The sequence below is a fragment of the Ixodes scapularis genome, unplaced genomic scaffold (assembly GCF_016920785.2).
Source record: "Ixodes scapularis isolate PalLabHiFi unplaced genomic scaffold, ASM1692078v2 PGA_scaffold12__126_contigs__length_90152505, whole genome shotgun sequence".
Lineage (NCBI taxonomy): Eukaryota > Metazoa > Arthropoda > Arachnida > Ixodida > Ixodidae > Ixodes > Ixodes scapularis.
In genome coordinates, this window is record NW_024609838.1 from 32182340 (window position 1) to 32326518 (window position 144179).

At 44.4% G+C, this 144179-nt stretch overlaps 2 protein-coding genes across 4 annotated transcripts in view; both read right to left on the reverse strand.

Annotated features, from left to right (window-relative positions):
- Positions 1 to 19580: 19580 nt before the first annotated feature.
- On the reverse strand, positions 19581 to 92561 carry LOC8043364. The gene is made up of 21 exons (XM_042289174.1): positions 92540 to 92561; positions 91277 to 91552; positions 89682 to 89975; positions 83832 to 84077; positions 80885 to 81160; positions 78706 to 78990; positions 74872 to 75279; positions 72062 to 72346; positions 63256 to 63266; positions 61544 to 61790; positions 54904 to 55423; positions 53985 to 54202; positions 47113 to 47379; positions 46271 to 46531; positions 45697 to 45869; positions 33475 to 33641; positions 25965 to 26119; positions 25217 to 25295; positions 24453 to 24606; positions 21529 to 23035; positions 19581 to 20117 (listed from the first exon to the last, which is right to left on the reverse strand). The coding sequence occupies exons 1-21, from the start codon at positions 92559 to 92561 to the stop codon at positions 19780 to 19782; spliced, it is 6189 nt and encodes a 2062-aa protein (XP_042145108.1). The 3' UTR covers positions 19581 to 19779.
- A 51247-nt stretch (positions 92562 to 143808) lies between these two features.
- Positions 143809 to 144179, reverse strand: part of LOC8025354 — a 152812-nt gene continuing 152441 nt past the window's right edge. For all 3 annotated transcript variants that reach the window (XM_042289504.1, XM_040218842.3, XM_029988599.4), the window contains one exon: positions 143809 to 144179. This exon is cut by the window's right edge and continues 3132 nt beyond it. The gene's annotated coding sequence lies outside the window, so the exon portion shown is untranslated.

Sequence of the window (144179 nt, forward strand, 5' to 3'; positions counted from 1 at the left end):
ATAATGGCTCTGAAATACAGGGTGTCACAAAAGAAAATTTGCACAGACTTTTTTACCGCAAAAATAAGCTAGGCATCGCCGAAGACTCATTATCCGCCCAAACGTAGCGCTAGATATCACAACCAGATGCCAAAGTTTCAGCCCGATCCGATAACTTAATCAAAAGTTATAGGTGATTTTCTGAAAATTTCAATGGGAAAATGGGGGCCGACGGAGTTTTCAAACACATGTGGTCTCTATGGCACCAGAAACCGAAAACGGGCAAAAAAGGGTTCCATTATCCCATTGAAATTTTCAGAAAATCACTTATAACTTTTGATTAAGTTATCGGATTGGGCTGAAACTTTGGCGTCTGGTTGTGATCTCTAACTTTACCTTTGGGCGGAGAATGAGCGTTCGGCGATGCCTAGTTTATTTTTCCGGTAAAAAAGATCGTGCAAATCTTCTTTTGTGACACCCTGTGTATAAGAAACGAATGAGGGGGCTCCCGAATCATTGTTAAGAATATTCACAGGTACGAGGTCAGTCTCCAAAATGCTTATGCAAAAAATATGCGAAGCAAAACCAACACGAAATAAACTTCAAAACAATACAAAGATAGAAATATCGACAGTATTGGAAGAGGGACGTAAAAAACTGGCTAAAGAAAAGAAAAAAACTTTATAGACAATCAAAATTTTCTCGCACAACTGAAAGCTGAAGCTAATTTTTTTCCTCAATATTTCGACATGTTTACGCTATTGTTTTCTGCACGCACAGCAGACGGCGCGACACGGCGCCGTTGAGGTAGGCTCCAAAGATGATTGTCTCTTAGCCCAGAGTGTAAGCAACAAAACAACAAAAAATGCGACACTATTTATGTCCTGCGTGTGCGTGTCTTTGTGCGAGTTTTTCACCGAGAGCTAGGCCGCTTGTGCGGGCGCTGAGGCTTTCAGAGGGGTTCCGTCGGCGCCTCAAAGTTTTGCAAAAAAGTAATTGTAATTGTGCCTGAAATTTTCCAATTACTGACGCTTGAAAGTAATTATATTACAATTACAATTTCTTTTGGCCGAAAGTAAATATTACATTCACAAATTACCAGGAAAAGTAATTAAATTACAGTAATTCAATTACAGTAATTGAATTACTACCCAAGTATGAGCAGGAGCAAGGCTGCCGGTGCGATAATTCGCCCGCTTCTTATCATCCGCGCTTTCTCACCCCAGCCTTGTGACAGATGCACAAGTGGTAATTTTAGCGCACTGCTACGTTTCTTACACGCTTTTCGATGACACTCAGCAAGTTTCTAATTGGAACCATTTGTCTACTTTCACTAATTCAATAGTTAATTAACGAATTTTAGTTACTTTTTTATTTATTGTGACGATTAGCTCCCTATATTATATACCACATGGTCTTATAACTCACCTGCATAAACCGCATTAGCGCAGTTTTTGCGGCTTTTTAAAAGCAATTCTGTTAAGATTAAGAAAAAACACCCTTGTATATTTCTTCGTATAGGGTCCAGTAAGGCTTAAGACGACTCAGTCAATTAGTATGGAAGATTTCACATTGGGGAAGCTAATCTGCACTGAAATACGGCAATTATTGTCTCTGCCGTGCAGTCTAAAATTCGGCCACTGCAGGAAATTTGATCGCGGTGCAAATTGGTCAGCTGGTACAATTTAGCTAAACAGAGTAATAGAACAAACGAGCAATTTCTCCAGTGATTACAAGGATGCACATCACTAGAACACTGTCCAGAAACCAACAGCCCTGTTGATTGTGCTCTCTGTGTGAATAAATCTGATGCCTCAACACCTTTCTATTTATACAAGTGCCGCGGAAATGTTTTGTTTTTGACAATCTGCTGCGGTCATTTGTTCGTGTACGGCCTGAGATTTACATAAAAGATCAAGGAATGCTGGAACCATGCTAAACACATCATAAAGAAAAAAAAACTTAAAACAACTGCGTTTCACAATAACTATGTGAACTGTGGACGATACCCCCCCCCCCTTCCCCTCCCCCCCCCCCCCCCCCCCCCCAATTAACCAATAAGAACGAGGTACGTGGCACCATGTTAGGGAGCCTTCGTGTCACTGCGCCGAATGCGAGGTCCAGAGGAATCGGCTGTCTACTGGCCAAACGTCGTCTGCTGCGAAACCAGCCAACCTCGGATGAACGTCCACCGCCGCAACATTGCCGTCCGCTAGGTTCGCGAGCTCTTCGGGAACAGTTCGTGAGACAACCATATGATCAATTTATCTGGGAATACGTGGCGGGTGCTAACGCCAGAGGGGTGTTTTGAGTAAAAGCGGTCGATTTCACGGCTGTGATCGTTCGAACATCGTTCAAACGCCACGTTGTTCTCAGAGAAGTGTTGATACGTCACAAGTATATATCTCTGATTCCTTAGTCTTTGTTCCGAGTGTGTGGTGTTGCGGCCAGATGAACGTAACACTACACGACTCGGAAGAAGCAGTGGAACATAACAAGACCATAACTATTTTTCGTCGCGGACGGCGCAGCCTCCACGGTTCGCCAGGTTATCGTGAAACGCAGTATAGGAATAGCATTTATAAGTTTACCCAGGGACATGTCTAAAAGATAATCTCATGTAGACCCCACGTAGACTCATAAATAAAAAAAAAAAAAGAAACATCGAGTCTTCTTTAACAAGTTCCAAAGTTGAAAAAAAAAAAAGTCAAATTTGGAGGTTTTACGTGCCAAACCAACGACGGGCATCTGGCACGCCCCAGCGGAGGGTTGAGGATTAATTTCAACCACCTGGGGATCTTTTGACGTGCAACCGAAAGCTCGGTTACACGCGGCGCCTCCTCAGCAATAAGCCTCCGTCAGATTGCGGGCTACTCGGCCGGGATTCGAACCCGCCACATGGGGATCCGTAGGCCACCACTCTCGCCTCGGAGCCACCGAGGCGGCAAAGAAAAAAAAAAGAGGTCTCACCGAGGGAAAAAAAATATATATAAATACGTCCCTAGTGCAATTTTTGTCTGACATCTAGAAGACATTGGGGAAATAAACGCAATGGCTGAGTTTGAGATGTTTTCTTTTTTTCCCCTGTCTTTCTTTTTCGACACCGTTTCCCTGCTTTTACCACAGTCTCGGGTTTTCTACATCATGATCAACATCCACCAGTTCGCCTGCGCACTCCCTGTTTTTCATACATAACTGAGATTCTTTGTATACATCTCTACACACGAGTTCTGCAAGATGTTTTGAGACCGATCGTAAGAAGAATATATAACCTAAACATCTAGAAGACGGCTCAAATAAGATAGAAACAGAAGTCAACTGGACCAGAAGCCATCTATTAGATATCTGAAAGATATCAGGATATATATTCAATTAAAAACCTTGGCAAGGCATTATCAGGTTCTCTTGAAATGTCCAGGAGCTTGGCAGTTTCTCAGTTAATTGCTCATCTATACTGTAAAACTGTTTATTTTCGCGACCCCTATTTTATTTTATTTTCGCGACCCCTATAATCGGTCAAAGAGAACATAATCGCGGTCACTAAATTCCGCGAATTCTTGGCGCGTGCATTGAAACACTAAGTACCGAAATTTTCGCGTCTTTAAATTTTGCGAATTTTTAAATTCGCTATATCTAAAAAAGAGGACTGGGCGTCGATTAAAATTTTTAGCCAGATTAACCGCCGTCATTTAATTGATTAGTTAATCGATTAATCGGCCTCATTCATTTTCATGCATAATAGTTTGAAAACATCAAATTTCCTTTCTTTTTTTTTCTTTTTTTGCTGAATATGTGATAAACGGCGGAATATAGAAATTTGATTAATCAACCACGATGTGTAGTCGAGAACAGTTCAAAGGCACTCACGTTCACAGATTATTACATCGACTGATGAGACAAAGAGGTTCGTTGATATTCTCCAGCAAGAGCAACCTCTATTGATTGTCCCTCTGCTGAACTAATCGCACACTCGCACGGCATTGGAACCGCCGGAACACGTGTAATTTTCTCCCTTTGTCTGGAGTTATAAATGGCGCCCCCTACAGTTTACTTTAGGTCGAAAGATTACCTAAACTTAGCCTATCTTAAAAGGTGCACTCCTCCCCCTCTGCCTGGTGAAAGCGTTTATGTTTTTGCTTTCTTTTGGTTCGTCAAACCCTTGCCGATAAGCGGGTTGAAAAGCTACAACAATTATTAAAACATCGATCGATTAATGGGTAGGTAATCGATCAGTAGCCCAGCCTTGTACAGGACATAATAAAATAGGTCCCTTAAACCTTGCGTGTTATATCATAAACTCCGACGATATCAACCAGTTTATATCGCCGGAGTTATCGCCAGGTTCCAATACCGACTTCCGATGTATTTCATCTGAACCATACTCGGGGACAGCTTTACCCGGCAATTCGGTCAAAGGTACGGGCGCGCAAGCACTCTTCCACTTTGAGCGCGGATTAAAGCTTTGAGCGCGCTCTCCTCCTCTACTCAGAAATGCAAATGAAAGTTGTCCCCAAGTATAGAACTCACAGCAATCGGTATGAACTAGACCTTCAGCCTGGGCCACACTCACTCTATTGGAATCTGTAACGCATTAAATAACAAATGTAAGGATTTGGGTGGGTTGGTAATGGCGCAGTAATGGGTAAGTTACTTTTAAAAAGTAATTCGTTACAGTTACAGTTACTTTCAGAAAAAAGTAGCGAATTCATCGTTACAGTTACCGCATCAAAAGAGTGACTCGTTACAGTTACAGTTACTTTAAGAAAGTAACGACTTTAGTTTTCAGTTACTTTTGTGTAACACAAAAATTAAGGAAAAACTAGTGTTTGAAAGAAAAAATAAAGACACGAATCAGTCGGGCTTCCACCATAGCGGTAAATTCAAACTTAATAATTTAGCTGGAAAATTAGTCAATATTATGAAAAGAATAAATGGATGTGTTTTCTCAAATTTGAACACGAAGACTTGTCGTTGGAGTGGAGTACTCCTTGCTGTAAAGTTTGCATACTGCGGTCAAATAGTTAGCAACCACCTTTACCGCAGCAATATACTCTCTGTGCGCCGGCCATGCTAGTTATTTGTTCTCATCAACATCTCCATCCTTGGTAGCACTAGCACATTGCTGGCTCGTTGACGATATCGCTAGGTTTATGAACTCCTTTGATATATTTCAGTTCGTACCCGGGAAACCAGAAACAAGCCCTGCGCAAACAACAGGAAATATTGCCTCCACCGTTGAAACCACGCCGGAAAAGTGGCACAAATCAAAATACGAAACATGTGCAGTGCGGAGTAGTGGCGCTAATCAAAATACGAAACATACGAAGTTTCCTCTGCGTATATTGTTGTTTCACGGTTGATTCGCCCGATTAAAAAGCGTGCGCAGAAAAAAGAAAATAACCGCAACAGAGATAGTGCTTCAATATACTAAGATATAAGAGTTCAGTCACAAAGTACAAGCGAGTGCGTAAAGATAACTACATTCTTCTTTTTTTTTTCATCAAATCTACACGTGGCTATATTCCGATAGTGACTGGCGAGAAAGAACGTATTCCCAAGTTTGTGCAAGGCCAACTGGCACTCGAAATGTCGGAACAGACAATTTTGAAAGGGCAAGGAATAGCTAGATTATACTCGTTCAATGATATATTATTCACAAAGAACTGAAAAGTAACGACAAAAGTAACGTCGTTACTTTTATCGTTACCTCAGAAAAATAGAACTACAGTTACAAGTTACATTTTTAAAAAGTAACTCGTTACAGTTACAAGTTACCGAAAAAGTAACGAAGTTACAGTAACGCGTTACTAGCAACGCGTTACTACCCAAGACTGTAATGGCCTCAGTCTCGCAGGCGTACCCGGTACGACAGCGGTCAAAGCATTTGGGAGACTCATTTCGCCATCTGGTGACGATGAGAGAAGCTAAGCGTTAGCAGCACGTCGCTTCGCGCGAGGCGGGAAATTTGATTTCTCCGTCGCGTAGCCCATTCATACTCCGGCGCTTCATCGCTGGGCACTCGCGCTAACTAAAAAAAATATTGTCGTCATTTCTATTTACCTGGAGGGTAAGGGAGGGCATGTAAAAACACGAAGTAAGACCTGGTACGGGATTTTAAGCCAACCAACCAACCCATATAGATTTTTTTTTTCTTTTTTTATTAATGAAGGGTTGGAGTCATATGGGCGTATACCCCAAAAGGCCGGAGCGCGAGCTAGGTCGTCATTCGTAATTAGTCCGTAAATATGCAGCTCTACAGAAGATGTCCAGCTGATTCGACAGTGCAAAGAAGCCAAATTTGGTTGATATTTCTTTTTTTTTTTTTAAGAATGCATTCTTAATTTTTTATTTATTTCTTTAAGTTTGACGGGAACACGTTCTTGACACCGAATTGCTCTTTTAAGCATGCTTTTATTTTATTTTCATTCAAACAAAAAGCAAGTAATTGTTTTGCTTTAATTTTTTTTAAATTTAAATGTCTAACATGCAACTTTACCCATCCATAGAAAAAAAAAAGAAACGTTTGTGCATTTACGCGAACTTGTCATTTGATTGTCTTTTCTTCTGTTTTTTATTTTTATTTTTTTATTTTTTCCTTTTTTTTGGGTTGCCTTTTTCTTTGTTTTTTTCGTCAACATTCGTTTCGATTAGAGTTCATGAGCTAACTTCGCCTCTCACTTTAAGGTAACTTAAGCAGTGTTGTGCGCCTTTTAAGACATTTATCCGATTATTTGTTGACGTTTAATCGGTTCATTAATCGGTTAATCGGTTCCCTATATAGGGTGATATAATTCAGAAATTAAAAGAATACGCATTTGGGGAATGCAATTTCTGGGATTCCTAAGGTCTTACTATGCAAGAACAATATGTGTTCATCTAACAGTTGTATTTTATATTCTTCACTCAAACGCCATGGGCTGGTGGTAAAAGTTAAGACAATTCGACAAACATTTCATACACTGTCTACTGAACTCAAGTTGATAGCTACTAATTACTGTATTGTAATTAAAATTTTTAGATATTCTTATCTACACATATATACATTGTCACTAATAAAAATCCGGACTGATGTAAAAACGAAACTAATGAGTTGACATTTCGCACGCAACTAAAACACAAGGGAACATGCATATTTTCTTCAGGGGCGGCTGAAGAGCGACTGAGCCGATGCCGGGATATACGGCCGATGCAAATGCTCTTGTGCTCACGGGTGATCTCAGCTAAAACACGCGATAACAGCCTATAGAACCAACTGGAACTCTCCAGAAAAGCAAGAATCATATAAAAAAAAAGAAATTGGGGAATGGAGTCTCCATTCCGTGCCTTTGCTTACCCGCCGAGCGTGCTACCAACTCAGCTACGCACCATGCAATGTTCTCTAAAAGTAACTTTGAAAAAAAAAAAAAAAAAAAAAACAGCCTGGTGCCTTACCTATCAGGTATGCCTTTTCACAGCGAGCAGTATCATTATGAGAAACTTCCCCCAACGTCCATAAAAAAGAAACCTTCTCCAGTTCCAAGCTCAGCAGCAAAGGTGGTATGGCAGATATAGCATATATTCTGTATTTGATGCGTGGTGAAAGGGGGAAGGGGGCGGGGGAGGGGGGGGGGGGCGTTGCAGCTGTGTATTTTGAAAACATAGTATTCCTAACGAGCAGAAATCACGCAGTGAAGTGGCTAGACTCATCGTGTTGAGTTCGACAGCGACGAAGTTTGTGGGGTGCGCTCACTTTCAAAATATCCGCCCCTCTCCCACCCCCCCCCCCCCAAAAAAAAATAAATAAATAAAATAAAATAAACCAAGATCCCCCTAATGAGACGAGGTGGAGCAAGACGCCATCCTATTAAAGAAGTACGGTCGTATTCATCAATCTATCCATCCGATGCACCGCCTCGTCTTGCTACATGCTGATCGCAACAGTACTTAAACAGGCTGCTGCGGTAGAGAAAGTTCAACTGCATCCCCCTTTTTTATCCTAAGAACCAAAGAAGAAAAAAAGTCGGCCTCTTTGATGAACGTTCCCACAATTTCTCAATTTAAATAGTGAATTATACTAATCCGCGCAACTGAAATTAGTGAGTTGTCGTTTTATTCAAATGTACACGCTCCGAACGCGGAAAGCATTCCTTCTTTTTTTTTTTTTACCCAAACTAAAATCTTTTCAATAGAGACGAACCAGCGGCTATCTAGTGCACCCTGACGGCAGTGTACTGTACGGTATTCAAAAAAAGAGAAGTGCTACGGACGTTTGCAGTCCGCTGAGGCGCCTGGTGTGGACGCGTTACACTCAAGACGACACTGACGCCAACTTTGGCTGCTTGCAAACCGGGAAAGTATCCCTTACCGCCGCTTATTCCGTATCTCTTGCGCTCAACCAATATGCAACGGATTATCGTCGCCTAAACTCGTGTTTTACCCATGTGTCGAACCGAAAAAAATACGGGTTCGGTTACGGTTCAGGTTCAGGTAAATTTATTTTGTTCCGGTTCAGTTCCGGTTCAATTAATTCGATCCGCGAACCGGTTCGCGAACCGGTTCGGAAATTATAAATGACAAATTGCAACATCAAAATAAATTACAAATAAAACATCTGAAATCAGCACATACGAAACGGGATCCATCGTAGCGTAAGGCTCAGGGATTTCTACCAGGAATGGTTTCTTTATGTGCACTCAAAGGTTACCTCACCGACGTTTACGCATTCGGACTTCATCTAATTGGGTCCGACGCAGTAGCTGTAAAATCCGCGACCTCCTTACAAACCCACTTACAAGTAGAACTCGCTAACTATCCCGCCACCTCGGCGCGTAAGCAATTGAAAGAACAGTGGGGAGAAAATACAGCTTTCTTTATTTGAACTAGCCTTCGGTAACTCAAATTAGACCCTTAAAGAAGTTTTCATTAAACAAGATACGGAATATGAAAAACACTTCACCGAACGCAACGCCAGAAGGACGTAAAAAGATAAATAAATAGAAGAGTTCGCTGTCTCACAAATATGTTAGCTTCTAAGTGCCTGTACCAAACCGGATGCATTATTATCAAACTCCACAGCCTTTTCGTTTTTCATTCCGATGGAAGCAAGCTTCAAGAACTCGCGCGTTCTAGAAACGTGTTATGAAATGAGCACACAGCAGCATTTAGGATTTACCAGACTGTAGAAAAATGAAATCCCGTGACCGATTTCTTTTTTTTTTTTTTTTTGCACAGTTTTCCAATTCTTTTTTTTTTCCGTGCAAGCCGCGACCAGCGCAATACTGGTTCCTATGTCAAGATTCATGGATGCAGCGTTTATATTCCTAAGACTGAGTGGAGAAGAAAAATATGTAAGCGAGGTGTGTGTCAGTTGACGGCACTTAAAAAACAAATGGCATTGATAGCACATTCATTGTCAACAGCGCGTGGCCGAACCGTTTCGACATGAGCCGGTAACCGCTATTTTTTTTTCCGGTTCAGTTCCAGTTCGGGTTCATCGCGATAACAATATAACGGTTCGGGTTCCGGTTCAGCTCCGGAAAAAATACCGGTTCGGTTCCGGTTTTCGGTTCGGTTCGGTTCCGGTTCGACACCCTGGTTTTAACACTGAGTGCAAGAGATGCATAAAACTCAGCTATGGGCTAGATTTTATGCAAAACACGTAATGCTCGAGCGCAACGAAAAGCCTTTGCACGCAGGCCAATGCAACATAGAGTCATAGCGCGCAATCCGTAAGCATACAAATTGGAATTAATAATACTTTCATATAATTAGCTATAGATTCACCAAGCAGTGCCGCGGAAATAGAGCCCCGAACTGAGCTATTTTGCATGCCAACGCATTTTGCTCGGCGGCAGGGATGGGCAGTATTTGAAATACGTATTTAATATACTGTGAGTGTTTTGTATTCCCTATTTAATTACATATCGGCTAATGTATGTGTCAATTGTTTATAAATACTGAAATCTGAGTATTTCAAATACTTGTATTTTACATGCTGCCCAAAATACAAGCACTGCCAGTGTTCTTCGCAATGAAATGTGGTATCATGCAATCTTTGCCATGCGAGCCATGTGCAAAGCTCGAGCATGAAACACGCTGCCTCTTGCTCGTATTAAACACGATATAAAAAAAGGAAAGAAAAGGAAGAGTCGAACAAAGAATGGACGGAATGGGTACAATTATTGACTTCTGGTTGACTGATACAATTTTTTAGGCGTCGGATTAACGACGCCTTACTGTTAGAAATTGCTTCAGGGCTTCAATTGAGCCTCCAATGAACTTTTACTGAATGCATTGTGTTTTCAAACGTTTTAGCAGCCTATCTTATACCAAATCTTATTTTCAGAACTACGCCATTTTTAAGCGCCTTATTATATATATATACATGGTAGACCACGCTGGAGAATTTGGGAACGATCTTTTGTACCCGGGTTTAAGGTTATGTCTATCTAGTTAGGCAATAGGAACAAAATGTACTTGTGGCAGTGTTTCGAGATGATCAGATAATATCATTATATCTATATCTTGTATTTAAATACTTGTCTAAAAAGTTTAATTTGAGAGGCTTTTAAATACATCTTTTTAAGTATTTTCTATTCATATTCCGATACACTTTTGGAAGTATTTTGCCCATCCCTGCAGTCGGCACCACGAGGAGGTGGCGAACACGAGCGCATGCAGGCAGCTGGACTGAATATGTTTCAGAGGAGCCTGCGGTACGTAGTAGGCGACTGTCACACTGTTGCATTCCCAACGACAAAGTCTGGTTTATTACGTGATCAAACGACATCACGGAGCACCGAAAGCATTTCAACTTGTCTCAATCATTCCGATAAAAAGAAAAAAAAAAGAAACAGGAGAGTACATGAGTGTGTCGTGTGTGCAACGGCTTCGAAACCACTCAAAAGCATTCCGCAACCAATCGTAACAAACAGTGACGCACGCATAATGAATGAACGACAAGCTCTGCGTTCCCCGACACTATCACAATGATCGCGACAATAGTTCAGTTTATACGTGTACGCATCGAGGAGCTCCGTGCTCCTAAACGCTCCACCATAATAACGATGTAACCGAACCCTACATGCTAATTGACGACAGCGACGCCTCTTTGTCGTTGTTGCCTTCTGTTGTTTCACATGCGCGGCCTTACAGACACGCGTGGAAACCTGAAGTCGATCAGAACGCTATAAATAAATATATTAATAAATTACGCGCAAAGTCGAGCCTCGTCGCTAAAACCGACATGCTCAAGGTAAAAAAAAAAAAAAAAAAAAAAAAAAAAAAAACGCCCGGCGAAAACGAAGCTGTGATGACCGTGAACCGGTCTCCTCATATCACTAATTCCTCGTCGGTTTGCCGGAACCCAGACCCCTCCCCTGTATGTTCACGCTTGGCAGGCGGCAGCGGGCGAACAAGAATCGGCACCGCGGAAGTGTTTCGGGCGTCGGCCGAAGACTAGCCGAAGAGAGAAAACGCCCGTCGCCCAATCCACGAAGACCCGTCGCTGTCTGCTTCTGCTGCCTGCACCAGCCGACCTACAAGGGAGCCAACGCGACGGGGATGTATACGTCGAGCTGTGTTCAGCGATGCGCGAAAACGAACCAAACTATGTGGATCTGTAAACGGCCGTCAGCTAGTTTTCTTTTTTCTATCTTTAGACGTAAACAAGCGCGGTACTCGGATGTTTTTTCTTTTGTCTCACTTGCCACCCGCTCTCCCTCCCAACAGCGCAACGAAGAAGCGTAAAGAAATAATTCATAATAGTTGCTCGGACGTTTAGACAGAGATGAATTAATTCCGGCTCGATCATTTGCATATATGAGTCGAAACGGCTGCGTTAGGACCGCTTAAGACTGCGAGATGTTTGGTAGATGCACCTTCTCAGTGCCGAAGGGATCGGTGGCCGGCTGTGTTAAAACGCAGTGCTGCTGGGGAGCACGTGGAGCGAAAGCTCGCGCTGCGATAACCTCATCCCCATCCCCGCCAGTTTCGATCTGGATAAGGATAGCAGCGGCGCACCTTCGTGTAATCGCGACTACCCGAGAAAACGTATTTATTTAAGCCGTGGACGGCTGCTCTTGCCGGCTGACGCGCGCAGCATGACACTTCCGTGACGTCATGAGGCGGAAATCATGGGATTACTTTCTTGGATGCGGTAAGCACACCAGTTGGAGAAGCGCTTCAGACACCACACCAGCTGGTATGATACCCTTTGTAAAAGTAATTTTTGCAATAATACTATCGGAAGCGTGCGACAAGATAGTGGAGCCACGGTGCTGCTCCTATACTCGGTTTCACCTTATGATGTACCGCAGGAAAGGCTACAAGCGCGAGCTCCTTGCTCTGGGGCACATCACGGCGGCACAAGCTCTCGTGAATTAAGAGCAGCTGCCAACGCTATGAGCTCGCGCTTCTAGCCTTCGCTGCGGTATAACATAAGGTGAAACGAAGTATGGACGAAGCATTTCGCTTAGACGGACTGACATAGCCATCCAGTTTACCAGTCAACCTCAGTTTATAATTAATGTCAGCTTTCCTGAGCACAGCGCAACACAATATGGTCAAGGGCACAATCGACGTCAACATTTCATTCTCGATTATTTTTTTTACACTAGACAGGGAAATTGTGAGCGCAGATATCCTCCATGCGCTGGCGAAAAGCGCCGCAATCATCTGAATCCCAGTACGTTTACAGGATCGGTTGCTCTTCGCTTGCTCCAGCGATCGAAGAACAACCTGATAATAAGAACGAAAATAACTTATCGCGTAAATTTTTATCAACTACTGGCACCGGTGAATGTCGTCCGGTAGTGATTTCGGAACCGTCGAACAGGCAAAGGCTTCGTTAAGGCATCTCCTGAAGCACGGATAAAAAAAAAAGAAACATGGCTGTACATCGCCGCCGTTGCCGCTCATAACTGCGTGATACGCGATTGAACCCGAAATCTGGGCAACTCCCGCGGGTCGGCTAACGGACAACACATATAGAGCAGGGCAATACTACCTGTCACTAGTTGTGTGCAGTGCAAGCGAAGGCAACACCAGGCGAAGAGAGAAAGGGTGGAGCACCAGGAAGGCAGGACGAGAGGGGAGGGCAATGGAGGCCGAGGGGAGAAAGGAAGAGCTTTAGGAATGTTTTTGTCACGATCCTTCAGGAACGTGGACGAAGGTGGCCGAAGCACCCGCCGAGAAGAGACGACACGCAGCCTGGTTGTGATGGTGAACGATGACTGACCGGAGCGGCGTGCGCTCAACGGCGTTTATTGGCGCGGTGATCAATGTTGCCCGCCGAGCCAGGCGGCCACAGACGGGCGGACTGGAGGGGGCGCTACATACTTGTCTCAGTTTTGTATAGCTCCTTGCTCAGGAATACTTACATCGATTAGAAACTAAGGTCGCCCGCTACACGCGATGTCTATGGGAATTGTTTCTGGTAGGAGCCGCACCGTTACGCGGCTGTTTTGTTGCACGCTTCAAATAGTGAGTGGAATCGCTGAAACATTTATAGCTTTTTTTCATTTTCATTCTTTGCAGTGAAAGAAAAGACGCAACAAGACATGACAAGTCTTGAGGCTATGACTGACTAGGAATTAAGAGCTAGAAGGTACCAGAGCAGTTATGGCTTACCGGCATGCGATATTTCGTAATAGACCCCATTCGAAAGTCACGGGCCGACTGTTAGAAGGGCGGAACCACTGCATAATGGCAGAGCAACCGATGCCACTGAACGTGCAAGTCTAACAAGAAGAGACAGAAGCACAAACTAAAACCGTAATGTAACGGTGCATCTACACGCTTCATTAGTTTGGCCGATGGTGTGCGTGCTGGAAGACTACGAGAATCTTGAAGTTCCGTTTTTGGCGCTGCCTGTTTGTATCTATCGTCTCGTAGCACTGGCTCTGTTGTGTCACCTGTGCCCGCCATTTTGCAGGGATTCAGCAAGCTACCTACAGAGGGCAAACTATCGAAAGGTATCTATAGGCGAAAAAACCTACGGAAGAAACCAGTAGTATATGGTTTTAATCTCAGCAATGGTAAACAACACTCCCTCAGGGAAAAATCGTCTTTTAAAGCTATTTACTCGCTCGCACCGGTGCCTTCAGCCACGTTCTTTCCATAGAACGCTAGGGACAGGACATACACAGAAAAGTGCATCTAATAGTTTCGTCAGTTTCAAAGAAAATAGCTCGAAACCAAGAGTGAACCACAGCAAACGCTATCTGCCTACTAAAAAAAAAAAAAAAAAAAAGCAAGCGATAGCACAATGTGTGTTGCGGTTTATAGCGGTAGCTGCTGCATTGTGGAAAGTCATGTTGAAGTTAATTTGCCTTCGGCCAGTGTACCGTACAATGTTTGCAATGGGTTCTTTGCTTTCAGTGGAAGTGATGTAGGAGACGTGTGCCTTGGTGAACGATTGTGCGAGATATTGCGTGTGTGACCATACTTCGTTTTTGGCTGAAACGCTCTTTCAGAACGGCAATGCCCATGACCGTGCATGCGGTGGAAGAAGCGAAAGTACGTATGCAAGCTGTTCTCTGAAGGCGTGGAGAGCCCACGAGAACGGAACCTGGGTGGCGGCAGTGGGGAGGCGAAGGAGCGTGTCCGCACAGAACTACAACGCAGACTTGTGCCCGCTTCTTCAAAAAAGTAATTAATTACAGACATAATTACTTGGTCTAAAAAGGTTATGAATTACCTTTACAAATTACTCGCCGTAAAAAGCAATCGATTAATCACTTCGTTACTTCACTCGATTACTATTGCGTTACTCCAAAGAAACACGAAAAAGACATACACTGTCTATACTGCGTGTTTGAGGACGAAAATTTGTGGCCCCGTCAAAACTAAAACAAAAATAAACAGATTCACTACTTTTTACCCACTATTTTAGGCTAGTACTTTTAGGAGAACGAATATGTAAAGTTTTAAATGACTTAAACAGGTGTCTGATATATGCGAGTCTTGCGCTGTCCAACCGGGACTGAACTATAAATCCAGGGAACAGGCGACGAATGGACTTGGTGGTGGAGGCACGTAAACTATTCGAATTAATCGGAGTTTGGCATCGGTGAGCTTCAAAACACTATTCCCCAGAAGATATGGTTTTTCTATGCTTGCTGCATGTTGCCTAAATAGGGGCTGGTTTACCTACTAAATCGGACTGGCTGTGAGACCAAAATGAGGTACATGCGTTTGGGTACATTTCAAAGACTCCTTTTTGATGAAGGCTGTTTTCCGAGCGAATGAGCCCCTTGATCTTCTTTCTTGATTACCAAGCTTATCAAAACCAAAACGTCACACGGAATATAAATGCACAATATTTCAGGTGAACTGATTTTGCCGTTTAGAAATCATAAAAAAAGCACAATTTTCGGTGAACAGCACGCTTCCACGTCTTTCACGTGTTTACAGGGGCCTTTTCAACACCAATGTCCAAGTGAATAACTCTGCATGCTCAGAAAACTCGGACTGTGTTCCCTTTCTCTAAAATTTCGGTATGTGTTCCCGCAGGCGAAATCCCCTGACGAGAACCGCAGCATTCTCCTTTCTAAGAATATGGGTTCAGCTTCAAAGTCCCAAGCTGTTTTGGCTGTGCTCCCCAGCTAGCTTATTGCCTGCTGTCGAAAGTTACTGTTTAAACTGACAGCAGCTTTTATGGTACATTTTCTTCTGTTCTAATGAACTACTCCCATCGCAGTCCTCATGTTCCTGCCTTACGCTGCCGCGAGTGCGAAGTGACAGAAGTCACATAGCTGGTTGGTCCAGCCAGTATCTTTCACAGCGCTGTCGAGGATGAGCAGGGGTGAGGTCCCATTAGAGCTTCCTCTGTGTTTGGGGAGTGGGCGTGTCCAGGGAGAAACATCGACAAGCAAAAACCAAACAATTTCGTGTAACGACATAAAAAAAAAATTAGGGACGAGGCTTGAGGGGCGTGAGATGGGAAGAAGGAGGGTAGAGGGGAGGGGGGGACCGGGAAGGGGGGGGGGGGGAGAGTAAGGCAGCAGACATATGCACCACAGTCACTGTGTCCACGGTTCTACTCGACACGAACCCGACGCAACGGTTTTATGGTCCATTAGTTTTCTGCTCTGTAGTACGCTCGAACCAGTCCGTTCGTTTTCCAAGAAGTCGAAGCCTCATGCCTTCATGTAGACAGTCGAATCTTCCCAGCCTGTCTGACCGTACGAACGAGTTCATAAACGGTCTCTGACTGGGCTCTAGTGCTTTCCGTGAGTTTCTTTGCCCCCCAGCACTCTCTTCGCGAGCGAACCTTCTTCTTATGTTACCACGCTAAAAGCTCGAAGGCCGTTGCATCACCTTTGTTCCGCTTTATTTCTCCCTTTGACGGAACGGAAGAATTGTAACGAGTAATTTCACTAATTCGTTACTGAAAAACTAATGAGATTACATTACAAGTTACATTTTCAAAACAGTAAAAAGTAACGGATTAATTACTACATGACGAGAAAAGTAATTAATTACAAGTGATCTCGTTACTTGTAACGGAGTACTTCCAAGTCTGCTACAACGTGGGCATTTCGCAGAACAACGGCTGTTGGAGGGGTGGGGGAGGGAGGGAGAGCGTCACCGGAGCAAGAACAGCAGCGGCCTACAGGTAGGACGGGAGGGAGGAGCGAGACAGATCCTTGCCGTGTGCGAGGAACCACGGGGAGAGGGAGGGCAGTCCCTCTGCTGTAGAGTGGGGTTTTGCGTTCGTACTTGAGAATTTTTTGCCGCGAAGGGGCAGTAACAACTACAGCTCTAAAACAACACGATAAACTAAACACGAGTCGCTAAAAAAAAATAAAGTGAAGCATTGTTCCTCGCTAAAAACAACAACAAATAACTACACGCGGCGAGTGTACGGACTACAACGGACGCAAGGTCGCTCGGCCATGCATGTCTGCACCTAAACCTCCTCCCCACCTCAGATAGAAAAGAAGAAATATTTTTTGTTTCTTTCTTAAAGACAGTCTGCTTCCGATTGCGTGCGTCAGAATCTCCGGAACATTCGGCGTGTCTACGCTGGGAAACACAGTGTTGGTCGTCCGCCCCTTCCGTAAACACAGAGCGCGTAATTTCGGACTGCAGGAGAGACTCGAGGTGACTTCTGGGCGCAACCCGTCTTTGAGGTCTTGGAAAGCGGCAATCATTTTGTTTGGCCGTAGATGCGTGCTCTATGGGCTAGCTGACCCCGCCGAATATGCTGACCGGCAACAAGCGAGCGAACATCCTTCTGCGTGCTTGTTGACAGCTGACCGTTCGCGGGCCTTTTGTTTGAGAACGACGTCCGACGGCTCAGCATTACTTCGTCTCTACAACTGACGGCAGGACTCACTGGAGTGATGCGTGTCGATGAAGCGAGGCAGCTGGCTATTGCGTTGTCTGAGATTGTTGGTCGCTGCTTGAGTGTGAGCTACGGATGACTGTGCAACATACTGACAGCCTATGTGAACCCTGCGTCTGCTAGGAGCCGCTACCAATCGCCCAGCGAACAGCGCCGCGCGCGACGACTTTTGAGTCAGCGTAGGGAGAGCGGTAGAGCTCAGCCGCCGCTCGCGCTGCTCAAGCCCTTCCTCCAACGTGGTACGCCAAGTAGGCATGTCGACCTTGCAGCACCCACCGGTGTACCACTGAAGTCGAGCTGCGACTGCCGAGGTCACTTCCAGATGGGCACGCGCGACGCCGTCGCGAGAAGAGCGCGTATCGGCACTGGGTTAGATCTGCAGGGCGCTTATAGACTTTGCATCGCCTAACCCCCGGGTGAAAAAATGCTGAGTCACTGAGCTGTGAACGCATGCGTAGGGTCTCATATACCGCACAGCAGAGCAACAGTGCATGCTCAGAAAGGCGTTACATAGCCGAGCAGACAAAGATGGCAGCGCAGAGAAGGTGATTTTTGCAAAGGTCTAGACTCTATAGTCACTATGACAACTTAACAGGGCGTGGCGGGTCCCGAGAATTTTATGATCGCTTTTAATGGCTGTATTGTCACTTTATCGTGCATCTTAGGTGTATCGCTTTAATAATAACTGAAGAACTTTATATGGAAGAGCTATCAATGGAACTCCCGTCATATCAATAGTGCACTGCGATGTAAGGAAAGAAACCGAGGGAAAAGATTTGTGTCTACAAAATTCATTTACTTTATCTTTGGTACACGAGTATAAAAACTATAAAACACCGCACAATGAAAAAGCAGTAAAATAAAAAGTAATCAGGCTAAAACATCATTTCAAATCGAAAGAATATCTTAAATTCATGCTTACACGCGCAAAGAGCGTTTTGTCTAATTTCGAAGTTATCGGTGATCTTTCAAATTTTAAAGGTCATCAAAAATAAATTACTGGGTGATTTTTTTTATCTCTAAATTACTGGGCGGGAACGTAATAATTTTAGTCGTCTGTGTTTAGTGATGACTACCAACATGTTCGTTTGTCTCATGGGAAAAACGTTACTCATTAAAAACAGAAGGAGCCGCAGTAGCCCTTCAAGTCCACACTTTAATAAAGCTGTCTTTAGTCAGTGATATACAAAACACCAGACGTTAGGGTACACTCAATTATATAATTAACATTCAATTATCCAAGATACGGCTTCACGATTCAGATCTGAAACACAGCAAACTTAATACTTTTAACGACTTAATTTTCGCAAGGAACTAATTTTCGCGAATTTCACGAATCGCCTACATTTTGCAAAAAAAAAAAAGTCGCGCGAACAATTCCGGTCAAATGTAAGCACATTGAAATCTATATTGAGATCCTACAGTGTCACGAAATAGAGAACCCACGAATTATTCTAAAACTTAAACTTTGATTTAGATCGCGAAATACTGAGCCCGCGAAAAATAGGTCATTTAAGTAATTGCCAAGCGAGAGCAAAAAAAAAAATCAACTTTGACATTGCCATGTTTGCAAACTTGACAAAACATTGAAATCAGGGCAAATCTTTAAGAGACAGAAAACGAGACGACCACAGTGCGTAAGAGGAGAATCAAGTGAAAAAGCACATGTAAAGGAATGGTATTTGCACTTCGCATCGTCAAAAACTGTACATAGCTAAACGACATAAAAACTGAATCTCCGTGAATGGCTCCGGGCAGAGCAGAAAATTAGAAACTGCAGCGGAATAACAACGAGTTTCATAGATGTACCGAACACAGCTGCACGCGGGCTTTAGTCATATCCTTGACTCGGTAAATTTTAATGAAACGAACGTCATGATAATCTTCAGCCGGGTCTTTGATCGACACTCATTATGATGGAGCTAGGAAGTGGTAATAGGCAGCTCAATGTTACTTTACGCGTTTCGTAAAAAAACCCGCCAGTCTTATAATGCTTTTGCCGCACAACCAGGGATTAACAAAACCCCTTCATCTCAGTGTTTGGAAGTCTTCATTTTAAGAAAGTATAGAGTAAATAAACACCTTCTGAAAATAGGCGCCTTTGACCTCCAGATTGCCCTTACGAACCAGGCAGTTGCATATGCCGCCTCCTAAATTGTGTACCCGGTGACACTTTTTTTTTTCACGTTTAACTGATTGTGGAGCTTAACCATCATAAATGGTGGTATACAGCATTCGAATGGCCTATAGACCATAAGTGTCAGAAGCACTATTAAAAACCTCGATTTCCAGAAATGCCTTTTTTCTTGTGTTCTGCAGGGGGTGAGCTTAAGTTCCGTAAATCCTTCTATGAAGTTGTTCAGTTACGAAATTCTACATCTCCGAGTTCCCCCTGCATAGGCCGAGGCGGCTTTTTATCCTCATTGTCACTAGGGCACTCGACAACACTCGCCTTAGGCCCACCAGCCCCGTTAGGGCGGTGTCTCGAAATCACTGTACATCTGGCGAAAAGACATGTCCGCCTTGCCGTAGACAACAGGTCTTCCCGCGTTCCGCACCGCCGCCGCCATGGGCGTGGGCGTGACGGCGGAAGTGATGACGCCAGCGGAGGAAGGCAACCGGAAGTCACCCATGACGGAAGCGATGAGCTGCTTCCGCTTGACGGACCGGCGCTGCCAGCGGAAGCAGAAGAAGCCGCCCAGCATCAGGCCCACGTGAATGGCCGACACAACCAGGGCCGTGATGATGATGGTGTTCTGGGGGTCGCAGCCTGGGTCTTCTTCCACCGCCCGCGGTGTTACTGTGGGTTCTGCATGGAGATAACATTATGACTTATCCAAGCAGCATAAAACGTTGCCCTGGTTTGGAGGTCTCGTCAGAAGCAATGAAGGTTCGATAGCACTAATACACAATTCCTACCCTCTACAACAATACCCCCTTACAACTGCGCTTCGCTGCTGACACTCTCCTGCATGGCCTTGCAACGGTGCAAGCAACACCAACACGATCAAGCAAGGTCCATGCAGGATTCCTATAAACCTATGGCTTTAGAAGTAATGAAGCTCAAACTTCACTAGGAAAGTTTTCCAGTTATGATGTGAGGGTTAGATTTGCCAACCTCACATGAGAATATTCCCGAGAACCTTGGAACTGCAAGCAGTTCTCCGGTCTTCTACCGTACGCCTCTCGTCCAAATCTTCTACAAACGAAACCGACAAGTATTTTGTGTCGTCCAACGATTTAGGCGCTGTTTGTTGGTGCCAGGAAATAAATACATACTTGCGTTCAAGTTACTTTATAGTCCGACAACGAACGACTGGTGCTTCGGTTCGTGGAGGTGGTTTGTACGTTCGAGTTAGGTCAAAATTGGGAAAGGCAAAAGTCTATAATTCCGAAAAGAAAGTCGGCTGTTGTCCGTAAAACAATTATACTCTCTATCCAACTCGATAATAGCAGATAATTTCGAGCTTCCGGAACTTCAGGAAGTTTATTAAAAATGCGCTGAAGTTATTTGAACTACAAGTAACATAGAGCGAAGCTAGCCTTATCCTCGCGTGTCGCTTCGCTTTGACCTTCACAAGTTTCAAAACAACTGTACTAAATTCCAGTAAATGAGGTACCCTGTGATTGCTTACTTTAGTTATCACTTCCAAGAAAACATTGCAATACAGCATACTCCACAGCTGTCTTCAGAAGAGAGACAGTCAAAAACAACGACCCCGGAAAAAAAAAAAAAGAAAGGACGGCAGATTTTGGGGTTTTGTTTCAAAGATAGTTGGTTGAGACCTCAATGGCTACCTAACTCATTTTTACCAGAACGTTTTCTCGAGCATTAAACAAACCATTCTGCTTCAGCAGACTCAAGCAATTTGCAGTTTACTCGGGGTAATATGCTTTTCTTAATGCTGCCTACGATGAGGCATTGGGTCATTTTCTGTAGTCATAGTAGATCTCTGGTGAGTCTACAGTGCACAAGACCGTCTTTTTGGCTAAATTCGAGAACGACGCATTGTTTGAACGCCGCACACGGGCGCGCAGACGAAATGCCCGCGGTAATGCGAAGAGCTCCCCTTCTAGGTATAGGTCACTGGAAATGTTACGACAGCGATCGTTTAGACACAGCGATCTTCGTTCTCTGCCCTCGCGGTTCTTTCAGTAACTCCCTTTGGACTCGGCCTGGAAACAATGGTTAAGATCGTCACAGCGCTGGGTTTCTTTACCTCGTTTTCGACTCCGAGGAGGATGGTAACTTCCAGCGTTCCTGGCCCAGCCTTTGTCGACCTTGATGCCATTGCCTTCGCCAACCATAATGGCCAGGGACAAAGGCACCTCCTCCGGGTATGGCTTTTCGGTCGTGGCCACTATTTCTTGCAGCATCGGCGGCGGAAAATGTCTTTCTCTGTCAGAGTCATTTGTGTTGAACTGCTGGAAGCGTTCGCCGGCTATGCTACCTGGCTGCTCTGTCTCGTTCGAGCCAGGACTGGCTTGAGAGCCTCTTCCGGCCGCTGCCTCTTCCACCCAATTCTTGTTTTGTGGATGACTTTGAGGACGGTGACCTTCAGGCTCTCTTTCGAAGCCGTTGGGTTTGTAGTATCGTCTCGCTTGATCGTTCACGTACTGCCCATGACGCTGTGCATCCAACGAGGGACGCTGCCCATTTCGATAAGGATCAAGATACTGGTCATCGTTGACTTGAGGGACGCCATTATGTAGTGGCCCCTGTCTGCGCACTTGCTCTCCGCGAATGCTTTCATCCGGCTTTGTGGCCGAGACTCCTTCCACCTGGAAGTGAACCTGATTCCTCTTGTTTGTTTCCGGTGGAAAATTAGGATTCTCAAGGTTGTGCCTTGAATCATGACCGTACGAACTATGCGGTGGTCCTTGAAAGAATCTGGGGTCGCGGCGCCCGCCTTGGCGGTTTATATACGGACCAGCCATCGGGGAATTTGAAAATGGTGCGAAATCCCGCTCGTTCTGCATATATTCCCCGTTGTTTCCTTGCTGGTAATGGCGACCGTAACCCATTCCATACCCTCCGAAAGGCTGCGACGTAAAGTCGGGAGGTTGTGACGTTGTGTGTTGCTGGACAGGTGGAGGAGATTCCTGCTGGTCCATAGAGGTTGGACTCCTGAAGACAACTGTTGACGACACTTGTTCCTGGCCATCGGGTTGGAATTCACTCGAATTGGGTTTGAATTCGTCAGGAGAGTACATTTCTTGTTTTCGGAACATGATGGGTGGATCTGTTTCCTCCACAGCCGCTGAATCTGGGTCCGTTTGATTCACATCTGGGATGAGGGTAGTGGTTGGCATCGCGCTAGAATGAGTCTGTTCCTCTCCTGAGGAGGTGGTGTTTTCAAGGTCTGAGCCTTGAGGAATTGGGATGTCCGTGGAGTTGGGCAGATCACCCGTTTCTGTAACGGCGGTCACCTCAGCCTCATCTTCACTTGCAGTGGTAATGTTGGTGTCCTGGCTGACATCAGTAGCGTTGTTGTCCAGTGCACTCGTAGACTCGGTTACATCTGGCGTTGTGGGAGGTGGTTCGGTAGTTGTCTGTGACAGTTCAGGAGTAGAGCTAGGGAGAGGGTACGGTCTGATGACAATCGTTGGTCGGTGCGCGGTTACGTAAAGTGGGGATGTTTGATTGGGTGATAAAGACCTGGGTAACGTCCAAGACACGTCACGCCTTCTTCGGCCGAAGGAGTCGCCGCCGCTCTGGCATCGAACCTGCAAACACGTTGTTCAGTTCGTGATTGCCCTGTTCCTTTAAGAAAATCAATATTAGTGCGGGTTCTTTTACGCTGTCTCCTCCCCGAGGTTCGACTAACGGTACAACGTCACAGGGTGAAAATACGTTTTGTGCTTGTGCAAACGTCAATCCCCAGTATAACGCTACGCTTTCCCCACAGAAAGAGTCTACTCGACAAAATAATAATTATACCAATTATACCAATAGGCATACGCATTGCTCTCGCCGACTTGCCAATCGCATAAAGCCATTCATCATGACTTGGGCGCGTATTTGGTGGTTCAAAGCAGAATGTATGTATTTTGGGGATGCAAAATGGTCTGAACACAGTCGCTCTAAAAATTTCGGTCATTAACTATCCATTTCTAAGACCCAAAACGGAGGCTACAAGGAGGGGACAAACAAACGACGTCTCTTTGAGACGACTTGTGTTTGTCCCCTCCTATATGTTTAACTTTAACTAGCTCGTCTGCCTTATTACGTTACCTTCAATTAACTATCCACACGCTTTCGAAACATTATGCTAGATTCCTGAATTCGTACTTGTAGGTAGCATGTTATAGTAACTAACGGGCTGAAGAAACGCAGGGAGTTAGGAGTCCAGAATTTTGAGATTATGTATTTGTGTATAAAACATGAATATTGCCGCGTGCATGATCGGGAAGATACGCTTCTCCGTTCATCTAGAAGATTCGCGTACGCGTACACTCTTACCCTGAACGTAAACGATAAGGAGGTCAGAATAACCTTGTATAGTCAGTCTCACCCTAGCTCTTTCTCGAACATTCCAGGCAGAATATTCGAGATGACGAGCATAGGAGATAAAAAGCCGAGCGTCGTATCGCTGATTCATTCGCCCATTCTATCTCGCCATAGCCAGTTGTTACGCCGACGGGCCGTCGCTTGCTGTTGCCGCCGCCGACGCTCGCTCCTGCTTTCTCGACCTGTGTCCTCCTTTTTCGTTTCTGGCATAAGATCGCCTTCTATTAAATCGTCTGACTCATCGTCTGTCATTTGTGACAATATAGAAAAATACGTCGCCCTAGAATTGTTTTTTCTGCTTTCTCTGAATGTTGCTCGCGTGAACTGTCGTCTCCACAGCACGTTCTACGTGCAAGATTGACTTTCCCCTATTTTGCAAATTCAGAGCAATTTTAATCCATTCAAGTGCGAAGGTTGACATTTTCGGGAGTGAGCGGGCTTTTAAAATTGCACCAACTGTACACATTTACCAATTGTTTTGGTTTTTCTGTGAGTATTGTTATTTTGTGTGCGTGTGTTTTTGCTTCATGGGCCTGTATGTGCATGTATCAGTGTTACCAGACTAAGTTGTAGGCCATTTCTGGACACAAGGCAAATAGATAATTAAGTGGATGAACTTAAAGCACGTCTTACCGGATCGCATCGGTCCTGACAGAACCTTATTTGAACCTCAAAGTTGACCATTCCAGACGATGGAAAGCGGAATGCCTTGAAGTTGGCGACTAGTGCCCCGGGATTCCTGTAGTCTGGTCTCAATGGTGGAAAGATACTGGAATCCACCGGACAACTGTGGCGAAAAAGACCCCATTGCCCTTACCGACCCCTGAAAAAAACACCCTTACAAGTTCTGTCCACACTTCCGCATTCATCTCTAGTTGATTCAGAGAAATTTTAATCGTTTGAATGGAGTTGCGTTCCTCTCGGCGCCGATAAGTGAGATGGTGGATCTTGATAACGATGTAAAGTAAGACGTTTAGCCTTGAAAATGTATACCAGCAGTTCTCTTTACCTTGAACCTTTGCATTAATTTCTTCAAACGTTAACGCAAAATTTGTTAATTTAAAAATGGTCAGGCATATTCAGAACCAAAAAAACGAGGCTCAATTTTTGCGAATTTTCATTCGATAGAGGTGATTATATGTAAGAACATAATAGTCTTCTTTCCAGATTTACAGGTTTGAGTAGAAAGATGTGAAAAAGCAAATATACAAGCTTCGTAATTTTTTTTTTTCGTTTGCGGTGGTATTAATGAAAAAGGTATTGGTTGGTTTCATTAGCGCTTTGCATGTAAGCATGCCATTAGACTTTCTATAGAGCTATTTACATATATTAATATCTCTCATGTGTAACTATACCATCACGGTTACATCTTATGCCTTGCAAGCTTTGGTGCGTACCCGTTGCTGTCAATGAGAAAAAGGGATTCCCCGTTGGAGCTCCGTGCGTACAGGTTCCGCGCAAAAATGGCGAAGGCACCTAAAATGAAAGAAACGGGCTTACTGGATATTGAGGCACGCTACCAATCTTTCATTGCGCTTCTACACAAGGTAGTTGATTTGTGAAAAGCGTAGGGCATAATTATTGTCATCAAAACCGAAAAGAAAACACAAACGACACGGGAGACAAATATCAGGCCTAAAAAAGAGGACGAGATAAAAGAAAACCAAAAGGAATAAAGACTGGAATGGTTCATTTTGTCTTTATTTTTGTCTTTTTTAATTGCGTTTTCTTTTTTTCTTTTTTTAATGATGCTTGCTAAAAATTAGCGGTTCTTTCCACATCTGCACAGTTGAAAGGACCGATATTTGTGTCTTCTCTTAGACTGATTCGATTCGAACCACCGTTCGTACACCCTTAGCTAAAACGTGTTGAAGCGTACACAAAAATAAAACTACTAAAAAAATCTGCGTTAGATGCTTCGTCTTTAGCGTGGGCTTTTTGTCTTCGATGGCCCTTCGGCGCATGCGCGACCAAAGCACGACCGAAGGCAACAAGCGCGTGTTTGAGGAAGAGCAATTCCTGCAGACCTACTGCACATACAATAATGCAGTTTACTAAATCGAAAACATGAATGACAAAACGGTACCCTAACTTGGCAACAGGAAAAGATTCAAACGGAGATACGGGTCACTTTATCCCACTCACTTCCTGGCTCCTGTATTTCGATCTTGAGGGTCAGTTCGTCTCCGAGGCCCACGACGCCGGCGTCCCGTCCCGAAGGATCCAAGATCCGCATCACCACGTTCGGAGGCGGTGCCGTGTTGGTCACGACCGACGTGATGGTGGGCTGATGTCGAGTCCTGCCAAGACCAAATTCCGAACCACAATCTCAGTTTGAAACCTGCTGTTTTCTACTCCTAGCAATGGCACGAAAATATAGATGTGCGACATTAAAACACCGCGGTCACCGTGTCAAACTTTGTTCTGATACGTGACCATTAGTGGAATCACAAATGGAATGTGGGCTCGCAAGGGTGGCCACTGGGCCGACTTTTGAGAATATATTTTAAAATCCGTGGTGACGTCCGCGTCCGCCTGTCATTCTAAGTCCGTCGATTGCAGGGAACTTCAATGCCCTTTTTCTTTAACAGTGTGGTAGCTTATGTTACGTAATGAGAGCGACCCTTGCTGGATTGGCAGAATCCGATCACGAAAACAATGAGTAAGCTGATGTACCCTTTTCCGTTGCAACTCAAGAAGGTAGGGGGAGAGAAAAAAATGCCGGGGAGGAGGAAACAGACGGAACGCTGGAGGGAGGAGGAGGTTTCTTCCTCTCTTCTCCAGCATTCCGTCTCCTTTTTTTCTCTCGCCCTACTTTCTTGAGCTGCAACGAACTATAGTAGATTTTGTTGTTAGACCAATCAAAATTGTCTATCTTGTGACTGCGACCACTCCTGGAAGTCAACTGAGTGCGGGTGAAAAGAAAACCCTTGAACGTAGGTTGCATGATTTGGTCTTCAAGAAGGTCTACATTCAGTGACGATGACCTTCAAAGTCCTTAAAACGTGCCCTTCACGTACACGTGCCCTCCACGTATGACGTACATAAAAAAGTCCCCTTTTTTATGTACGTCATGAAGTTATATACATGCTACTCGAAAAAAATCATTGATTACATTTACAATCTGTTTACCTTTAAACGTATTCAATTAGAATGCTTGACACTTGAGAAGTAAATTAATTGGCTGTTGCTTGGAAAGGTGACCATCACTTTTCTGATTACTTGCAATATTCAAAACAAAATTTCTGTCAGTTTAAGTCATTTGTGCCGTCCATTAAAGGATTAACATCAACGGACTATAAGATGTTTATTTTAGTTCACACATTTTGGTAAAAGATCCTCCCCCAGAGGCTTGATTCGTGAATTTCTAGGTAGAAACAAACTTGTAGAAACAAAGGGCTCCACTGGAAAGGGAAAGACAAAAGGGTAACGGTTAGAAATAATTTTTAGTATTTCCAAAAGTAATCGGATTAATCTGGCGATTACTTCGTAATAAATATATTAAAATTATTACAAAATTACTAAGAAAAAGTAATCGATTACAAGAATTTTGATAACTTGTATCGGGGGCAAAGCAGAAACCAAAGCACATATTGCCGCGTGCGAATAGCTGAGTCAGCAGCGTGCTCGGCTCCCACGCCGCTAGCCTGGGTACGATCCGCGCCAGCGCTTCTCCTTTTTATCTCTCTTCTGTTTGCACGACTGGAACTTTCCAGATGACTCGAGAATCTTGTTGTTTGTTCGCGCTCGGAAACTTATAGAAACCCACGCGCTTACAAAAGGAGCTTATTCTTTGCATGGCTGCTTGAGTCAGTCGTCCTTCAGTAGCCATCAAAATATGTCTTCGTTACTTTATGTTGTTGTGCACAAGTTCGCCTCATTAAACCTCCATTTTAAGTTGTATTAATCAACGTTATGTTGTCTTTTTTCATGACAATATCTGAAAAGATAGTACTCGATGCTGACTGAACCAAGGGTAAACGTACGTTCAATAAATGCGTGTCATACAATACCATACCCTACATACCGTACAATACCATAACCAACCACATCGTACTACGCAGTACCACGCCACACCACACCACACCACACTACACCACACCACAACACACCACACCACACCACACCACACCACACCACTCCATAACCAAACCACACGGTGTGCCGAACCATACCGTACGATGCGATATCATACTATCCTAAATCAAACAAAATCGTTTCCAACTGTGACTGTTATCTAAGGCAGCGTCCTAAAGGCGGACTCCGTGGAGAGAATACGCTGCGAACACGCGGCGAATCTCGGCGGGGAGCATTCCCTCTGTGCTTGGCATCAGAACAGTAGCTGCTCCGCCGCGCGCGAAGCGAATGTGGCTCCGGGCGGTGAAGTTCGTCGGTTGTCCGCCGCACATTCGCTTCATGGAGTCGGGTCACTAAACCACTTAAACCACTTTCTGCAAAAGTTTGTTTATAGTCATAACTCAATCAATGGGCTGAAAGAATCCTAAAAAAACATACAGAATATTCATGCGTGGTTGATTTCGTCATTAAAATCGGTATCAAAGATCGATTACCTCAGAACTATCGAAAACCCCAGAGGGCGCCGTCGAAAGAGTTCTGCCAGATCCATAGATAGGGGAAGAGTTTCGCCATCTATTCTCCTCGGTGACCTCTTGTGCACCTTTGGCTCCTCAAACAAAAGTGACGTCACGCCCAGCAACCCGCTAGCAACCACCTAACAACGGGAGACGCCACGCGAACGACGCGCGCCTGCCAGCCATTACCGATCTCACAAACCACGCGCACGCAGTACCGACTTTTGTTTTTTTTCCTGGTAAAAAAATGGTTGGATGCGGGGGGGGGGGGGGGTATGTGGTGTATAAAACGGGAAAGGGAGTGTAATGGCTATGCGAAATGTTATTCTCCAGGCAGGGAAAAGACTCGCATAGCCAAAGGGGAGAGGGAAGGAAAGATGTGGATTGAGATGGTTTGAATAAAACATTTTGGCAGTTACTAGAAGAAAGCGCCAATAAATCATTTGCAGGGTAGAGGGAGGGGGGGAGGGGCGAAGCTTTGCTAACACTAGAGAGAAAGAGAGAGAGAAGCTTTTATTTAGGTCGAACATGCTCCTCGATCTTTAGTCCAGATCCGGGCCTAGGTAGCTGTGTTCGGACCTCCGTCGCCCACTACTTTCCAAATCCGATGAACGAGGGGCTGCCACAACGGCTTTTGAAGCTCTGGAAAGGGAGCGGGGGGGGGGCATTTTTTCAAGCTGCTTGGGATAAGGCGGTGGTGTAGATGGGAGAGCGACTGATAGCGAACCTGGTGGGCTGCAAGGCAGTCCCAGAGCGTATGTTGGTTACAGGGGTATCCACCAGAGTGGGAGCAGGTGGGTCGACCTAGAGCATTGTTAATGTAATGGATATAGTGCCGGGTAAGTAGAGTGTGTTTGCGCCTACGTATGGAAAACGCTTCTTCTCTTGAATAAGTCTATGAATGGCGAGGGCAGAAAAGTAGAGGCTTTGTGTCTATCTAAGAGAATTTCCTTTCTAACTTTATGTAGACTCTTTCTTGCCAATTTAGGTTCATATATTCTAGCACTGCCGGCCATGCCAGAGGGGGTCCCGGATTTGGTTCGCGGAAGAGCTCCTGATCTTGGCTATTCTATCTCACCCTCCAAAATCCTGCGACCCATTGGATACCAATTTTTAGCAGCGGGTATTTGTGCATGTGTCTTTACAGGATGCTGTAGATGTATGCAGATAGTTCATTGTTTAGAAAAGCTCAACAGACATGTTGGCTGTCCGTTTTCACAATGCGTTCTTCCTCGTATTCGATAAACTCGGTTATGGCCGTGGCTGTGGCAAGCAGCTCAGCGTGCAAAGCCGTCAAGGTTTTCGTTTTTGTAGGGTCTCGAAAAAAACAAACAAAAAAAAAGCATTTGAAATGTCGAGGCTTAATCTAAAATAGGTCGTAAAACGGTGCCTGCACGGAGCAAGGCGGCAAGACTTGGTCGTCTGCGTCGCCGTTCGCACTTGACCCTGGCAAGTTTTTTGGTCCCATCTTTTTTACAAAAAGGGAGCTACGCCTTGAAATTTTATAAGGTAAAACCAACCTGTAAAATACACCTTTGACGGAAAGTTTAGATTACTACAAGCAGGCGCTGATTTTTAGGGCCCATTTTAGGCCGAGTCTCGGCATTTCAGTAACCCTATATATAATTGCTGAAAATCCTGTGGACGTCTACGGCAGGCTCCCGACTTTGAGAGGTAGCAAGCTTGTTTTGACTTGAAATCTTTATTTATAAAACAGAGCTGTCGTTAAAGTTGGGAAGATACGGGTACATGTTTATAGATAATGGTCAGTAGCTTCAATCTCGTGACAGATGCTCTTGAACTAGCTGTTTGCCCATGAAGTAGGGATGTTGATCCTGTCCTGGCCAAGACCATAATGCGACTATTTGCAGCGGGAGACAGGGTCGCGACCAATGGTTCGCTGCTTCCCAAACCATAAAGTGAATTAATTGAAACTTTTAATTTATTACTTCTAATCAATGTAATTTTACGTTTGACAAAGCAAATTTGCTGATTTCTGTCTCGTTAATTTTTATGTGCTGATACCATGATGGATTCTAGGATCCCAGTACCGCAGGAAGGAAACATCAATTGAATTTTAATCTATTATTTCTGTCTCGCTGATGAAAGATATCGACTGAGGCTCGCGTTAGGCATTCACGGCTGGACCCTCCCATATCAGGATCCTTGTTTCGAGCAAACAATATATTTGACGCGCTGACGCTTGATTGAGAGGAAATAACATTACGAAGAAACAAAAACTAACATCCCGGGCGAATGGCTTTAGCTCATTTTAGATTCAAACGAACAATTTTATTAGAAAACACGCCAGAAGATCTCGGGTAACGACGGCATCCCGTAATACATTGATCACCTGTCTACGCTCGCTGGCCCATAAATTCCCCGTAAAGTTCGTCTGCCGTGAATAAGAAGTTGTTATCGCTATGCCCCGCTCAGAAACAAAGTAAAATTACTAAAGACAGCAAACATGTAAATTCGCGTGGCGCCCTGAACACACACGATGGGCATGAACGTGCTGATGTTAACGCGCGTAGGGAGAGAGAATCGACAAGCTAACCGGGAACTAACCTGCAGGAACTAACTTATTGTAGTTCCTGAATAAGCATAATACAACATAAATACTTCTAACGGTTGAATAGAAACAGAATCACAGTGATACGTTGAAGCCTGAAGGCAACCGAGAGCCAAGCGTTGCCTGAGCATAAAGATGGAGAACTGCAGCGCGGTAATGGCGTTTCCGTGACGTGTCAGCGACGTAGTTGACGAGCTGTCAAGCAGGCCACACCCGCTGGCCAAACTCTTCCCGTATCTATGGCTCTGAGTTCTCCTCGTCCGACGTAGCCCTCTGGTGTCTGCGATAGTTCCAAGATAATGGATATTTGACACCGATTCTGATAGAGAAATCGATCACCCATGAAAGTAATGTTTGTTTTTAATGCGTTAGCATTACAACGCCCGGCGGTGTTTTTCGTTCGTCAGTTGTCACATCTGACGCTCCCATTGGTCCGAAGCGCTGGCGCGAGCACGCACCGACCTGTCCCTTTTTTCCCGGCGCTGACAAACTGACAGACACCGCCGGGTTTTTGTAAAAACGAGTTCTTTCGTTTTCGGGAAAATCACGCGCACAGCTGGCGCGGACCCAGAGGGGAGGAGGCGCCGCGGGACACCTTCTAGATAACAAAGCCGTAGTGCTGAATGAGATGACTTAATAAGGGAAGGCCAACGCTGGACACAGATTGGAAACGTATGCTGCGACAGCGCTCGGCTTCGAGTCGAGTTCAAGCCGAACGCTGACGCAGTAGTCGTGTCCAACCTGTGCCCAGCGTTGGCCTTCTCTGATGATGCCATTTCATTCAGCACTACGGCTTTATATAGGAGGTGTTACGCCTTGGCGCGGTGAAATGCGGGCGTGCTCAGTTGCCGCTCTTCCCTCAGGGTTTCAGCTCTGGCCTCAGGGTTTCCGTAGTAGCGGTGCATGGGCTTTGATGTTCCTTCCACGGGTGGTATGAATGTGGTTCTTTCCACGAGTGATAATAGATGACCGTGTCCAAGGGCTCCGACGCACTCTGACAAGCAGAGTACAGAAAAGGGGTGAAAAAAATTACAGGAAGATCCATTGGTACATTTTTGGGGAATCAGTGAGCATGACCCTGTAAAAACGTCACACACCTCCCCCTTTGGGAAACGCTAACACTGATCCTGTAACAAGGTCAAAATCAGGCACAAAAAATATAGGAAGCAAAAGAAAAAGCCAAAAGAAAAAAGTGAAGGGGTCAGCGTCAGCTTTTCCGAAGGTCATGCTAAGAAATTCCCCAGGAATCCACCAATGGATCTCTCTGTAATTTTTCCATAGATTAAGTCACAACCATAAATAGACTACTACAGAAAGTGCTTTAGTGCCCATCTAAGAGCGCTCATCTTAACGATGTTCTACCTTACTTCGCCATAATTAGGCATACGGTCATTGCCTGACCGTACGCCCAACAATACGGTCAATGCCTCAACGTATAAATCAGTCCAATAATCGCTCTCTGAGGCGTGATATCTTCGTCTACTGGGCTGTGGTGAGCGTTCTGAGCATGTCCGGTGGTTCTCTTTCCCGGATTATCAAGCACCGCGAATGCGGCCACACCCCGTGAATGTACTCCTTTTCACCCCAAAAACCGTAATAAATAAAAAAAAAAAAAAAAACTCCAGCTCCTGACAGCTCCATAACTAACTACGTCCTTTATGTGAATAATTAAGATATCTGTCGGTACATTTTAGATCAGATCTATGTTACCCTGTCATCACGTGCACGTTTAAAACGCCAAAAGCATCGCTTCTTGCTCCAACAACCAAGTCTTGAAAGAGCTACTTCGCACGGCCTATCAATAATGCGCAAACCTCTCTCTTTTTCCTTCTTGAAGTGACCAGTATAGGTATTTTTTGACTGAGTGATAGTGTTGGAAAGGTTCATCTAACTCTACCAATGTTGTAGGCGTTACCGAGAAAATAAAGTGACGAAATTGTAAACTAGTTATTTGAAAATCAAAGGAACGCGTTACCGACGTACGTTACCTCAATATAAAAGGAACCCGTTGACGTTACTGTTACCAATAAAATGTAATGCACGTTACTTTTGTGTTACTTTCTCGTAATAAAGGAAAACGTCTTACTCTGTTTTGTTACATGTAGGCGTAACGCTATATTTCAAGAATCATAATGTATATGCAGGAACTTAACGTAATTACTTTATCCTTTTTGCGGTTATGAATTTCAAAGTATGCGGCATAAGCACAAGAATTCATATGACTTGGCGCCTATTAACGCACCAAAAAAAAGTATTTAAGTGTAGTTTTTTAAGTCTTGGAAATAAAACGAAACGAGGAACGAAACAGCGTTACCTTTTACTCGAAATACGTAAAGTACGTTATTCATTCCTCTTTCGAAAAAAAAAAAAAAAAATGTAGCGGGTGCGTTACTGCCCTACCCAAATAATCATGGCGTTACCGGTAACGCCGTTACATGTACCGTGTTGCCGCCTGCACCGAACTCGACCCATGCAGCAGCGTTCTACGTACGTCACGTCCAGACCGCTGTAAGCTCCGTTCCTGGCGAACGTGGACGCCAAGGTAACTGTCCGGTCGCCGGCCTCGAAGGAGCAGACGACGCGGATGTTGCGATCCGTGTCCGTCATGATGATCGGGTGCTGCTGAACGACCACCTCGTTCGCGTAGCGGCCGTCACCCTGAAATCAGTCACAAGAGAAACCAGACAAGTGTGTCACTCGAAAATATGGTGCCCCGAACCCGTCTCTGAGTGCTGTGTGTGTGTACGCGCGACATCAAACGCAGTCCCTCGGTTTCTGCCTGATAAGGGCATAGGAGCGTCTCCTTGACGGCGTCCCAACTGCTGGATGCCTAAAGATTCCCTGGATCGTCAAGTTCGTCTGCTTCTTTTTGCGGGGCTTATGGTGACTTCACAACTCCGAGGTCTGATTGGCTGTGAATGAAGGATTGTGGGTGGACCTCGGAGCAAGCTGCCTTGAGGTCTACCCATTGTCCTTCAATCGGAGCCAATCAGAGCTCGACGTTCCGACATCACCACAACCCCCTGCAAAAAGAAGCAGACGAACTTGACGGTTCAGGGAAGCTTCAAGCATCCAGGAGTTGGGACGCCGTGACGTCAGCGAACCTCGCGTTCGCTGGTACTTTGTGCCGGAACTTCTACGACTAACTGCCAGGATGGCGATGTCCGACAGGATGACACTCCTAGTTCCGTGACGTCACTTTGTTGCCTGTTTCGGAACCATTTATTTCTATGCATGGGCGATATAGGACGTTAGAGGGTTTACTACGGTTGATCGAATGCCAATTCATTCAAGCACATTTTAGAGAATGGGCACGTTTTATTGAAGCACGGTTTAGAGAAAGCACAGTCGCAGTTCAGAGAAACGCCATTTATCGAAAAGGAGACGCTTTTTTTTTTTAAAGAATGCTTTCCTACTTCGCGCGTGTATCACTGGTTCGCGTGTTAAACAAGGCCCCCCGCTGCGCTCCCGCCGCTTCGCGGCGGCAGTCTGCGGTGGCTCATTAAAAACACATGTTAACTCACCTGACTTACACGTACACGCCGCTTCGCGGCGGCCGAATTCGCTAAAAGGAGGCTCATCGCCATTTTCTATGGGTTCTCTACAAAAGGATTCGATAAACTGGGGTCGGCAAAACGACGTTCGCTAGAACGAGCTTCTCTAAACCACATGCCTCCGGACGCCAGACATCACCAGTGGGAAGACGTGTTTCAGGCACCGTACTTAAAACATTCAACGGAGAGTTTTCGTGGATCGCGTTTCCCCCTCCGCTAAGCCCTCCGCAACAAAGAAGCCACTACTGCGCCTGCGCGCCGATGGCCTTGACTGTAGAGTTCAGGGTGTTCTAACGTTCTACGAAAACTGCCTAATAACCGGAGACCTAATCACTGCGTTCTCTGAAAGGCTCCAGGAGCGCTATATATTGGGCGAATGAAACTGGAAGCGGCACTCTTTATATAATTTACGAGACGGCAAGCCTCAGAGCCTTCGTTTTAATTAGACCCTGACATATATCTTCATCTACGACTAGACTAGAAGACCTACTTTCTGCTCTAAGCTGACATAAACAAACAACCCCCCCCTCCCCCTTCTTTTTTTACCGCCATTCTGAAGTACGAACGTAATTTGAGAGTAGGACAGTCTTCCCGACGTGAAAGATAGCCTGCTTCATTTCACTCGGCTTTATTTTCTTTACAACTAAATGTTAAAACTTGTGTCCGAGAGGATGCTCCGAAGATCACCTAAAAATCGAAACGTAGGGAAAACTAGAGAGTTGATGTATTGCGTATATGAGCATACGGGAGCGCTCTACGTTTGTGTTAACGTTGTAGGTACTCCACGCTCCGCATGCGCGTCGTCGCAACATGCGCAAATTCAAGACGCCGTACGGGATCCGCGCTCGTGCCGTGTGGAACACGCAAACCTAACGCAAACGCACAGCGTATCAGGTTTGCTCGTCTACGCAATGCTAAAACTTACTAATGTTCCGCGTTATTTTTTTAGAAATAGGAGCCATGCGATGGAACTTGCCGCAAGTAAGCCGATAGTATACCATTTTGTTCCAAAACATATTGCGATTTTTAAGCGGTAAATTTATGCGTATATGGCTTGGTTTCAGAAAATAACTGGGAACTCTAGTCGTGTGTTCATTTTCATGCGAGTTCATGTTCATGCGAATTCATTTTCTCCTCGGTTTTTTTTTTTTTTTTTTTTTTGGTAGAGCGCAGTTTTTAGGCGCCTGTTTCCGGCTTGAGCGGCGTCGCCGTCGCCGCCGCCGTCGGCGTAACCGCACGTTGCATGCAACTCAGTGGTGCATGGCGCCACAACCACGCGTTGCAGGCAACTCAGATTGCATGTAACGTGAGTTGCCTGCAACTCAGCGTTACATGTCGCCGTAGCCACGCGTTGCAAGCAACTCAGGCTGCATGCAACGTTGCATGCAACCTGAGTTGCTTGCAACCCCCCGAAGTCCCGCAACCCCCCAGGCCACGTGACCTTCCCGGAGGTCACGTGACCCCCCAAGCAACTCAGCTTGCATGCAACTTGAGTTGCATGCATGCTCCCGAAGTCACGTGACCCCCGAAGTCATGTGACCCCCTGGTCACATGACCCCCAGGTCACGTGACCCCCACCCCCCCCACCCCGTGCCTTCCCCTGCTCTTCAAGAGCTGCGCTCTAATTCGGCGTTACAGGGAGTTGTAAACGGCTTTAATTTTTTTCCTTTTCTTTTTTTCTCTATAGACGTTTTGAAGCAGCCGCACTCCGAGAGCTAGTCTGGCCACCGTGGATATGGAAAACGCTTTGTTATGGCCGCCAGTCTGAAAACCGTTGGTACGCCTCAGCACTGCTTCATTAGCAGACGATCTACCCGCACCAGCAGCAAGATGGCGGCGCCCAGAGGCCGTACTTGCAAAAGTCTATGCCCTATGCGGAGGGCAAGTCGTCTGCTTCTTGCGCAGGAGTTGCGGTGACGTCACAACGACGCCGAGCTCTTATTGGCTGATTGAGAAAAAATATAGTGGGTAGACCACAAAGCATTTAGCATTGAGATCTACCCACTATTTTTGTCCGTCAGCCAATAAGCGCTCGGCGTCGTTCTGACGTCACCGCCACTCCTGCGCAAGAAGCCGACGACTTTGCCCTCCTCATTGCCACCTACGGCTTAAGAAACACAGCGTAGTTTATTGTGTTCACACTTCTTACTCGGTCATTGTTCTTCGGAGTTCTCATCAGCTAATGCCGTATTCTCATCGGCTGCGATGTGATGTCGCGGGACTTGCAACCCCTCGCATTTCTTAGCTGTCAGTGACTATGGGCAACATGGCTGGACTATGGGTAACATGACAGGGAAAACCGGGCAGAAGTAGCAGTACGTATACGCCTTCCAGAAGACCGTAAAGCGTTCCTTTCGAACGAACAAAACCGTGTGAAAAGAGAAAAAGAGAGAGAGAAAAAAAAAAGCTGGCACTAAAAAAGTGAGAAGCTGAAAAAGGTAACGGTGTTTCCGTCCTTCTTGAATCCCGCGGGAACGCGTCTGTCGCGAAAAGGCGCTACTCCGATATGGGTGTTCAAATTCTCCGTGCCTTTGAACTCGGGGCATATCCGTCGCCGCATGCGTGTGCGCGGGACTTCGAAAATCGTGACAGTAACGGAGCACGCATCTCCTTTCAACTTTCTTTTTCTCTCTTTTCTTGTTCTGTTTTTCCTTTGTTTACCTGTTCCCTCGCCGAAAGTGTACTCGCCAGCCTGCGAGTTCGTTCAGCCTCGCCGGGGGGGACGTCGACAGATTCGCACGTCAACACACTTCACCTTCAGTGTTTTTTTTTTCTATTTTTATTATATTTTGTAGGCATGTGGCGTGTGAACGCGGTTCCGCCTTCGTTATTTCACTTGAGGCCACTTCTTATTTGCTTTTTTTTTGTGATTTTTCTACACCATTATTTTTTTACTAAAGAAACAGGTTAAATTTATTTTTCGATGCTTTTTTTCTTTTACTTCTCTACGCCTCCATCCTTTCTTTCGGCGTTAGCAAAAGCCGTGACATTTTCACCATTATTGGGCATTACATTTACATTACAGCCGGCGGGAATGACTCGAAATGGTTGCGGTCCACCGATTTCGGTCCGACCTCTCTCCCCCTGAGAGCCGTCTTTTCAAAGTCTTCCTTGGTCATCTCTTTCCTTCTTTCTTTCTGTATTTCTTTTCTCTCGTCCGTCTTTTCTACTTTTAGATAACGCGAAGTACCACGGACTGTTACACGGGAGTTTGACCTCACGATGGAACGCAGTGGTCGCTACGAGCCTTGCCAGCCAATCGAGAGCTTCGGAATTGTCACGTGACCCCGCAAAGTCGCTCCTGCACCTCTCTCCAGAAGAGCACGTGACAATCACCCCGTATTCCATTGGCTCCGACGGCTCGCAGCCTCCACGGCAGTCCATCGTTAGCCGAAACCGGGTGTATGGTCGCTAATACACGAGCAAACAAAGTTAAAAACAAACAAACAAAATCACGGACTATAAAAAAAACATCGGACACGACGCAAGAGAAAAAAAAGGCGGAATTACAGCTATACGTACGATACCGCTTCTTTTATTCACCGTTTTCTGGGAACCATCAGAAGTTGCTGGGCGCGCGGTGGGTTCTTGGCGGTCGGAAAAAAAACGTTAAGAGTTTTTTTGTTTGTTTTTCTTTTTGGCCCGAGCGGCTGTGAGAATGGCGTAGCGGATGCGTCGCACATTACGGGCGTTCCGAACGCTGCTTTAGGGTAAGCGCCGGACGACGTCTGGCCACGCTCGACGGATTTCGCCGGTTACGATGATCGTCGACCGCAGCGATTTACTCTTCTTTTTCTTCTTATATATTCTTTCAATTGCGACGGCGGCGTCCTTTTATGCTGGCCGATTATTACTTGAAACTTACGTTTCTTGGTCACTTTTTTTAACTATCTTATTGTCTCTTCTTTTTTTTTAAAGTTGAATTTGGCTTTAACTGGAAGCGTCCATCAAGAATCGTCTTTCGGGTGTCTGATGATGCTCCCAGCTTAGAAGGTAAAGTGGCGGGTCGGGGCGCTGTGAAAGCAAGACCTTGTCTTTCATCATTTCCACCTCAGTTATTAACGCGTAATTTTAATTATTCCTGGCTAGACGCGTTCACAATCAAGGCAGTTGCGTTCCCTCGCTCATCACACACACACACAGACACAAAGAAAAAAATATACATATATAGTTTTTTTGGGGACCATAGTCCGCGTGCACTCTGCTAATACGTCATACTGTCTGGGGCATGCTTTCCCTTGTCTGACTGCCCGGTCACATTCAAACGCTGTCTGCAGACACGACGGAAGCAGACGGATGTTTAAAGCAAACATATGGTACTTCGAACAAACGTGACGCGTTGTCCGGAGCGCAAGTTCGTCTGCTTCATTTGCAGGGGTTGGGCGGTGACGATATATCGGTATTTAAATGCAAAAGCTTGCACATATGCATTTAACCGCATTATAATCACACCCTGGGATTTTATAAATGACAGGTTACGTTCATGACGATTTCAGTGTGATACAAGCGAATTCGTTGTGCGCGGCAATAAATAGTGAGCTTTATCTCTTTTTGTTTTCCAGGTTTAGTTCGTACGAAAATTTGATGCGCTCATTTGGAAGCAGGTTCCAACTCTGCACCCGGTGCGGCACTGGGTGCGAACAATCTATACTCTCAAAAATAGGGAGTGTAGTACTTACACTCCTTCTCCCGATATATGACATCCCCAAAACTACAATTCGACGTTCAGTCCACTGACGTCGACCCGACAATACCAACCTCCACGAGCGGCTTGATAGTCGATTGCGCCGGTGTCGTGTAATAGAAATTACTAAAATGGCTGATGCAGGCATGATCGACTGGAGAAAAGCACTCAAACTTTTGTTGGCTCTGCTGTAAAACACCAGTCTCTTTTCTTTTTCTTTTAGTCTTTGATACGTACATTAACTATTTGGTAAGTTAAATTAAACATTTATCAAGCCTCTCGTAAAAATAGGTATTGTTAGCTCAACGTCAGTGCACTGAACGTCGAATTGTAGTTTTGTGGTGTTATATCCCCCTATTTGGGAGAGCGTAAGGACAATTTCGTTTAAGTCAAAGTTTGGCCTTGCAGACCGGAAAGTACGGTAGTCACTGTCAACGTAAGAAACGCAGGGCGAGCTTATCGTCTTCACATTTCTTGCCTCGCGATTGGCTCCGCGACGTTTTTTTATCGGCGAATGCTGCACTGTCATTGGCTGCGGAACCATAATGAGATGTTAGAAACTCGCCACGTACTGCGTTTCTAAAGGGGTATTCACACGTGGCAGAAATTCATCCTTTCGCTCCCCTGGAAGCTCATCATGTGGTAACGACGTCACGCTTCTGCGCACCGCCTGCTCGGGCTGCACAAACTGACCCCACCTTGACGTGGGGTCTCTTTGTAATCGGCGATATTTTGTTCCCACATCTGCGAACTCTACTGATTTTGCTTAGCGAGATACCGGCGATAACGTCGGGATCGCCTAACTTGTTGTGGCTTACGATGTTGCGCGTGTCGTCCGAGGCACCCGAAGGAGTCTTCGATATTCATCCATGTCGCCCTCGAGCCGCTCCTCGTACAACTTGTTTTTGATTCAACGTCCTTTGTGATGCATCCACCCATTCGCGAAGCATCTTTCTTTTAGGAGAAAGCAGTTTGTGGTCGTCTGCATTTAACAGCTCTGCTTTCGTAATCGCGTATCGCCGTTCCATGTACGCCTCCATTTTTCCTACACTCGTGAGCGCGTACACCGAGCCCTATTGTGAAGAATCTGAACACTAGATACGTCTGATAACACTGACATGATCCCTCTCGGCTGGCCACCGTTAGTGTGAATGCTTGAGTTGTGTAGGAAGTTTGACTGAGTACGCCGATCACGAACGGCACGCGCCATCTCTCCCCGAAAAGCTCGTGTGAATAACCCTTACTGGGTTAAAACATTTCACCGAACACTGTTTCATTGAATACCTTTTCATCAAAGGCCGTTTCATCGAACGCCGTTTCATCAAACGCCGTTTTATCGAACGCCATTTTATCGAAGCCGTTTCATTGAACTCCGCCTTGCTGTGCAGTTCAGTCTTTTTTATCTATGAAATAGCTTTCTTTTTTAACACAAGAAGGATAGCAGTGGTAGATTATCATTATAATTTATAAACTTTATTTTCGTACAGCGTGGGTAACTAAATAATAGAACATTATTTTCTTCGCCGCTTACATTTCTAGTTTTATTTATTTATTTTTTCATGATAACTGATGTTTTGTGTTGTTTGTCAATATGGCCAACAAAAACAAAACCCCACCTTGACATTTTGTTTTAAGCCTGTGATCATCACGTGCGTGCAGCGATGGCACGCTCTTTGAAGGATGCAGCCTCGTAATTGAAGATACGCATTTTATTGAACAATCTCCATGTCGCATGAAACAGAAAAAAAGACGTGTTTCCCCTCCCTGCTCATTTGTCGCATTCAGCAAAATCGTGAACCTGACGGTTTTTAACCTACGTTCATAGAAAGGAAGCTCCTAAGATAAAATCAAGGAAAACGCAAAACATATAAATACAAAATGGCAAAGGCACAGCGAGGAACTTTTTTCGGGAAGTATCTCTCATGGGTGAGCAAAGATGGAAATGAAGAGGCGGAGAACATTAGCTTCTCTGAAATCAGCAGCTCGCATATCCAATCAAGTGTCCTCTTGTTCTGATACCGTAACCAAAATTTTGGTGAAAAAGTGACCAGGGTAGTAGTTCTATTTCTGGATATTTGACAGCAGCGCAAAAACGACACGACTCAGAAGCGAAAGTAAAGCATCTAAAAAGTACGCTCTAAAAGAAAGGGGTATCACCTTACACGCTTTTGTCCCATATAATACACCCCAAAACTTCATTTCGGCGTACAGCCCCCACAATCGAACAGACGGCCCAAGGTTTTACGAGACGCTTGGAAACGGTGCGACATAACTTTTTAAATAGCTAAAGTACGTATCAAAGACCACATAAAAAACACCGCGAGTTTTTGCAGTAGGGCCAAGAAAACCCCGATCATTTTATTTGTAGTCAGTAACACGTACATTAGCTATTTTAATCGGTTGTACCACACGGCTATCAAGCCCCTCGTAACATTTTGGGCCGTCTGTTCGATTACAGGGCGCTGCACGTCGAATTAAAGTTTTGTGTGTATTATATGGGACAAAGCGTGTAAGAATACACCCTTTTTTCTGAGAGTGTACTGCAATGCTCCAAAATTGGGTGAAACGGCTTTCAATGAAACGGCGTTCGATGAAACTTTCACTTATTGGACGAAGCGGCATCTGATGAAGCGGCATTCGATGAAGCGAAATTCGATGAAACGGCGTTCGATGAAATGTCCGGTACTCGAAGGGAGCGTATAGCACAGCTTCTCCAAGATGGTACTAATACAGAGCCGTTGATGATGCTGAAGCCAGCAGCGTGGACGGCGATGACAACAATGGCAGGAAGCTAGACGGGGTGACCGCGGCGCTACGTCTAAATCCCTGAACATGAATGCTCTGGGGATGGTAGCCGTCCACTTCGACTGCGCCACTTCCTGCAGCCCGCTGCTTTCGCCGAAGTGAGCGGTCGCACCACGAGACCGACCACGACTCCCTGGCTAACTCGCCTCAACTGTCCTCGAACTTCCGAAACTCGGGCACCGGTTTTCGCGGCGATTAGAAGAACCCGTCGTCCTCCCCTTCTATATTATATCGTCACATAGTCGCCATCATTCAGACGTGGCACAGGGGGCCTCCGTGCGGGCTGTTCGTTGCCATTCTGCGTTTGAGCGGCTCTCCTAAGCCGATAAAAATTATTACTATCATTGATAATAATAATATCTTAAACGTTAAACGTTTGCAGACGGCACAAAGCTCGAATGTTTGTTAACGTCGAATGCCCAGGCCTTGGTAGTGCTTCCTTTCACTCAGCCTTTGCTAAGACGGGGTTTCTAGCACGCCGGTCCTGATCAACAGTAAGCAGTATGAAAGAATGTGACACAAAATTCCATTGTGGCGAAAGGGCCGAAGCCGCGAAAGCCCTGTCGTTAGCACCGTCACGAAGAGACGGCGTCCCACGAACACTTAAGAAAAACACCAAGGACAGAACGAAAAGCGTGGTAAAATTAAACAAACAAAGATATCACGGAAGAAACCACGTAATTTGAAGTATGAAAGGAATGACCAGACCAAAGAACCTGAACCCCTTTTACCTCCTATTCGGTAAAGCGATCTCGAAAGCAATAATGAGAATGACGTTCCGCCTGCTCGGTCTCGAAAAAAAATTCAAAGGGAGGAGTGGGGAGTTAGGAATTTTATTGATTCTAGTCATTGACTAGCCACTATGTTTCGTCCAAAATTATTGGACGCGCAGTTCCTCTCAAAACAATCCGGCGTGCATTTATTTTAAATCTTTCCGGGTTTTCGAAGAGAAAACATTTAGATTTCGAACAACCGCTTCCTTGAAAAAGTAAAGTGTGTTGTGATTAGACGCAAAGACTATAATTCACACAAACAATTAAGCTCCTTTTTACACGGGCAGCAAGCCAAAAGCAAGGTTGATTGTGATGATTTTTGGACCTGAACCTAGCGCCACCACGCGGCGGAAACAAGCTCGAGTCTTTTTTCTTTTCTATCTTTTTTTCCGACGAATGGAACGGTTAGAAAAGAGCTCTGCTAGTCAAGAATCTCGGAGGCCATGGTGAGACCAAGCCCCTGAAGAGGACGGGGCGTTCGTTCCCTGCTTCAACAACAGTAAACGGTGTCGGAACGATCTTAAAATTCGCTAATGGCAACGGCTAGAGCCTCTAAATGTCGGCCCTCCGTTCCCCGGTCTGCTAGTGGGCCCCGCCATCTTGGTGCTTAGTGAAGAGTACATGCAACTCTCGATCGTCAGAATTCAAAAATCTTACTTCCTCAGCTCTAGATGTGGTCTTAGGAAGCTCAGGTAATATCGTCTTGCTCTGTAGTGAATTTTCTTAACGTTTCTGGAGGGCGAAGAAGCGTTTTCTGCGATTTTAGATAAAGCTTAAGATAAATTGCCACAATGATTTTAACCCCCAGATGGCTGTAGTGTCGCTACTTTAAAGCGACGCTTATTTAGTAGCCATAGCAACGACCGGGCACGGTGCATTGCTTATGCACGGATTGCACGAGCACATGCAGCAGGTTCAAGTTCTGAGAACTAATTCTCACAACTGACAAAACACACATCGTTTTTTTTAATTTTTATTATTATTATTATTTTTTACGCGTATTTTGAGGTTGTTCATTCAATGGGATTCTTCCATATCTTCTCATTACATCAGCGTGTTTTCCGTGGATCGACACTCTTTTCATACGAGTATTAGCCATAACTAGGCTGTAGATTTTCCGGCGTTGACTTGTACGGAAAATTGGCAAATGGATTTTGGAGCTCATTATTTTTTTTTCTTTCAAATACTCCCGTATTACAGTGATTTGTTTCGAATGTACACAAGAAACGGTGATTATGAATAAAGGCTCCAATGAAAAAAATTTTCAGCCTTTCCACTTTGGTGAAGAAGGAAGACCAGCGAAGCTGTACTATGGTGGGAATGAAGTAATGGCCGGCCGCCAGTCGGCAAGCCAGAGTGGAAAGGCTCGAAAGGTTGCCGCCGTCGCTCATAGATGGCAGTAGCTATCCAGAGTTCTGCGTCATCAGGTCATTTGAGGACGGACACGATCCTGGGGAAACTAGCCATGAACAGCTCCGTTGTAAAAGTAAAATTGGGGTTGCACTGCTTATACATCATACAAAAGACAGTCCGCATACAGATTCAAACACGAGTCACCGCGAGATCCGTGCGAATACCGCATGGTAATGAGTTCAAGGAGAAACTTGGCACGCGGCATTCGAACCAGGGATATTGCTGTCACTCATCTTGAAGATTGTCTTTTGAAAGATGTATGACCAGCGTGACCCCGGCTTAAAGGGCAACTCCGCTTCATTTTTGATATTTAGAAAACTATGTAGCCCTCTTCAGTATCATATAGGAAGACCCCATGTCAAATATTACGATCTAATTCCGTCTATATATTTAATAAACTGGCCAGCAAACCTTCAAGCGAGCCAAGTCGCCGAAATCTGCCAACTCTAGCGTGCGGCGCGAGGCGCAATCATCAGCGCAGTCAATGCCACGGAGTCGGAGCAGCCGACATTGAGCCACTACGTCAGAGGCATGACTACGTCATTCTCACGTTTTGTTTGTTTTTACTTCTCAGAGCGAAAAGGAACGATGACGTCATCAGTTTCTCCTCCCGGTGTTGTCTGACCTGGCGTTCACGTGATCACCGTAACGCGGATGCGCTAGTTTGCGCTGCCCTGCGCGCTTATCGGTCAGTTTCTCTGCTCCCCTTCTCCTCTTTCGTCTTCTCCCCTTCCCCCCCTCCCCCGGGCCATCACCGTCCACGCCATGCGAAGCGACCTGCCCGGGCGTCGCGTGTCCTGTTTCTCGCTCCCTCCCGAACGTCACAAGACCACGTGGTTCGACGTGACGTGGCCATGACTCTGACGACCCGAGACCAATATTGCCTGACGCAACCGAAGTTTCGGTTTCGGTATCAGCTGATGTTTAAATTAGGATTACACAAATAATATTCCACATTTCGCGAATCCGAAGACGTAGAGTTGTTTAGTAGTGCTTTGTGAATTTGAATCACATGTAAGCCTAAATTTTTCGGAATTGAGCGGAGTTGCCCTTTAAGAGTCGAAGTCTAAGAGCAAAGGTTTTCCACAAAAACAATCCTAGCTGGATGAAAAATATCCGATTTGGTAACTTTGACACGGACAGATGTTTATCAATGTTTTTCGGCTAAAACCGGAAAATCTTCGGCCTAGCCATAACTTTAGCGACTGAGCACCAAAATTCGTTCTAGTACTCCTCTCTGCAAAAGTTAGCTTTTTCCCGAAGGGAGCAGAAGTTCATTTAGCTTTTCAAAGAAAATTGCTCATAAAAATGATAAGTCACTGAGAGTTTAAGAAACGCAGGGGTGACCTATTCTGCCCACACTTTTAGCTTTGCGACTCGTCCTTTGTCATCCTTATTGTCTAGTGCTAGGAGCTATAATTGTCTCCACCACGCGTTGCCTCTCTTACTATCTCTGACTATAGATGTGTCTGGGCTCTCCTTACCTCCTGCAGGGTTCCACAACGCGTGCCCAGGGACACCGCAAATTGCAGCGTGTTTTGTCCGTTTCCAACGACGAAGCACTGGGCCGGGTTTCCCTTGGCGTACACCCGACCGTGAAACGGAGTGTCGAAGTTCATGGCCAACAGCATGTCTTGCTGGTTGCACTGCACGCTCACTGAAAAGTGCCAGGCGCAAAGATGGGAACTTCCTGGCAAGATGCTGCATGAGGCATTGGAAGCTAGAGGGAGGGCTACCAAATTTTCTGGCATTCTCAGAACTTGGACCTTCTCTCGCAAAGACAACATATGGCCTTTTCCGCAAAGAGGAACGGCCGAAGTTTCAACGCACAATCAATATAATACAACGTTTCGATCTGAATGAGCATCGTACCGGCGTGCGGTCGCATATTACTACAGCGTGACGCTCGTTAAAAACCTCAGGCTGCAGTGCTACTGCTGTGGCAAAATTTCTCAACTACAGCGGAGACACCAAGCTCCTATTGACGCTTACTAACTTCCGGCTGGCTAAATATACACAGGACACAATTATTACAACGGAAACAATGCTACCACAGACCTTGTTCGCAGGTGCCCTTCTCGCTGTACACGGAGTACCTCCGGTAGATCATGGCAGCTGTGCCCAGGGGCGTGATTTGCGTGTCCTCGCTGCTCAGGGCGCAGTCCCGGTGCACCGTCTCGAAGTTGACGGCCCTGCAGTTGAACTGCCGCTCCAGGTCGCACTGCCGCTGGCACTCGGCGAGGCTGTACGCGTGGCCTAGTCGGTCGATGATCGGCAGGAAGCGATCCACATTCTCCTTGTATTGGCACGTTGAGGGCTCTGCAGAAAGGTTGTCCGCCGTCTGGCTACGCATGGCCAGATGAACACGGCGACTCCCATAGATCAAGAATATCGCAAAATATTGAGGTTTTGACGTCGCTAAGTAATGAGGAGAGGAAACGGTGGGATACGAGCATTTCCGTCCCGTAAGTGGAATTCAGTGGTCCCATCTTACAAGTTGCACTTAGTGGCCCCATCTCACAATTTGTAGTAATCGCATCCCACAAGTTACGTTCAGTGATCCCATCTCACAAGTTGAATTTGGTGGCCCGATCTCACAACATGCGTGTAGTGACCCTGCCCCTCAAATTGCGTGTAGTGGTCCCATTCCACAAAGTTGCGTTTGATGGTTCCACCTCACAAATTGAACATAGTGGTTCCATCTTACAAGTTGTGTGTAGTGGTGCCACTCCACAGGTCGCATGGTGGTCCCATTCCACAAGTGGCAATCAGTGGTGTCATCTTACTTGTTGCGTTTAGTAGTCATATCCCACAAGTTGCGTTCAGTGGTCCCATCTCACAAGCTGCATGCATGCAGCTCCCGCTACCAAAGGCTAACCCGACGCGGAACTGCGGCTCACCGGGGGCGCACATGTTCTCGAGGTAGTCAATGTCCTCGCTGGTCTTGCCGAAGAGGGAAGCCCTGGTGCGCCTGTTCTCGCTGAAAAGGCGGCAGAGCAGCCGCGACTGCTGGTAGGTGGCCGAGCGGCACACGAAGCCACGCTCCCGCAAGCAGAGATCCTGGCACTGAGCCCGCCTCTGGGTGCCCGGGATCTCACGGTCCGCGTCGCCCCTCATGGCGTGGTTCATCAGGCGCTCGAATGACCACATCTTGCCGCAGGTACGCTCTGCGCACAGTCAAGAAACCAAGTGTAGTGCTATATATACATTGTCCGGTGAGTGTTTAGGTACCCCCCACAAAAATACAACGTGCGGTCGTAACTTACATCTGATAAACAACATAAAGAATCTCCTGGAAGCCTAGAGCCGGGATCACACTACTACACACACTACAAAAGACAGTCTGCATACACTGTCTGAGGCGGGTTTCTTCCTTGTATACGACAGTTCCGTCACATTGGTCACACAAAAACTGTCTGCTTACGTGTTCGAAGCACACATGTGCATCAAGCAGACATGACTTCTAACCTGCTTGAGGTGTGTCCGCAGAAAAATCTAATTATGTCTGTAACAAACATGTTTATTTTTTCTCATAACGGACGAGCAATTCGACTGCGTCTTAAATGCGTCATGAAAAGATATTGAATTGAAATGTTCATAATTTTGCAAACGCGTACAACTTCTGTAGTCAAGCCCAAGAATACTCGCACGAACCGCCACTGATTCAGAAGCTTCTTTGTCGCGTTGAAAGCGCGAGGATGAAAAGGGACCGTATCTTTCAGCCTTGCAATGCCTTCGCAAAGCTTGATGACGTAATTGGGGGATTGAAACCACCCGCCTGACGCCAGTCGAACGCGGTTACTGGATTGGACAAAGGAACTGCGGGAGCACTCCACTTCGGCTGGTAACAATCAATGCCTCGGCGGACATTCGCGTAGTTGCTCGTGTCCAAGCACTGCAGCTGTGATGAGAAGAGCCGAACTCTAACAATGCCTGGAGCCCAGCGCGCGCTTTCTACTTTGCCGACCCCAGCGCGTGGCTATGATTAACTTTGGCGACATAGGATATATACTTCGTTTCAGCTTCGGTCCAGACGCAGCCGATGCTACAAGCGCGAGCATGTGGTCCGGAACAGTGCTTGCACTGCACGAGCGCGCGTGCTTGGCAGGGATGCTGAAAGCCCGGAGCTCGCGCTTGTAGCTTTGGCTGCGTCTGGACCGAAGCTGAAACGAAGTATAGGCACTGGGCCACGCGGATGCTTGTTCTGGCTCCGAGTTGAGGGGATGAACGATGCTCATATTTCTGGAATTTCTTTGGCGACTGCCGTTGCCTAGAAAGAAAAACTAAGGCAAGGTTAATCGCTTTGTAACGCTACGGAGTGACTCAAAGTAGCATTCAGCGAAAGTAGAAAAATCGTTTCATGGCTCCTTTGAGGCATCTAGACCATATAAACTTTCCCGCAAAGCGCTTAGGAGAACCAATAGAAAATTTATCAACAAGTCCGCGTTTCCCCAAACCCGGTGTGGGCATTTCGAGTACGCAGTAGCGACAGCAGCGCCACCTCAGTGGCGTGACGTCGGATGTTTGAGTTGGTCTATAAGGAGGGAGCTCGGAATATGGCGAGGCTGAAAATTTGTTTGCAACTTTTGACCTAGACATTGTCTTCGATGTGACACTGAGCAAGGCGTTGAATGATCAACGGTTTCACATTGAAAACTGTTTTCTTAGGCCTTTACACACTTCGGTCGTCTCATTGAAACACATGCGCGAAAGCGGTACATGTGTCGTTCTCCTCTCCTTATTGTGTGCATGCACGGGTCGTGGGATCAGTGGCTCACTGAGTGGGCCGCAGTCTTCGCAATGCCTCGTAGAGGTATAGATGTCTAAACCGCAGGGCGACGTGCTGAGTCTGACCACGGTTGACGTGCCAAAGGGACGCCGAAACAGAGAGAGGGAGAAAACTTTTAGAGAGGGACAGAGAAGCAATGAACATTTGGCGCTTAAGTTGCTTCGTAATTTAAGCGGGAAAGTGTAACCTTCATAGAAGGCAAGCAACGATATCGCATCTCGGGGTAGCCTGCAGCAAAAACACCTGAAAAAACACAGGTCCGTTTTCGTTTTATTATTATATAATACACTCACCTGATAATCAGTAGCAACCAAATACATCCGGACTTATCTCTCTGGGCCGGCTTGCTATAGAAACAGCGTCTCAGCAGAGACTGGGTGAAAGAAAACAAATGCAAATGCCAACGCACGAGCTGAGCGGGACTCAAACCACGTCTCAAGACGCTCGCGTGCCTAAGCCTTTTGCAGTGTTTTCTTTCACCCAGTCTCGAGACGCTGTTCTATACTAGCCGCTGCTAGAAGCGCGAGCTCCGGGCTTTCAGCGTCCCTGCCAAGCACGCGCGCTCGTACAGTGCAAGCACTGTTCAGGGCCACAATCTCACGCTTGTAGCATCTGTAGCGTCTGGACCGAAGCTGAAACGAAGTATAGCAAGCCGGTCCTGGTTTATTGACAGGCACTTGGAAAAATAGAAGATCGTGATTCATTTGACTATTTGCTTCGCCCTGGTTTCGCGATCGGTTGCCGTCGTTTGACACTGTGATACAGAGTAACCCGCAGTCAAAGACGACGTTCACTTCATCACCGATATTTATTGAGCTTCGAATTCAAGTTAAACGTAAGGTAACCAGCCTGTTACATGAGCGTGTCGAGGAAGCAATGCTAAGACACAAGAACCAACAAAATCATAAACGAATGACATAAATAACCGTCATCGCTTTTTATTTATTCTGCATTTTAACGAGCACGCTATTCGTCTTTTGCTGCTAACCATGCCACGTGCCCCTGCGAGAGGACCCCGAATGCAGGTAGGTAGGCAGTGCTGCCAGAGTAACAAATCCTTGGTCAGCAGAAAGATAAAATTGAACTCTCCCAACTAACGACGTATTCGTGCTCTGACGAACAGTCTGAATACGAGGCGAGAACTAAGCCTCATCCATTAGGTAAGGCCGTTTAAATAATGGTACGAACATATTTTAAAATTGATTGCGTTGACCCACGCGTGTAGAAAAAAAGAAACAGGTTATTCTCTCGCGTTGCATCTGAGAAGCCAGCAACCTCAGCATAATCCTTTTCTCGGTGTACTTCGCCTCTTTTTGTCGAAACCACAACTTGAAAATATAAAAATATTAGCAATTATCTCTGCTAAGCTCTCCGTTATCCCGTCGCACCGGAAATGATCGTTCCTAACAGTTGCTCGTCCGTCCAGAACAAACTCGAAGTATTTACTCTGTTTCGTTGTTTCTAACTACCCTTCTTTTAGAGTATAACCCTTTCTTTAGGACTTTTTTTAATTTTTTCATCAACACCTCTCCGTCCGTCGCAGCCATTAAACAACGGACCCTGTGTGTGTGTGTGTGTGCGCGTGTGTGTGTGTGTGCGCGCGTGCGTGCGTGCGTGCGTGCGTGCGTGCGTGCGTGCGTGCGTGTGTGTGTGTGTGTGTGTGTGCGTGTGCGTGTGTGCGTGTGTTTGTTTGTGTGTGCGCGCGTGTACCGGTGGGTTTGTGCGTTTGTATGTGTGTGTTTTGCATGTGTGTGTGAGGTAGAGTCTGTTTGTGCATTCGTGTGCGAGTGTGTCTTCTGTGTCTTCGTGTGCCTGTGTGCCTGTGCGTGTGTGTCTGTGTGTGTGTTTGTCTGGGGGGAGGCTGAACTACATTTCTCTTTCACCTTACGATGGACCACACGAGGGACAAGCAATCCAAGCCAATCCAGTGCCATTTCAGTATCACGTGACCTTCGGCAGGAGCACATTGACGCGCAGGACGCCAGATCACGTGACGTTCATGCAGCACTAGATTGGCTTCCACGGCTCATACCGTCATCCACTTTACATCGCAATATACGACGGAGTACTGTATAGCCCGCTTTACAGACTTTTATTTTAGTCACAATATTTAATAAAATACATATATAAGTAAACACGTATTCGTTTTTTTTTCCCTCGCTTTTTTCTGGCGTTGAACGATGGTAGCGCAAGTTTGTTGGGACGTAGAGGAACTCAACCGTGCGCGGAGCACGCACGAAGGCAATTTAATTCCGCAACTACTCCGCCGCTCCGACTTCGTGATCTCGGTTCGTCTTAAAGCAGCCGCTGGCCGGCAACTCCGTTTCGGCTGCCCGTATTTGCAATTCCGAAGAACAAATCCGAAGAACAAAACTAGAGAGATATACATACAGATTCGTTACGCGTCTTTTTATACGGCGGTTGATGAGCTCCTTTCGCTTCCTCTTCTTCAATTTAGATGCGTGTGGCCGGCTTTTAAATCGGTGTGTGTTTTTTTTTTCTCGAAATTGCAGTTTTTGTTATCTTAGGAACACAAAACAGAATTGCGCATTCGTGTCCGTGTTTCGGGGTTTATTTATTCTATTTTTTTTATTATTATTCTGTCGTTTCCTCAACCCTGCAATTGTTCTGTTCCACGTTCGTTTGTACAAGTTGGCGGTTCTTGTGTTGTTTTTTTCATTGTATTTTGTTTATTTGTGCCTCTTCCTAATTAGTGGAGTCTAACAAGAGCATTCATAGGGACGAGAGAAAGAGAAAGAAAAAAAAAAAAACTTCTGAAAGCTTATTTTGGAAAAAAATATATGTTTTTTTTTTTTTTTTAACGAAGTGTTTCGTTTATTTTATCGGTACTGTATTAGACTATGATCGACCGTTTTCTATCCTTTGTTACTGGAATCCATAAAGACCACGCTGATAACAATCGGATTACTTGACGAGCCAATGAATAGAAAAGTAACATGTTCAAAACATACATTTTTTTAACAAAAGGAAGCTTTTTTTTTTTTTTTTTAAAAGGGGGGCAGTATTGAGACAAAATCAGTGATGCAACACGAGAGCAATTTTCTAACGAGCTACTCACGATCGATGCCTTTATCTCCCCAGATTTTGTCGCTATATTTAAATTAAATATTTATTTTTTAAACGTTCATTTTCTTAATTTTTTTTTCTTAAAAGGAGGTGAGGTCTGCATAGAAGCTCATAAATTAAAAAATTGGCCACGGCGAACGCAGTTGCCCAATTAGGAATTTGGACACACTTTTTGAGCATTCTGGAATACGGATTGAATAAGCAAATACTTAAGGGGGCACTAAACCACTTCCTGCGATAGTCTATTTATGATCATAACTCTGTCTATAAATTCTCAGCATTGTTAAAACCAAACATTACATTTATGCGATGTTTAAACAACTTTACACCAGATGGCGCCATCGCACGAGGAAGGGCAAAGCCCTGCCCTTCCTCATGCAACGGCGTCCTCTGTTTTCTGCGATCGTTCCGAGGTAATCGATATTTTGATACCGATTATAACAGAAAGATCGTCCACGCAATAATGTAATGTTCGGGTTGAGTTAGGACAATAACTAGACTATCGCATCAAGTGGTTTAGTGCCCATTTACTTCCGCCGTATTGGTTCGAGTTCTTGCAGTCACGCCGCGGGTCTGGGTTTAGAAGACTCTGGCGCTTCAGGTGGTGTTGTTGAAGATTCGCTACGGAAATACCGCACAAGCCCGAACCGACGTCGGCATAACCAGTGTCTGACAAATTGATTTTTGTTGCTAGGAAACTAAGTTTTAAGGCACCGTAATTGGTACGGGCCCGTGTAGTTGCAGACGTTCTTTTGAGTGATGGAAACTGATATCAACTTTTGATATCGCTGCAGTTCAATTTATGGTAGATTCATAATGAAGCTCGAGCATAGTACTTTGTTACAGCGCTTGCAATTACCGTCTTTTAACTCGATATGTGCTCATTGAGGCAACCTAGTTTGGAAAGGTCGTCATATAGTTCCGCGTTCTGTGTTGATAATTGATCCCAACTGTGAGCACGCGATGGCAAAGGCAATGTGGAAGATTATAATTTGAATACACTTGCCAATAATTCCATTGTATCTCACTGAGACAGCCTCATCCTATGAGGCCGATTAGTGTGTAATGCGGACAGCATATGTTGAGCTAGAAACTGTAGCTTTTAGTTTGGTATGCTGCTCTAATTAAACATTAGACGCACATAAGGTTTTGCATAAAACAGACGGCTTCAAACCCATACCCGTTTCTAATTCTCTTTCCAAAAAAGTAGGAGTGATTTTAAAATTTCACACTGACATCCCTAGTTAACCGCATGGGGCCTTGAGCAAGACAGACGGGACATAGCAAAAAGTCCATGATTAGTGCACTCTTTCAGTGCATCCCAATATTTCAGAGCACCACTTTGTGTTCTTCCGGCTTCAAAACATGTTCGCTCTTATAATTATCTTCCTAGCAAAATTGAAGCAACTATAGATGGCCTCCGTTGATATCGCACCAGCTGACATTGGGAAGGCCTTCATGCTGAGGGCATATATTCCGGAGCGTACCATTCGTATCACCAAATTTGTTTTCGCTCAGCAGGAACAAGTATAAATGACCACCAGCATAGCTCGTCGCCATCGCGTGCAAGCAATGCAGAGACGCTTTGCAAACGCGCCAGATTTCAGCCGCCATTGCTGACCATTATCTTATCTTACCGAGATACCAAGCCACCGAAGCGGGCTTTGACGAGACTCCACAAAGGCCAATGCTGGGGAGAAGGACACAGTCGGAACTAAAATGGCAATAACGTGTCCGGCTATGGTAATGACAGAGCGAAGCGATTAAGAGGAAACAAATACTGAAGGTGGTCATGGCGGCACCCATGCACAGTTGCTGCAAAGCCCAAGACCTGTTCCAGGCAACCTAGCAATAGTAATTTCCTTGTCACTCTTCAAACAACCCGAGGCGCGTTACCTTGCAGGCAGATCTTCTCAAAGTAAGCCACGACCGGGTTGGCCGTCAAGGCTTGCCGGTTGTCTTCGGCCGCCGCGGAGAGCCAAAAGGCAGTCTGGAAGTTGCCGTACTCGATGGTGAAGGCACGGCACCGGTCCCCTAGCCGCTGGCAGTCTCCGTAAGCGTCCCTGACGACGCCGACGGCGGAGCGCGTTGGAATGCGCTCTCTCGGAGCATACCTGCATGTAACACGTCAACGTCGAGCACGATTCGAAAGGAAAAGAATAACTTTGGCGCGTCCATAAGCTCCATGTAGATCGCAGGCCTCCTCCCCTTTCCTTCTCGCATCTTCTTTCTCCTAGACTGTCTCACTCAAATTGAAGTATAATTTGGATGACAAAATCCGATGTGTTCCCCTTTTCATAGAGGGTAAATATGAAAGTTAGCTCCACTCATGCGAGGAATTTACGCAACTCTGAGCTGAGCCAAGGCCACGCATACTTGATAGCGACCGCGACATGACAGAACATGACTTGTGTCCTAGGCTTTAGCGATCTTAAGTGGCCCAGTAGTCTTCAAACCCTCGCATCTCAGTAGAGGTAATTCATACCTAAGGTCATGCAAATCCATGTGATGCATACCCGGTAGTAACCGCCACATAAATAAAAAATAAAATGTCCCCTTAGGCTTAAAAAGTATAAAGCGCAAAAAGCAGCAAGGACAACGACAAAGTAAGACGACACGAGGTGCCTTTTGTTTTCTTACTTTGAATTGGTTCTTGCAGTTTTTGGCGCTTTATGATTCTTAAACTATAAACCAGCCATCCTAATTAACCCTTGGTCACCCTGGCCCCAGAGATTTTAGGCGACAAAGTGGTTCCCAGCGTAACGGCCCCTTTACACTTCTAATTTCCAAAACACTTTCTGAAGAATGACCTTACCTCATGTCATGGCCGATGGTCTTCTCATAAGTGTACTGGTCATACGAACAGTACCTCGGCGGCGGATAGGGGCTGTGACCCGGATAAGGGGCAGGTTTCTGCGACGGATATGACGTGGTTCCTGGCGGCGGCGGTGGCGGCGGTGGGTGTGGCTGTGGCTGTTGATGCGTCGGTGGATACGGCTGTGGATACGCGGGTGGATGTGAGGTTCCCACCACGACACCATTGTTGTTATTCCTGCCGTCGTCATCCAGGTGACAGTCCTTCTCTGCGTAGAGGGCGCGACTCCGGTACTCCAGAACGATAGGCGAGACGCTCTGGCGGCTGTCGGCGGACAGTAGGCACTGCGGAGGACCTAGGGTGCCATGTTCCACGTAAGTGTAGGAGCGGCAGTTGAAGTCTGGCTCGCGGTTGCATTCCATCTCGCATTGAAAGGTGGAGCTGACGCCGTGGACCACGCGAGTGATGTGGGTCATGTAGACGTCTCGCTGGATGGGGGCATACGGGCATGAAGCTGTGTCTGTAACGTTGAAGGAAGGGAAGTCTGTTACCATTCCATATAGGCTCATGGCCACAAAACAAAACAAAATATCGAGGCTCAGTGAGATGCATATACAAGTCACACTCTGGATTAGTTGACACTGCTTTATGTTTATTAAGAGGTGTAACGTTTAGTAGGGTGATTTCAGATAAGATCGACCAAAGGATGGCTAGTCGACATTTTCAAATCAAGTGATGTTTTTATATGTTATTGTCTAGTGTCTGGTATGAACGAATCCAAACTTAGTTTTGACTAGAAAAAATACTTGGGGACAGGAAAAATCGTAAGGCATGAGGTGGTGGACAGTTGCATTAACGCGCACTGATGGAGGGGGCCCGTTTGAGAGTGAATAACTAAAGCGATAACATTAGGAGAACTCTAATACGTTTTAGGCGCAAACTATGGGTATAGCTTGCTTGTAATGTAAAGTAATCATATTTATTTAAAATTTATTTATTTTTCTAAAAATTGACAAACATGCCTGCTCGAACGACAAATGGCAAACTTTGGAGGTCTGTATCTCCTGAAATAATTTAATAATTATGATATAATTTGCAGATATTATTCTACTAATATATAGCTAATACTTAAAAAATAACTAAGGTATCTGTGTGATACAATAGTTAGGATATATTTAGTCAAACATGGAAAAAAATCAAACAAAGAAATATTCCGATGCAAATAAAAAAAAAAACACCACCCTCGATTTTTTTTTAATTTAGGTAACCTGTTATACTCTATTTCGGCATTCATTTCCATTAAAAACATGTTGCATCATTTTATTGAGAAAGAAGATACAACTCCCCAAAGTAGGGCCCTTTTTCAAAGCCTACACTTAGCAGTGTTTTATACAAGAACTGACTCTGAGTTCCAGTTTCATGAAACCAACACACATCTTTTATATATTTTTATTCAGATGAGGCCAATGATAACTAAAGAAATCGTTCACACACTTAAATTAAGGAGAAACTACTGTGTACAAAGAGGTATCATATTACGGACTAGTGATCCGAGAAAAGATCATGCAGCCATCGGCCACTAGGAACTTTGTTTACTTTATTCTCCTGCGACACTGTATGCTATTCCCTCTTCCGCTCTACCTTCATCTCTCTCTCTCTCTCATATATATCCCTGATATATATCCAGAACAAAAACATGTTCAAGCATTCCCTTTCTGCGTGGTAGTGTTCTGTGGCTAGCAAAAATCATTTCCTCGCTAAGCTCACGATTATGGCAAAATAGTTGCCGGAAACCGCAGACGACACTCGTCGCTAGTTCTGACAAAACGGCCGATACAATCTTTTTTTCGCATTTCCCCGCTCGCTGTTAAGGACAAGGGGGTTCGCTTCAACCAGCAAAGCATGGCCGCCGACGCCTGTTTACTGAGCAGTCATGCCTGTCGCCATCTCACTCGCTGGCGTCACGGGCGAAAATATCAGGCACAAAGGGTCACACCAACCGGCAGCATTATTCCCAAATACTCGAGCCTCGCGTAAATACATAGAGTGTAAACGCTGTCGCCATGTTATCGTAGTAAGACCGCCCCCCCCCCCCCTCCCCCAACGGGGGACTGCAGTACGCGACGGCGTACTAACACAACGGCGACGATATCGACATCGCGGGCTCCGAATTTCCCCATAGCTCTACTCCACGGGCATTTCTCGAAACGCTTGATATTGTGTACGCCCGCCTGGAAGGATTTCAGGCGCGTAGTTAAGATAAGGCGGTTCTCCGCGACAAAAGAAAGCAATTTCACAAAAGCTTAAAAGCGGCGGCGACGCGTGTGCGGTGAACGCTTGTAGTTTTGGTGTAGACAGGGTGTGTGTGTTCTCGTTGTTGACACCAGCCGGCGATAAGGCACTGCAGGCGGTAGCTCAGTACAGCAAGGGCTAATCCGAGTGACCATCAACGTAACCCCACCGCCAACCCCTCGCGAAATGGTCGCCGACATGGCTCAGGCTGTGTCATGAACCACGTGGTAGAAGCTCGGGTGCTTTCATATCAGCGCGTGGAGGGACGACAGTGCGATTCCGTAAAGTCTTTTTCGAAGGCCGCTGACCACAATTTTTTGTCTGGAGACTTTCCCTCTTTCTTCCTTTGACGTGGATCAAGCTTTGCCGACAGCCTCAGTTGTGACCTCTCTTTTCAAATGTACGTTTGCAGTGAGTGAGCTCCTCAGCCTCGGACTTGTCACTTGTGCACCCAGTAGTTCTTTCACTTGGCAATTATATGCCATCAGTTGGGGTTTAATTTCTATTATTTATGTATACATTATGAAGACGTCCTGGAGCTCCGAACGAGTGTTTTGTGCAGATTACTTTTGCAAACACAAAAAGACTATACCAAAGCAGCGGAATTTTCGAAGTGTTGGCGAGTTGGACCTAAACTCGTTGAAGCAAATTCTTCCGCCTGACTGTTCCACCAAAGTGAGTGCGACGCACTACCTGTGCTACCATTGCTTCATGCGCATCACTAAGGAGATCTCGATGCGAAGCTCAGAGCAGTGCCCTGACATATTTGTGCCAGCTGAAGAAGCAATTGAAGATCTAAATCGCAGCATACTACCTACAGATGTGTCGCCGCTGAGACAACCAAGCGTCGTAAGAAGTCGGGACAGGCCTGCCTATGTCAAGAGAAAGCAGACAGAACTGGAGCAGGTTGCTGTCAAGAATATACGCTCAAGGCTACGTATTGCGTACGACAGGGACGCACCATCGGGGTCGTCCGAACCAACATGCTCCACATGCACTGAGTGGGTGGACAACTTTCGGCAGGCCTTTGAAACCGCCACCTCTCTCCGGGAACGTTGTCAACTGCTTACACTCCTGCCGTCAACACTGACGAAGAATGAGGTTCAAAAGATGATTCCACAGGCCTCAATGTACCTCATCAGTAAATCCCGAAAACTCAAGGAAAAGCATGGCGTGTGGTATGAGCCGGATCCTTACACGAGGTGCAAGGTGAGCCCTGAGAACCTGTCTGCTGCCCTAGAGTACTTCACGAAAGACGAGCTACAATGTTCGCGCCAAAGTCCCAACCAGAAGGACGTCATCTCTGTCATGCTCAACGGAGAGAAAACGTTCGTGCCAAAGCGCTTCATGACACGCTCAATACGAGAGGCCTTCCGTATATACAAAGCCAAGCATCCCGATTCCGGCGTTGGGCTAACGAAATTTTGTTCGTTGCGCCCTAGATGGGTCCAATGTATTCCACACCAGGAAGTGTGCGTTTGTGTGCGCTGCGCCAATTATTATCTTTGTATTGCCGCTCTAGAGAACGTTACAGGCTCAACATTCAACACTGGTGAAATGAACTCGGCATTTCTGTGCGACCCAGCAACAGAACTGTGCCTTCAAGGAGACTGTGATCACTGCCCAAAAGGCCAGTTTCTTACACTCCAGGAACTTGATATCCCGGAGGATGAAGAGATTGTGCTTGCAACATGGGAGTCCGGCGACCTTGTGAAAAAAACTTTGGAACCTGAGACTTTCCTAAAAGTCATCCAAGTGACGGTTGGAAGTTGGGTACTTCACAACCATATCCGGCAAACGCAAGGTAAAGCGATCTACGATGAAAAACAGTGCATGCAACGCGGGAGCATTGTCTTTCATTTTGACTTTGCTGAAAACTGGACCATCGTGCTTCCTGACGAAGTGCAAGCATATCACTGGAAAAAAAAACAAGTTTCGATATTTACATGTGTAGTGACGACAAGAAAATCTACAAACAGCTTTGCCATCATCGGTGAGGACCTGTATCACGACGCCGCTCACGCTTGCTTGGCTCTAGAAAAAGTGAAGGAGTGGGTTGAAGACAACGTTGCGGTATACTCGTACGTGACGTACGTAAGTGACGGCGCCGCCAGTCATTTCAAGAATCGCTACCAGCTTCACCAATTTGCAAGGGACGATTGCCCACAAGCCCAGTGGTTATTTTCTGCATCTGGACATGGGGAAAATGCATGTGACGGAGTTGGCGGACTCGTGAAGCACCAGGCCACGCTGAACAACCTGAGAGAACGTTCAGTAAGCGCAATTCAGACGGCCAGGACAATGGTGAGCGTTCTATCAAAGAAACTGAAAGGCGTGCATCTTGTATATCCGGACGAAAATGAGGCTGTTCGGTATCGTGAACAAAAAAAAGAAGAGTGGCTGACGGTGCGCGCCTTCCCTGGCATTCAGTCTTCGCACGCGTGGCGGCTCAGCAAGTCATCAACAGAAGGGACCTGTGACGTATATGTAGCACGGACAGTCGGATCTGCTTGGAAGCAACTTTATTAAATGGGCACAGTGAGGAAAACCTTAGCGTAAAGTGCCAAATTTGATTTCCCAAGGACTGCTCATTTTGAATACAGGGACATCTTATTTATCACATTTTTCTTCACGGGGTATTTAACCTACTGTTTTTGTTGGTGGTTACTAATAATTTTTATCTGATCACTATAAAAAAAATCCCAAAATGTTATCCTCGAGCAGGATAAAATATATCGGCTTGCCACGATTCATTCATACACCGAGAGCATCGAAGCTGCTCCAGTTAGGCACTATGGCATCCGTCACCTGAAATTGTTTGTAATCGTAAATACACAGCCAACCTAAATATCTTACTATTATATCTTTGTTTTTGTGTGTGGAAGTAAAGTTATTTATTTTACTCTAGATGTAAAATATACCGGAAGGTACAACTTCACACTGCATCATCTTTTCTCAAATCATTAGTCTCTAATATGATACCACTTTGTACGCTTATGTAAAATGCTGTATATAGTTTCTCCTCCCTTTTACTGTGTGACCGATCACTCTTTTTATCAATGACCTCATCTGAATAAATGTATATAAAAGATTTGTGCAAGTTTCATGAAACTGGAACTCAGAGTCACTTCTTGTATAGGACACTGCTAAGTGTAGGCTTTTAAAAAGGACCCTACTTTGGGGAGTTGTATCTTCTTTCTCAATAAAATGATGCAACATGTTTTTAATGGAAATGAATGCCGAAATAGAGTATAACAGGTTACCTAAACTTTAAAAAAATCGAGGGTGGTGTTTTTTTTTATTCGCATTGGAATTTTTCTTTGATTTTTTCCCATGTTTGCCTAAATATATTGTAACTATTGTGTCACTCAGATACCTTATTTATTTTTTCAATAATAGCCATATATTAGTAAAATAATGTCTGCAAGTTATGTAATAATGATTAAATTATTTCATGAGATACAGATTTCCAAATTTTGCCATTTGTCGTTCGAGCATGCATGTTTGGCAATTTTTAGAAAACTAAATAAATTTTTAATAAATATTATTACTTTATATTACAAGCACGTTGTACCCATAGTTTGTTTGTAAAAAGTTTTAAAATTCTCCTAATTTTATTGTTTTAATTATTCACTTTCAAACTTGCCCCCTCCATCAGTGCGCGTTATTGCAACTGTCCACCTCTCCCTGCCTTACGATTTTTCTTGTCTCCAAATTTTTTTTCTGGTCAAAACTAAGTGTGAATTCGTTTATACCAGACACTAGACAATGTCATATAAAAACATCAGTTGATTTAAAAATGTCGACCAGCCACCCTTTGGTCGATCTTATCTGAAATCACCCAGTAGGAATTGCGCTGTTCACACTAACATCAGTCCTAAAACACAGGTCAAACAAATTAACAAATTGAGGATCATTTGGCTGTTGGATTACGGACAGTATAACTCTCATGTTTCATATTGGTAGTTAGAAACTTTAAACGTATTTCAAACTTCAAAACAATCTTTTTTTTTATCTGTCTCCTGAAGAGTTCGCCTATTTTTCTATTATATTTTTGCGTAGGGTGTGTGTGTGAAATGGTGAAACGACTTTCATATAACCTATTAACAAACATTTGAACTTACCCGGCAGCATTAGCTGTACAATTCAAAAAGGAACGAAGAAAACAATTTTCTTCAGATCACTTTACTACTATGTCTGAGTACGAACGTAATATACCATGACATAATAAGTAATGGCATTAACAAACGTTCCTTCAAACGGCCAGGTCCATGTTGAACCAGAAAAATATCATCCTGCATTTCGAGAAAAAGTACAAAACCTCTACTAAGTGGTTTTCGATACTCACTGACTACACATTGGTTCTCCAAGTAGTAGACACCCCTGCCGTAGATGAGACGGGCGAAGCGAGAGTTTCTGTCGTCCGAATAGAGGCGACACTCCTGGAGGTTTACGTCAAAACTGGCCGCCTTGCACTGGAAGCGCCGCTCTTCGAAGCACCGCCGCTCGCAGTCGTGGAGGCTGATGAACCGCGTCACTTCCTTGGGACTCACCCCGCGCAGCTCCTGGTCCACCATCCTCTCGAAGGACCAGAGCTTGTGGCAGGAAACGGCGGCTGCAAGACGACAGGAGGAAGTGGACACATGACTAAGGTCTAACTCAAAACAAATCAGGGCCTGACTGTCCATCTTTCAGAAAGAAGGCCACCATAAAATAAATATAGTTATATGTATACCGATATGGTACGTACACCGACGATCAAAGGAACGCAGGGGATAATGCGGAGCGAAAGTTCGTCTGCTCCTTGCAATGATATCAGAACGCCAAGCTCTTATTGGCTGATTGAAAGAAATAGTGGGTGGACCTCAAGGCATCTAGCATTGAGGTCTACCCACTATACTTTCAGTAAAAGCCAATCAGAAATCGGCGTCCTCCTGACGTCACCCTAATCCCTGCGCAAGAAGCAGACGACTTGCTCTCCGCATAGGCCACTCCCCGCGTTTCTTATCAGTCCGTGACTATACACATTACGCATAATTTTTTAATGTCACAGATTGGCTAGCATAAACATATCAAACTAGCTCTGATTCTCGTTCAGTTATACTTACAGAAAAGGTATTCGCAATGCTGAATACTGCTTACTTTGATTTTACTGCTGCGACAATTACTCCCTCATTTTATTGCAGCACTGTCTGTTCCTTTGCCTCGCTAGCGACGAAAAGGGGGTTTCCTTTTCTAACTCACTTCAGATACAATGTAACTTAAATCGTTTCTAGCTGGCGCTTACATGAAGTGGAAATACAGGCTTGATCTAATCGTTTCTGTCCGGTAGAAAAACAAGCTGCGGGCAACTTCCCTATCAGTACCCGGATTTGATTAGTTCGGTATTTTCGCCCTTATCTGTAAAGCAAAGCCTCCGTTAATAGTCCTAGTTTCTAATGTTCTTAAAAAGAACGCTTAAATTAAAGATAGACCAGCAGCACGCGTTTAACTCTTCTTTTTTAGGACGGGCGTCACCGTAGTCGTACGGGGACGCGAAAAGCAGAATGACAAGGGTCTTCTCATGATGTTATTCATTATGGTGTCAGAAGACTACCCAATCAATCTTTTGCTACAGCGTCGCATATATTTTTTTTTTAATTAAGTAGAAAAACGAAGCTGCTCGAAGCATAAACCGAAACCGGACTGGGGAAGAAGAAGAGATAAAAAGAAGGAGAGAGTTGGCGGAAGCCACGTGGCTGTGCAACTTTTTTTCAATCAACATATTTGCGGCTTTTTTAGAAGCCACAAGAAATGGGTGTCATATTGTTTTTTTCTATTTTTGATATTAAGTGTGTGCCTTCGATGATCCAGAACTTTGATTGTCCTTGTTGACTGTGTCTAAACCATAGAAAAGCGGTACGTGACCACAGAGAAGAGAGTGAGCCCGACTCAAACCGGCCTGTTTTCGATTGGCGGTTTTCGGGCGGAAGGAAAACGAATTTCGAGTCGCAAATTCTGTTTTGGGAAAAGGGCTTCCATATGTCATTTACAGATAAAGGTCTTGGCGAGCATAAATACCCTGCCAGTGCCTTTTTAAGTGGAAGGACGTCTGCTTCTTCACCAAATTTTGGATGGAAGTAACACATGGATCCATCTCCCAAGTATAAATCTGCTGCGTACACTTCATGTTATCAACTATCAAATACTGATAATCTCAGCGAAGCAATATTGGTATACTTTAGACATCAAAATCTAAACATTATGTCAGATATTTGCTGCTTCGACTGAGGATAGATACGTTGGTGCTCCTTCGGCGTTTCATATTTATGTGAGGTGTACCATCGGAATACTTGCCTTGTGAAAATAACATTTTCAGACCCATTATTAGTAGTATAGAAAATGAGAATTCTGGACCATCCCCCATAAAGATATAAGACTATGCCTTGTTCATAAATCGTTCCCATCATATCTTCTCCCTTCAAGTCAACTAGACGGTACTACAGAACACCGCCGCTTAAAACTTCCTTTATTCATATCCTGTTTCGCCGTATCCGGTTTCCTCTGGACTCAGTTCTTTTAGTTGATTTAGTTGTTCCTGCTCTCTGCTGAGAAACGAACACGATAAGTCCATATTAAAAACTAACTGTATTAAGTAAAACGTTTTTGATTTAAATAAAACCATTTAAAAAGCCGAAAAATTTTATTTCATAAAAGGAATCCGTCATACAAGACCTCCCGCTCAAGGACCTGAATACTTTGGCTAAGGATTTGAAGATAACAAACGCAAAGAAGAAATAAAATGAGCAAATAATCAATGAAATCATTAGAAACGATGACTACGAAATATTTCGCCCTCTTATTTCGTATTTAGCGAGGTTTATTCGATAAACCAAATCGAAAAAAAATACAAAAGAAGATATACAGTGTGTACCTCCTGTTACTAGATTAATCCATCCTACAAAGACCTACATAAACGAAATTCAAAATGATATCAACATTTTAAAGTGACAGCAGAGGCCCTTAAAAACAATGTGTATGACTTACACTATGAGAACTTTGATTAATCCTCAACCATTAATGAATTCCTCGGGTTCATCAGAAAAAAGGTCATGTGAAAGGTACTCGAAAGTATAACATTAAAGACGAAAACTCGTGTAAACATTCGTCTTGATGTTGAAATAAAGTGAAAAGTCCAGAAAATTCGGTATGGTATCATCTTTCCGAAGATCGATATCATGGACTGGTAAAAAGAAATTCCTAGAGTTTATGATCAAATTTCAAGAACGTGAATTAAAAGGATCCGGATGGAACTTTCGAAAATAAATTGGAATGAATACGGCAGTCCTAAACGTCAACCATTGAAAGGGGCAGCAGACATCTTCCTGCCAGATTACATAAAGGCTAAAGGACTGTAATCAATGTTCAAAATAAGTACAATCAATGTTTCATGTGGGCTCTGTTCTTAGCATTATACCCAGCAAATGATCACATTCATAAGGTTTCCAAATATGAGGATTATCAGAATGAATTAAAATTTGACGTCATTGAATGTCCGGTCTCACCCAAAGATTGTCCAAAGTTTGAAAGACAGAATAAAATAAACATTCATATGTTTGTTCTCGATGGCACCGTAGGTGCACTCTACAATGGGAAGATAACTGATTATAAAAATATAGTAAACCTCCTATCCTGTAAAGAACATTATTGTTGGATAAAAAATCTAAGCAGATTAGTCTCCCACTCAAAACATAACGGAAAGATATATACATGCGAATGAAGTATTTATCAAACCACGAAGGGGATATTTTGAATGACCTAAAGAAATTGGTAAAAATAACGGAATTTGAAAAGGCGTATTACCAAAACCTGGTTATATCGAATTCAATACCCATTCTTGAAAACTCAGACCCGTATGCTATCAATGCTCATTTAAATCGCTCTTAGCCAATGAACGACATTGAAAAAAAAACCAAGATCACATACGACACAGTTTTGGAATTTATTTTGTCAGTGCTTACAATAGTATGAAGGTTCCACTGTATGTTTATTGTGGTAAAAAGTGTTACAAAGCTTGTTTGTGTGAAAGTATTACGAATATTGCTAAGTAAATTAATTAATTACTGGTGGTAAACAAAGAAATGATTTCTTTAAACAAAAATGAACGAGAAATGCACGATAATGCCCTTAAATGCTACATATGTCTAAAACCATTCAAGGATAACGATGTATACGATCACTATCATTGGACTGGAAAATATAGAGGCCCGGCCTGTGACAGTTTTACTGCAAATTATCATGCCTCAAAATTTATTCCAGTTTACTTTCATAACTTATCTGGACGTTACTGCCATCTATTTATAAAGAAAACCTAGGATATTTCAAACCAGATTGGAAGCTCCTTCCAAGCAACGAAGAAAATAATATATTCTCAGAAATAGTAAAAAATCAATTATAAAAAACTAACTGAACTAAGAGTTTTGATAGTTTTAAATTTATAAATAAAAGTTTGAATTAACTAATTTCAAATTCAAGTAAGAAACAGTTAAGAGGCCTCCAATATCTCTAAGACGACATCCTGTTACAAAAAGGATGAATTTCCATACGATTGCATTTTTAAGGGTATAATGAAATAAAATTTCCTTTAAAAGATAAATTTACAAGTAGGATGACAGGATATGAAATGAAAGACGAAGAATACTAAAGAATACTTTATAAAAAATATTGCAAAACACCAGGAGAGTACTTTTACCTGAATCTCAAACAGGATGTTTTATTACTTTCAAATGTATTCTAAAAATTCTGAGATGTTTGTTTTGAAACATAATAATTAGACCCATGTTGGTACTATACAACTCAAGTTTAGCATGGGACGCGACGTTAAAGTTGACTGAAATTAAAGTTCAAAGATTACAGATATGGATTTCCTTGTGATAGAAAAGAAACAAGAGAGGGAATGACCGATGTAACACACAGATATGCGGAAGCAAATAAGAAATATCTACCAGATTACAATCCAACCAAACCATCAAACTGTCTAATGTATTTAGATGCAAATCACCTATATGGATGGGGTTTATCCCAACCGTAACTATACGATAACTTCGAGGTCATAGATCATTATGAGTACTTATCAAAAGAACACGGTTACATCATCGAAGTCGGTCTTAAATATTCCGAAGAATTACACAATAAACAATCATTTTCCATTGGCCCGAATTAAGTCAACAAAAAAAATTTCTTGACCTTAGAAGATAAAAAGAAATATGTTGTTCATCACGTGGCCTTAAATAAATATATCAAACTTTGAATAAAAGTAACGAAGATACACAGAAAACTTAGATTCAAAGAGAAACCTTTTATTAATGATTACATAGGCCTAAACACAAAACTACAAAATAAAAGTAAAAATGTCTTTGAAAGAGATTGTTTAGGTTAATGAACAATGCCGTGTACGGAAAAACGATGAAGAATGTCAGAAACAACTTCTAGACATAAATTCAATTCTAAAAAAATTAAAGAAACTTGTTAAAAAGTATACCTCCAATTTATAAAAATATATAGTGAGAATGTGGTTTCTATTCATTTTCACAAAACAAAACAAAAATTGATGATAAGTCAATATATATTGGAATGTAAGTCCTAGATTTGTAAAAGACCTTAATGTACGACTTTCACTACAATGTTATGAAAAAGAGATACAGACAGAGGATAAAGATTCTCTATAAAGATATTGATAGGTTCATATACGACATTCAGACTGAAGACTTCTACAAAGATATGAAACAAATGAAGGAGTATTTTTATATCTCTGATTATCCAAGATATCATTAACTATTTTCCGAGGATAAAAATCACAATTGATAAGTTTAAAGATGAGTTGAATGGAAATGTCCTAATGGACTTTGTGGCACTTAGACCAAAGTGTTATTGTTATAAAACGATAATTCAATAAAGTTACAGGATTGCCTTAACATATCTTCCAGTAGCCCCCTACAACCTAATCCCCAACTTATCATACGAATATGTTTTATTTGTTTTTCCCCTGGAAATGCAAGTTTGTTTAATGAGATAAACCATGTTGCTTACATCTTATATCTTTGTAAACAAGATCTCCCCCAAAATAGTTCAAATGGTATTTTTCTAGAGGCTAGCTCAAATTTACCTACATATGCTATAATATGATTCCTGATAGAGATACATTTGCAGAGTTTAAACTGAAAATACAAAATGCGGCTTCCAAATGAGTTGAAAATGAATTAAATATTCCAAAACAAATCAACGCTGAAGGCATTTACAATGACTTTAAGAAACACGTTAGTCCAATGGTAAAACAAAATGTACAAAAAAACATAATATGAAAGTTTACACGGAGGGGGATTACTAAGAAATAAAAGAATGGGTAAACAACCAAAAGTTCTTCGTAATCATCTTCTCGCATGATTTTGTTTTATCTTATAAACGAACTACTGGAACTTACGAGAGACAGAAATGCCTATTACAACTGATGAACGTCATGATTTTGAAATCGTTAGAAATTCAAATTACACAATAAAATCTGAAAACGAAGTAGAACTCGTGTTCCAACATCAGGAAAGCTTTTAGGTTTTCCAATAATGCTACTTCAATGCAGACGAAAGATTGTTAAAAGTGATGATACAAATCTCAGCGATGCTTATATTGCAAAATTTGTTATTAATATTGGTGCGAATGCATTTTCAGAAATTAGGTTTACTGTTAATGATAAAGAAATCGAACATAATCTTTCTCCTGATTTCTCAAGATCTACAGCGACCTCCGAGTTTTCGTATCCTGATATGTCTAAAACATATCAACTACGCAAATATAAAGTCATTGTAAATGCCCAGAAGACTGTTACTGGTGTTCAAGTAAATACAAAATATAACAAAGGATTCGCCAAGAAATATGTAATCACCAAAAACTCAAAGATTGTCGGATTATCTGTAAACGTCAGAGAACAAATAATTTTTTTTTCAGAACTGATAAAGCATTTCAAGGAATGACATTTTAGCTAACTCTAGCTAAAAATAATTACACAGACATGTTAATAAACACTGGAGGAAATTACAAAGTTCTATTTGCAGGCTATTGTTGAAGATTAAATAGATAACACTCAACTTGAAAACTGGGGTTCTTTTAACCGAACAATTAAAGAGTACTGAGATTGCATAATATAAATGAGAAAGTTTTAAAACCACTAAACAATAGGCTTTTATAATGCAGAACACAGCATAGATTTTCCAGGAATATTATGTAAAACAAAATATATTAATATTGTTTTTGAGAATATTTCTAGAATCAATTCTACAACTGGAGACAGTATATGTTTGATCCGTAAGTATAAAGTATAAATGTAGAAGTAGACTACCATAGATTCTTTCCAATTCATTGTGACTTCACAGCAACCTATTTTGTTATTGATGATGCCTATAATGCATTCTTGGAAGCCGGATTTATTACTGTAGACGAAGATCGTATATACCGGGACAGTTGTGACAAAATGAACATTTGCAAGTCTCTATGTAATATTCTGTTTCTAGGTTACAAATATACCTACGAATGCATTCGAAAATGCTCTTTCTCAGTCATGTACATGCTAAACTGCGAAGTACTCAGGCTACAAGGCACAGAATGTATATGATGTACAACAGGTACGTAGCCAGGGGGGCCACGGGACCCGCCCCCCCCGAAATCTGCCATTTTGCTGGGACCTCCTCTCCCCCCTCCCCCTCATACAGCATTTTGTCATAGGCGGGCCCCCCCCCCCCCCCCCCGAACCAAAAATTCTGGCTACGTGCCTGATGTACAAGATTGATAGAAAACGTAATGTAATTATCTTATGGTAAAACCATCAAACAGATGTAACTTTACCTGATGGTGTTTGCCGAAATATAATATTCTTTCCTTACACAATTCTATATCCTGAACCCTGTAAACCAATCAGAAGATCCGGAAAAAAAACTGAAGACCAATTCAGAAAGAAGAATAAAAAAATACGAATTGATCCGAGTGCTAATTTCACAAATTCTAGATAGTTTCCTGCTTCCAATAAATTCAAAAAACTAAAGAAGGGTAAGCTTGTGGACATTCAGTAAAACACATTTAAGAAATCAAAAGGCTCAAGAAGGTGGTTTTTTGCCAATCCTTGGGGCCTTAGCCCCATTAGCACCCAGAGCCCTGCCACTTGTTGTCAAAGGAACCTTAAAAGGAGCCGCAACGGCTGGAGCTCTGAAAGCTGTTGAGAAAATTGCTGGTCAGGTTGTTAGGATAATTGATAAGAAAAACTAATAAGATCACCACTAAGTTCTACAGATATTAATAAGATATTAAAACAGAAGTCAGAATTTAATGGTGTATGTCCCCCAAAAAGATATGTTGCCTAAATAAATAAACAAGTTTGGTGTGATAAATAATAATTTTCCATTCTCTGGAACTCATTGGGTTTGTTATCTTAATGGCCTCAAGTATACTGAATTCTTTCATAGTTTGGTCTACCAGTTGCTAAAGAAATATTAAATTATCTGGGAATAAGTAATTTTTATTGGGTCATTATTGTATTCACTGTACTTAAAATCGTCTAGGGGTAAGACACAATATATCATACAAGAAATTTCATCAGATCCAAAACATAATGATAAACAATTGATTCGATCTTTTTTTCCTTATTAATAAATGGAAGAACTTGAGAAGAAAGCATACGTATTCAGAAGGTCCTTTCATTATTACCAGAATTTATCTGGAGTTCTAACTTTCACTAAGATTTCTGTTCAGCAAGTAGATTAACTGCATTTGTTTTCCTTCCCTTAGCTGGTTTGATGTCAAGTATTTTACCCGTTCATGCAGTTGAGTAAAGTTTCAATGTACATCAAAAAAATCATTTAATTTCTTACAATTTTTATAATGAACTTCTAAAACAGACAAAATGAAATTTTTTCTGAAGTTGAGGATAAGAACAGGGAAAATGATTTCATAAAGTAAACCAAATATCTTGCTAGGAAGAAATATATTTAAAAAAATGAACGGGTATAAATGTAATGGACTTCAAAAACATTTATTATAATCCAAGAAAGTATTTTGCACTAAATGATCCTCAAAGAAAGCCAAACAAATCAATTAAAGAGGTTAAAGAGTTAGCTGAGAAAAAATATGTATATACAAAATTCAAGCAAATTATAAACAACTCTGAAAGACTTAGAGTTATCGTTCAAGGAATAGATGATCAATGGCAAGCTAATCTTGTTGAAGTCAAATGTTATAAATATCTTGTAACTTGTATAGATACATTCTTTAAATATGCATGGGAAATACCATTAAAGAAGAAAACAGGTGAACAAATAACTGAAGTATTCCTTGAACTATTCCAGTCAAAGAGAATACTCAAAAAGATACAAACAGATAAATGACCAGAGTTCTATAATAGTAAAGTACTGAGATTGTTTCAAGCAAAAAGAAATTAAACTTTTTAGTACTCATTCAGAATTCAAGGCATCTGTTGTCGAAAGGTTCAACAGAACATTTAAAAAAATTAGAAAAGGTTCAGAATTCGCAGGCTTTAGATAAAGTCGTTAAAAATGGAAGACGTTTACAATTCTCTGTAATGCCGAATCAGAGCGCAGCTCTTGAGGAGGAAAGGAGGGTACGTAGGGGAGGGTATGCCCCTTCTCCCCCTCCCCTTCTCCTCTTCTGCTCTCCTCCTATTTAGTGAAAACTTTCGCTAATTTCCCGCTAATTTTAGCGGGGAAATTTTTGAGCTAAATTTAGCGGGGACATTTTTTCGCTAAATTTAGCGGGAAATTTTACCACTAATTTTAGCGGAGAATTTTTTCCACTAAATTTTGCGAGGAAATTTTCCCGCTAATTTTCCGTTAAATTTAGCGGGGAAATTTCCCCGCTAGTTAGCGGGAAAATTTCTCCGCCACATTTAGCGGAGAAAATTTCCCCGCCTAAATTAGGCGCCGTGTGACGTCACCAAGGTGACGTCACACAGGAATCACTAGTGACCCTCGTGACGTCACACGTGACGTCACGTGTGACATCCTTATGGGAACGCCCCATATTGCAACGCCCGGTTACGCTGACGCCGACGGCGAGGCGACCCCGCTCAAGCCGGAAACGGGCGCCGAAAAGCTGCGCTCGAAAACTGTGATAATCCTATCATCCATCTATTTCAATGACTCCGACCAAAGCCGCATTAAAAAGAATGAAGGGGTTTTCCGAAAAAAATTGTATCCTCCATCGAAACGTAATAAAATGCCGAATTTCAAAGTTGTTGGTATTGCAAGATTACGGAAATACAAAGTTTTTTTTTTTTAAGTTGTACAAACAGTATTATACAACCAAAGTATTTCGAATAAGGGAAGTTTTTAGCGACGGTGTTCCGTATTACCGTCTAGTTGACATGAAGGGAGAATATATACTGGTAACGATTTATGAACAAGACATGGTCTTATATCTTCGTTGTAACAGTCGTGGGTCTTCTTTGAAACAGTCAAGGTTGGGGGAATGGAGGATGGTCCTGAACTGAATGGTGCTCTCGCGCTCTGTAGGTTCAAAGAGACGATTAAACATAGCGAGCTAGTCAAACCTTCTTTCAAGGGAAAGCACCACATAAGGCAGCGCCGTTAGACTAGAACTAGCTAGGGCGTCCAAAAAAAAAAATTCCTAACCATTACTGCCTTAAAATCCCGAATGATCGCCCACCCACGGTGGAGAGACAAAATTCAAAATATAAAGTTGACATTCCTTCGGGAGGTGCCGTTTGCTCAGTATTTTATGGCAGGCTGCCACATGCATTTCGATAAGTAAAACATTTAGATGCTGTTTTTTTTTTTTTTCAAATTACTTCATTGCCAAAAAAAAATAAAACAAATGGCGTTACCAGGAACACAGATGCCCTCGAAGTACGTCTTTCCTGGACTGGGTCTCAAATGCGCCGGCAAAGTGCCCGAGAAGTACGTCGCAATGTAGCACTCGTGGCGGCGGTAGTCGATGCTGAATGACCTGCAGTCGTCCCTCTGTTCGCAGCGCAGGATGCACTCCTTGGTCATGCCGTCTGCCGGTGCCGTGAGCAGAATGGGTCCTGGTCTGGCGGCCGACTCGAAGCCAGACACCCTTGCGAATGTCAGCTTGTCTCCAGCACTACAGTGGCGTGCTGAAAAATGATTCGTCAATATTAGACTAACTTCAAGCAAACGGGTATCAAAGTACTTATTTGGCCGAAAACACGTACTATAAAAGACTATCATCTTATGGAAGATGATAGTCATCTTGGAAGCAATCAGAATGCGAAACTATCAACCCTACTATATAAAACAAAACAAGAGCCTATTTCTGGTTGTTGTTGCTTTTTTTTTTTTTTTTTTTTTTGCTTTGAGATTTGAGGCAGCGAGTTTACTAAAAAAACGTTACGTGTTTCGAGGCTTTTATATCAACTTCTTTCTCTAGGTAATATGTTTCTATGAGGGTGTGTCCTAACCTGTCATAATATTTGTTATCATCTGCAAAATCTTATAACAGGGGTGGCCAAACAGCGACTCGCGAGCCGCATGCGGCTCTTCGCGAGTCCAATTGCGGCTCACGGATCCTTAGCAAGCGTGCCCCCCCCCCCCCCCCCCTGTGTCCCCAAGACGAAAAGAGTTCTAGAATTTAAGGAAGAACTCACATCCTTGGCCAGCCTTGTACAACTCTACGTATATACTGCTGGACTGCTTTTTGACACATAGATGTGTCCAGTGACCCTGTTTTTTTTTTATTGTCCAAGAATGAATTTCGACCCGTATAACGATAACGGGCATCAGGGGCAGTGGCTAGCTGGCGAACCATATATTCATTTTTGCTTAGCGGTTGAAGAAACGTCCTGCTGCCTCGTGTTATTAGTCGACAACTATACTTCTCCCCTTTGCAAAGGACTGTTCCCTCCATATATCGTTTCCTGCTAACCAGCCCCCCCCCCCTTTTTTTCTCTCTCTTTCTTTTTTTTTTTTTTTGCATCTCTGAATATTTATAGTTTTGTCTGCGGCTCTAACCTCATGTCACTCAGGCCACCCTTGTCCTATAATATCAACAAGCTCTTTGCGAAGCCTTTGAGTATCTCAGAATAAAAGAAGCTACATTTATTCCCCTGTTTACACTAGCGCTGCTTGGAGAGGAAAATTTAGTCCAAATGATTCGCCTCGCCCTCCCAAATGGCCACAGGCGACAAAAACAATTAACAACAAAATACAGCAAATTAATAATTTCTACTTTCTAAGTCCCTTACAAAAGGTAGACACCCTTCTAAAACATTCGGCGTGCACACGTGGCTCGGTTGGTCCAAGTTCGACACGCAGAATAAATATCACGGTTCTTCACCGCTTCCCCAAGTTTCGGAGAAAACAAATGTCAATCTTAGAAGCGATAAACCCTTTTGAACATTCAGGGCCATCTGGTGGCAAGGGGCCTTTTCACTTTCGACAAACTAATGGTGGTCATGAAATTGTATTTCATAGGGCACCGTCACTTTCACACCTCGATGGGAGATAAGAATTGGTTCTTCCATCTCCTCACAATTATTACTTGGTTTGTTTCAGTTTAAATGGCGGGGACATAAAAACTGACTAGTACAAAGCTGCGACCGATAAGCCCCTTGATTATAATTCAGACATCAAAAGGCTTTAGAGCCGAACTTGTGACGAGACATTGATTGGACTACATTCCGAAATAAACGCTTTTACGCAGACGTTGTGAATAATTCTTGCGTCATGCTGAGCTAACGTCTCGAACTAACAGGCCTCATATATCCTACGGTTGGTAGTGTATTCAACCTGCATTCAATCTTCCTTCATCAGCTTCAAAAAGACATCATTAAAGCTTCGCACAAATTCCATACACTGGGATGATAATAAAGATCAAAGTTGCCAGGCTGAATTTTGAAAAGTGTCCATTAGAAAACCCAGAGATACAAAATTATTCATATTCATAGGGCTTGTTTCAAAGCTGCTCCTTCCCTGAGCACTCTCAAAAATCATAAAAAGGGATGGGATATAAACAGGCGTGCAGGGCCGAGTATCCGGTAGACCTCATTCAAGGATTTTGAAGGACTGATGCATTTTTACAGGAAGAATCCACCAACCCTTTTAAAGACATGCTCCGGAAAACTCTCTTCGCCGATGGCACATCGAGCAAACATGCTGACCTCCATGCACCCGCAGTTCAAGCTTGCAAACAACCTCTATATTGGGTGACAGATTAGGAAACGCACGGCGTGGCTTATCATATTTACGCGTGATTTCTTTACGCATAATTTCTTCATGCGTATTTTCTTTACGCGGGATTTGTTCGCGCCTGTATATGTGATTTGTTCACGCTTGAAAAAATCACATATTCGTGATTTGTTATTCGATTTTTTATCGGCTGACTGATGCTGCAATCTGATTGGCTACGAATCGAAAATGAGATGATCGGTACCCGCCACGCCATGCGTTTCATACGTTGTCATTGACCACAGTCACGACCCAAAACAAACGCCTTCATTCTGCATCATCAACGAACCACGCGGAACCTCGACGAACCCTGAGATATCCACCAGCGTCCAGGCAGCCAGTCCCCATGGGATGCACGTATACATTACATGGAAAAACATCTTACACTGGCTCCCTTGGCGGTGTAAGGAGGTTCGTGGAATGCTCTCCTGGTTACCTGTAGGCGGGAACAGTGTCGGTGTCTGCGGCGGTTGCGCCGTCGGAAATGTGGGCGAGTTGGTCGGCGAGTGACCACCGCCTGTGGATGAACCACCTCCAGGCGACGTGGTACCGCCTCCGCCGTCTGTGGTGCCGGTGCCTCCGACGCCATCCTTGCAAGAGCGCTCGTAGAATAGGATACCAGGACGAGAGTTGGTACTGGCGGGGCCGGCGCTGACGCGATCTTCGCCGCTGATGAAGCACTGGCCGTTGCTCGGGTAGTACGCGAAGGAGCGGCAGTTGAAGTTGGGATACGTGGTGCAGAAAGACTCGCACGACTGCTCCGATATGATGCCGGTCATCTGGACAACGTCGGTGTAGACGGGGTAGGCGTCAGCTGTCTTCTCGTAGGGACACGTCGGAGACACTGTGAAGAAAGCGGGGGAAATGCTGTTAAAAACAGCCATAAGCACTCAATTAATAAATGCTCTATTTGATCTTTTTTTGGCTTCCGGTTGGCTACCACGTTGTGGGGAGGAACCGCAGGAAAGGAAGTGGTTCTACGTCTACTTGCGATCAGTGCAGTTGATAAGCTCAGCAAATTACGAAGAGAGCTCGATGACGGACAAGCCCGAAAATACCTTAACGCCTAAGCATGAAGCCTCTGATGTGACACCGAACATGGCGGTTTAGCTGCTTATGACATGCTCGGTGTCACATCGCGGTCTTCATTTTCCGGACTGAACTTTTTTCCGGCTTCATCACTCCCAGAGCTGACTTTTTAGGTCACCGTGACTGGCCTACGTGTCCACTGCAGAAAAATCGATTGACGGGCACTTTTAAAAGGGCTATGAAATAAATTTTGGGCTGGGACGAATTATTTTAGTTGGGGATTTTGCTAATCGCATATCACTTAGTGAGCATAAAGAAAGATAGTAGAAAGTCAAAAGCCGGAACGTCATAGCGCGTCAGCCGACCCCCGTTCACGCATTGGACAAGAGCACTGCGTCACTCGGACATACGCGCTCATTAACGATCAATCCGTCGACGAACACTGGTATTCGCGTTCGTATCCAATGAGCGCCATGCCGGCACTTATCATCACTTCCGAATGACAAGTTTCATGGCGTGCTGCAGAACCTCGGGATCCTGGGTTCAATCCCCACACTTGCCCGTTTCGATCTGGATGAGCATCGTACCGGCGTGTGGTCGTGTATCATTACCACGTAGTGCATGTAAAACATCCCCGGCTAGCGGTTTTACTGCACTGGCTAAATTGCTCATCTACTGGCGACGTGAGCGATCGAAAGCGTCGCTGTGGTCGGTCCACCACAATTGGCCGAATGCTGACTATGACGTCAGAAAAAGATGTCTCCTCGACGGAAATACGAGGAATGTAAGAACTTCAATTTTGACGGCGTTGGCAGTGTTGCTTTGAGAGCGCTATGATTTCAGGCTTCCACCATGCCCATTGCAAACACCATCGAACTTGTTGTTCACAAGGTAATGACGTCACGAAACGTAACCAAACGAGGGCGCCACCGAAGCATCTCGCCGCTAATAGCTGAGAGAGAAATCGCCAGTTGAGGTACACTTACCGGTCATTCACACAGAAAGCGGATCCGCGTTCGCAAAGCGGTTGCGAACGCGGTTGTATCAAGATCCAGTACAATTGCACGCGCACTCGATGACACCAAGTGCGCGTGCAATTGTGCTAGATCTTTATACAACCGCGTTCGCAACCGCTTTGCGAACGCGGATCAGCTTCCATTGTAAATGAGCGGTAACTTCAGGCTGTATAAGCATGCAAAAAAACGCAATTTTTCTATGGTGTGCTCAAAAGGCACGCTGGAAGCTTGTGCACCACAAGCACGCCACGACCATAGGATTTCACATCTCGCTTCTGAGGTCAGGATTAAAGCTAAGGAGGACGAAGTTGAAAAAAGCGTTCCACGGCCACTTTAATAGCGTTTTCGTTGTACGACATAATTTGGTCAAGTATAAGTCGAGAAAACACACAAAGCATGCACTAAAATCAAGTACACCCTGCTCTGCCGATTATACTTTTAAAATCAGGTTGCGCTATTGTGCGGTTGCATTTGAGTATTTTTAAGGACCAAAGAGTTAGGTAACTTACAGATTCTGCCAAATTTTTTTTAGATACAGTATATAAAAAAAAACACTTGTCGCAATAAATTTTGTATTTTTTAATTCCATACCGTATTACGATATCAAAACAACATCTGCCTTATGTAGGCAAAGAACCAACGAAATATTTCAAGAACGGAGTCTAATTATAATTATTTAAACGACATATAAACGTAAAACAATGATGTTTTACAAAAACAAATCTTAAGATGTAACATAAGCAAGCGCTTTCCAGAACCCTGAAATATAACATTTTTCTTTAATTGTTTACTATGAATGCATAATTAAATTCTAAAAAAATTGAATCCCAATGTGTGATGTGTGGAAGGTACCGGAAAATCAGAATATGCATTTTGTATTTAAGAGTGGAAATACGGGTAGCTAACGCTGCTGATTAAGTTCCCAAACTAAGACTTATAAAAGTACTAATGGTTTATTCATTGTAGACTTTTAATTGTATTGACCTTCAGTTCGAGTTTAGCTCGAAAAATAAAAAAAAAAAAAAAAGATACGAAAGGGAACCTCCAACAAGACCTATCGTTATTATGGGTCTTTAAGGGATATATGTACCACGACAGAGCGCGGCCTAATTCTTCATGCAACACAAAAATGTTACCAACCCGTTCCGAGACTACAATGAAGTGACGAACAAAATTATAATATATAAAAGAAACATAGCTTTATAAAAGAGTTCCAAACAATATAAGGAAAAATCCACGCATCTTGTCAAAATCCAGTTTGTATCGATACTGAAGAATATATATATTGTACGACTGTTCAGCAAAAGTACATGATAGCTTATTTAACCATCATCTTTGACTTTTTTTGTGATTTTAATATTGAAGTATGTACACCTGACAGACGCACAGATTTTGATCTAAACACACTATATGTTAATACTACTATGTTGCCTGAAACGCGCGTCCGACCGGTGTGCTTAGCGCCCTATCCTGCCCATGCACTGGCGGTTGACGCCAGAAGTACCGACAAAAAGAACGAGCGTACGCGAGTGTCGCTGTACTTGTGGCGTCCCAACTCCGGACTGCCGAAGCTTCAGTGGACTGTCAGGCTGTGGATGGATCTGCGGCAGAACAGGCGTCGGCCGCAACCACCACCGCTGTGGTTACACCGCTAGAATCGCGGACGGCAACAGCGTGACATTTGCATGACACCATCAGTCGGAAATGGAGGAATCACTTTTTTGGCCGCGGTAAACACACCTGTGGGAGACGCGTTTGAGAAACCGTAGTACTACGTCGTAGCTACTAAATGGAGAACCCAAATCATCGTCAGACAGCGCGGATGGATGGATGATAACGGCTGTACACTTTGTAAGGGGCGGTAGCTTGCGCCACCTAGCCTTCTGCAGTAGTTGTGGTTTGGCCATCTATCTTTGGTGAACATAAAGTTCGTGTCATTTCGCCTGATATCGTAACTTGAATAGAGCCATAACAACAGATGCTAACACTGCGCAGCTTCAATGACCAAAAAAAAAGCACGAAATCACAATGATGTAAGGAAGCGGTGGCATAAAATAATTGCCCACACCTGACTGGAACGCACAAGAACAAAGGGAATGCAAACAAAAGGACAATGACAGAGCCTGCTGCTGCTTTCCGTTTACTCTTGTAACATTACCAGCTGGCACTAATTCATCGAGCCTAAACCTCTCAGCTATTTCTTTGTTCCCTGCAGAATTGCGTACCTTCGAGGCACTGGTTCTCGAGGTAGTTTATCCTGGGGTTGGAGCTCTTGATCACGCCGTCCGGCTGGGTCCTGCGGTCGTGCCTGCTCAGCCTGCACTCGGCCGTGTCGTCGAAGTACACGGCTGAGCGGCAGTCGAACGTCTGCTCGTTCAGGCAGTACTCCTCGCAGTCACGGCGACTCTGCACGTGCGCGAACGACTTGTCGTACAGCGTCGGCACCAACTCCAGGCCCAGCACCCGCTCGAAGGCCCACGCCTTGCCTTGGCACGCCGTCGCGAAGTTGCCTAAAAAAAGAAAAGCCACAGCAATGGATTCGAGTCGGCAACATGTACCAAGCCAATACACATTTCCAGCGCTTCTCACACGGGCAAAAAAAAAATGCTGACTGACTGGGATGTGAACGCGTGCGCTGTGTCTGGTATTCCGCGGGAGAGATCTACTACGCATGCTCGGAAAGCGTTCCATAGCCCAATATTCAAAGGTAGTAGTCCGCAGGTGGTCAATATTGGTACGGTCTATAAACCTTTTTAAAAAATCGGCTTCTGCGCGCTGCCGTCTTTGTCTGCTGGGCTGTGGAACGCATTCATGACATGCGAAGTAGGTTAGTGCGTATATCAGACACTGTGCACGTGATAACAGCTAAGTGAATCAGCATTTTTCGCCCAGGTTATAAGCGCTGGACAGGTCTTTAGACTGCGTCAATAATAGCCTCCTGCCATCTCTGCCTATTGGGCTCTGAGACGCATTTTCATCACGCGCAGTAGTTCTTTTCTAAGAAATATTAGACCCCTCGGATGTGTCCACAGCCCTCGAGAAATGTGCGCAGCCTGATCTCTTCATGATGTTCAGCACGTTGCAATCATAGTTTCAGGTTATTAAAGTTTTATTTTTAGTTTTTTCTTTTTTTTTAGAAAAACCCTGTCATGATCTACTCTTTACTCTACTGATTTATTTATATGTAGAAAGACCTGCTATACTGTTTCACGTAAGTACAGGCGCAGCCGACGCTACGAGCTGATGTAACCAATCAGGCAGCTTCAAAAGCCCATCCTCACGGTGTTCGTCATATTTCTGTGCGTGTCCTATCATCGCTGAACCAATCACAAAGAAAAAAATCCTAGCGACGTGCGCTTTTGATGCTGCTCGATCGGTCCCGTTACCTCTTAGCTGACACTAGGGATCGAATGATCACCGAGGAAGCGATTTCCAGGTGATCATTCGACGCTCTATGTCAGTTAGCAAAAGCTTTGTTGCGCGTAAGTATTTTTGTGCTCTAACGTGTAAACACGCTTTAGTTTATTAGTCTGCAAAATGATTCATTTCATAAGGCCACTGATTTATTTGGCCGTACGATCAGCTGTTTCACGTGCCCATACGGCTCTGAAGGTCAAACGAATTCGTCTTTTCTTTATCTCGTCCGTCGCTCCATCTCGTCATATGTGACGCTGCGCGTCTGTCGAGTTATATGTTGTTTCTTGCAACACCCCGCTCCGTTAAAACTGCATCTGACGTCGCGACTCAGCGAGACAACGAGTCTGGTTTTGAAAGATCGAGGGTCTCATCATATGCAGAAAGCAAATCGTCTGCTTCTTGCTCAGGAGTGGCGGTGACGTCAGAACGGCGCCGAGCTCTTATTGGCTGATTAAAAAAATAGTGGGTAGACCTCAATGCTCGATGCTTTGAGGTCTACCCACTGATTTTTTTGTTCAATCAGCCAATCAGAGCTCGGCGTCGTTCTGACGTCACCACCAGTCCTGCGCAAGAAGCAGGCGACTTGCTCTTCGCATAGTCACGCACATGTACCTTAAGAAAAGCTTTTCGTGCTCCTTGCGTTTCTGACTTCCAGGATTCCTTCTTCGGCCATCTTGTCGGCTACTGTCGCAATCTCATTAGCTGCAGAGTTATAACGCGAAGCTCAAAACTCGGCTTAAGACGTTATTCTTAATGAATGTCAATAACCGGACCTACCCTACCCTCCGTCTCTTAGGTTCACCCGGCCCATCACAACCCCTTCGTGCGCAGCATTGCAGCGGAATATAGCTATCGATCCGTACGGCTCGGCAAACCCGCACGCACATACACGAACGCAAAGAGAAAGCAGCCGGTCGCGATGCATTCATAGCCAAGAAACGGGGAATGGCACGTCAACTCTTTGCAGCGGAGCGCAGAGCTTCTCACCTCGGAGGCATATCTTCTCGAAGTAGTTCTCTCCGGCCCGAGGACTGAGCTCCTGGGTGCGACCCTGGGAATTCCGGTCGAGCTTGTCGCAGCGCATGTTCTGGTAATTGACGCTAAACGAGGGACAATCCAGGCCGGCCATCTGGCAGAACTGCCGGCATTCCAGGGTGTTGCCCAGGGCGCCGGGACTCGACAGGGGGATGGCCGTGCGGGCGGCGGACCTCATCACGAAGCCCGTCATCTTCTCGTAGGTGAACACGCCCAGGGTACATTGTTCTGTGAGGGCAAGAAAACAAAGATTGATTCACTGTGAAAAGAAGGTAGGTAAGATATTCAAGCTGACACTTCACAACTTAAAAAGGCCATGAAGCTATTTTTTCTACCTTCGTTAAATACTGCCTAGAATCACTCCCTCACGTTAATAGCCGAATCGAACTGCCTTGGTTTTTATTTCTAGCCAAATGGCAGTCGCCTAGAATATTCGAGAAATATGAGCCTCGTTTATCCCTCAACTCACAGCCAGAACAAGCGGTCACGTGGCCTGGTGCCTATCCTAAGTCGCCAACGTTACTCAAACCCACGCGCTGGGGTTGGCAAACTAGAAAACGCGTTCTGAGTTCCAGGCATTGTTAGAGTTCGGCTATTCTTATCACAGTAGTGGTTGGGCACGAGCCACTAACCCTGTGTCCGATTAGGCATTGTTTGTTACGAGCTGAAGTCGAGTGTTCACACAATTCTCGTGTCCAATCCATGTGCCGCGCTCGACTGTCGTCAGGCGGGTGGTTTCGATCCCACAATTACGTCATCGAGCTTCGTGAAGTCAAGATTAAAAGAAATACAGTGAAACCCATTTAGAACGAACCCACGTACAGCGAATTATTGTCAATATCGAACTCACGGAAAATTTTAATAAAAATGCATGTAAAAAGTACTTTTTATAACGAACAACATATTGGTCATATCGAACTTTTCCCACCTGGGAGGGTTTCTAAAGACGCTCAAACAATCGCCTTACAGCCTGTCCCTTCCACCAAAAAAGAAGTAGGAAAGGATGAAAATTCTAAAACCTCAAGTTGCGAACAAAATTGAGCGAAGAGAAGCGATTCAGAAGGACAGAAAGTTAAAAAAATGCACTCTGCACGCACGCACAGTAAAAAAAAAAACCTCTTCATACCGAAATGTTTGCTTACGAAGAGAAGCAATTCAAAAACGAAGATAAGCGAAAAAAGAACTGCAAAAAAAAAATTAAAAATAAGCGCGATGTTGAAAGGCGGAAGTGAAGAGATGAAAAAGAAAGAGAAGCTCTCGCCTTACAACGAACGCATCGTGGAAGTTCGTTGTAAATGGTTTTTCCTATATCGAACTACTTGCTATATCAAACTGATCATGGCGTTTCCTGTGGTACCCTTTTATCCTCCAAATTTCAAGGCTACAAAGAAGCTTCTGGATCAGTGACGGTCTGTGCGAGTATACTTGCGCCAGACCAGGACCAGTATGCCTCTGCAAAGTCATGAACATTGTAACTCTATATCGTATCATGACCCTTTAAAAATGGCAAGTGGTGTGAACGATTGGAAGCGGCTTATTATCGTGACGACGTTTGTCGCTTTGTGAATTTCTCCTAACTTTTCATTTAGGGTGAAGTTGTGGGTAGCCTGGTGGTTGATAAAAAGTAGGCGTGTAAGTATGCTAAAACAAAAAAGGGGGAGGGGGGCGTTGCGTTGGGCTACGATGGAAGTCAATAAATGACTACGTCTCGTTGAGCCAAAGCGTTGTGTCATTCTGTGAGGCGGACAGCAGCACGAGACATCCCACAAAGCTGAAAGGTCGTGATCTGCCCGGTCTTAGTAAAATGATCTGGGCTGCCCGCAATCTGCTACTGTGAAGCTGACAGTGGCAATATAGACCAGTGTCTGCTTTGTTCTATGGGCGGCGCCATGTCTGTTTATGCTGACGCCATGACACAGTAGGCGGCTGCGCTTTTTGAAAGACCTAGATTTTTTTAGGAACCTTCGCACATCTCGTGATGCAAGAACGTCAGAAATGCATAGTCACGAAGCTCCAGGAACAACACCGATGACAAGAGCGCTGTAAAGAGCAAAAATCTTGTTTCATGCGCAGCCCCTCTCTTTACGAAGCCTGCGTTTGAGATTATTATTTCTCATTTTTACTGTTGGGGGCTAGGATTTCGGACACTGGTCTATAAGGAGTAGACCTTTTTCGTATAAAGACGGCACCTGGCGGCGTTCGTAGCAACTTACTTCGGAGGCTGCTCTTCAAGCTAGCTGTCTCACCTCAGCGGGCAAACGACGCGATCGTCGTCTGCTATCAGCCAGCATTTAGTGTGCCTAAACTTGAGAGTACTTCCAATCTGTTCGATATGGGTTACGCGGTTTATGGGTCACGTGGGCAATACAATCTGCGAGGAAATGAAGAAAGCGTCGATCGACTGCAAGTGTCTCTGAGCCTTACTAAGCCTCGCCAACCGTTATCCTCTTTGTTACGTTACAGCGTACAACCCAAGCATGCGCCTGAGCAACGAATCTGCTCAAGATGTGCCCGCCATTAAATTGAAAACACTTCGAACAGTTTGAGCAGCTCCTTTTTTTATTTAATCTAGGCTTTCTACCAGCATTCTAGATAAACAGGGCGCCATCCTATGATCTTATATGAAGCTTGTTTGTCAATGAGCCGTTTTGTAACGTAAACAAATTTGAACCATTTAAAAGGCATATCCTACTGTGGCATGGGCTTAAGATCCTTTATGAGCAAAACGACGACCAAAGTAGCTTTCCCGCTGACATTTCGCCTGTCCCCCTTCCCTCCGAAGCATCTACGAGCCTCCAACGCTATTCGAAAAAGGGCTCGTGCATGCCCGGGAAACACCACTGAAAACGTTTATTCCGCGGGGCTCACTTCAGAGCAGTGCTTATAATAGAAACCTCACCAGTGATGCACTTCTTTTCCCCGTAGGCAGCGTTGGTCATGGGTGGCAGCCCGCTCGGTCCGAGACTGACGGTGTCGTCGCCACTCAGGTAGCACCGGTTCTCCATGTACGAGTAGGCCCGGCAGTTGAACGTGGTCTCCCGGTCGCACTGCGTCTGGCAGTCATCCACGGCCGTGGCGAACTGCAGGAGGTCCATGGACACCACGCCGACGCCCACGCGAGTCTCGTACCGACAAGACGTCGGTGCTGGAGTTTGGAGGAGGCAGACCATCAACATTTGTGCTCTTACGTGGAGCCTACTGCTCCCATAACCAGTGGAGCCAACTGCCCCATGGAGCAGTTGGCTCCATGGAGACAATTGCTCTACAACCAGAGTTACATCTTTGGTAACGGAGAAATTGGGTTTTCTTCACCGATTACTTGGCACTTTTGGAAAGAGTCATTAGCACCAAAAGGGCACATCTGAATATCTTCGCAAGGAGAAAAGCGAACTTTTTCGTTCAAGACACGCTTATCGATGTTCGTATATTGACTGCACAGTCACGCAGCATGTACGCTCTGACAAGCATGTAGCGAATTTTCCGGGCCAAAGTGCGGAGATCTAGGGAAAAGTTTTTCCCTAGATAGTTCTGACCTAATGCATAGTGTGCACCCCGTGGCGACTAGTCCGTACGTAAAATATTCTCATACAACGCACACCTTGACAAATGCCTGTTTTATTAGGCGATAAAAAACGTGTATCATACATAAATCATCAATAACACATTGACATTTTCAAAATCCGTCACGTTTTGTAAAAGAAAAAGATCTAGAAAAAACAAAGGCTACATTGTATAGCCCGTTACCACTTAAATTATAAAATTTTAAGCATATGCAGTTCGCGGAGTATAGTAAATAAAATATGGTACTACATGGGCTACATTGACCGCGCTGTGACACATCCTCTACAGTAATACATTGTAAGCACAGTCACGAACATGTGGCAGAAGCACATCACGGGGGTATTTGTTTCCAAACTGGGGAACAAGGTGAGCTTCATTAAGACAAATGGTTGACGAGTCTTTGATTTATATCAAAGACTCGTCGAGCGAAAATGATTTCTATAAGGCTCTACACGAGCAAAACGAAGTGATTTCCTAAGCGAATCGGAGCGTTGAGCTGGAATTCTACCTTGCCCTTCATTCGTCAGTCACGCAGCATCCTATTGCAAGCAAATCAGAACGCGAATATAAAAAAAAGCAAAAGCCTTTTTAAATACCTAAAAAATATCAAGTTGCTTTATATTTAGTATGGTTGGGCTTACATCAATAAAATGTTGCTAATTAAACTGTACTTAAAGCTACAAAAAATACTTTCATTCTCACTGTTTTCGGTGATCAGACGGATCGATCAATCAATGTGCCACGTTTAAAAACAAATCTAGTGATAAAAAATCACTATTTACTAGCTAAGGTGATTTCAATTAAAATAATCTAATTTAACTAAAATAAATTTGATTTAAATTGAATGAATCTGATCAAATAAACTTAATTTATATTTTTAATCGAGATTTTTTTTTTTTTTTTTTTTTTGCACCTTGGTTTAGGCCAAGTAACCTTAAAGTAACGTGCTGCTACCCCGTTTATGAACTGTCTGGGAACGCGCTCTCATTTATCCTCCTTTGCCCTATTGAGAACAGTGTCCTCCCTGATACGCTAACATCACAAATCCCGGCCCCCATCAAAAAGAGACCTCCACGTATATAACGACCTCACTCCAAGGTCTTCGGCGCCTTTAGAAAACAGCGTTCACACGGTGCGTCAGCGCATTCCATCGGTCCGCCTACGCTGCAACGCAATTCACTACAAAGCGTTCATCCACCTTGCGGCTGGAGGAGCGGCCGGCGTTAACACACGCAACCATAACGGGCTTTCCCCCGTGCCTTTCCCATGGCGTATGTGTGCGCGAGTACGTGAACACAGGATACCCTTTATATGCTCCGACCCACCGTGACTTGGCAAACGGCGAAGGCTACGGCCCCAGGGAGCCAATCAGCCGCTTCAGAGGGAGACACGTGACCCTACCCTATACCTCACCTGTTGCGCGCAGTGTTGTTAAAGCCACGGGCGGGAGAGAGAGAGAGGAAAACCGCTTTTGTACGAACTTTGTGAGGTGACGGGCTAATCTCCCAGTGGGGACAGAAGCGTCGTCTGGGACATCGCAAGAGAGGGTCCGAGTAAAGAGGGAGTTCCTCCTTCCCCTCCTTCCCCTCTTCGTCACTGCACCTTTGGTGCGGGCTTCGCCTTCGCTGTTCCGATTGGCTCAAGGGGGCCCTAGCGTTTACTCTTTGCCAAGCTACGGTGAAACGAAGTATAGCGGCCAGACGGATTGTCCGAGTGATACCGGCCCCCAGCAATGTGCGTCCGCGGAAACAGGAAGAGATGAGATTCTGCAGCTGCTGTTGTCTCGCGTGTCCATGTGGGACAGCCCTTTGCCATTCAATGCCCGACCTGTTTTCTTTTTTCTTTTTTTTTTATTCGTTTTTGTCTGCGGCACCGTTACCCCGTTTTTGTTTTCCTTAAATGAATGTCCAGCCCCAAAAAAAATCCTTGAGCATCAACCTCTACTGACGTGTGACACCATTTTCTTTTTTTCTGTGCGCTTCTCTTATTCGTGTGTGGGTTTCTTTCTGTTTGGAAGTCTGCCAATGTGTGCTGCGTGCATGTATGTTTGCATACACGCTTGTGGAGTTCTGCACGTGTGAATGTTTGTATTTGTGCACTTGAATGTGTATATTAGGGGTACCGGACATTTCATCGAACGCCATTTCGTCGTACGTCCTTCCATCGAATAAGTGGACATTTCATCCAGCGCCGATTCTCGAACGCCGTTTCATCGAATTTCCTTTTACTGAATTTTGGAGTAATACAATACTTTTTACATAATTTACTATCGTTTGTTTAAATAGTATTGACGCCGCTCTAAAATCACCAGGAATAGAATGGCTACCCGGTCAATTTTTTGTCCACCTAAACGTTTAGCTACTGAATCATAGAAGGTAGCTATCATATCAAAACTTGAGTGGACACGAGACTTATTATTTTCTGTCGAGGTAGGAGGCTGTTCTCGGCCGCACACTTTTTCCCACTTTATCCTTTTTTTATAGAAGGATGAAGCGCGCCTTTTTTATTTTGAATTTGTCGTTTTAACTGTGTTTTAATTTTATCCTAGGAGAATAGCTTTCTTTCTAAGAACCTATATGTCCTTAAAGAAGACGCGTCTCCCCTCTTCGTTAATTTACAGTAACCGACAGAACCGTGAACCTGTTGGATCTTCGACATGCAGTATATATACTGTTATGTCGAATATCCGGCATGTCCATGGTTCTGTCTGTTATAATAAATTAACAAAAAGGGGAAACACGTCTTCCGCCCCCCCCCCCCCCCCCCCCGTATCATGGGACACGAAGACAGATCGCTGCTTCAAGAACGGCTTCGTCTTGAAGCAGAATAGTTCTCTTCAATGACGAAGATGTATACGTCCTTCAACGGACGTGCGTTTATAATTGCCACTGATGATGATCACAGCTTTAAAGAAGTGTCGTCAGTGTTCCCGTTTCTTATTGGCCACATTAACAGACGTCATCATTTACTACAAAAAATAATACAAGGTGACAAAAAAGGTTTCTTCCTTTTATATAAGTTTATAAATTATTAACACACTGCTATCCTCCCGGCGTTAAAAAGAATAATATTTCCTAGATGTAGAATTCCTAGTGCTCACATAGGCGGCGTCCGATGAAATGGCTTCGATGAAACGGCGTTCGATAAAACGGCGTTCGATGAAACGGCTTCGATGAAACGGTGTTCGATGAAACGGTGTTCGATGAAACTGCGTTTAGTGAAATGTCCGGACCCAATATTTGCGCATATGTGCATTTGTATGCCCGTCTCGTGGCCGTTTGCGCTTATAAATATTACGATCACATACCGACATCCGTGCGCGTACGCCACACCTTTGTACGTGCACAGGCGTGACTCTGTGCTTACCGTATTCACTCGAATAATCGCCGCAATATTTATAAACAAGGCCCTTGCCTCTAATTTCCCTCAAAGCACACATACAGCCAATTATCGCGTTGCGCATAAATAACATAGAGAATAACTAGATCGAGAACAAGAGTCTCCATACAAATGCAACCTTCACCGATAGTATCTTCGCACGAAGACGTTATCTCTGTCCTCTGAACCGCTGGAATCATGCTGTCGAACGCGGTGACTGGCCATCCGTGTGCCTCGCGGAAAAGCGAACCTCGCGGAAAAGCGAACCTCGCGGAAAAGCGAACCTCGCGGAAAAGCGAACCTCGCGGAAAAGCGAACCTCACGGAAAAGCGAACCTCGCGGAAAAGCGAACCTCGCGGAAAAGCGAACCTCGCGGAAAAGCGAACCTCGCGGAAGAGCGAACCTCGCGGAAAAGCGAACTCGAGTAAATACGGTAATATCGCACTACGCCACCTGCGTCCCTTTTACAGTCTGTTAATTATATGTATATTAAACACATAAATTATATTTTAACCGTTTTATTTTTTATTTCAGTGTTAAACAATGAAATCCATTTTAAAGTGATCAATACCCAGAACGCACTAACATACCCGTATTACGTAATACAAATTCGTAAAAAGACACCTACTGACATAAACGTACCTTGTTAGAAATAACTGACGACAAAGACAAAAAGAGGTACTAATTAAGTATTAGAAGACCAGATTTCATGCATCTTATCCACTCCTTGATTTGAAGCGGCCGGTCTGAAAATAGGAAATCCAATTCTTCACTTAATAAAATAAACAACAAATTGAAATGGATTGCTTACACGACGACGTGACCTCGTCTCCGTTTTGTTTTTCAGCATGATCATGCATCACTTTCTCGCCTGCGCGTTGAATTTTTTTGAATGGCTGAACAAGTTGCCATCGGCGGTATCTCGCTTCCACAATTATCCCGAATTCTAAAAAAACGAATATTTGATTATTACGCCATTTTTTTTATAAGCGCAAGATCAACAAGTTTGTTCTAAAATAATTTCCAAGAAAATCCAAGTAGTGCTACAATCTTATAGTATACGCCAGGGTGAAGAATAAAAATCAAAGTGATTTAAATCGTGATTTAAATCATACAAGGCTGAATGCGAGCAAAAATAAGTTTGTTTTGATCAAATCGGAGCGATTAGCTTGTTTTCTGCCGTCCACATTGTTCGTGAGTTACGTAACGTCCTACTGGTAACAAAATCAGAACGCAAAAGAAAGAAACAAAAACTGAAAAAGAAATGTATTATTGGAATCAAGTCAGAACACGAAATAAAAATCAATGAAAGCTTTTCCACTAAATAAAAAAGATAATCAAACTGGCTTTATTTTAGTATTACGGGAATCACACAAATAAAAGTGTGCTAATTAAACTGTATTTCAAAGTTACAGTAATTCGTACGCATTGAAATCAGTGATCGGATGCGTTGATCAATCAATTTGCCATATTTAAAAATACGTCTTCTGCTAAAAAAATTTCCGGTTTTCTAGCGACTTTTTTTTTTTTCAATCAGACTAATCTGATTAAATTAAAATAAATATGATTTGTCTCATTCTTTTTAATAATGATTTTCTTTCTCTCTCTTTCTCTCTTTTGGTATACGCCAACGGGCGGTTCTGACGACACACCACTGCGATGGCGCTGACGTCGGCTTTGCGCGTGCGCAGACACTTCTCGCGCAAATCTAGTTTCTGCGCACTAGCGCTGCGCGCACACCTGGTGTGGTGAGCAAACGCTGGCTTGCTTGCAAAGAGCGCGTTGGTGTGCAGACAGAAAGAGGCCTTACCCGTGGCGGAGCACTGGTTCTCCAGGTAGTCTCTGGAGTTCCCTGGCACCTGCCGGAAGGCTTGCGGCTGGGAGCGGCGGTCCTCCCGGCTCATCCGGCACGTCTTGGTCACCTCGTCGTAGTCCGCCGAACGACACGGGAAGTTGTCCTCGAGGAGGCACATCTTGGCGCACTCCTCTTTGTCCTTGACGTTGTGTTCCTCGCGGTCCACGAAGCCCTCCAGATGGCCCTCCTTGGCCCGCTCGAAGGCCCACAGCCGGTCACCGCAGAGAGCGTCGAATGTTGCCTTTTGAACTGCGTTCCATGGGACGCGTTCATTTGTTAATGGGCAGAGCCAGGGTAAGTGTCGTAGCGGTTAACACGTTGATATGCGCCGACAAACTGAGGAAGAGCAGGAGACGAGACCGCTCGAGGTCGTCAGAACGCCGAGCTCTGGTTGGAATGATGACTATGTAGACCTAAAGCTGCAGTGCACTGGAGTGCGTGATGATGAGTGTGTAGACCTAAAGCTGCAGTGCACTCTTCGAACCTATTAGAACGCCAAAGGCCGGCGTACAGCGTTTGGCTCTCGCATTGGAACGCGTTTGAAAGAATGCAGTGGGGGCAAAGGCAGCAAGCTTTAGGTCTGCCCGCTAATCATTCGAACCAAAACTCGGCGTTTCGAAGTTCCCGCGCGTCCTCGTCTCTTCCCCATCCTCAAAGTTCTCGGATCATAGTCAATGCCCCGTGTAGTTTGTCTCAAACTTCAATAAGGCTCTCTACTTTTATTAGTACAGTCTCGAAAAATATGAAATACCCATTTAAAATGCAGTGCAAGGCGTAAAAAACTAAAGAAAAGAAACATTACCTTTCACGTGGTTGGAACACTCTATAGTCTCATCTTGAATGGGCAAAGCGAATCAAAACTTGCTATACCTTTTTGTGTGTGTGTGTGTGTGTGTGTGTGTGTGTGTGTGTGTGTGTGTGTGTGTGTGTGTGTGTGTGTGTGGGGCGCGAAAGAGCGTTAAGAGTTGCGTATCTCTGTATCCTATGCATTTTTTTGTATTTTTTTATTATTATTATACAAAGAAAGAATATATAGGAAACATTGCTGCTGTCTCTTATTTGCCGGCTACTCCTTAACGCATAGGTGAATAATGATAGTGCAGTTAAAATGTATGTCCGATTTAGATGTCGTACAAAAGTTACAGATCATAGGGCGGCGATGTGAGGCGGTTGGTTTATGATTGCACAGGGGCAAAAAATGCGTTAAAAAAAAAAAAAAAAAACAGGGATAGTGTAAATGAAATGCAGACAGTGCAAACTTTGTTTAAATGTGCTAGTTACATGACTCCTGCATATCTTCAGAGCAGCCGAAACATATTCTTACACATGGAAGAGTACAAGTTCTAACAAACCCCACAATATTACACTCGGCACTGTTCCCTTGTTTCTTATGGTCCTGTTTATGGTTCCGACTTTTACAGTCCCGCAAAGTTAACGTCTTATTTTAGGCAATGTTATCGTCTAGTATAACGCTCATTCTCAAAGTTGCGTGGCCATAATCTCGACCACCTAACTTGACTATAGTGCCAAGGATAGTCTGGAAAACCCACCTCCTCGAAAGCATATCTTCTCAAAGTAATTGGTGCTGGGCGTCGTGACCAGCAGGTCCCTGCGCCCTGCCGAGTTGAGGTTAAAGGCGGCACAGCGGAATCCTACGTAGTTGAGGGAGAAGGAAAGGCACTGAGCCTGCTGCTTGCACAGGTTGATACAGTCGCGCGTCAGGGCCTGGTCTGGTTGTTGCAGCAGCGTCTGGCCGCTCACGCTTCCTGAGTACGCCAGGCCCGTGGTCTTCTCGAAGCTCTCGATGCCGCCGAAGCAGTTTTGTCCTGGAGATCAAGAGGTGCAGTGCGTCATTCGATAGGCAGCATTTGTCACTGTCTTTCATTAGTTTTAAATGCCCTTAATTACCGTATAGTTCCACTGCTCGGGCATCATACAAAACAAAAATCACGTTGTCGCTGCAGACATGTACGATATAAATACATGCGGACACTCCCCAAGCATGTTTGAAAGCTTGTTTGATTTATACATACGTGTGTTTAGAACATATCTGACGACAGCTTTCTTGTGAACACTTTGACAGACCGTCACAAACTAAAGGCACGCGCCTCAGCCAGTGTGCAGATTGCCTTTTGTATGATTTGTTCGCAGCGTAACCGCGGTTTTAGTTGTTTGCAGTTTTGAATTGTTTCCAGTCTGCTTAAGGAACACTTCAGCAGTACACACAACAACGAGACTTCATGTCGTGTATTTCTGTCACACGTGGGCGCACTATGCCGCAAGAACGCACGTGCCGCTACGGTTTATCATTCTTGCAGTTTGTCATACAGGTGTCTAAAAATACATTTTTTTTATGTTTGAAATTAGGTATAAATCTCATCGTAAAGATTTTTTCTCTCATTATGGTTTCACAAGCATTCAATGTGTGTGCTATTGATAGCCCACAAGACGTCCTGGCGATATCGCAGCTCGTGCACGCACGGATGTATGTATGCAACGGCAGCTTTTAATCTCTTAATCGAGTATTTAAGGTCAGCCGCTGAAGTGCTTTTTAACAGATTCCTTAAAAGACATCAAGTAAGTGATGAAAACTTATATGGCACAAATCGCTGCAGATATGCGACACCGCGCGTGGCACGAGCTGAAATAACGCCTAAAAGTTTTACGCGTGACCTGTGCCGGACGCAATGAATATTTGTGATTTTAGGAAGGTAAAAACATTTGAAGTAATATCTGTATAATTGCACCCTAATTTTAAATCAAACTTAGAGCGTAAATTTCTACGCCAATTCAAACTTTCGGATGCTGGATACCCTTGCCGGACACCTTCTGCATTTTATGACTAAATATTGTCTAATCATAGCAGTCTGGCGTTAACTACACTCGTATCGGTTTGTTCTTCATCATGAAGAAGACGCCTGCTATGAGCGGAGTCATTACGAGTAATGTGCCTACCTGCGGTGCCACAAATCGCTATCGTGAAAGAAAACTGAGGTTGCAAAAGAAAGAGAAAAGCAGGTACAATAATACATAAAGTGGTTAGATAATATCACCAAATATTCTGGATCATTTATCATTTTTACCGCCTTCCTTAGCGTTCCATGAGATAATCTCCCTGACTCCGATGCTATTCTTGATCTCTTTCCTTCTCTGTTGTTTTATTAAATAATCGTTTGCATCCATCAAAACAAAACGTCATATTTTGTACTACCACTACACACCATGATGAAGTTGGGAAAAGCTCATAGTATTTTGCATGCAAATCAGCTAGTTTTTTTTTTTTTTTTGCTCCGATCGAAAACAGTCAAGGATGCGGCAAGCATGTATAATGTGCCGTTCCTTAAATTTAATTCGGCACATTCAAAGTTGGCAAAAAGGGATATAGCAAACATTTATAGTAAAAATTCTTATATGTAAAAGAAATCTGTTGGTTCAATAAACTTATATACTCAAATAATATTGTATAGGATCATGTAAGAACGCTATAAGACAATAAAATACAATATGTGTAAGAATATAAGAAACTTACTATACTACGAGTTATCCTAGCCAATCCTGCTCTGTGAACGTAGCCCGTGATACGCTTTGAGATACAAATATCTAGGCCACATCAAGCGGGATACACCCGCACTTCTTTAAATTCTGTAGCTGACAATTTCCTTCAACAAGTCGAGAATGGTGAACGTATTGCGGGAAATTCAAGAGACAGAATTAAAAGGCTACCAGTTACACCTTGTATTCATAACATCTCACACAATCTCAGGAAAATAGGACACCGTGTGAATGTAAATGTAGTCTTTTCATCCCCCAACAAACTCTCAGGGTTTTGGAAAAAAAGAAAAAGTCAGCTCTTCCCAAAATCATGGTACAGGCAGCACCAGAAAGCATCAAATCCCTTTCATTCCGTGCACAGAAAGAGTGGTCTTTTCTATTTCCCTCTCGTATCGGGTGTTTTTGCGAAGACTTTCAAAAATCCTAAAAATTAGGACGATTGAAAAAAGGAGAAACTCTCTTCGGGAACAAACTACCAGCCACGGCGGACGTCAGGAATTGCCAAAAATCTACTAATTAGCCAGATAATTAATTAAAACTTGTTAATTAACTTTTTAATTAGGGGAAATAGACATATGGTTCCAATTAGAAAGTTGCTGAGCGTTATCGAAAACCACTAAATCAGTCATTTTCAGAAAGACTTTGAGCGCGTGAGACGAGTAGTAGCGCACTAAAGTTACCACTCGTGGAGCAGGTACAAGGCTAGCGGTTGCGGTAAGGCGCCCGCGCGATTTTTCCGCCTCTTATCTAGCCCCAGCCTTGTACCTGCTCCACAAGTGATAATTTTAGTGCGCTACTACTCTTCTCAAGCGCTTAAAGTCTTTCTGAAAATGACTGATTTAGTGGTTTTCAATAACGCTCAGCAACTTTCTAATTGGAATCATATGTCTATTTCCACTAATTAAAAAGTTAATTAACAAGATTTAATTAATTATCTGGCTAATTAGTAGGTTTTTGGCAATTCCTGACGTCCGCCGTGGCTGGTAGTTTGTTCCCGAAGAGAGTTTCTTCTTTTTTCAATTGCCCTAACTTTTAGTATTTTTGAAAGTCTTCGCAAAAACACCCGGTATATATATATATATATAATACAAACTGGTAAATGTGCAAATGACCGCTTAAGAGAGCACAACAGCATCAAAAAAGCAAATTCTTGACATATAGGCATTCATTGCCGGGACTGCGGTCACTCACCAGACTTAAAAACTGCACTGCTATGAGCAGAAACTTTCAACAGCTCACGCGAAAAATGGTTGAATTTGAGAACATTATGAAGCTGGACGGAAAATGTGTTAGCAATCAATCGTTAACGTTATCCAAAAATTAGTTATTTTACCTAACACCAAAGAGAAAACAACGAAATGTGGTACAATTGCAAAGGTGTAGAAGAAGAAAGGATACAAAACTGAGTTGATAGTCAATGCTGAATTATTGATTTTCCTTTTTTACTAGTGTGCGTGTTTGACTGTGAATGGTTCTTGTGCGCTGTACTACAACTGTGAATAGCCAACTCGCCCAATCCTTCATCTTAAGAAGCTGGTCGGGACGTTTGACTTAATCAGTCTTTAGTCACCGAAAGGAGAAGAAAGACAGTGAGGTATTTCAGTTGCGCCGCGTCCAGCGCGAGGTTCGCACACCTTCAATAACGCTTTGGCGCCCCGTAAGCCTCGAGCGTGCACGAGCAACCAAGCACGGGGGAAGACAACGCGCCTTCCGTCGTGCTTGGTCGCCGGACATTAAAAAGAGACGCCCTGCCGCTCTTATTCTGTCAGTCACGTACACGTTACTAAAACACAGTGAATTATTTCAATAACTATTTCTATTGGTTAAAAAGTATTGAATTCGATTACCTTGATTACTTGAGAGGGAAAGTAATTGACCGCTACTTCGAAAAGGGACTGTTACTTTTACGGTTACTTTAGATTTTCAAAACGGCATTGCTTCCTGCCTGTTTGAATTAGAATCCTGCCTGTTTGATTAAAATCAGCGAATCATGAACTACTCATCTCCTAAATCCACTACGTTTGGTATGGCGTCCCCCTGTCGGATACTTGGTTCGATAGTTCCCAGGTACGAAGGTTGTGGAAACACCCTTCTCAGCGCAGGCAATTAGGCTCAGTGCCGGGACCGTTGCTTCTTTTTTTTTTTAGATTTATGTTTATAGTATAGTTCGAAATATATCCCCTCGTGTTAGGCTGTTTTTCCAATGGTTGTATACAGTATAATAGAACAATGTGTGATGGCAATGACCAATATATATTGCAACATTACCTGTTTTAGATTTTTTTTTTAAAAATGGTGTACAGAGTGGAAAATGAAACTGAACGTAAACCAATGCAAACATATGCGATTCTCTAAAAAACTTGTAAAGTCAACACCAGGACATCTGTACAGGATAAACAACTGTGTATTTGAAAGCGTGCCAAGCGTTCACTACTTGGGTGTCGTGTTTTCTGAAAACTTAACGTGGAACTTACATGTAGATTATCTAACTCAAAAGAAAGTCCAACAGAATGTTGGACTTCCTCAAAAGAAACTTTAAGTACTGTAACAAAACAACTAAAAAAAACTTCTAGGTTTATTCGATCAGATCTAGATTAAAACATGTGTTCTCTAGGACCCTGCTAAAAACAAATGAATAGATAAAATAAAAGAAATACAAAACCGCAGCGCTGGATTTGTATTAAATAATTACCAATCCCGACGAAGCGTTTCTACAATGAAAGATGAGCTAAACTGGCCATTATTAGCAACCGGGCAGAAGAACCTGAGGTTGAAAATTTTTTACACCCTTTTTATGACCAGATAATAACCCAATTAAAATGACAAATACTTAACGAGCCCGTATTATATGTCCCAGAGACTAGACCACCCTTTCAAAGCGCAAACTGTATCATGATGCCAATCATCATGTTTTGGTTCGTACAGGTAGAGTCTAGAATGTTTTGCCATCCTCATCATGCCCTGTGGCGTATTCACCATGTGTATTTTAACCCGCTTATGTAACCCTCTCCCTGCTATAATGCCCCAACGGCCACAGCAGGACCCAATGCGAATAAAATAAATAAATAAAGGGTGCCGTTATGAAGGCGAGGAACAAATAGTAACTGTTACAAGTAATACTAGTACTTTCAAAAGTAATCAGGTTACTCTCCTAATCACACCCTAATAAAGGTAATCAAATTATTACAATATCATTTTTAAAGGTAACTGAATACAAGTGTTTTGATTACTTGTAGTGGGTACCGCACAAGTCAGCGATACTGCCAGTGACCATAGCCGCTCTTTTCAGGAGATGGGTTTCGTTGCGAACATTCGTGGAGAGCGTCTCGCAGCGCACACAATTCGGCTTGACGGGCCGTTCGCCGCTGTTTGCTCTTAAAAGGTGTTACCTGTAGCAAAAGTTTCAAGTGAGTACTCATGCATCAATTTAACGGACTTTCCCTGGACGAATTTTTTATCAGCAAAAACTGCCCCGAGGTTGTTACCGTTTCTTGGTATGCAGTTTCGTTGAGGCAGAAGTTTCGATAAGAGTGAAAAGTGTTCGGATACGATGTCAGCTTTGATTATCATAGGGCGACCTAGAACCAAACTCTTGTTCAGTGTAAGTCAACCAATCGCCCCCAACTTTCTTAGACATCAACGCCTCGGCACATGCACTAAAATTAGTATTTCAACCGAACAATAACAAACATCGCAATGTTTCCTTAAAATGATGTAGATGACAGTTATAGAATATCAATAAGTAGTGGCTAAACTTTTGGGCGCGTATATTATTTATTCAACAGCTCTACAATTTTTTTTTCATTGTATCCTACGGGTCATATTTACAAGATTGTTAATTTCTGTTTTTCTTGGCAAAATATCATAATGTTTATATTAAAAATAGCACAGAAAAGACGGGACAAAAAGACGAAGCACACAGGACAAGCGCTAACGTTTGTCCTGTCTACTCCTTTGTTTTGTTGTCTTTTGTGCGCTTTTTTTAATATGAATGTCAATTACCAACTTGCCCTGCCGACCAAGCTTATCGTAATGTTCCCGAGGACTGTAATTGTCTGGGTATTATAAAACGCAGATCAATTAAAATGTTCGATATTTCTTTGAAATCCTTTTATTCCACGGAATCACCCAGAAAGTTGGCCATCGGGGCCGGCCCAACAAGCTTCTCGGAAAGTGCTATTTCACTGCATCTGTCTTGTTTTTTGTTCAAACCATAGGGCGCCCAATGGTTTGAAGACCGGTGGCTATGCAGCGTTTCCATGGGAGCTAAGCCTTTTCATTTTTTTTTTTACCTCAGGTAAGTTCGCGCTTTGCAAATTCTACAAAAAAAAAAAAAAACGCACCATCTGTGGGCAACGCTGCACAAAGTCATAGCGCGATAGGTTAAGAAACCGAATTTTACGGTCGATTTAAAGAGCCTGGTCGCTCCTTGAACCACCCAGTAGATTCCAATATGTCTGCATTTTACCGCAATTGTTTGCGGTCCTCGCGAAAATTAAGTCGTTTACAATATACAGTCCTTTATAGTATAGGTGACGTGGCCACCAATATATATATATATATATATATATATATATATATATATATATATATATATATATATATATATATATATATATATATATATATATATTATCATTTTTTTAACCTTACAGGTTTGTTTAAAAAAAAGTCGAGAATGCTAGACTAATGCGGTTTGTGCAGGTGAGTTATACAGCCAAGAGGACCGCTTGTGGGACCGCTTGTGGGGCGCTTGCGTTGCTGACATTGGAGACATGACTGTACGTATCTAAAGACAGTGTCGTAAAGTTTCGGCCAAAAATAACGATGTTTGATACGTGCGTATGTTTTTGCAAATCCCATATGGCCAGCCGTAGGGTCGTCATGGAAAGCGCGAAGAAGGCCAGGCCGGAGGTGCGTTGGAACAACGAGAAGCCATCGATTGCCATCTGGAGAAAAATTGTGGCGATAAAGGATTCCATCGCGCAATGAAAAGGACTGCATTTGTTTTCGAAGTGTCTTATTTAAGAGATTGGTTGGTCGTTCTAAATACCCAGCAATGCCCCTAATCCAAGGATCTTTCTGTTGTTCGGTTGAGAATGAGGTTGTAGTAATTGAAGCTAAGTCAAAAGCGTCATCTATATGATCTAGGCGTTCGTCTGGACCCTCGACAGGACAGCGTGAGAGTCCGTCTGCGGTTCCTCAACTCCAGGATTGAGGACCAGCGCTCGCAAGATGGGACGGGTATGGGCTAAAACAGCACCTCCACCAATATGTGACGAAGAGCAAGAGTCGACGACCGTTTTTATGTCCGCACTGTTTAAGCATTTAGCGCGCCTCTGCCCGCGCATCCAGTTCATGCGCACGCGGGCCTCGTCTTCCTCGGCCAACATGCTGAAAGACGATGAAGGGGACATCATGAAGTATACACGTCACAATATATATATATTGTTGTGGGGAGCCGTAGGGGCGGTCGCAATGTCTAAATAAAGCCACCCAGGTTCAAACTATTCGAGGGAAAAATATAATGTTCTCGGGACCGGATTACTCGCGGTGGCGGACATCAGCGATTGCGCGATACTTACTAATAAGTTCGATAATTATTTTAAAAAATACTAATTAAATTTTTAATTAGTAAAATAGACATATGGCTTCAATCAGAAACCGAACGAGCGTCATTAAAAACCACTAAATCAGTTATTTTTAAAAAGACTAAGCGCGTAAGAAGCGTAGTAGTGTGCCAATGTTACCACTCGTGGGGCACGTATAACGCTAGTGGTAGCGATAAGGCGCCCGCGCGATTTTTAACGCGACAGCGTTTCGGAGTCGTGTCGCAGAAGATCCGGCGTCGGCGGGACCAAAAAATCGCATAGCGCAACGTACGCAGCCACGTGTAACGTACCGTGTGACGTCACACGTGATGTCACATGAATTTTCCGCCAAATACAGCGGAAATTTTTCACGCTAAATCGAGCCGAAATGTTTCCCGCCGAATTTAGCCGAAACTTTTCTTGCCAAATTTAGCGGAAAAGTTTTCAGCCAAATTTAGCGAAAAATTTTCCCGCCATTTTTAGCAGAAAGTTTTCCCGCCATTTTTAACAGAAGATTCTCCCGCCAAATTTAGCGGAAAATTTTTCGCTAAATTTAGCGGGTTGATAGGGTCATGACATCACAGCCACGTGTGACGTCACGCGTCATGTGGCATGACGTCATGTGACGCGTGACGCTACCGACTAGACCATGCGCACAGGCTTGCACGGCCTGGCAGCGAGGGCGGATTTATATTAAAAGGTTTTGCGAACGAGGCCCGATAACGCTATCGCGTTCGACTAACAGAGGCCAAGCTTTACAAGCTTTAAAGGGCCCCTGAAAAGAAAAAAAAAGATTTTTTTAAAAAACAATCTGGTTGTGACACGCGCGTCAAAAAATGAATTTTACGCGAAAAAAAAAATTTTTAGAGCAATATTGACGGCGAGAGATTTATTTGAAAATTTGCGCGCAAATGCCGGATCGAGTCAGCTCGGCTTCTCATTGGTAACCATGGTCATTCAAGTCGGCTTCTCATTGGCCAATAGAATGAATGACAGCTTAGATGTTGGTTATAAAATCTTCGTGATCTCTTGAAATCGCCTTTTGAATAACATATTTTTAGGTTTAAGAAACAATCCATCGAATGAATGTCGCAATTGTTTGCAAACGTTTTACAAAATCTAACTTCCGTTCGGATACTACAACAAAACAACAAACAAAAGCTTCGCCATTTTGTTTTCTGCCATGGTCGCCGTCTTCGCGTCTCGCGTTCTGAAGAGGGCTTGTTGCTTGTGTTAGTTAGTCAGTCATCGTAAGTACATAGGAAGTGGCGCGGGGTGACAGGTTTCTGTTTTTCTGCTCTTCTTTGCGCGATTCGTGAGTCCCGTTTACCCCATCTTTTGTTTGTTCCCTGGCGCGCGCCAATGCCAATTTTTTTTTTTTTTTTTTAAGATGTCGGTTCTCGTAAAGAGTTTAGTGAGGGCACGCGGCACCGCACTCAACGTTTAATAAAAAACTCAGTTACCACTGCGTGTCCTCGCGGCGGCTTGAAGGATCGTGCGGCTGAAGGGGTGTCTAAACAGGACACTACAAAAGGCACGACTCCGACAAATCGTGAAAATGGAAGCGGACGCGCCCGCTTTAATTTTCACGATTTGTCGGAGTCGTGCGTTTTGTAGTGTCCTGTTTGGACACCCCTTCAGACGAACTCGTTGAGGCACCCGCTTTGCCGCGGCGAAGCGGGTGCCTCGCGAGCGGTTGTCTCGCGGCGATCGGAGCGGACGCCTTCCGGCTGGCGAGGTGTGTCCTCGCACGGGCGAAGGCCCTGCTGCTGGCAGCGTTGAAGCAACCGACGCTTCAGGTCGGGGTCCACCGCGACGACTATGTACTGTGTGTACGACCACGGCACCACGGTGCCCACGGTACGTGCACGATACGACGCGGTACGTCGTGCGACCGGCAGACGCAGCGGCCAGGGGCTGTGTTCCAAATCTCCAAATGGATCCGAGTTTCTCCGGCGGATCATATCACGCAGGGATGGGCAGTATTTCAAATACAAGTATTTGAAATACGTATTTTAAATACTTTGTCTATTTTGCATTTGTATTTAATTACAAATTGGGTAATGTATTTGACGTGTGTATTTAAATACTAAAACGTGGGTATTTCAAATACAATTGTAATTAAATACAATTTTGTGGGCGAAAATACATCCCTCAAATTTATTGTCACTGTCCAGAGCAGGAAGAAAACTACGTTCCCCACCGAATGCAGTGTCTCTCAATCAAGCACAAGCGTTTAGTGACTTTGTGATTGCGGTGCTAGTCCAGGGCAAGAATAGTGACGAAATCGACGTTCACAGGCAGACTGGCTAAATAAGTGCCTGTGACAACTTGTGATGCTTTCCAGCCTGACTTCCATTCATATTTTTGCCTGGAACATTCTAAATGCGCGGGTCGTCCAGATTTTCGTAACTGGTGCGAGTTGCAACAATAAAAAGTTCTCTAGCTAGTGCTGCGCGTCTTGGTCGTCTCAGTTCTTTGTTGGTCTATACCAAAATGTAATCGGCAAAAAAACAAAAAAAAAAGCTGCGTGAAGCCTTGTACTTTTTTTCACCTATTACTTCCAAGCTGCTTACATTTTTTTATTACATTTCTATTACGTTACTAGAGCCTCGCACACCAACTCCCGAGTGTGCGATGCAAAATTAAAATGAGATACCCAGAAACCCGTTGCAGGTGCCCTAAAGTCGCTGACGCAAATTTTGAGGAATCTATTTGGAAAAGTATTTGGAAGATACCAAATACATCTGGTTGTATTTGTATCTTGTATTTAAATGCTTTTTGGGAAATGTAATTAGATTTGTAGTTAAATACACTTTTGACGAAGTATTTTGTATTTGTATTTAGATACATATTTGCATGTATTTTGCCCATCCCTGATATCACGTGACAGCACAGATTGAAAAACGCTGTACGCGGGTAGGTTTTAGAACGCCAAGGGTACGAAACCTATACCCTGGAGTAGGATCGAGTAAATTTTGGAACACGGCCAGGAAGTAGCAATGGCTCTCGTGCGGGGCGCAGCCAAGCCAGGAAAGCAGCCAAGCCGATCCACTACGAAGAGGCGGGCAGCACCTCTCCTTCACGCGCCCGAAATGCCGAGAGAAAGGTGGAAAGGAGGTGACTACCAACTAAATTGCGTCTGGCGCAGTCAATATTACTCTAAATTTTTTTTTTTTTCGCGTAAAATTCATTTTTCGACACGCGTGCATCAACCAGACTGTTTTTAAAAACCCTTTTTTTTTCAGGGGCCCTTTAAGTGTCCCTTAAGCTTTTCTTTCTTTTTTTTTTTTTTTTATCTTTCTTGTCGGCGCCCCAGCCTTGTACCTGCTCCACGAGTGGTAACTTTAACGTTCTACTACGCTTCCCACGTGCTCAAAGTCTTTCTGAAAATTACTGATTTAGTGGTTTTCGATGACGCTGTGCAAGTTTCTAGTTGGAACCATGTGTCTGTTTTCATTAATTAAGAAGTTAAGTAGTAGTTTTAATTAATTAGCGAATGAAGTAGTAAGTTTCGCGCATTTTCTGACGTCCGTCACCACGAGTAATGCGGTCCCAAGAAAATTATATTTTCACATAGAATACACTAATTTTAGAATTTTTTGTCAGTCTTCGCTGAAACACCAGGTATATAAAAAAAAGGTCATGTAACGTGAGGTCACGTGATGTTAATTTTCCCGCCAAATTTAGCGGGGTACTACATTAGTGTTTAGTCCCCGTGACGTCAGGTTACGTAATATCAATCAAATTCCCCCTCCAAATTTAGCTGGGAAACTGAACTGGTGTACAGGTCATGTGACGTCAAGTTTTCCGCTAAATTTAGCGGGGAAACAGAATTGGTCTGTAGATCACATGACCTCCGGTCACGTGACATCAAATTTCCCGCTAAATTTAGCGGGGAAACTGAAATCCTATATAGGTCACGACTCATCAATAGACCCTTTCCGAAATTCAGTGCCATCTGGCGGTTTGTAAAGCAGTTTAGGTTTTGCCATATCAATGGCGGAAATGAACTTGTATCGGCACCGTCACTTTCGCAAGTCAACAGCACGCGAGGAATAGTTCAGTGAGTTTTTTCTCGATCACTTTCAGTTCGACGGTGACCAAGAACCTGCATCCAGAACAAAGCTCCAACCCACTCAGATTCCCCGAGAAAATTCTATACACCAAAGTGATTTAAAGCTGATTGTGTGCCGCACACAGACTGACTGAATCTGAGTTATTAGAAATAAACGCTTACGTAGCTCTTGCGTCCCATTCCTACGTCGCGTCGTACTGATTCCCCAAATGTACAGGCCTCGCAAGATCCGCTTAGGAGCATCTTCAACGTCTTCTTCTATCATTCACTAGAAGGCCGCCATTGGTATGGCACAGATGCCGTTCCACTGATGATGATAGTAATCAAAGTGGCCAGACTGAATTTCGGAAAGGGTCTATTTCTCCACGAGATTTCGCGGGAGATTCACGGGCGGAGGGACAAAATTTTGGGATTGGGGTAGCGTTAAAAAACACTTCATGCTTTAAAATTCTACTTCCTATAGCTTTAGGTACAATAACCGATGACAGGCTCGTTCCGTTGAAACGTATGCCGCGAACCCCTCACAGTGGTTGCGTCAAATTCCTAAACGTGGCGTCGCTTCGAATGTGTGTAATTGAAAAATCAAACTCGCAAAGCGCTAAATTTCAAAAAGGCTTCATAAAAAAAAAAAAATTTAGGAATTTCCGCGCTCCCTAACCGTGCCTATTTCGCCCGTCTTCTTCCCGCCTTCGTACCTCAGTTTGTCAGGTGCGACGAACTATGACCTCTTAATGTGCTTCTCATTTAGTTCATTCCGTTCTCAGCACTTAACGCGCCGGTTATTTTCGCCAAGCTCGGCTCCCTCCCGAAGATATATGATCGGCGACCAGCATTTGCATCATCATCATTTAGCCGCTTCATTACTCGCACGGGCAACAACCTGCATAATTCGTTCATCAGTCATACATAATCGGTCTGCGGCCTTAAAAGTCCAGAAGTTACTTTTTTGTTGTTTTTGTTTTATACGTATGCGTGTGTCGAACAATTCAAGAACGTTCGTATCGTGCGCTATTCAAAAAAATCTCGTACGTGAGTTTGAAACATGCGCCAAGTAAAGTCACACTGTCACGTGATGGCATGCCTTTACGTGACGCCCGAGTATCATGTTGCGTGACGTCGCAGTTTTCCCGCTATATTTAGCGGGAAAATGACTCCTCTTACTTCGAATAAAAAATGCCGCCAGTTAAAAAAAAAAAAAGAAGTAATACTGTCAAATGCTATTGCGTCCTCATTGGTTTTAACGGAAGCCGGGCTATTTTTTTTCTATTTTTTTGACGCGTAATGACCACTTAAGGAAATTCTACCGAAATCGCTGCTGGCGCTACGCCGATCCTCGACGAAACGCGTCAGCATTTAGCGCAGGGGCTCCAACTCGGCGGAGGATGGCGATTCCAACCTCGCAACGGTCCGTCGCACGCTGCTGTGTTCGCCGAGCCAGTTCTGTTCTCCCGGGCATCGGGATGAAAGGATGCAGCCATCAACAGCTTCTTCCTTCTCCCACTTCCGCGGCGCGTCATCGGAAAGCGTGCCAGAAGGCGCTTTACCTCTTGTAAGAGGGAAAGTGGACGTAACAAGCGAACGAAAGGAGGAAAAGAGCGCGACGGAAAACGGCGCATCGCTTCGCGGCCACGCGAAGCCAGTCCAAACCAAACCACGGCCGTCCAAACAAAAGATGTCTGCATGCTCTAGGGCAATACATTACAACGCATTTAAAAAAATCGAATGTATGCGCACATGTGTGTGTGTGTTTTTCTAACGGTGCTTTCCGTTTTTTTCTAGTCAGAAGGCGCATTGTTCAAACCGCTGCAGAAAGGTAATGTTAAGACAGTTCGGAACAACGATTGAGCGCGGAGGCATTCACGAAAACTCGAATTACCCGAAAGCGCGCGTGGACCGATTCCCACGGATCGTTTGGGGCTTCGTAAAGCGCGCTCCGTCCATCAGGCTGTCTGAACGCTATTCGTGCACCACATTCTTTCGCTTAAACAAAGACCCGACCGAGACGAGCCGTTGTGCATAGAGGTAATGCGGGTCTAACGCGAAAACGGAATTTATGGACGACAGAGAGAGATAACTTTCCTTGGCGTCGTTGTATTACACGTAAATGGGAACGAGCCAGGAATTTAGGAATTTTGCCTCAACCTAAATTTAATTACGACCACGGGAAACGGGATAGAAAGAGTTTCGTTTTTAGCCTTACTTTTTATCAGGGCCTAGAACAACGCGCGGTATGTACTGCTCTCGTTTTAATTTTTTATTTAATGTTATCATTTTGCGCGAGGGATAATTAAGGTTAGTGCATCGACTAGAGAGCCGAGCATAATTACAGCGTATAGCAAATGGTTATTGCCTTTAAAAGACGCCACGAGCTTGGAAAAAAGGTGGGCGGTGTACAAGCAGCTTAATCAATGCAGACGCTATAGCCTCTGGCTCGATAGGTTAACTTAATAATAGTAATACCACGTAATGGTCGACTTCGTTGACCTGGAGTGGATGTGGAAAGCTTTGTTGTTCAAATACGTAACTCCGGCTTACGAATTACCCTTTTTAAAACCAACGACAACATTGCTCGATGTTTTAAAACATCGAGCAATGTTGTCGGTCGCCATTTCTTGAGCCTGGAGCCTGTGATTGGACCCGAGTCAACGTCGAACTCTGATACAGTCATCGTGTCCAATGAACGCTCAGAGTGCTTGACCAAAGAATGGTGGACGACGATAATTGTTGCAGTAGCTATAGCTTCTATGGTGGCGGCAGCTTTTGAAGAGAGCTCATTAACAGAAGCGATCGCAGAAGCTATTGGCGATGCGATTGAACAATAGGGGTCATTCGAATGCGTGCATGTACAAGCTAATAAATCAATTGCACTGTTGAAATGCACTTTTCTTGTATCACAACTGTTATACAAATTCCAGGAATGGTGTTTATCAAATGAATGAAATTTAACGTTAAAACTTTCGCAATACATTTAACCTTTTTTTTTAGGTTTTATAAGTAATACCCGTGGTTACACGGGCAACTCGAATGCCGCTTACAACGAATGACATTTGAGCGGACGGCCAATCAGCGCGCGACACTCCGGGCGTGGCGCATTCCACGCGCGACAGATTGCGAGCTGATTCGCCGAGCACACAAATGTCTTTCGTTGTAAATGGCATTCGAGTTGCCCGTGTGGCACGGGTATAAGCCGATGTGATTCTATTAAAGCCTAAAGATCTTAATAATGCGTTTAAATTGTTATTAGGTGCAAAACTTTGTAGTCATTACTACATGTTTCTAAAGCTTAACGTGGCGCTAAATATATGACTCTGCAGATGGAATTTCTGTTTATATTTTGAGTTCATGACTGTATTTAAATATGCACATATTTTAACGAACATTACGTTATGGTTATAATAAATTTAAAATTCCTCACTTTCTTTTTTACGATTTCTTAACACGGTATGCAATTACTTGACACTGATACACTTGTACTTGTGTGTGTGTGTGTGTAATGTGCGCGTGCGTTCGTGTGTGTGTGTGTGTGTGTGTGTGTGTGTGTGTGTCTGCGCATGTCTATGTGCTGAAAGCATATATACCTCTTTACAAAAATTTATGTTAAATTATAACTATATTAGAAGAAATTTCCCAAGTACAGAAGGTTCATTGAAGAATAATTCACGTTGCGCTTGGCCAAATAAAAACAAATCAAATCCAGGAATTTTAAAAGAGGCGGTCTCGATCTGCACATCTAAACATTGTTCTTTGAGCCTGCTCTACGTTTCCATAGAGCGCGTAGAATACCGACACTCCAGCTGTCTTGTCGATCAAATGTATTGTTGTGCCAGTTGTCCGAAGCTTCATACGAACTTGCAGGAAACCCTTGTCCGCCCTCCATTAAATGTACAACACCGTGACAGAGCAAGACGTTTTCGCCTGGGCAGCCCGATACCTCGTACCAACTCAGAAACTTGCATTTCCGAATCCTACCAACAGGCTGTCACAAAAACACGCAAAAAAAAAAAAAAATACAACTCCTTTTTTTTGCCGCAATAGGCATTGCCGAACGCTCATTTGACATCCAAAGGTAGCGCTAGGGGTCACAACCAGATGCCAAAGTTTCAGCGCGATCCGATACCTTAATCAAAAGCTATAAGTGATTTTCTGAAAAGTTCAATGGAAAATGGCGACCGACGGAGTTTTCGAATATATGGGGCTCTATGGGCACCAAAAACCGAAAACGGGCAAAAACGGGCTCCATTTTTCCATTGAAATTTTCAGAAAATCACTTATAACTTTCGATTAAGGTATCGCAAAAAGCTTAAACTTTTGCATCTGGTTGTGACCTCCAGCGCTACCTATGGGCAGAAAACGAGCGTTCGGCGATGCCTAGTTTATTTTTGCGGTGAAACAAAACCTTGTAAAATTTCTTTTGTGACACCCTGTATATCGCCACCCGCAGCGGCTCTGCCTTAGGAAAAACAAAATGGCGGCACCCGCGAGACAGTTGGGTAATCTTATTAAGTGACTTTTATATGGCTTCCAATGACACCGGACCATTCGTACCACGAAATGCTCATTTCAAAGTAAAATTGCACTTGTGTTTCTTGTCGACCCACATGATGAACAGCAGGTCTAAGGGAAATGTTATTGTTTGCATGTCGTGACTTTTTTTGCAAGTTTTTTCTTTTATTATTTTATATGTTCTTTTTTTTTTTTGGGGGGGGGGGGGGGGGCGGAAGCAATTAGTATTGTTATAGGCAACCTTTTTGTGCCTCGCCGAAGGTTCGGCGAGGCGAGGCACGAATAGAAATTCCAGTTTATAAACCTCGCTGAAGCTTCGGCATTTTGACCAACGGAAATGAAAGAAAAACGCTCACCGCATATGGGGCGTACCAGCAATCCGATTGTGAAGATGAACGCCCATAGCGTGCCCATAGTACCTGAAAGAGGACATCATAAATAAATTAGTCACTGTCCCAGTTCTTAACGCGCTTCGATGGTAGTAATGGCAAGTACTAAAAATAACATTCTAAAACCACGATTTTTGTTGCTGTTTTTTTTTTTTTAATGTTTGTTTATTGCTGTGCGGCCGACTTGCTCAAAGCAAAACGAAAAATTAGTTCCCACTCGCTCTGATGGCACACACATCAAAGTTTCTAATTTTAGCGCGCGCGCACACACACACACACACAAACAAAATAAACTGCGATCGAAAACAAGTCGTAACGATATTTTATAACCCAACAAAAACATTAATTAAGCACGATGATTTAAAAAGCATTGAAATTAAAGTAAATATAGAACGCTCCGACAACACCACGAGATGGCAGATTTCGCCCTTCAGCTGTACTTGAAAGGTGACGAGCATTCGAGTCGTTGGCAGCCTAAAAAACACAGCGCGTTGATTATGCATGGGAGAGCAAGTCGTCTGCTTCTTTTGCGGTGACGTCAGAAAAACGGCGCGCTCTGAATGGCTATGATTGCAGGATAGAGGATAGAGACTTCAAGGGCAGCTTGCCTTGAGGTCTACCCACTATCCTTCAATCAGAGCCAATCGGAGCTCGGCGTTCTGACGTCACCACAAAAGAAGCAGACGCCACCTGCAAAAGAAGCAGACGAACTTGCGCTCAGCGTTTCGTTCACGCATTTTGCTTCGTGAGTCGTTTTTCGGTGGTTTTAATGACTAACACCTTAGACTCGTTGGCTGCGGAAAGGTGGTAAGACGTGCGGTACTCCCCACATCCGGCCTAATTCTTATGTTGTAGGCAACTTGGTAAGCATCGCTTTTAAAGTTCTCTTCCCAATTCGGTAAGCATAAACCTACATTTGGGAAAACGAAAACGGTAGGGGGCAAGAACTTCGTTTTGTCTACTGCTTGGTGTGAATCTACGCTACGCAGTAGTTTGGAGCGAAGATATATATATATATATATATATATATATATATATATATATCTTTTTTTTCTTTGCAATTACCGTGGCGTGTAACAAAAATTATGTTGGATCCCTACTGAGAATTTCACCTCGTCGCAACCGAAACAAATCTCGCAGCTTTGTTTTACACTTGTCATACTTGATCTATGAGCACAATCACCAAAACATCTCGAAGTGCACACACATGTCCGAAGATTGGATTGATAGGACCTACGTACTTGTAATACATGTAATACACAGTTCTTTGGGCATTCAAACGGGCGCTTCTAATACTTCAGCTAAAAAAAAAAAGCATAATTCCCGATAAGCTTCTCATGCAATCCATTCTACATATGTCTTCGAGAAAGGATTTTCAGGGAAGAGTACCTTCGAGAAAGGATTTTCGGGGAAGAGTACCGCCAACTATTTAATTTTCTAAAGATAAAGCGGAATTTCTAAAAAAAAAAAAAAAAAAAAATACAGATAAAGCGGAAACAGTGCGGACGTCCCACAGGTAAAGACGTCCAAAAAAAAAAATGGAATCGGGTTACAGCAGCCACGAAGCCCTCACGACACCAACAGAGTGAAACCACATAAGAGCGCCATTATCATCGCTCCCCCCCCCCCCCCCCTTCCCCGGTCGTGGCGCCTATACACTATAGGTCCAACGCTATCATTTATAACGCTACCATTTATAACGTAACAGCACCGTTATAGGGCGCATTTGGTACGAACGATACTACGTAACGGATCACCGCTTCGCGCTCTTGTGTGAGGCACACTTCATTGTCCGTCACACTTCCCGGGCCGCGTCTGTTCCCGACACGTTTGGTCGCTTGATCGGATCTGCGAGTCGATGGTCTCGTCGGTCAAACCGTGTAAATACTCGACCGGAAGTGACGCCTCACCCAGACTTCCGGATTTTACGTACGCTGCACGAGTTTCGAGTTGCCCTCCTGGTTCGTTTGGCCTCGTCACTGTCGGAAGAGTTCGAAAAGGCCAGCTGATTTTCCTCTTTTTTTTTTCTTTTTAGCGGAGCAGTTCGTCAAAAGGACTGAAGTCTCTCGTTCTGGACGTCTCACGTTTCCAGGATTGACATGAGAATAGAATGTCCCCTCGTGGGCGTGGGAGCTCCGATTTGTTTCGTGCGTGTCCCAAGAGTCAAAGATCGAGCTGAATTGTTTGTATATTTGTTTGTTTGTTGCTGGTGTTTTACTTTGTGGGGCATCGTCTGAGTCAGAGCCTCCTGGAAACGGGAATACCTAACCAACGACCTTTTAAATTCTGTTTCTCCTCTAAACTTCAAAAGAAGAGTTTAGTTCTTACGTTTGTTTATTTGTTTACTTTTATTATTGTTTTGTGGAACGTATCTACATTCGCAATGCATGGCATAACAAGTTTGATGTGGTTCTCAAAGCCGCAGTTCTTCCTTTTTTTTTTTTTTCTTTCTATTGTTCGAGCAACCTTTCATGGAAATAAGTGCTGCAACGAGAGCTTTGTTGTGGTAAGCTCATTCGCTACCGCCGGTCATGGTCAGTCACCGAAATCGAATATACAAGTGCATTGGACGAAAGGGTATGTTCTTTCTGATGCGTCCTGGTCCCGAATTTTGGCACAGTACGGGCCACCCGTTGAGTGCGTTTTATTTAATTGAGTTCTAAGGCCTCCGGCAGTAAATCTTTCTTAATTCTAAAACTACAGACATCTAGATGTTTATAGAAGCCCTATGCAAACGATATTTCGTCCTATCTTAACATGACTCACAATAATAAAAGGCCACGGGTGCGGCGAGGTTGAAACTACGGAACATTCTGCAAGAAAGTTCTTGCAGTGGGAGAAGGGACTTCCAAAATTGAATGCTTGTCCATCTGTGACCATGAAATTCCTTACAAAACTTATCAATAGGTTTCAATTGAAATTCACTGGTAATTTTTGTAAGGGAAAGGGCCAAGACCGCCTTTGCTATTGACTGAACAGCTATAGATGCATCCCCTTTTAAAGCTGGAAGTAGGAAACACGAGATGAGAAGAAGCCTTCTTGGTAAGGGTGGAGCTGACAAACTGCACGCTGATTTTTTTAACATCCACAGGTTTCGAAGGCAGTGCGCTCGTAGCGTTATGGAAATTGAGAATATCTTGAGGCCCATATTCCCCCACCGGGAAGGTTAAAAAAATTGATTTTCTCTTAAATGCACTCAAATTCGAAACAATAAATGTCAGAAAAAAAGAATTCACCTCCCTTTTCCCGTTTCTGTCGTGCTTGAATTGTCCTAGCAAACGCAAAGCGGTTGACAGTGCTGAAGTCAAATCCTAACTTTACGACATTTGTTGACATTGTGAGCTCCTTACAGCTCGATCTTGGGAGAAAATGCAGCCTCTTGCTGTTTAGCTTTTAAGATTCGTAAAATGACAGTGCTTAAATTTACTTATAAACTATTAACTACGTTTCAGGAAAAGTTGCCAAATTTTAACGAGCAGATAAGGAGAACCAAATTGCTTTATATTAGCAGAGCTCTTAACCTGATTGAAAAGGTTTACTCCGACTTAACACGTTAAGTCGGAGTAAACCTTTTCAATCATGAATTCACCCGGCTTTTGGAACATTTTTGCAGCTCTTAACCTGCACGAAATATTTGACGTTCGCTCGCTTTTTATAATGTCCAGTGTTTCTTTTTCTCTTCTTTTTTCTTGCGCACTTTTGTTTTCAAATGTAAACCTTTACATCGGTCGCCGTGGAGGTGCTCCTCAACAGCATTGGTAAGGTTTCCCTATTGTCATCTTTCCGATGCCTTTGATAAGCATTTTGCAGAAACCAATTTTCGGTCTAAGAAAAAGTAAACGTGTCGCAAGAAATCTTCATATGTATGTTCCCGTCCTTACTCTAGTCATTCACTTAAGCAACGCAGGACGTGGCAAGTTCTACGCATCTTCTTATTGGTCCGTTTCCAATGAGACTGCAGCATTAGCCAATGAAAACACCAAGGAACAAAACACGAAGGAAAGAAGCGTCAACAATATAAGCAGCGCCACCCGTTTCATAAGTTGTCGGTGACTAATTAGTGACTAATTAGCACCAGCGCACGATAATGTTACTGCGCAAGAACTTAGTTGCGTGCTCGTGCATCTTTTTTTTTTTTTTTAGGTTCTGCCTTTTGAAGTATAATCGGTATTAATATGTTATAACACAAAATACCTTAACAGGCGTCATCTTTCATTTAAAAAAACAAGAGTTGCACGTTACTTTTATCTTGAGGCAACGACGACTGGTAGATTGTTCATGTAATTCAAAAGTGACTAGTAAGGTATTTAATTCGTTCTTCCATAACCTGCCCAAAATAGTTCATTTACCATTTTTAAAGTAGAAAATGAAGACGAGGCAAATCACTGATCACGCAGCTATATATATGTAAATACATGTATAGTAATCATAATATAAAAACAAAATTGTTGATTTTTCTTTAAAACAAAAACCCGAGCATAAGGGAAAAGCTTTAACATGAAGCTTGACAGGCCATGTTCTACAAGCTGATTTCAGCGCTATTAAGGGTACAATGGGGAAAAAAAGTAGAGTTCTGATATAAGCGCTTAATTTTCACAAGCACTCACGGGAAAAGAAAAAAAAAAAAGTCGATTGCTGTTTGTTTACTTGACGTCCAAAATAACAAGTATTATTTTATTTTTGTTTTTACATTTAATGTGCGAATTTGGCAGAACAACGACTCTGAATAAGCGAAAATACTCCCTCACTATGAGCGAGCCACGGGTGCCGTGACTCCTGATCATTTGAAGAAAAGCACTTCAGTGGTAACGAGAAGGTGCTAGAAGTTCGCTGGCAGCAAACGCTCAGCAGCAACGCACGCACATTGGTGGCCAGTGAATAATGCTCCGGGGGGATCGGTGGCTGAGTGGGCTAGCGCACACCAGCTCGGAGCTCGTGGAGCGAAAGCTCGCGCTGCAGAACCCAAGATCCTGGGCTCATTCGGCACCCCTGCCCATTTCGATCTGGATGAGCATCGTACCGACGTGCGGTCGTGTATCACTACTGCGTGATGCACGTTAAAGACACCAGGCTAGCGGTTCTACTGCACCGGCTAAATTTTTCATCGTCGCCCGTTGAGGCAGACCAAGTTTCTAGGCTGTATGAACATACACACAACTCAATATTCTGTTTAATAATGCGCCATCTCAGATTGAGTTTTGCGCAGTACTATGGAAATGTAGACTGCGATCGCATCGAACTTCAAAACAAAATTGCTGGAACGTTCTCGTGGAAGAATGAGCTTTGGACTCGCTCGTGCACTTGTTTCTGCAATGCGCAGCACATAAGAATATAGAGATTGGTGAAAGGGACACCTCCTCATTTTCCCGCATTTTTTGTCCTTCCGCTTGTCACCGAATTTGACTTTTGAAAGCGTCGAACTTTCATGCCTTAGGACGGCGCTCTGTTGCTGCGATGTTTAGCTGCACACCACGTCGAAATGATGCAGCGTTGCTTGTCTTCTCTAAAAGCTTGCTTCTCTATCTCTAGCCATCATACTCTAGCCAAACATCGCTCTCTCTCTCTCTCTCATTTTCCTCCGATGTCTCTTTGGCACGTCAAGCACGGTCCATATTCAACACATCACCGATTCTGTTCAAGCTATATTTTGTCAAGTTCGCCCCTTCCTCTTGCAAGGCACACTGAAGACGGTGGCACATTCGCTGAGGTCCTCAACTCGCGACCCGTGATTGCGCGCGATAGAGAGAGAAGGGTACTTCACCCTCTCTCGACTCGCGCATTCTCACAAGAAGAACAGGAGGGCGGCACGTGAACCTCACTATACCACGCACATGTGCCTGCTCGCGATAAGGATAGGGGAACGTCACATCTATTTCACTCTCCCACGCACAGGCTTCGATCTGAGGACCATAACTTTTCAGGGGGAAGCGGGGAATTAAATAGATATGCTACCGCGTTTAAAAGTATGTACGAACGGTTAGCCTATTCTTGATATACAACTCTGGTGAAGTGAAAATCTCATTTAAAAAGAGGGGCGTTGAGCACGGCTGTGTTTTGGAGCTCCAAGTTGCGAAACTATAACTCCGCTTCAGCGTGAACTTCAGTGTAAACGTCAGCGTTTACACATTTGCAACCGACGAGGACCGAGAGATACAGGTGCGGTTATTAAGCCTCTTGCGACAGCGTAAGACCTGCTCCGCAGCAGCCCATCCGGTCGTACGCCGTCGCAAGACGCTTAAAAACTGGTTATAGTCTTTCTCAGTCGTACTCGGTTGCAACTCTGTGAACGGCACTGATTCCGATAGATCCACCAGTGTGTATCAATCAGAATGACGAAGCGGGACACCTGCCAGCTCGCAACGGGAAGAGTGCATCGTGATGATGTCACGTGCCTCGCTCCGACACTTGGATTGACTTTCGTGAGTCGCAGCTTTTCCCGAGGTCCCGTCAGCGCCGAGATGGATGGATGGATGGATTTTACTGGCTGTAGCCTTTCTAACGGGCGTTAGCTTCTGCCACCTAGCTTAAGTCTTTCGTTTCGGTGTCGCCCTCTAGTGGTTTTCATTCGTCACGTCACGACCAGAATTCGCCTCACCGTGACGCCCCGAGTTATGAACCTGGTTACGTATCATCACTTGCGACGAGAAGTTCGACTGTGTGTTAAAAACCAACGCCGTCAAAGTCGGCACTCTGACAATACACTTATTCCCGTCGTTTGGCCATTCCTGGAACGCCGACTACAGCGACGCTTTTGGTCCCGCACGTGACTAGTACGCTGTATTCACTTGCCGCCATAGCTGTGTGCACTGCTCCTTTACGCATGCTGACAGTGTGTTATCCCTTCCACGCCGTTAAAACTGCTGTTTTGACGGCAAATGAAAAGTCGCTTTACCCACAGCTTGCGCTAGCTGATAATCACTGTAAATCGAGCAATTTAGGCCCGAGTCCCAATAGAGCGACAAGCAGAAACAACCGACACCGATAAGCCTTAGCTAATTAAACGCGTGCAGCATGCACACGAAGGTTTACTTTTGGCAGGCTTGCAGTTACAGTGAACTAGAATGTAGAGGGGTTGTGGAAAAAGCGACGGTCTTCGCGGAAGATACACCGTGTTGAACCTACCAGGTGGCACTAGCGCTCCCTTCCTGAGCTGAGAGCCAGAGAAGGGACGAGCAAGATCGGCTACGACGGCCCGCGCGGCTGTGATTCATGGACCGAGGTCGGTGTGCAAAGCGACTCTTTGTACACATCCACCTTACAAGTATACAGACAAGATGAAGAAAGCGACTAAATCAATTGAAAAAAAGAATTGGTTTCTTCACAGTGCCCGTCAGTGCCAATACAGACGCAAAGTGGGAAACGGAGGCGCGGAAGAAAGTGCGCGAGGCGGAGGTCCTACAGTGGGCGGAGGCGACCCAGAGCAAGACAACGCCGTGGGTGTACAACCTCAGAAAAAATACAATATCAGCGGAGGCTCAGTTATACGATAACAGCCTGGAGGACTGAGAACGCTAGTGTATACCAACAGAAATATAATTGGATGGTGGAAACCAACGTTGGGTGGAAACAACAACTTTCCGAGCTTGCGGAGAAGAAGATGAAACCATCAAACACATAGACCTCTCGTGCTCAAGCCTGCAACCAAGGCATCCGGTGCAGTGGCGTCACGCTCGTGAAAACGTACGGACACCGAACCAGGCCCTTCCACAAGCCCCATTGCTGGCAAAAGCACTCGGATTCCAATCCCCTGCGACGGGGTCAGTGCTGAGCGCGTGTCAAGACAGATGCCCTTGCTACCCCTCAGTGAGACTGAAATACGCACCGCAGCGTTCACGAAGCCGTTTGGACGGAGTTGGGAAGCAACCGAAAGAACGAAAAGGAGACTGGAGGGCTGGTGACGAAGGACAAAAGCAAAGTGAACGCGAAGGACAAGGAGAAAGTGAAAGGAATAAGCGTTTTTCTTTTTGTTTAATATTTATTTGGCTAGGTACAAACATGGTTTGAAACCTGCCCTATCAAAGGGAACAGATACTATAGAGCCACCAAATTAGCTGCGCTTAGAGTACATCGGAACCCTGTTCCCCGACATTGTTGTGGGCGCCGACATTTTGGTGCTTGTGCAAAACAAACGCAACTGCCGATCGTCATGATTCAAAACTAGGACTTCATCAGCATTATATTCGGTGGAAGCTTACGTAATACGGCTTTGCTCTGTCGTGAACTGTTTAAACATTTGTGGAGGGCGGAAAAGCGTTTCCTGTGATTTCACAGAAAGCTTCAGATAACTGGCAACCATGATTTTAAGCCACAACGTGGACAAGTTTCGTTACTTTGAAGTGTAGCTTATTTAGGGGCACTAGCTACATCATCATCACATCATCATCATCATCATTGAGCATGTGCAGCAGAAAAGTGGAGAACGAAAGAAGACGATAGGGGTTTGTCATGTTCGCTTTTCCGCGATAAGACGAAATTATTCGAGTGCTTGTCAAGTTTACTTATTTGTTGTATACCACGTCCGAAGCCGGTGTTTTCGTGCAAAATAAAGCTTGAAAACACTAGATACAGACCTTGCAAGGTATGTCTTCCCGCCTCTTTCTGTACATCAAAACGTGGCCATATTCTCTCCACGGGATTTTTGACACCAGCGCCACGCGCGACTTTCTACGGCTTCACACGGGCGATGGGTCACTGTCGCCGTTTTTTCCACTAGTCCTTTCAGTTCTGTGTTCAGATGGCAGCGCGCCTCCTGTGCAATGCCATCTTTGTATATTGGGCTGTGGAACGCCTTCTGAGCGTGCGCTGTAGCTCTGTTGTGTTGTATATCAGACAATGTGCATGCGTCCACAGCTCAGTGACTCAGCATTTTTCGCCAGGGTAATAAGCGATGCAAAGGTCTATACTCGCATTCTCTCGGTATTCGCCAGATTCTGCCGTATACTCATTATTTGTAATCTATTACTTTTTCAGAAACTTTGTACTAATTTGATGACATTTATTAGGAAGTAATCACGAGAGTAATCCGATTACTTTTGGAAGCACTGAAATTGCTTGAGAACATTTTTATTTTTCCCTTTCCTTTCTGACGGCGCCCTTTGCGCAACCTTCCTACGAAGGAATCCTGGAACAGAATCTTCGACAAAAGAATAGTTAACAAATTAGTGGATTAAGCAGAAAAGTGGTTTATAGTTCGGCGATTATAATTTGTGCAGAGCGCAAGTTCGTCTGCTCCTTTTGTAGGGTTTGTGCTTGCGTCAATATGCCAAGCTCTGATTGGGTCTGATTGGAAGGATAGTGGGTAGACGTCAAAGCAAGCTGCCTTGACGTCTACCCACTGTCCATCATTCAGAACTAATCAGAGCTTGGCGTTTTGACGTCACCAAAACCCTTGCAAAAGAAGCAGACGATCTTGCGCTCCGCATAATGGACGGTACGGAAGACCTGTTTTCAAACAGGCAGAAAAATCTATCGTTTTAAAAAATATTAAGTAATCGGAAAAGTAAAGGTTACTTTTTCAAGTAACCGCCAATTACTTTTCTTATCAAGCAATCAAGTAACCTAATTGAGTACTTTTAAACCAAGAGTAATTGTAATTCTGATCTATTTTTTTTTTTTTTTTCGAATACGTGCACGAGACTGATGCTGGTGAAGGAAGCACGGTTGATTGCTAGCCTGCCAAAAGATACTTTGCGTGCATGCTGCAAGTGTTTGGGGCTTGCCGTTGCCGGTTGTTTCTGTATGCCAAGGGACGAAGAAATACAAATTCTGCTTTGTAGGGTGTTCCTATCAATGTCAAACACGAGCGTTCAGTGAAGACATTGGTTTAGAGCGTCGGATAATGACGACATAGAATTCTAGAAAATAAGAATGCCTGAGTAGGTAGGTGCACGTGACCCTTCTGATCCTTTCAAGTCCACGATTCTCACTAAACTTTTTGCTTTGAACACCCGTAAATCAGTGGTCATTCACATCTTCATAACTGGATGGTAATTCTAACAATTAGGAAGATCGCCCACGGTCATTGCACGCTCTTGTCGTTTCGGTTCTCTATTGGTATGGGCCAACGACGTCATCAACAATAAAAATGTGCTCAAAATCCGGAACTTCTTTCGCCTATTGCGTTCAAAATACATCAGATTTCTTTATTCTATTTTTAATATGTTTCTAGAGTCCCACACACCAGTTCGAGCGAGCTCGATGCAAATTAAAAAAATTACCAGAAACGCTTTGCAGGGCCCATTTAAGCCAAGAGTAGTCCCGCCTTAAGCGCGAGCTTTCTGCTCTTGCTAACATAAGCGCACACGCGGGGGCACGCGCCACCAAAGCACTGCGGAAGCCAGCAAGCTCGAAGGTAGAGCTTCTAGTACCAGTTTATGGGTGGACGGAGTGTAGTAGGACTCAAGCGTATTTCACATGCAGCGGTTTTGGTCCTAGAGCGGTGCGATTTCTACCGTCGTGGCGCTCTGGCCAGCACCAGCGCAGAGCCGTTTATACTGAGAGAGTTTGGCCTTCTTAAGGAGATTTCGACAGCCTGGCAACCACAGCAGCGTAGTTTGACAACAGGGAGATGACTACTTCCGTCCGCCATTTCGGGGCTCTGACTCATAGAAACTCTATGCGATTTCTCAGGAATAACGAAGACAAAGAAGTAACGCCATTTTGTGTTATCGCAAAATCCTCTGGTTTTAGCGGGCAACAAGCTCCACCCATTGGCCAAACTCTCTCAGTATAAACGGCTCTGCACCAGCGGTTGAGCGGCACGAGCGCCGCGACGGCAGAAATCGCGCCGCTCTAGGGACAAAATTGCTGCATGTGAAACACGCTTCAGGCATTATAAATCGCGCCACTGCAGACCCATTTCGAAGGTCACATGTTTACTGTTGCGTCCCCTAAAATGACTCTGGAACCAACAAATACCGAGAGGCACGTAAGTGTAAAACTGCGCGTGATGAAAGTTCTTCCATGCATTTTTGTTAGACTTGCAAGTAGAGGTAAATGCACCAATGTACGAGGAGCGCGCACCGTGCCGCCCTTAGAAGCAAATGGTTTCGCTGCACTCACTTGTGGCTCGTGTCTTGCGCGAACGCACTACATTTCTTGTTACTTGTGAGAAATACGAAGCCTAAATGTTATCGAGAGTCTCTGCATATAATAAAATGAAGTCAAATATGCAGTATTTCTAGGACTGCAATTTCTATGGTGTCTTGCATCTGCAATGTGTAGAATTTCGAGAGCTGAGAGCTTACGATACAGAGCAGACCTACATATATTGTTTCATCATTTCTTACTACCGCCATCCGGGGAATACACTGCAGAAGCTACAATGCCGAATCAAAGAAAGAGCATTCGCGATGATTGCCAACCCTATGACATCGGTTCAAGATAAGTCCTCACAGAGATGACGATTATTGCAGTTAATAAAAGAGGTCATGCAGTGTTTGGTCGATGCAGCGAATCCACATTAGGTACTGTCATGCTTTGCTAACACAAAAGTGCAAAACATTTTAAGTCCGGGGGAGATAGAGCAGGGTCTGGAAGATTGCCCTACACAAAGGGACCACGCAGATCGCCAGATTCATCATCGTCACCAAATTAATTATCTTAACAAGTTAAGCATGATTCAAAAGGTGTGTCGTCAAGGGTATACAGGAATCATTCTTTGTGACTTGAAAGTGCGTGAAAGGCCTGCGGGATGACTTGGACAGAAGTCACGCGATTGAAGATAGTGGCTGTGTTTGCGCTTGGAGCAGCAGCGACTGCATTGTTTCGTTGAAACACCTCACGAGTGAAATGGTTTCAATCACACCAGCCTGTTTTACTACGCCACCGCTGCCGCAATGCATCGAGGGAACTTCAGTCTTTGTGCACGTGCGACAACCTCGCTGGACTTCTGCGCGTGTAGAGCACTAGACGGCACGAGCCCTCGCATGCATGGCCGTCTGCCTCCTGTGAACTAAAGTTATGGCGGCGTCACGCATACGTTGAAAGCTTAGCGAGATCGGTATATTACAGTCTGAAACTCCAAACCCCGAAGATGACGACAGTGCCTTGGCTTGTTATGGTTTCTATGTCATCAAGTGCTGCAAGTTAAAAAAAGAAAAAAGAAAGAAGGAAAAGGTGGATTCTCGAGTACTTTCCCTTAAGATGTTTAACGCACCACCGATGCTATAAAGAACCTAGATATTGGTTAGGTGTATTGAAAGTGAAAGACCTACGTACCATTTCAATAACAAACTTCCGTGTGCTGCGGTCTTCGTTTACTTGGGTGTGGATTGATTCTTTCGAGCATGCTCAATATCTTCCTTTCGCGAACTATCCAACGATACTCGTATATCCAGATCCCAATAGCAGTGCACATATCCTGTGGTCAATGAGCAATAAAAAGATATAAAAACGACAAGTATTGACGAAGCTTTCAACGGGGTATTTCTCCGAATGACAGCGTGATTCGAGCACCCACCCTTAACTTTAGATCATGAAGCTCGTTACTTCACGTGCACGCATGAAAAAAAAAACATGCATGCCTATGTCAGGATTCAATCGACATCTATAGGAGCAAGAACAGTAAAATGCTTAAGCGATATTTCTCCGAATATTGATCAAGTTCCAGAAATATCAAGGTATACGCAAACTCCCGATATGTTCAAATAAGTATACGTTGAACGTTATCAAAATGCAAAAGCTCTTAATATCAAAGACCCCGTGAAGGCACACATGGACAGTCACTGTCGTGTCGTCTTTGTGCCTTCCCTCGGTCTTCTTTATTGACAGCTGTTTCACTTCCAGAATAAAACTTCGTAAATCTATTAGGTTTGTTCGCTTTTCAATCACTCCGAACTCTCGCTTAAATTTTGACAGTTGCAAACATCGGTCGCGCTGCCCAGATCATACAAATGACAGGGAGTTCTCTGCGCACGTGATGACAGATTTATCTGCGGGCACGCCTTAGACATGGTCGAAACATGTTAGCTTCATACATATGTGTGCTTCGGACACATATGAGGACCGTTTTTCTGTTACAAATTTGACAAGAACATCATATCAGGAAGAAACACACCACCGACAGTCTCTGCAGACTGACATTTGTACGATGTAACCGCATAAAACATTTTTTTTTGTTCCCAAGATGGTTCTGAAAACCTGCAAGCACGAAACGGCGCGGCTTTAAACTTTGACAGGTTTTAAACTTTGACAGGTTTGAGGACCAACTTACGCGTAGGCTTGACTTTCACTTCCGCTTTTTGGTTCGCATCCAGCTCTGCAAAGTCCGCATGAGTGACGACAGTTCCACCGGAATAACCCAGCTTCCGGCACCTCAGCGTGTCGCCGACGCACGAGCGCTCCTCCGTACACCGAGGCAGCCCTTTTTTTTTCTTTTAATCCATGAAATCCGAACAACCTGGATCCAGAGTCGAACTTCCACACTCAATCTTCACTTCAACCCCGAAAAACAACACTCCGCGTCACGCGCCACCACGGAAGCCGAAATTCCAGTCCAGGCCTTCTGCATCGGGACGCTTCCCACAGCATAGGTCAGCGTTCGGACTCGCCGACGGAAGTGGTGACGTCACGGCGACAGGCGGCCAATCGGAGCACGGCCGGAAGCTGGCATTGTGTACGGGCTGGAAGCGCTGGACCTCCCCCTCATCCTTTTACGGTTTCCGGTGGTGGGCAAAAAGTCAACAGAATTCCGAAAGCGTGCATCGCCGTTTGCATGGCCCCTATCGACGTATACCTGATCACAGGTCAGCGGAGCCCGATGCTGTCGGAACATTGTGATTTCATGGGCAAGGCAGCGTGTTATTCGGTGACGGGACCGATTGAGGGTGACCTTTCGACAGGCAGGTTTGGGTAACCCGACCTGACCTCAAAGAGCTGGCAAAGAAAAAGTAGTTTTGAGAGAAAACCAAATAAAGCAGTGTCATGTGACTTCTTTACATACCAACAATATATTTGATACTTTAGCCGTTTGTCTTCTCCCGAATCAAACCAGCGCCATGTTAGACAAAGTTAGCATCCTGCATGAAGGGAGAATTCCTTCGTGCAGTGAGCTTCCTTCTTACACCGCAAATCTGTTAAAGTTACAAAAATGTCTTCAAAACTAAAGATCGAATATTTATAGCCCGCATTTCTATTCGCTACGGAAAAAAGCTTCGGCACTGCTTACCTTATTAAGAGCAGTGTTCGGTAGTTGTTAGCATTCAGAAAGACATAAGAAAACAATATATCAAAAATTAGCTTTCATTTGTGATTTGTAAAAATTAACTTTTCCACAGCGAAGGCTACTCGTACGCCGCAGAAAATTCTGCAAATTAATCAGCACCGCAGCAACACTGGTCTGCCATACACGGCTCGTTTTCAAGATTGTGTTATTTTCTAGTATGCGTGTCGTAGAGACATGCAGTTCGTGTGAACCCGTGTGTATATCAACCGTTTTTTCTAGTTTCGGTGGCTCTGATATTATTCATTTACCACCACGCTCAGTAGTCGTGAAAAACACCAGTCTACTATTTTAGAGCGCAGCTCTTAGGCGCCCGTTTCCGCGTATAGCGGCGTCGGAGTCGCCATCGCCGTCGGCGTAACCGCGCGCGTTGCATTATGGGACGTCACGGACCTATACAGCAATTCAATTCCCCGCTAAGTTTAGCAAATAAACTGAATTCGTGTGTAGGTTCCTGATGTCCCATAATGCAACACTGCGCATTCAGTTTCCCAGCTAAATGTAGCGGCAAAACTGACGTCATATGACCTCAACACCAATTCAGTTTCCCCGCTAAATTTAGCGGGGAATTGAAATAATGTTGAGGTCACGTGGCGTCAATTTTCCAGCTAAATTTAGAGGAAGAACGGTGACGTCATGTGACGTCATAGGCCACGGCTTCACGAAATCCAAGCATTTAGCCAAAAACGTTTCACGTTGAAACTAGCGCGCGTTGCATTATGGGGCTCCCAGCGCACCCTCCTCGTCCTCTTTGGCCATACCTTGAAACGATAACAACAAAAAGATATATATATATATATATATATATATATATTTCTCTCTCAAATTCACTTCTACAGTATATCACAAAATCAACATACCTCAAGAGCTGCGTTTTATAATTTCGCGTTACAGAGAAGCGTAAACGTCTGTAATTTTTGTACCCCATTACGTTTTACTCAATTTCGCTTGGTCGGATTGCCGTGTTTCCCTTATTTCGCGCAATAATTGTACAAGTACCGACTTCTGCTTTTAGTTCTATCTTTAATTTCAGATCAGATTCCTGATTTCCTTAAAGGGACGATGCAACAATTTTTGTACTTTGTGCAAATACCGCTTAGAACCGATCCGTGACGTTAATGACCTAAAAAACACGCGTTCGTTTTTCACCCCACGCAATAGAAGTCCCCAAAACAAATTCAAGAAAAACGAGCAGCGTTCACTCCCTCAACTCGCAGCCAGAACAAGCGGCGGCCACGTGATCTGGAGGTGATTATATGCCGTCAATGTTGATCATAGCCACGCGTTGGGGTTGGCAAAGCACAGGACACGCGCTGAGTTCCAGACATTGTTATGGCTCGGCTATTGTCGTCGTTGCAGCGATTGGACACGGGCCACTACCCGAATGCTTCTCGAGCTAGTAATTATCACGAGCCCAAATCGAGTGCCCACGCAATGCTCGGGTCCAATCTATGAACCGCATTCAAATATCGTCACTTGGGTGTACTGCGATCCCCACGTTGCGTCATCAAATTTTGCAAAGGAGAGATTTAATGAAAATGATCGCTTTTGTCCTTGAAATTACACCGCAACAAAGGAGTTTCTTGGCCAGTGGCGTTGCCTTCGAGTATCCTCGAGCCCCACTAGTGCCAGTAATCTCGTGTAAAGCAAAAAAGATTCCAGTTGAATATCGTTGCACCGCTCCTTTTACTCCCTGGCGCACCGTTCCATTTTAGCTCAGTGGGACCGCACGAACCTTTCTTTACTCGAATGTCTATTCCCTTCTTTCTCTCGCTTCCCCTGCACGAGTGTTTTACATTGCGTTGTTGTTGTTGCTTTTTTCATAAGCGCGGGTTAACTTATCACAAAGTAAACAAAACAGCGTGTCAAAGACCCGCGTACAAACGTTCAAAAGAGATGAACTACTGGAAGTCCGTGCCATAAACGACTTGGAATCGTCTTTCCGTTGCACCGAACCATCACCGATGCAAATTTCCTCCGGCATACAAGCACGTGTGACCAAATACGAAGCAAGAAAAAAAAAATGCTGTTGACAAGGGAACCCTTTCAGCGTGTCGCAAGGTGAAACAGATCGTTTCATCCCTCGCTACGCGACCACGAGCAAAGTGAACGCACGATGATCTAGGTACCACTTTTCCGTCGTCGCACGATAGATAGACTGGCGGCAGCGAAGTCAGAGACCTTCGGCGGTCGGATGTGTTTTGTGCGCGTCAACCGCGAGGAAGCGTGAACGTTAACGCGGCAACCTCTTTTTTAATGACCATGAGCTGGGTTCGTGGCGCCGCCGTTTTCATTATTCGGAGCAGGCTGCAGTGTGTGTGTGCGCGCGGATGCGGACTCCAAAACGAGCTGGCGCTGATGGTGAGAGTGTCTAATTGAAAACGCGACCGGAAACAGCCGCCTCGTCGTTTTGGAAGTGCAAGTTTTTTGGTTGTTTGTTTGGGTGGGGAGAAATGCCGGGAGATGCGACCCGTGGCCTCGCTTACCGCAATTAGTGTTTTTATTAAGTCGGACCCGGGTGAACAGTGAACTCGACGCTTTTTCAGTCGACTGCGGTCGGAGTCGCGAGCTGCTTGATTTGCGCGGAATGTTTCGAAATCTTTTAATCTTCCGACGGACGTCGGAGGATTCGACTATATAAAAGCTGTACAGGGTGCGGTAGCAGTGTCGTCCAGGCCGGGGCGTCACGAAAGCAGCCTCTAAATTATACCCGAAAAAAAAACAAAAAACGTTTACTTGCAAATAAAGGGAACGCGTTACCGACCTACGTTACCCCAAAATAGAGGGTTGAACTTGGTAGTCCAGGTGCCCCCGATATTCACGATAACGATACCCGATAATGATACGACGTATGCGCAGAGGCGACGGCGGAGTAGCGGGTATCGTTACCGGAGTCGTCAGAACAATAAATTAAAACTCGATATTATAGGCACATGTTACTGGCATAAATAAAATGTAACGCTCGTTCATTTTTGCGTTGTCTTTTTTTTTAATTTTATTTATATAATAGAACGTCTTACCGTTTTGACGTTACGGTATGCATAAGGGCAACATTTTAAGAAAGTGGGAGCGATTACGCGGGGAAAAGAGAAGCGAAATTTTGAATGCATGTGGGATGAGTGCAAGAAGTCATGCAACTTGGCGACTATAAAAACACATAAAAAAATTGAAATTAATTTTTTGAAGGTAACCATTTACCCGTTACTCGAAGTGAGTAACGTAAGTACGCTACCCGTTACTGTTTTGAAAACGTATACCGAATATCCTACAACGTTACCGAAACAAAGTTACGCGATATCAGTTATACACGTCCTGGTAACCGGTTTCCGCCAACACTGCACTGAAGGGGGAAGCCCCGGATACGTTGAGCTGTTAAAAAAAAAAAAAATTGGAATTATCTGGAACATTTCCTGTTGTTCGCAAATGTGGCAGTCGGTTTTGTAGCTTAGCTTGCCAGAGGCACCCGCGACGCGACATTTGTATTGCTGTCGAGACCGGTCATAACAAAGTCAACAGAAATTGGAAATTACTTCGATATATCCGCTATTTTGTTATAACCGACTTCGGTTAGAACGAAGTGCAAAAGGGAATGGGAAATCGCGATCGCTTTGCTGTGGCCGCTATTTCGTTATAACCGACTTCGGTTATAGCGAAGTGCAAAAGAGAATGGGAAGTCGTGATCGCTTCGCTGTAGCCGCTATTTCGTTATAACCGACTTCGTTCATAACGAAGTACAAAAAAGAATGGGAAATAGTGATCGCTTCGCTGTAGCCGCTATTTCGTTATAACCCTTCAGTTATAACGAAGTGCCAAAGGGAATGGGAAATCGTGATCGCTTCGCTGTAGCCGCTATTTCGTTTTAACGGGCTTCGTTATAATTAACCGGTCTTGAAAGCACCTTTCTCACCTATAGCACCAAGCTGTGACAGCTCATGCTGCAGCCGCTGACTGCACGTGGAATCGTCGCTGTTGTTATTTTATGAACTGAAAGCTCAAAGCCACAGTCGCGCCGTTCGCACATCATCCGGGGATGGGCGGTATTTCGAAAAACAAGCATCCGAAATGCGTGTTTCAATTACTTTGAGTATTTTGTGTTTCGTATTTAATTACATATTTGAAATGTAGTTGTCGATTGTATTTAAATACTCAAAAATTGGGTATTTCAAATGCAGCCCAATTACAATTTTGCGGCACTCTTTTTTTTTTAAATCGAAATCTTTTTTTTAATTCAAATTTCGGTTCACCATCCGGATGGTGAACCGAAATTTGGATTTAAAAAAAACGATGCAGGAGATGTAGGCGGGACGCTACAATCCCTACAACACTACTAGTAAGGCGATATCTCAAATGGACGGCCGTACTTTTGGAAAAAAGAAGTGGAGATTGAACCAGGCCCACGAGGCGCGTGACCGTGAAGATACCTAGGTTCCTCCTCTTTTCACTTCGCTCCCTCAAGGCCGCGAGGCGGAGAAGACGCGAGGCCGTTCCCTCTCCTACTCGGAGAAACATGACGTCAACATTCCTGCCAAATGCGCCTCTTTTTTTAAAAAATACGGTCATCCGTTCAAGATATCGCTGTATGAGTGATGTTTTGGAGTTTGTAGCATTCCGTTGCACCCTTTTGCCGCGTCTTTTGGGGAATCCAGATTTTGGTTCAGCATCCCTTTAATGACACGTTGTGTGAAAATGATTTGTTGCTCCCCCCCCCCCCCCCCCCCCCCCCCCAATTTGAGCCTTTCCTACTATAAGCTGGTACTGAAAACACTTTGTTCCCACGATATTGTACCTGCCTATATTATATGACAAACAAATTTGTTTTTTTAGAGCCGCAACTTTCTTTTAAGCGCTTGATTCTTGGTATGTATATAGACACCACACTTTATCTTGGGACTTTTTGTTTGTTGTTTCTTTTTCCTTACCCGGTATTAAATTTAGTCCAAGATGTCAGACTATGCGAACTAAATCTATTCGTAAAAAGAATTTGAAGACGATCAAATACTGTCGGGGGTATTTGTATCTCGTATTTAAATACTTTCTTTAAAAAGTGTAATTCGATTTGTAATGAAATTCATCTTTTGGCGAAATATTGGGCATCTGTATTTCAATACATTTTTATACGTGTTTTTTTTTTTTTTTTTTGCGTTTTGTTTTTTCTTTCCCTATCTCTAAATCGTGCAAAATGCACGGTGTTCCGCGCATTTTCTGCGATGTAGGGATGGGATGGGATGAAGGATGTAGGGATGGGCCAAACGATACGTCTCCGCAACACAGGCATAGACGTTTGCAAGCAGCCACGCTTTCTTTCATCAGCTGGATTAACCACCGCAAACAAAAAGCTTCTCTTTTTTTTTTTCTTTTTTTTTTTTTTGGGGGGGGGGGGGGGGGAGGAGGGGGCGCAAGTCAGGCAGCGGTGCGTCACGACTCGGCAAAGCTTAACCATCGGTGGATCTACACACGCCGGCAGAAACATGTCAGCGCCGCCCAGAGTCCAAGCGTCTGTAGACGTTCGCGAGTGTAACCTCTGGGCGCCGGTGGCTTGCTATAGATCGTCGGATAGTCAAGCCTTGCTTGCTAAGGCGTGCCCGCGGTTTCCAGACTGGCGCGACCTAGCGAGGCATATTCTATCCACAACGGCCCGACTAGGTTTTGAAGCGTGGCTGATCACGACTTACAAGCGTCTGTTCTCAGAGAACCACCGGCATTAGCGTCGTGCGTGAATAAAACCGCAAACGTCTAAAAATGGTCAAACCCCGCTGTAAAGCGTAGTAGAAATGTGGTCGCAGCCGCCGAAATTTGAATGCTCGAAATTTTGAATCCCAAGCGTCAATGAGCGGCTCCAACCGCCGTCCGAGCAGCCAACGCAGGCGGTCCAACAATAATAGACGCTCAACCAACACAACGACGACGCGCTGCACTGTCCAGCGCGCCCAAGCTCGCATGCAACGACCTACATCTCCGAAAACGCTGATTCTACAATGGACTCCCGACCGGCATGATCCTTTTGATAGCGCTTCAAACCTGGATAACTGGCCAAGCTTACATCCTGTCGGGGGCTGGACAAGTTGCCTCATTGTTGTTGTTGTGAGTGGTTGTAGTGTTTATTTACTGTTTTGTTTACTTGGCTCGTGTAGGACCGTCATGGATATGTGTCATCAGCCCTGACTGCTTTGTCTGTAATGGACGAAACATCGCTGTCGATAGACGTGTGAGGTGCACCAGAAGTAAAAAGTACTTTTTTCACCTTTTTTTTTATGTGAGATTTGCTTTTGATAGGTGTTGAATAACGCCGCGGCAATGATGCCGCAACGCTTTTTGTTCGGCTGGTGCGTCTTTGTGAGGTGCAAATTTCCGGCAAGACTGCAGATTTTAATGTAATGTTCGCTCCGATGAAAGCACGACTGCAACTCGACCAAGTGAGCCTCACTAAACCAACTAAACTAACTAAGAAAAAAGCTTTTAAAAAATGTTGGCAGTTGACCCAACTACAAACTTCAGTATTCGTGCGTGATAGCTATACATGGCGTTCACGTGACGTTATCACACCATGCTGGTGGTCATTCCTACCTGTAATAAGGTACGCGGACAGCAGCAAGGTCACCATCATGGCCGCTAATGTAACGTCAGCGCAATCCGTGTATAGCGTTGTATACAACTACTTTAAAGAGCTTTTGCTGAGCCTTCCTTTTGAAAACGACGTCCAAGGTTTGTTTTTCGCGCGAGCTTCGGCCTTCGTCAAGTTTGAAAGATATGCAATAAGAAGAATAGGCTCGTGAGCACGCGCTTAACAAATAGAACGCGCCCGTGAAGGTGGAGAAACGAATGAATAGAAACCTAAACCCACGAGCGCCTTTGCGGTTTTTTTGATAGTATGAAAATATGCTGAGAAACAAACGAAGTTCATAGCTGTCAATGTAGCAATCTTATAGCAGCTTGTAAGTGGCTACGTGTAAACGCCCTAATAAAAAAGAAAAATAAATAAGTTTGAACACCAACGCCCATACGCAAACAAATTACCAGTTCGGCTGGATCGAACTCTATGCGCACATGCGAATCAGTCACCCTTGGGCGCAGACCTCACCCGAGCGCAACCCCGACTGTGCCGTTTGAGACCGCCAAATAAAAGAAACATATGATGTTCTATTCATTTTGGGAGCCTGCAAAGTTGTAGTCAGTGAAGACTGGGTTTTATCAGTCAGTTTTCACAATCCATTGACATCGTAGCCAAAAAGCTACAACAAAGCCTCGAATGCCATGGGTTTTTAACCCGCAACAATTTTCAAAACTATTAAAAGTCTTTTTTTTTTTTTTTGTACTTCTTGGTACGGAATAAGTAGGGTTCCGCGTTTTCAGTTTTTATTTTATCAAAATTCGGCGTACTTTTTTCGGTATTTATTTTAAAATTCAATTTTCGGTTTTTTAGGCGTATATTCATGCCCACAAAAGTTCATCGGCTTTTTTCTGTGAATATAAAATGAACACCAACGGACACCGGAGCAGATGATCATTGTAGCTCTGATATTTGTGATCACTCAAAGAATAACGGCACAGATACATTGAAAAAGAAATGGACACTTTATTTGGCAAATGTGTGCGACTGTAAAAGAAAAAAAAAAAACAAGAAAAAAACATAGAAGTACGAACAAGTCAGAAATAAAGTCTATGCCCAAAAAACATGGAACTTCCCCTTCTGTACCTCCTGATTAGGTGATCTTATTATAGTACACACACGTGTACTTTCCGAGGTTCTCCTCGTTGATCGGCACTCTTTCTTTCCTGTTGATATGACCCTGAGCTTCGAGAGTGCCCTCTCCAAGCTAACACTGGACACTGGCAGGCTGTGGAGATAAAGCGCTGCCTGAATCAAAATCGGCCAATCAACTAAATGTGACCACCAAAAAAGACACGTTGCGACGTTTTCAAGCACAACACAACATGCAGAGCTTGCATCAAGTCAGTCTTCCTTACAACGAGTTTGAAAACACGCTCGTACATAGCCAAGTCATGGGGCATCTCGGACTTCACGTTACGATCGATGATGCGCACATTAAACCAAAATGTCGATAATGGCACCCGTATATCCCATCTTTGCGGACACGTTTCAATAGACACTGTCGTTCCACTTTTCCGCCACGGCTCTGCAGTACGACTGTGAGGTCAAAGTGACCTTTTCCGGTTAAAACCGAATTTTAGAAAGTGAATTCGACGTGCGTTTGTCGGTTTTTATCGGTTTAAATCGAAAATGCCGAACCTAAAAACTGACCTTTTTCGGTTAAAACTGAATTTTTGAAAATGGATTCGGCGTACTTTTACCGGTTTTTATCGGTTAAAACCGAAAACTCCGCACCTCAGGAATAAGTTATCTGCAGGATGTTTAGAAACAGTGAAGTTCCGAGAGAGGAGTCAACACCGAAAAAGTTATGCGAGTCTCATCAGCCAATATTATCTAAAATCATTCATGCGATGAAACATCAACATAATTTTAACGATGCGCCTCTCGTGCGTCAGTAAACTTTCAATAGCTTTGAACCAAAAATGTATAAAACTCCTTAAAATAATTCCTGCAGCACAACAGGGCAAACATCAGCTCTAAAGTACCCACAGCATATACACACACACACACACACGCACACATGCACACACACACACACACACACACACACACACACACACACACACACACACACACACACACACACACACACACACACGATCGAGATCAAATGTCTACAAACGCCAGTGAAGAAATTCATCATCCCAGTCATTTCCACGATTTCACAGGCACCCATTCCGTCTTCCAAAACTCCGTCATTTTTGTATTTTCTAAAACACCGGTGCCTGCAATTGCCCGCGACGACATTGGTGTGCGTTTGTTTACACAGCCGGAAGTTAGTCTGCCTTAGTGGGCGTCTGGTGTCTCAGTTGTAGATGAGCAGTTTAGCCAGCGCGGTACAACCGCTAGTCTGGGGTCTTTAACGTGCACCACGCAGTGGAGATACACGACCGCACGCCGGCACTAATGGGGTAGTGAGCTCACCACCCTCTCTCGCTCATGCTTCGAGGTGAGGCGGTCTATGTCAGGGGCCGACGGGGGCGCTGCTTTCGGCTCCTCCTCAAGCGTTCTGCATCCCGGCTACGCCCGATCACGTGAGTTTGCGTTCGGCTTCGGTGTTGGCGTTGACTGAGTGACTGCAATACGCGTGTAGTGATGTACTCGTCTGCGTCTTTCTCGTTTGGTCACTGTGATTACTGTTCTCTTTCGGTTTTAATGCGAAAGCATTAACTGTCCCATGGAGCGAAGAAGGCGTTAATCATAACCGCGAAAAACGGCAAAAAAATTTTCTCCGCGGAATGGCTCTTAAAATTCGAACCAAATCACATTGTTCCTGCTTGTTTTCATGGGCAATAACTGCGTATCTGTCAATTGCTAGGTTTTTCGGCTCCTGTTTGAAACTATCCCATTTAACAAAAATATAGATGTTGACTATTAATAGCGTGTCTGACATGATTTAAAAAAAAATAGTTTTAAATCTTTTATTCTTAAGTAGTTTTACATTCAATTTCCGTAACTTCCACTGCCTGTGAAAAGCTGGTTTACTCTGTTGATCATAGCTCACTGACAAAAGACAGTGATCGGTAGAAAAGTTACTTGTTTAACTGGGTAGTTACTCCCGAAGTCGAATATATTGCTTGATACGTAAATCTTATCTAATCGTGCGTGAGTTGTTCATTAGAAACATGTCTACCGTAAGGGTTCACTTATTCCACAGGCAACATCAACTAGATTGTGCTCTTGAACCATGACATGAAGGGCAGTTGCACTATCATCGTACCCAGTTTGTGTTGCTGACATATCTTTTGTACAACACACGCAACTAAACTCTCCCATTACCACCAAGGCTCTATCGGTGTCCAGTAGCGGTACCAGAAGCTCAATGAATGAGCATCTTGCATTCCCAAGGAGTCGTTGTGGCATACGGGCAAATTAACCGCCAATTTATATTTCTAAAGCTAACGTCACAAGAAATAAGACGCCCTTCCAGATAAATATCAATGGAAACGGATGTTAAAACAAGCTGTTTACGAAATAAAAGAAAACATATGTCAGATAAACCAGCATTTTTGCTAAAGCAGGTTTAATATTCATTTACAAAATACTACTCTGCGATGTTCACGTCAAACAAGAGCTTAGTCTTTTGTAGTGCCACGATGTCAATCTTTTCCTGTTTTAAAAGTCGCAACAGCTGACACTATTTCCTTCTTGACCTTAGGCCTCTTACATTTAGTGTGACAAAACGTAAAGGAAGGGCGTAAGGCATCTAAAAACTTTAGGGCACACTGAAGTCTCCGCTTTGGCTGTCCTCGGTAACCTTGTGGGTACCGAGGGGCTTGAAGCACGGTTGGTGTCAGGGTTGATATCTACTTCTTCTGTTTCTTAGACCGCGAAGTAAGGCATTCATCAGGGGGTGCATTCCCTCCCAGACAGATTTCGGTGGCAACCTCTCCGGTGCTATTTGTCTCCGCTGTTTCGTGGACCGACAAGGTGGCTGTGGTTACAGGGCCATTGTGACAACCTGACACTCTTCTTCGTGTGCTGCAGCCTTGCTATCAACGACTGTCGACGTTGACGACGTTGATGATGCGTCGTCATCAGGTAGTGGACATGGCTCTGAGAGGCCGCCGAGATCGTCTTTGGTGTCACTGGCACGATGGCTTGTTGACTGACTGGGCGTGGCTTTTGCAGGCTCCTGTTCTTCGAACCTGGTGAAGTGTGGTCAGAAGCATCAACAACCTCTGTGACGTCCATTAGCAGCTCCGATTGGTCATCGGTCTCTTGAGTTCTTGAGCCAAGAAGCTTACTTGCATACGTTGTTACACAAGTGACGGTGGTGCGTCCAACCCGTCCGCATTTGGAGCAACGTGCTGTCTTACACTGGCGTCGGACATCCCACTCTGTTGCATCGGAGGCAGAGTGGTGGCCTCCCAGGCACGATAACGAGGCACTGATTTCCAAAAACCTTCAGCATATATGGTACCTTAGGGAGGCTCTAGTTAGGGTGGGCGCAACTGCTAGATCGGGGATCATGGGATATGGGCGCCATTTAATTGCTAAATTTCGCTGGGAGTCTACGGGGCAAAGGGTCGTTTGAGTAATTTACGCAAGGTATAAATGATTCGTTTTTTATAGCCACCAGTTTTGTTCCGATAGGTTAAGTATTTGTTTAACGCGAAAAATGGTAAATTCCGCCATCTTGGACGCTGCTGCTTGTCTGGCAACTCTGCTTTCTCCTCTTGACGTTGGCAATTGCCGGAGCGAGAAGGAAGCGAAAAAGGCTACGCCAAGGCGTTCGTTGCTTGCAATGGGGTGCGAGAGGAGGAAAGGCACATGGAAAAACAGAGCAGCAATAGAGCGGGCGACTGCTCTCGAACAGGCAACATTGGCGCATATTCTTTCCCAATCCTCTCCCTCAGCCGCCGCCATTAAATTGGAAACGCTTTCCAGGATTTGAGTTGCGCCCTCACTAACTAGAGCCTCCCTATGGTACCTATTCAATTGTGATGCCTTCGAGGGGTGTTCTGTTGACCTCTCTGTTTAAAGTCTCCATATGCTCCATGCCCAGCCATCGCCACTATTCTCGACCGATGTTTCGTCCGGTGCCAAAGGCTTGTAGGGCCTCAACAATGCGTCGGTCCTGCTTCGGCAGCCATAGAAGATTCATCTTTATGTCGAGCGTGTCTAGGTCTAACACGGAACACCTCCGTCCTTTCCCGAGGACCTCGCCTCGCCCACGCAGCTTTGCCTTCGCGGGCGCGTTCGTGCATGTGATCATCCAAAAGTGACTCGTTCGGAATTGCCATGTTGCCTTTACATCGCGAAGTTCGATATCCTCTTTGATAGCGCCTCGAAAGTCCGGGGCCCTGTAAGGCCTCGCGCTCAAGTCGACGTGGAGAAATACGGAGTTCAGTATCAAGTGGCCGGTCGGGAAATCGGGAAGATTTTCATTGTAGTCAGAGGTACTGTTGCCAGAAGATACGGGGTATCCTCGCCCAGCGGTCGATGTGCTGTTTCAAGCAGAGAGCATGTTCGACGTGGCCGTTTTGAACGGCGTCTCTTTTCGAACTCCCGGCCACCGATGCCCCTCGCACCCTTTAACCCTAAGAATTACCAGGAAAATCTTCGTCTTTCAATATCGGGCATAGAAGAGGAAGAAGAAACGGAAAATGAACAAACAGTTCTGCGATTTCACATGTACGCCGTGTTCACGTACGTCGTGTTCTTTTCTGTCAACCATTGTCTTTTGTAACCTTGTACTTCATGTGTTTGTTTGTTTGTTTTTTTCTTCGCGTAGAATGAAGTAGAAAACACGCTGACTGATGAAGAAAAAATGTCCCGCTATCTTAAATTGCAGCTGTGATTTTCGCTTTTGAAAGTCCCATCAAAATACGTTGCAGGTTTTTTTATTTGATTAGGTGCATCTAACAAAGTACGACATCGTAAAATATTAACCAAAATCTTTTTACCGGATTTAGGCCGGCTCCAATGTATTTCCTTCTTTTTTTCTTTTTTATTGAGCACAGCTGTTTGCAAACAACGGTAACAATACATGTTAATGCGAAGGTTTTTTAACCTTTCTTGGAATACAAATGTTCAAGAATATTATTTTAGTATTACCGGGCCCACGTGTTTCTTTCAACCAAGAAAAGTTAATGACAAGACACCAGTGTTTTATTTAGAAATTTCTAGTCTTAATAAAGTGTGACAAACAGTCGTATATTTGTCCTGAGAAGTAGCCTGAAACTTCATCGAAAGAATATTCGCAGAGGGCGATGTCAGACAGAAAAGATTAATAGTCGGCATGGAAGCTAAGTAGCGGCGCCGGTTAACGGCATCAAACCGTAGCAGCAAGCTTTGTTTCATTCAGAAGAAGCCCGGTTCAGGGAGTCCCGAGGCGCAGTAAAACTTACGAAAGAAGTTAATACCGCGTCATTCCCCCCTAACCCGCGATCACGGCTCTCATCCTCTCTGCTAGGGAATCATGGAGCGCGGCCACGAAGCCTGGCTCGGCCCGAAGTCATTCACGTCTCACCGCTTCCACAATTCGTCGGCAGTGGCGCGGTAGATGGGACGCAGTGACATGGCTACCTTGATGCGCCTCTAAACGTCTTCGATGATATTCAGATCGGTACCTTTTGGGGGCCAAGGCAACTTCGTCAGGCAGCGCTCCTCGAGCGTGACAACGCATTTTACACTTCGGCGCTTTCTTGAAAGGAACTGAAATGCATGTTAGCTGGAAACATTGGGCTGCACGGCACACGCATCGTGATGGTGGTTCTGTTGGCGAATATTTTCGCTAGCAGACGGCCGGAAGAGCGCAGCGGCGCAGTGAGCGCAAGTGAAAATTTATCTCGGCCTCAGGGTGCGGCGTGTTTGCGGAGCGATGCGACAGGCGGCGCAGGTACTGCAGGCCGGAGCGCTGTTTCGGCTCATATTGTCCGTGTCCGTGATAGTACTTTTCTGCAAATAGGGCTTGTCTACTTAGTAACGTTGTAGTTACGATCCCGTCCAGTTCGAAAACGGCTAAAACAGCAACACTGCTGGCGAGCGAAAAGTTGTGTGCCTTGTCACACTTCCCAAGAGTAATCGCATGAAGATTCAGGAAAGTCCTGAGCTTTTTCAATGGTGAAAAGAGGCCATTCTGCAGATAGAAGCAATTCAGCTGTTTCAGCGCCCACAAACAAAAGTAAATTTAAAAAGTTTTTTTTTTTTTTTTGGCGCTCACCAAATAGCTTTGCCTGTATCACAGCTTCTGGTTACGCTTGTCTTCTGTTTTAACCCCATAAATGATAGGTCTTTTCTCCACAAAAGACCTATCAATAAGTTGATAGCGCAGTAATAAGTTCTGACAATTTATTACTGCGCAAACTAAGCTTCATGCCCCATTTAGAGCGTCAGAACATGTGCCTGGGCTCAAATAAGGTTCATCGCCGCCGTGCTGTGCCGAGAAGCTGCCGCATGGAACCACTCCGCGCGGTGTCGCGGGACCTCAACTGCAAAAAATATTTTCTCGCTTAAAAAAAAAATTTTACTTTGTTTAAATTTTATAAAGCCCAAGTTCATGTGGCGCTCTATCGCTTGGGTGCTATGGCATATTTTTACTTGAACCACCTCACTGCGAAAGTTGCAGTTTAATTAAAACCAAAATGCCTTTTTTCGCAACCTTACGCTTTCATATGACGAAAACCTTTTTTTTTCTACGGTAGGAAGCTATTTCATACAAAAAGTATATCTAGAATACGTACGGAACCAAAAAATCTCGAACACGAAACAATTTCAGAATTTTGTCTTTAATTAAAACACACTATATCGTTTAAAATTTGCCTCATATGAAGCAATAATGCCAGTAGAATAGGACAGAAAAAATTGTGCGTTGATCTGTACTTTTGGCAATTTTGTTTTTACTTGTGTCTAGTTTTGCGCTTCTTTGGGAATTTGAAATAACGCTAGCGCGGCCAAAAAAAAAATTTTGCGGACGAAAATATTTAGGCCAAGTGACTATTCAACACATAACGAGCCCCTGTGATTTTTTTTCGAAAGAATCTGCGATGGTCCAGCGTCACGCCTGTTTGTTCATGCCAAACGTCCCAGTCAAGCTGTTCTTGAACAGCTTTTTGCCTAGGCTCCCCTCCAGAATTTCTGGAGAATAAAAAAAGATTTGATTGATTGATTGATTGATTGAATGACCCAAGGGACTTCACGTCCCGCGTTATTCGCTAAAACGCCGATTCGCTCAAATGGCGCTGTTCGCTGAAACGTCATTCGCCTATGTGACCCGGACCCCTTTATCGCTTAATGAATATAACGAAATTAAGGTCCCCTGCATGTACCTTTTCTTTTCATGACCCCTATAAACTGAAACGAATTATAGCTGTAACTTCTGAAAGTCTTATACGTTGTTTGCACATGACGTCAATCCGCCATTTTGTTGTTAGTTTGGTTTTTCAAACAAATTTACTACATTGAATGATTACATCGTAACCGGTTGAAACGATGTCAGCGGTGCTCTACGCATTTGAGAAGGCATGTAAATCCTTGAAATGCTCGAGTTTGGCACACGCCAGACAGATCGCAACAACAAAATGGTGGACGAAATTACGTCAGTGAAAACACCCTATACATAAAAACAGGGGACGGGACGGGATGGAGTTTTATACATAAAGACAGGGGACGGGACAGTTGTCCCGTCCCCTGTCTGTATGTACAAAACTATTTCTAAGGTCTTTCTAAAGTTACATCATTACCAACACGCTTCACCAACGAGTGAATTATAGCTCTCCTGAGCCATATGCGCTTGCAGGATGCCTGGCGCCATCTCTCAAAACATGCTTCAAACAGACGCGATGCTTCTAGAACGTGGCGCCATCTGTCGATACAAACTTCAACTAAATTTGTTAATGGCGTTGTACGTGGCGCCATCTTTTGAAACTGAAATAAACAAACATATTCGGCTTGTGGCGCCATCTAGTCTTAGCGTCATAAACCGTTCACCGTTCAACCGGCTTCGTTTCAAACGTTTTGCAACACTTACCGAGAGAGCAAAACTGAGAAAACCAACGAAAACTAAAAGATTCAAGCTTTTTAATCGTATCTAACGCCACAACGTCAACGATTACTTGCCATCCTCACACAACATCATTTTGCGTAGGCAGAAAAGACGTTTGCTTGAAGCAAGACTTCGGCTGGGGGTTGTGGCGTGCCCCTGTAATCCAGCTGCCTGGAGGCCTGGGCTAGACGGACGGGTTGAGGCTGGGAGTTCTGTCCCTTGCCGACCTATGTTGATCGGGTGTCCGCGCTAAGCTGGGCGTCGATATGGTGACCCCAGGTGACCCCGGGGCGACCAGGTCGCCTAAGGAGGAGCGAACCGGCCCAGGGCGGAAACGCAGCAGGCAAAAGCTCCCGCGTCCTGCAGTAGTGGGATCGCACCTGTGAATGGGCGGCATGGGGTAGCCCAGTCGACATATCCGGACCTAGTCCTTTTTTTGCCCCTTTCCAGTCCCTCGGAAAAGAAATGGAAGTGCCGAATTCGTTTTGCGGGCGTGAAACGCGTCGGTTTTGGTCAGTACGTTCTGATAACGCTAGGCCTAACTTTTAAATCGAAGTCGACGTCAGCAGGTCGACCCCGCTTCATCCCGAATTACTTTTAGTACGCCGTTTTTGCCGAATTTTGTCTTTTTTCGTGTTTCAGGTGTCTCCTGTAAGAAGTTTGAGACTTTTCCAGTTCTTAGCACTTCGCCATTCAGCCCCAAACGAACAAGCGGCGGCAGTGGCTTACAGACCAGGCATAGCCAGTATTTCAAATAAAATACACTACGAGTATTTCGTATATCTTATTTATTTAAATAATAAGGAATGTCTTTGTCGATGGTATTTAAATACCGGAAATGCAATACTTCAAACACGTCATGATCATCATTATTTATTTTCCCGGAGGTCGTTGTACAAGGGGGAAGTGAAGTGGGGAGAAGTGGGGGCAATAAAACAAGAAAAAGTAGAACAATAAACACAAATATAATACTGTAAGCTATTTAGCTAGGTTAGATGGAAGGGTAGTGAATTCAACAAATATAGAAACGATGTGGTCTAGTAGTGAGTTCCAATCCTTGATAGCCAAAGGTAGCGTAGAAGTCTGAAACGAGGGGAAAATACGGTGGGGTACTGATAGCAATGACCCTCTGAGGTGGGTATTGTGATACAAAAATTCGATGAAGGAGAAAGAGGCGTGACGCTCGGCGGCGAAGGGAAAGTGAATGAAGGAGCTGATTGGCGCAGATTCTAGATTATTTGTGAGGTATGACTGCATGGAGACCAGTGATAGGTGAGACATATTTTAACTTGGATCGATAAGAGTAGTAGTATACGCTAGCCGTTTCACGGAGGGTGTACCAAGTTTGATATTTCTGCGTAAACATCCGAGAGTATGGTTAGTAAACTCAATAACAGAGGTTATGAGAGTAATGTCCTTCAAATACTACTCAAATACAGAGCGTGAAACTTGCTGCGCTTTTCGCACCATAAACAACAAAGAAGATCAGAACATAGGAAAAGCGGGCATTTATATTTTTCTTTGAAATTAAACTCGCGCTAACTACATGGTTTTCCTTGATGTTTTTCCCGCCTATCTTGTGCCAAACTAATTTTATTCGTATACTGCAACTTTCCTTGATTCTTGGCACACTAGACCTCTTTATTTTCGCAGGGTCTTTTTTTTTTTTTTTTTCTTTTGCCGGGAGTGAAATTTAAAGACATCAAACTATAGAAACAAAATGAAGTGAAAGGTTTTGAAGATGATCAAATACCTCTCGTTCTATCTGTATTCAAATACCTTCCTGATAAGGTCAAATTTATTATTTTGGATTTTACGCTGAGCGTGGTATCGCGTACTTCTCATGCGCGAAAAGAATTCCGCTTCTGCCGTGCCCCTTCCACGGTGTAAGAAAAAGCCTTATCAAATACAGTGGCACATAAACAAGGCTTTACTTTATAGCTTGAGGCTTGAACTCCTGCACAGAGACCGCGCGTATACCAAAACTAGCACTGAAACTCACGCACTCGTCCCCAACTACATATCTGTAGACTGGGGGAAGAACGAGAAATCTAAAATAAGATCTTCAGTGCAGAGGTCGCTGTCATTGCTTCTGGCGTCTCCAAGCTAAATACGCTGCAGAGCACAAAAAAAAAAAAAAAAAAAACCACAGAAAAGCTGGTCGCTTCGCCGGAACCTGTCATCTCGACGGGCAACCCTGACGCGACGCAGGCGGGGTCTTTGAAGTGGATGACATCTGGATCGCGCAGCAAGGACTGTTGGTCTCGGATTCTCAGAAGGGGGAGGCAAAACATAAAAGCTAAGGAACTCGATGATGGATGAAATCCAGCAACGAACACGCATATTCGTCACCTCGGTTCACAGCCGAAGAGACGAGTGAAAGACTTGGATGGGACGAGATAGAGCTAAGCTGTCTTGCCACTCTTGTGTCAACGGCGAGTCAACCGTGCTAGCTTCCGCTGGGGAGGGAGTGCAAATACGCACGTTAACGACATGAGACTGAAACGCGAATGGAGAAAAGACATCAGTCAAAATCACCGAATAGAGTGTCACGTATCACCATGTGCTTTCAGGTTTACGCGACTAATAGAACCAAGTAAGAGAGTTAGTCGTGAATAGAACAGCCGTCGGACTGCCGGTGACAATCAGTTCGTCGAACGACGTTTCATCGACAGATCGTTTCGTCGACACTGCGATGTTTCATCGACACGTCCTGTATCTCATCGTCAGTCTTTCCGTGCACATTGCTCGAGGACAGACAGTTGCTAGCCGCGATGTAACGCATTGCAGAAACCGGATTCGTGTGAAGCGTCTGCGCATGTGTCTTGCCGACAGCAGCACCACCGCAGCGGCGTGACGTGAATGCCGTGCGTAACACCAGAGCTATTAGTTTTTATATCGAAAATGTGACACGAACTTTCGTGGCAATATTGGCGCACAATCACCTCAGCCCCTCACTCCACCTCACGCTCACTTTTAGCCCTTCACTGACCCTCACAAACTCACAGCCCTCACTCACCCTCACACTCATGAATCTTCGGGGTTCAGAAACTCACCCTCACCTCACTTGTGAAGATGAGGGTGAGTGAGGATGAGCAAGGACACTCATGGGTGAGGTTTGCTAGGGTATACGCCACCAATAAGCAAAACTCCGCCTATTCAGCGGCGCCTCGCTGATCTGAAGCGGCGAGCAAGCAACCTCCCGACCATTCCGACCCAGCTAGCTTCCTTTTTTTCTCTCAAACGTAACATGGAAAACGGCCAACCTAACGCATGCAGTTGCGCAAACCGCGCTATCAAATAGCGCCAAGCAGCGAGCCTCAGCTCGCACTAACTCCTTTCTAACCCGTTACCCAATAATCAAATCGCATCCAGCATCCGCGCGGATGTTGGATGCGATTTGATTGGAAGGCGAGCGTTGACTCCGCTTCCCGGGAGATGCCGCGAGAGGTCACAATACCCCGACAATACCCACTGCGACCCCTCACAAGTTCCCTACACCTTCAAGTGAAATCAGGCCTCACAGAGAACTCACCGTCTCGCACGAGCCCCACACGCAGACACAGGTGATTCATTTGAACTAAGATCCCCCACGAACTGATGCCCCTTACTCCCCTCACCGCCCTCACGGCCCTTGCACCCCTCACGCACTCATAACCCTCGCGCACACACGGTTTTCACGGTCCTCACACCCCCACTCATTCACGCCCTTGGCCTCACGCCCCTCACACCCATACCCCTCGAGCCACTCACGGTCCTCACACCCCTCACGCCCCTTGTGCTCTCACCGCCATCACGACCCTCACGGTCCTCACACCGCTCACTATTATTTGCCGCTCACGCACTCATGCCCCTCGCGGTCCTCATGCCCCTCACGCACTCGCCGCTCCTCCCAACCCTCACTCACCCTTACACTCATGAATTTTCGTGGTTTAGAAACTCACTCGCCCTCACCTCACCTGTGAAGATGGGGGTATTGAGTGAGGGCCCTCGTGAGTGAGGTTTGCCGAGGTGTGTCTAGCAGGACGCAGCAAGGTAAGCACTTCGGCACAGCAAGGTAAGGACAGGCCCAAGCAGCAGCCAAGCAGCTGCTGCTTAGGCGCTGTACAAATTATCACCTCCCATCTTCACAAAGGTGTCTGTAGGTAATGCATTTATTATAATCAAATTGTTTTGAGTGTAAATGTCAAAAATAATATTTATAACAAAAACAATTTTTTTTCCCTTTTTTAATACACACGGAGGGAAACTAATACCCCATTCACACGACCAGCATAAAGGTACCTTTAACATAGGTCCCTTTGCAGCCAGCGAATCAGCCCGCGCTAGTAGATCGCGAGCATATGACACGCGCGGAGGATTGCGAACTGATTCGCCTTTCGCCATAAAGGTCCCTTATCTAAAGGGACCTTTATGCTCGTGTGAATAGGGTATTAGAGCTATCTGGTTAACGCTGCTACCCGTAGATGGCACCACACACACTCACGTTAAGATCTGCTTTCGGGTATTCAGTAAACTGTTTAAACCGCTCTCTTCCCCGTGCTTAAAAAAATATTTTTTGCTTGGTTTTTCAATCTACATTTATAACATTTGAGTGATAAATGCAGCACCTAAAGACACCCTTGTGAAAACTTTAATTTCACTCAGTTTCACTCAATGTAGATGGAAGTAAACGAATGATAAATTCTTATGCCATAGTGGTCAGAAACAGCTTGTGGAATATGTTTCCCACCTAAGTGAGCAGACGGAACTCTGTACACTGGACAAACATAGAGACTTAATAGATGGCGCAGCCTAAAGTCACTCGATTTTGGGAAGTACCGCTAAGCTCTCCGTATGGTCGCCATTTTGGTCTGTGAAATGAGCAATTTCTCCTTGACCCCTCTGTTCTTTGTGAGCCAACCTAAATTCACTGGCGACAAATAGCTTTATGGAGACGTGGTGAAACAATGGAGACGTGACGAAACAAGCGTACATCTTCGTACCCCACCCCATGCCGTGTTGCTGCTTGGAGGCACTGAAAAATAAGGTTACTGTTTTGAAATATGCAAGAACCATATAATTGTAAGAGATCCGTGGAGGTGGGCATGATTGATAAGTTAATTGCATACACAGTGCCAAAGACGCTTATACTGGCAAGGAACGCTTCCAGTACAATGATGCTCTATGGTGATCTTGGCGCGACTGGTTTAGAACGACCCTCTGGAAGCTTCGAAGATTTGAATGAACCGAGATGGCGATTTCCATGGCAACATAGACAGATTAGCCAACTGCCTTGCGAGGTTTCGATTGTGTGTATGTTAGTATCCGTTTGTATCCAGCTAGCAGGCAGGGAAGCCAATGGCACAACTTTCCCAGGATCCCCAGAGCCACTGGGTAAGGCTATGCTTCAAAGTAACAACTCGTGGCCATCTTGGCGCTCAAAAATCACAGTTGCCTATCAACCGAGGCTTCATCTGGAATCGCAGGAAATGCTTTTTCCGTCCTCCAGAAATGTCGGAACAGTTTGCGACGGAGCAGAATGATGTCGCCCAAGCTCCCACCCCGCTGTGTCCGAACTGAAGGAAGTCCGCGTTATTGATTGGTACGATAGCCAGTTGCGACCGCTCTGCAGTGAGCACCAAAATAGCGGCGCCCTCAAAAATCCATTTCTGAATTTTCTTTCTTGCCAACTCAAAAATCAAGAACCTGCCAAAGGAATCTCGAAAAGCCGCTAAATTTGAGGCGCAGGCCAAGAACGACCGTAGTATATTTTTGTTTACCCCGCGAGCTTGGTTTGACCCCATTATACTTCCATGCGCCGTCGCAGGCGTGATCGTCAACGGTGACAGTTTTGTTGAGAGTAAGCAAAAACGACCACACGACTAACTTACCACAGAAACTATTTACGATAGAGAAGCCTAAACTGAAGAACATTTTAATTTTAGACCGGCTGAAATCACGCCAGCACGACTGAAAACCGCCGAAATTCCCCCCAACCGCAATTTTTCCCGGTAGACAACTCAACAAACCACTAAACTTATAGGGAACACTGCCAAATTGGCAACACTGAGCCACAGCCTGCATTTCTCAAGCTGTGAAGCGACTAAGCCGTCAATCCGTCCAAGGAATAGAAAGACGCCGTATCACAAAACAAATAAGACACGCCGTTACCATGTAACAATTTTATTTCATGGTTCGTCTCAAATACTAGGCAAGGAAGCCAGGCACCTTAGTTGTATATTATAATTATGCTCTTTCACAAGCTGTACCAGGTGACAGCCTCGACCATACACAACGTGATATGCGCACAACAAACAAAAAACGTGCGCCGGGCAATTGCGGACTTATGCGTTTCTTCGCAGAGTCCCCGGCACAATATGGGAGTGGAGGGGGGGGGGGGGGGGAAGTTCTGGCGACAAGAGACAACGAAAAACGGAAATAGTAACTCTTGCAAAAAGTCCTTCCCCGTCGATTCTTTTTTTTTTTTGTACTTTCGTTCGCAATGTTGACTTCCGCAAAACATGAGAGGGCCTGGAGG

Bases quoted from the DNA above. Each gene is read 5' to 3' on its own strand.
- LOC8043364 (XM_042289174.1), bottom strand. From the start codon at position 92,561: ATGCAGAAGGTGTCCGGCAAGG. The intron at 54,203-54,903 runs GTAAGGTCATTC...TGTTACATGCAG, and splicing joins ACCATCGGCCATGACATGAG to GTATGCTCCGAGAGAGCGCA. The intron at 20,118-21,528 runs GTAAAGAAACCC...ATCTCCATGCAG, and splicing joins TCCTCGGAGTCGAAAACGAG to AACCCACAGTAACACCGCGG.